Source organism: Rhinatrema bivittatum, chromosome 4 (genome assembly GCF_901001135.1).
Source record: "Rhinatrema bivittatum chromosome 4, aRhiBiv1.1, whole genome shotgun sequence".
Taxonomy (NCBI): domain Eukaryota; kingdom Metazoa; phylum Chordata; class Amphibia; order Gymnophiona; family Rhinatrematidae; genus Rhinatrema; species Rhinatrema bivittatum.
Window position 1 is genome coordinate 240,325,608 of NC_042618.1, and position 141,606 is coordinate 240,467,213.

General features: G+C 46.2%; 1 protein-coding gene across 4 annotated transcripts; it reads right to left on the bottom strand.

The window, feature by feature from the left end:
* Positions 1 to 43,973: 43,973 nt before the first annotated feature.
* Positions 43,974 to 110,670, bottom strand: LOC115089493. 4 transcript variants are annotated; one of them, XM_029597573.1, is made up of 6 exons: positions 110,525 to 110,670; positions 110,233 to 110,276; positions 100,466 to 101,045; positions 66,593 to 66,697; positions 65,361 to 65,411; positions 43,974 to 44,382 (listed from the first exon to the last, which is right to left on the bottom strand). In XM_029597573.1, the coding sequence occupies exons 3-6, from the start codon at positions 101,029 to 101,031 to the stop codon at positions 44,151 to 44,153; spliced, it is 954 nt and encodes a 317-aa protein (XP_029453433.1). In that variant the 5' UTR covers positions 101,032 to 101,045; positions 110,233 to 110,276; positions 110,525 to 110,670; the 3' UTR covers positions 43,974 to 44,150. The 4 variants fall into 4 exon arrangements, with proteins under 4 accessions (XP_029453433.1, XP_029453434.1, XP_029453436.1 ...); XM_029597574.1 differs by lacking the exon at positions 110,525 to 110,670 and having other exon boundaries at positions 110,180 to 110,412; XM_029597576.1 differs by lacking the exons at positions 65,361 to 65,411; positions 66,593 to 66,697; positions 110,525 to 110,670 and having other exon boundaries at positions 43,974 to 44,379; positions 110,233 to 110,412.
* Positions 110,671 to 141,606: the final 30,936 nt, after the last annotated feature.

The window sequence follows — 141,606 nt, forward strand, 5'->3', positions numbered from 1 at the left end:
TACATGATTTCGCATCTTTGGCCAGAGACTATGATTTACCAGCCAAACATTTTTATGCATACTTGCAAACCCGTCATTACCTCCAATCTTTTCACTGGACTGAGGAATCTTTTCGTCAGGAGTCAGCTTTCACACGTTTCTTTGATGGGGCTCTAAAATGTAACACTATTAAAGGCTGGTGTGAGTTTGGCAGAACTTATCGCTCTATGCCGCATGTGACTTCTTTAGCCCGGTACTGGACTGAGGCGTGGGACATGACTATCACTACTCCATACTTGCTTTCATGTTTCAAGCTTATGCCCAAAAGCCTACCGGACCTCTCTCTTCAAGAGCTACAATTCAAGCTTTTGCATCGCATTTTTTGCGACGATGTTCGCCGCTGCCGGATGGGGAAGTTACCCTCCCCTAAATGTATTAAATGTCATCAAGCGACGGGTACTTTGGCACACAGGTTGTTTACTTGCCCTGTTCTAAAAGCATTTTGGACGAAGGTGCTTGCAGTAGTCGCCCAATGTACGGGCTCCTCTATTGGTTGGACGGGCAAGTTACTTCTTTCGGGATTAAGGGGTGCTCTTCCTTCTTATAAGTTGTCCTTGGATAAATTTGGCCATACTGCAATTTTGCTGGCATGCCGAATGATCTTAGCTGATTGGATAACACCAGATACGCCGCCTAATCTGCGGGCTTGGTTTGGACGCTGGCTTTTTCAATGCAAATGGAGCGGCTGGTCGCCCTGAATAATGAGAAGGAACGGGACTTGATCTACCAGTCTTGTTGGTCTACTTGTTATGCCCTTTTGCCGTTGGATCTCCAATCCACTTTTTTTTTTTTTAATTGACAATTTTTATTGCTGTTAGAATCAAACATAAATGTACAGCATAAAGTAAAGTAAAACAGCCACCTATGGCATACGCCTAAGTGGAAAGTACTTAATAATAAGCATAAGAAAAACCAAGCAACATTTATGAGGTAATTATTCCCAATTCCCCTCCCCCCCCCCATGCCAATCATAGTCCATATACTTCTGATCGTCGATGCACCCTCCCATCCACCCGCGCCCCTGAGGCAGTTCTTAAGAAAATAAAACATGGTATAGAGTCTTATACAGGTGTCGTGAAGGTGAGAGGTCTCCAGGTAATGTAGGGCTCCCAAGTATGATTGAATTTAGAGAGACGATGATATTTCAGCGCCGTGAGGCGATAAAGAGTGCAAGTCCCATCTAAGCGGCTTAGCAGCTCACTGGGAGTGGGTGGTTTCGGCCTGTTCCAATGATAAGCAATCTCCATTCTTGTCGCTGTGCAGATTTGGTATACTAGTTGTTGAGCGGGGGCCGCCAAAGAGTCTCCCGGCGAGAATAGAAGCGCCTGCTCCATGGTAAGGTGACAGGGAGTCTGAAGAAGGTCTGACAACAGCTGGGAAACATAGGTCCAGAGAGGCTTGATAAATTCACAGTCCCACCACATATGGATAAATGTCCCGATTTGGTGGCAATTTCTCCAGCAGTGTGGAGCGAGCCTAGGGTAGTAACGATGAAGTCTGAGAGGTGTTAAGTGCCACCGATATAAAATCTTGTAGTTGGCTTCAGTGATTCGAGTAGAAATATTGCCCCTGGAGACCTTGGAGAACAGGGTAGTCCAGTCCTCAGCATTGAGGGATTTCTGAAGGTCAGCCTCCCAGGCTATCATGTGCGCATGTTTGGTAAAAGGGCGAGACATTAGCTGTTGATAGATCTTAGAAATAAGTCCCCCGATAGCCTTGGCTGAGGTGCAGTATCCCTCGAACAAGGAGCGTGAGGGTGATATCAGTCCTTTAGCTTGCGATTGAAGTATAAAATGACGTATCTGCATGTATGGAAGAAATTCCTTGTAGGATAGCTGGTGAATCTCCTGCAGAGTGGAGAAAGGAGTAGGCTGACCTTGATGCATAACATGATGCAAACTGGTAATCCCCGCCGATTTCCAGGGAGCGTAAGCTTTCGTAGGGAGGCCTGCAGGAAAAGTAACATTATGAAATAGATGGGTGAGTGAGGAATATGCATACGTTCCCACCAGTTGGCATCTCCACTGTTTCCACACATTATAAGTGTGCCTAGTACAAGGGGTAAGTAGCAGATTAGGTCTCCACGTCTTATCGGGTTGCCAGAGCAGTGAAGCCAGAGGTGTTGGTGCTATCCAGTCCTGTTCAAGGGAGACCCACGGCTTCGTGGAGACTGAGCAGTGCCAGTCAATAACAGGTCTAAGCTGGGCCGCGGCATAGTACCATAACAGGTTTGGTAACCCCAGACCTCCCGCTGTCTTAGATTGATAAAGGATTTTTTGGGCTACACGTGGTGGCCGACGACGCCACAGAAAGCGAAGCAGCTGTCGTTGCCAGCGGAGTAGGGTGATCCGATTAATTTTGATAGGCAGAGTTTGGAACAGATAAAGGAATCGAGGTAATAAGTTCATCTTGATGGAGGCTAGCCGTCCAAGCCAGGTGAGTGGCAGCGAGCTCCACTTGTCCAAATCCAGCTCAATTTTCTTAAGTAGGGGAGTATAGTTGTGGTGGAAGAGATCCGCTATGTCATTACTCAGAGTAACACCAAGGTATTTAATTCTAGAAGAAGCCCATTTAAAGGCGTGTTTACCTTTCAATGTACATACCATAGCTGGTGGACAAGTTATATTCAGTATCTCAGATTTATCCCAGTTTATTTTAAAACCAGAAATGGCACTGAAATTAGACAACTCAGTTTCAATCAGCGGGAGAGAAATAGTAGGGTTGCTTATAGTAAAAATAATATCGTCTGCAAACAAGGATAATTTGGGCTCACATGTAGGTAAGGGAAAGCCCTGAATCTGCTTATTGTGCCTAATGGAAATGGCCAATGGTTCGAGGAAAATGGCAAAAAGTAAGGGCGACAGGGGGCATCCCTGCCTCGTACCACGTTGCACTGGAAAGGAGGTGGTATATCTGCCATCTATTTTTAAACTTGCTAACGGTTTATGGTAAAGGGCCTGAATCTAATTGTAAAAAAAAGGACCAAATTCCATTGCCCGCAGGGTGTGAAATAAAAAAGGCCAGTGGACCATATCGAAGGCTTTCTCCGCGTCTATGGCCAGGAGGAGATGATCAACCTGGCGCTGGGAAGCCCCCCATATGATGTTAATGATTTTCCGCACATTGTCACTGGCCATACAGCCAGGGATGAACCCAGCCTGATCAGGATGGATAATATGCATAATAAAACAATTGATCCTATCTGCCAGTATTTTAGCTAGAATCTTAAGATCTAAGTTGATTAAGGATATTGGCCGATACGATGCGCAAAGAGCTGGGTCTCTGCCAGGCTTGGCTATGATGGTAATGCCTGCGGTATTAGAGTCATGGTTAAGGTGACCCCCTTCCCTTAAGTAGTTAAAGTGGTTTTGTAGGTGTGTTACCAGGACAGGACCAAATGTCTTATAAAACTTAGCTGTTAGGCCATCAGGCCCTGGAGCTTTGCCCAACTTGAGGGTTTTTATGACTGCAAGAATCTCTGGAGTAGTAATTTCCGCATTTAAGCTGTCCCTCATCTTCTGGTCAAGACGAGGGAGAGTAAGGGCCCGTAAGTAGTGGAGAATATCCCCAGTCTGGATATGAGATTCAGCAGAATATAGGGTTTGATAAAATTTAAGAAACTGCTGGGTAATAGCGGAATTTGTAGTTTCAATCTGTCCGTGCTCATTCTTGATTTTGAGGATATGGTTTTGGAAGGATTGTTTTTTTAATTGATGGGCTAGTATCCTGCCCGCTTTGTTACCCCCCTCAAATGCTGTTGCTTGGTGAGATTGAGGGCATGTGCAATATGGTCCAGGTCCAGTCTATTCAGGTCCGCCCTGGCTTTAGTAAGCTCTGATAAGGTATGAGCAGAGCGCGACATCCATCTCCCAATTAAAAAAAGAAAAGAAAAAAAGAAAAAAAAACAGGGATGGGTTCATGGGCTTATAGGTATTACCAATTATTAGGCTTTTCAATATTTGATGATAGTTAATGTGACTTTCAAGGCATTCTTCACTTTCGGTGCATGTCCGGCATGACTCCTTGCTTCAATGACAGGGGAAAAGAAAAACTGATACTTCACACATTTCCAGCATTGCCCTCTGCTTCATGGCAGAGAGCTATGCTGCCGCTTACCCAACTAATCAAACTTAATATTTCACTTGGAAGCAGCTCCAGCACTGCTCTCTACATTAATGGTGGGGGTGAAAAGGGAATTAGAACATAAGGTTACTAAGAGCCAAGAGAAACAGTTAAGTATGAGAACAAATGTGTGAAGCTTGCTGGGCAGACTGGATGGACCGGTTGGTCTTCTTCTGCCGTCATTTCTATGTTTCTATGTTTCTATGTTTCTATGAAAGAGCCGCAATTCTAGCCCTGAGGTGGGAACACGCAGCCTCTCTCTTTCTTTTAACATGAGAGGAGTGGGAGATGAAATGCCCCCTGATGAACGTTTTGAAACAATCCCACACTGTGACTGGGGAGGTAACAGACCCAACATTATTAGTGAAAAATTCACCAATAACCTGTGTGGTAGATTTTATAAATAATGGATCCTGGAGCAGGGAATCATTAAGACGCCAGAACTTAAGGCCATGCTCCCCGGTTGGTATGCTAATGTGCAGAGAGATAGGGGCATGGTCAGACCAAGTTACTATACCCACCTCAGGGTTGCGTACCCGATGAAAAAGATTTTTGTCCACCATCAGGTAGTCAATACGGGAGTAAGAATCGTGAGGCTTGGAGTAAAAAGAATAGGACCGGGAGTGCGGATAAGTGGTTCTCCACGAGTCCACCAGGTTATGCTCCATCAAAAGGTCTTTCAATGCCCTGGTATGCACCAGTGCGGTATGGGTGAGACCCTTAGAGGTATCTAAGGACGGGGATAGCGTAACATTAAAATCGCCTCCCATAATAAGGTAACCTGAGGTATGTTGAGTGAGAATATGCTGCAGGTGCTTGAAGAACACAGCCTGTTCTGTATTCGGGGCATATACAGTAAGGAATGTGAACACAATATCATACATCCTAACCCCTAGTAATAGATACCGACCCTGTGGATCAGCAATAACTTTCTGACACTCAAACACCATATGTGACGCAAAAAAGATGCCCACTCCTGCATACTTAGCATGCTTATTTGCTGCGGAGAAGTACTGGTATGGAAAGTTACGCGACCGCAACAAGGCTTCGTGCCTGCGGGTGAGATGCGTTTCTTGCACAAAAATTATATCAGGCTTGGAGGTCATAGTCTCCCTAAAAAAGAGAGAACGCTTTTGTGGAGAGTTGAGCCCCTTAACGTTTAAGGATAAAACTTTAATCATAGCCATTCATAGACCAAGATGTGGTCCTTGGGACTCATAAAATAAATGGGTGCCCCAGCGTAAACAGATTATACCAGCAATGGTATTAGAAAATCCTGGCAGCACCTCAAAGAATCTAAATATCATCCTAGGAGATACATCCATAGTCGACTGTGAAAGCAAGAGAAGTAGGTAAAAAAGAGAGACCTCCCACCATTAGCAAAAAATATGCAGCATGGAGGAGTGGTGCACCGGTCATCGAAACAACAAAGAAACAAATTGGCATGTCCCCCCAGAGGATCTGACCAAACCTGCGATCCTCTAACATATTGTCTGCCAAAACCTCCAAGCAGACTATCTCCCATCCCAAAGTGGGGGAGTGAGTGACGTCACTTGGTCGGGGAATGCAGCCCTCTCATCCCCCCCCCCCCCCCCCCCACAATCCACAACTGTAAATATAGGTATTAACTATAAACATTTTATCCGCACTCCACACATATTCAGTTCAGATAAACACTTAGAAAAACATGAATAAGACCATCCGGCCATGTAAATTTTGCCTCCTTGCAGCAAATGTGATCGCAAGGATCAGGTCGGGTCCCGAGCAGGATTCCCTGTTTGCCTCCGAAGCCGGCTGCTCCGCTTCCCCACCCGCTGCCATGTCGGTGGGGGCGGATGAGCCGAGGTAAGACCAGCGCTGCCTCGTAAAGATGGCAGTGCAACGTATCCCAGAATGGTTAGACTGGGCAAGGCCTCCTCCGGCGTTAGACATTTGTGGGTAATACCCTCATGCATAAATGAGAGGCCAAACGGATGCATCCAGCGATAACGCACCGATTTACTGCGTAAAAACACAGTCGCTTCCTTGAAAGTCTGCCTGCTTTGTAATGTGGCCTGGGACAGGTCAGGAAAGATAGCAATTTTGTGATTTTCCCAGTCCCATTCATTCCGTGCTCGGGCCGCTGCCGCAACCCGCTCCTTGACGGTGAAGGAGGTGAAGCAGACAATGATATCTCTCGGGCGATTAGGCTGGGGGGCACGCAACGCCCTATGTGCACGATCAAATTGAATGTCCGGTATAGTAGAAGCCGCCTGTGGATCCGTCTCACTGAGCACATGGAGACAAAAATTTCGGATCAGCGCGTGGCAATCTTCAGGCCCTGTTGCCTCCAGAAAACCTCTAAAACGCAGATTGCTCCGTCTCGCCCGATTTTCCAAGTCGGCAAGTTTGGCATTTAGCTGTGCGTTCTCGGTACGGAGCGAATCGCAGGCACGTTTGTTGGCTTGAATCTGTTCGTGTTGACCCTCGACACGCACATCAATATCTCCCACCCTGTGGCCCAAAACTGTAAGATCCTCCCTCACCTCCTCCACACGGGTCAATAGCTCCTGGCGGTATGCTTTTAAATCAGCGCGGATCCCAGCAAACCACTCCCGGAATTCAGCACGGGTCGGGTGTTCAGAGAGTGTGGTGTCTGGTATGTCTGAGGCGGGCGGAGAGAGCTCGGGAGGCTCAGCACTCGCGTCGCCGCCATTTTGCCCGCCTTCATCCCCATCGGGAGAGAGGCAGATTTCCTTAGCACCCTCTTTCTGGTAAGAAAAGCGCTGCAGGTCCGTATTTTTTTTCTTGCTGGTCATCCTGATGCTGGTCAGCTAGTGCTCAGAGCAGATTGGGAGCCGGATGGTTAAGGGGAGCGCAGATTTTCGTGGATGTAGCGGGGGAATGACAGGAGCCCAGGAATCAAGCTGCCATCTCGTAGCGTAACGTCACGCTCCCCCCTCCAATCCACTTTAACTGCCTTTGGATATCATTCTTCCTGGAAGTGAGTGGAACTCTAGCAACTCCTGGATGGCCGGGTGCCTTGATACTTGGTCTGAGTTCACTGTAAGATATGATGGGGATTGAACTTGGTTCGGGCATTTGAAATCTATTCTTAACAAATGTTTGGCAATGTTTATTATGGAGGGGTTGTCTCCCAGGGTAGGGGTGGGGGGGGGGGGGGGATGGTGGTGAGTGGTGTGAGGAATGTCTGTGGTTGTCTGTGATGTGATTGGGCGGTGGGTTATGGTTGAATTTAATCTGCTTATCTTGGTCCGAAGGACCTTAAAAGGAGAGTACATGGGGATTTGTTACAGTTGACTTTGTTATGTTGGGAGATTGCTCTGGTATTGAACCATGGTGTTACTATTGGACTCCCACTGTGCTTCCTTTCCCCCAAAGTCTGGTTTTGATTATCCCTGTGTTGCTCTTTAATAAAAATGATTTTGACAAAAAAAGCCCATTTTTTGCACCACTTTAGTGTGGGAGAGCAGTAGTGGCAGACAACAAAATAATCTGCATATATTATTTAGGAAGCAGCAGAATTGAATAAATCCACTTCCAAATCTCTCCGGCTGCCAATTCACTAAATGAGAGGGCACTTAACTTTTCTGAGACACTGAGAGCTAAATTCCATGCACACAGTATGAAGGATGACAGTGCCACTGCACCTCAGAGAAATTTAAATGTTGAATTTAATAACTTAGCAAATATATTTAAATTCAATTTACATTTCAATATCCCATTCTATTACAGATTGTTGGGTTTTTTAGTGTCATTTTACTCAATTTAAAAACAAGCAGAATGTCTTTTTCCACCTACTCAGTGCTTTTTCTTTCTAGAAAGAAAGGTAGGTGCCAGTACTGAGATGCAGGACCATCCTTGGGGGGTGGGGAGCAGGAAATCAGGTTAACCATTCAGCGCTTCATCACCCCAAGGTATCTCTGCTCCCTGCAAATGGCTGCAGCCTTCAGTCACGGCTCACCACTATTCTTCCAATAGGTGAACTAGGTGGTCGCCTAAGGTGCCAGAATTTAGGGGGGTGGGGGCAGCAAAATCTCTGGAAACCTCCAGGAGCCAGCTATCCACTTTTGAGGCTCAGCACCACAGTCGAGAAAGGAATGGATTCTGGGTTAGATGTGGAGAGGGGAAACAGAAAGCTGCGTAGGTGGAAGAGTTATGGAAAGAGGGTACTGGGCGGATGAATGGAGAGAGGGCGCTGGTGGGCAGGTGAAGGTGAGGTAGAGAGAGAAAGGTGTGAGGGAGGACGATGGGCATTACTAAAAGGGGGTAAAGAAATTTGGATGATGCTGGTGTGCCGAGTAAGGAGTGAAGGGGAGATAGAGGAAGATGCTTGGGGGAGAAGATAAAAGAGAGAGATAGAAGAGATGCTGGGCATTGTAGACGCGGCAATGGGAGAATGCAGGACCTGGCAGAGGGTGAGAGGATAGTGAGAGGTGAATGCTGAGCAGGGTGTAAGAGAGAGATGCTGTGCCAGAGCTGCAGCAAGGTAGGAATGAATAGGGGAGAGCGCAAGATCGAATGTATGCCTTGAGCACCTAATACCTTTGCACTGGCCCTGGTCACAGCATGATCCTCCTCCCTTCCCATCCTCCCTCTCACCGGTAGAAGGCATAAGCAAGGTACCTTTACCTGCTGTAACCTCTTGAGCCACCACCATGGCATGGGAAATGTTGTCATAACCAAATTTGAACAATCATTGCTAAAGTAATGCATAAAGTGGTTAAAGGGAGAAAAAAGGCGGGGCATTCAGGAAAAGAGATGCTGGTTACCTGTTCCTGTTTGTGTTCCTGCTCAACTGCATGCCATTTCACTGCATCTGACATCATACGGTGCTGAAGCTGCCTGTAAAAACCTAAGGCCTGCAGTGTGCAGTTGCCAGCATGCTGAAAAAGCCATGTGCCAAAGGGGTACGCCTCTAGGTGAAAAGCAAGATATTGATCACCTTCTGTAAGCCATCTCCTTCCTTTGATTTCTTATTGGTTGTATGGGGGAAAAGAAAAAAGGGAGGGTTAGACTTATCCCATCAGGGATAAATATAATTAACAAGCATTGACATGCAACAGAAATAGCTATTAGCAATGATACAATAATTGTTACGCCCGTCGTTCGCAGATGGTTGCGTCCGCTGTTGTTCACCTCTTTCCTTACTGCACTGACTCCATTGGGAAGACTTGCGGCCTCTGCCAGCTATCGCCAGCCTGCCTGCCCCTGTTCCTGGGCCTCCCTGGATGGCGTGGATGCTGCCGACAGCAATCTTGCCCTTGGAGCTCCTTAGGCATGCAAGCACGCTTCCAGGCCAGTCTTATGCATGTCATGGCGGGAACCTCGGGGGCGTGTCCCCCCGGAAGATGTCATTCTCCATGGACTCTTAAGCCAGCTGGCCCTGTCTCCTACGACTTGGCAACTAGTTCCCTTATTGCTGAATCCGCTTCGCTCACTACGGACCTTCCGTTCCAGCTCCTGCTTCCTCAGTGTGAGACGTCCCGGGTACCCGCTTCTCGGGGGCCCTTTCCTTGTCTCTGGCTATCCGCTCCTCGGAGGACCCTGCGCCTAGGACCGCTGCCTGCCCCATTCTCTGGGGCTTCCTCTGGAACCATCACTACTTCCACTGTGAGTTCTTCGCTTGCGGACCATTACCGTATTCTTTCTTCTGAGGAACCCTCATTGGGGTACCCTGCTCTGTGGACCACTACTATATCATCTCTACTGAGGAACCCTCATCGGTGTACCCCGCTCTGTGGACCATTGCCGTATCATCTCTACAGAGGAATCCTCTCTCTTGGGTATATCCCACTCCATAGACCCTGTGCACCTCTGTGTCTGTGTGACTTTCTTGTTACACTCCCCACTCTGCGGGCAGTGTCTCTCTCTCTCTGCTTTCTCTCCAGGACCTGCTGTCCTGCACACCCAGCAACTGAGACCTCGCCTCCCGACGGTGAGGCTCACGGGGCTCCTCCCCGTGGGTGGTACCATCTCTCACCTCGGCCCAGGGCCCACAAACCCACAATTCCTAACAATAATAAACAGAAAAATACAAATGATAATAATTATAGTCAAAAGATTAAAAACCAGCACAATTTTGGAGGGGCTCAAAAACCAGGGAGAGAAAAGAAACAAACAACAAAAAAAACAAAGAAATCTGTTTCAAGAGGGACAAATCTTCCTCACAATATTTAAGGTAGAACAAATACCATTCCACCAAATACACTTCACTCATTATTGGGGACTCATGAATTAATAAACATACGAAGATAAGAAGGCTCTAGAAATACAAATTTTTCAGTTGAGAAGATGATCATACATTTACAAGGAAAACATAAAAAGAAACAGGCCCCGAAAGCTAGAATTTCCTGGCACAAACCCAGAAATGTCTTCCTCTGCTCCTACGTAACCCTACAAAAATCAGGAAGGGTTTGTACTCTACACCCCTTGAAAAGAACATGCATAGCTTGGAAATACTATCAGAAAAATCAAGTCATAAACATAGCATGAAGCAAATGTCACTAGAAGTGTAGCTGTAGGTGCCTCATCCACTGCTGTGGACTCCAAGAATAGTAGAGATATCCAAAATAACTCCTTCCTGATTAGGTGCAACTTGACCGATATCTCTGCTCTCAGGTTCCTTAGAACCTGATAGATAAAAGGTCTTATGAGCTGAAAGCAGGGCCAACTGAGATGGTCCAAGCACTTCATGCGTACAGCTCTTGAATCGTTCAGAAGGTGAAATAATGGATAGTGTGGGAAAATTAAGGACATGAAGATTAAGAGATCTCACAGAGTTTTCTAAATTCTCCAATCTATGATGAATCACAGATCTATCTTGCACCAGAGTTTTTTTAAACAGAAGATAGTTTCCCAAAGTCAGATTCCAAACTTTGAATCTGATCAGAATGAGCAGAGATCACAATTTCTGGAGCTTGCATCCGAAGCACAAAAACATTCATGGCAGATGTACAAGAAATCAAAGACTGCTTGACCGAGGATAAAACATTCCAAATATTGTCCAAAGTTACAGAAGAGGGTTTAGGCATAGGTCGACTTAAGACTGGAACTTTTGTAGGCTCACCTTGATGGACTCCTAAACTCAAAAACACAGAAGCCACACTTGCTCCCAAGGCTGAGAATAACACTCCAGCCTCATCCAAGGTTCCTCATGTACTCCCGGCAGCCTGCAGAAATCCAGTGCTACCTCCCACAGTAACCTCTGATGCTCCGTTTGAAAGCACTGCTGGCACCCCTCCTGTCAATATCTGAGGCTATCTCTGGCCTGGTTTGCAACAACAGACAGCACCGCCGCCAAACACATGGGGGAGGGTGGGGGTTCTATCATTGGAACTGAGTAAGATGTCTGCACTTATTTTATTTATTTATTTTAAAACATTTTTTATACCGACATTCATTTTCATATCACATCGGTTTACAATTAACAGAGGGAACTAGAACATGGTTTGGAAAGGGAGAAATTCAAGTTACATATAACAGGGAGATGAAGGAACAAGATGGGGGGAGTAGAGGAAAGACAGGTCCAGGAGGACTTAGGTAGTGCGCTTAAATATGAGATTGATGTAAGCGGAACTATATACACAGTTCTGTATTGCGAGTGATGGGATACCCTGAAAGGAGGAAAACTTAGATGGCTTAGCTATCCAGTGCTTCCTCAGAATCAGCAGCAATGAAGACAGATCCCAACAACAAGGAGGAAGAGGAGAAAATTTTCCAGAAGTAATGATTGCCACATGGAGGGGCTCTGAGAGTAAGTAGGGGGAACTCCCACAGCCAAGAGAAAACAAAAAGAGAAATGTACAAGGAGCAGTCCCGTAGCCCGTTCTGTCATGATACCATCTTGGGCCCCAGCCCATACAAAGTTTTATGTTTTTCAAATCTGGGCCTGTTCAACTTGGTGCATTTAGCGCCAGTTCATCTGGGACCTCCATCTCCCTCAGCCCAGATGTTTGCTCTCCACCTAAATGTGGATTTGAGTCAAGCCCCCCCTCCCCCCCAACCTGGGGATAGGATTTCAATATCCAAAGTAGTTTTGGAATCCAGTCCCCTTGATGGGAAAGTTGTGCCCCAAGTGGATTCTTGTTTGGGAGCTAGCGAGAGACCTGGCAATTCTGTCTTAGCTCCCTCAGCTGATTTTCTCCTGTCTAAACCAGCACATTAGATACATTATGGCTGGCTATCACAGAACTAGGCAGATCACTATCAGAGAAAATGGATTCAGTGTTGTCTGGCCATGGTGAAATTCAAGACCTTTCATTATCAAATGATCAAACTCTTAAGGCTCATGAGGAGAAGCTGAAGAATTTAAAGCATCAGTGGAAAGTTTTACATAAATGTTATTTATCCTTGGTTAAGTGTGCCTCCCTCGTCCAGACTATGAATTACCCCCTATGCTTGAGGTGGAGAGTATCACATGAGAAATTATATTTACTAATATGATTTATCTTTGGGTTTGTAATCTGAGTGGGGGATGAGACAGGGTCCCAGTAATGCCAATAACACAATTATGTGCCCTTCCCAAACAACCTCTCACTTGTGGCTCCACAGACCAGATAAAATCATCACACCAGAATAAAACAGTAATTAACCTTTTTACTAGTATTATGTAAGTAGACAGTAAATAAAAAATTAACATTAATAGGAAAAGTTCAGCAGTGAATTATAATGTAAACTTGCATTTTTCTTATTTTAAATCAAGCAATGCAAAAATAACACTGGGTATGGTCTGTTAGCCAGGGCAACCAACCTACTTATATGGACAGTAAAAAAAAAAAAATAAGGTCACTAATAGAGAAAGGTTGGGGGGGGAAACAGTGGGGAAGTACACAGCTTTCAAAAATTGTCTTTATTCCTGAGTACTCAAAAAGGGGGGGGGGGGGGGGTCAAACAAATTCACCCTAATGTCACCAGATTGTAAAGGGTGCACCCTGTCCCAAACACAAAATTGTATGGAAAAAAAAACAATAAAACAAATGAAGAAGTCCCTCTTGATGGTGGAGCTGGCTAGATAACAAACCAAATAGATGAGCACTGCAGTATGTGATAAGTCTCTCTCTTCTGGGGATCTTCCCCAAATGGTTTACTTGGTTTTAAACAGAAAGTGGGCCTGGTTTCAGTTTCTTACAGAAAGACCATGGTCTTTTAGACAGTTTGTAATCCACGAAAGGACATCGCCACCTACCCCATGACATTTTACTTTTCCTAGAAGCCTCTCATGAGGAACTTTGTCAAACACCTTCTGAAAATCCAAGTACACTACATCTACCGGTTCACCTTTATCCACATGTTTATTAACTCCATCAAAAAAGTGAAGCAGATTTGTGAGGCAAGACTTGCCTTGGGTAAAGCCATGCTGACTTTGTTCCATTAAACCATGTCTTTCTATATGTTCTGTGATTTTGATGTTTAAAACATTTTCCACTATTTTTCCTGGCACTGAAGTCAGGCTAACTTGACTATAGTTTCCCGGATCGCCCCTGGAGCCCTTTTTAAATATTGAGGTTGCATTAGCTATCCTCCAGTCTTCAGGTACAATGGATGATTTTAATGATAGGTTACAAATTTTTACTAATAGGTCTGAAATTTCATTTTTTAGTTCCTTCAGAATGCTGGGGTGTATACCATCTGGTCCAGGTGATTTACTACTCTTCAGTTTGTCAATCAGGTCTACCACGTCTTCTAGGTTCACCGTGATTTGGTTCAGTCCAACTGAATCATTACCCATGAAAACCTTCTCCAGTACGGGTACCTCCCCAACATCCTCTTCAGTAAACACCGAAGCAAAGAAATCATAAGAACATAATAAATTGTGTAAATATTAATACTCTATGCTTAGGGCCAGGGACACAAGAACACTTAGACTCAGTAAAAGGTATAAAGTATTTTTATTAGGCAATATAAGTGTTCTTGGGAGATGCTGGATACTGGGTGCCCTTAGTCTTACAAACTGACCAGCATCTCGTTGGATACAGGAAGTGACCCTTCTTTTATAAATAAACATACAATATTGTGGAAGCTTCTAGACTTACGTGACTGCCCAGAGAATCATTTACAGAGTCACATCATGCTGTTGACATGACAACCTATCCTTGAACTGCCCTGATTAGTTTTCCCAGGCGTAGCCCATTTGCCCTCACTCTCCAAATAATCCTTTGTTCTGTTAATTATCTTGTCCAGTGAGATTTTAACAGAATAGTGCCTGAAGCTCCCGCCGCTGGTTTCTTCTTTGTGACCCAATGAATAGGCCTCACCTTTCTGATTCCAGCTTGTCTACCTGTTCAGGGACATTCTGCAAGTCATGCTCAGAAAGTCACTCAGAGTTCATTCAGCCCAGGCAGGCTAAAGAATAGCAGAGGCTTCTGGGGATTTTCCTTTTCCATGTTGGTTTTCTGTTCAGGCATACTTCTCAATTGCCATGCTAGGTCAGACCAAGGGTCCATCAAGGCCAGCATCCTGTTTCCAACAGAGGCCAAACCAGGCCACAAGAACCTGGAACTCATCAAAAATCACCATCACCCTAGGTCTGAACAGAGACAATGGCTTCATGCCACACTACAACTATCTATAAACTTAACTGTTCATAGATCATTTTGTCTTTTCACTCTTATCTCAGTTGTCAGAAATCTGGACTATAATGCTGTTATCACCCTGTTTCCACATCCTGTCTGCTTACACAATGCCTTCTCTGTGTTCTGTATCTCCCCCCCATCCCCATATATTTTATCCACCTCTATACTTCACTTCATACATTTGACAAAATGGACTCTGTCCTCAAATGCTCATGCCTCAATAAATTGGTTAGTCTATAAGGTGCCACCCACCTTATGTCATTTTTGCTACACCAGACTAACATGGCTATCCCTTTGAATATAGATCTTTATGGATACAGGTTTTCAATAACTCCCAAAAGAATCTCTCTGGCTTCTAAATTCAACATAATCATACTCACCTTGTGTACTTTCTTGTTTTGTGGTGTTTTGAGGATTTGTATAGTAAGCTGTGTTTTATGTGAATTTGTGTCTGAAAGTCTGCCAAAATGTGTGCATATGTATGTTGTTGGAATGTAAATAAAAATGAAACTGTTTACAATAATATTGTGTCCCTTTTTGGCCATTTGAAATGTTGGGAGGTACAGTCTGCTGTTATGCTTCTAAATGTAGGTCTATGGACTAAACAGTAAATTTAATATTTTTGTGCAGTTAAGTAAACTAGTGCTGCATCACACAGCAATGATCACTGCAAAACATTTCTTTCCTCCAAAATGGACCACTCCAATTTACCTTAACCCACTTAACAGGTTCCTGAGTGTCAATATTAGTAAAGAGGAACTAAACCTTAAAATGCATTTTTTATATTTGCAGAATAGTGTGAGATGGTAGATCTTTCATGCCGAGGCATGGTTGGCTCAATCTAATGGGAAACACGCTAGGTCCACTCCAATAGCAGGTGGGCACGTCCTGTGACAAGACGGACTGGAGCTTCGCCTATACCAATCGCCTTCCCCACGGGTTGAGCCCTTAGGTTCTGGCAGCCAACAGGACTTAGGTGGGTCCCTAGAGTGGTAACAAGAACAAGAGTCCAAGGGCAGGTGGAAATCAGGAGAACCAATAGATGACTGGAGGTCAGGGCAGGCAGCAAACAAAGTGAGATCAGGTCCAAAGCAAGGGCCAGGTCTGGAAGGAACATGAGAATGGTCAGAGTCCAGAGTCAAGGTCAGAGTCCAGAAACTCAAACTGAGGAAGGACAAGACAAGACAAGATGGACAAGTGTAAGGAGAAGACAAGGCAGGAACACAGGAACAAGGAAGGAGATAGAAACAGGAATTAAAAAAGGAACACAAAGACATGGAGCCAGACAAGAACATAAGGACAAGGCAACAGACCCTGAAGAGTAAAGCATGACAAGAGACCTGTTGCTGAGGCAGGGCACTGTGGGTCAGGAGTCCTCAAATAGGCCCCGGCATGTGACATCATCCCAGGGCACCACAAGCCTTTCTTACCACAGACCCTTTAAGTGTTTGAGTGCTCATGCCTATGGGAGGGCCCAGAGGAGATTGAGCAGGGTGGTGATGTCCAGGTGTGGCTCACATGCTCCACAGCATTTCTTCATCAGTGGCATCTGTGCTGGGATGGGAGGCTCACTGGGTCTGGGTGAGTGCAGTGGCTCACGGAACTGTCCCGTGGGCCACCAAAACATAACAGTACCCCCTCTCCAAAATCCCCTCTCCAGTTTTCTGGGTTTGAATCTCTTGTGGAAGAAATTGAGTAGTTGAAAGCTTGTAGATTATAGGCTGACTCCCAAGAATTGTCTTCAGATCCATAGTGCTTCCAGGAAATGAGGTATTGTACTTGGTTTAGATCCTTTGAGAGTCTAGAATTTCTTGTACCTCAAACTGAATATCCTCTTCAACGGCAAAGTCAGGGGTCCGGAGAGGCAGTCTGCCCAGCCAGTAAAATATTGCAGGCTTTAATAGGGAAATGTGGAACATGTTATGAATCTTTAATGATGCTGGCAACTTGAATTTGTATGCTACAGGACCAAGTTGTTGCTCACTGGGAAAGGCCCCATGAATCATGGTGCAAAATGCATTGACGGCATTTAAGCTGTAGGTTCCTGGTTCTAAGCCAGACTAGGGTTCCCAGGTGAAGTGGCAGCAGTGGGCGACATTTTTTAACCGCTTTTTCCTTTGAGCACTTTGCCACTTGATCCAGAAGAAGGTGGGTGTTTTTCCATAATTTCTGGATCTCCTGCCCTATCAGGTTCATTGTTGGGCAAGTGTCAGAGAAGGGAATAGGTCTGAGTATACAAGAATGGTGTCCAAAGACAACGTAAAAGGGGGATGAAACTGTTGAACTGTTTATATGATTATTATGGGCGAATTCAGCCCAAGGAAGGAAAAAGGATTGATTATCTTGTCATTGGTTCATGTAGGCCTGTAGAAAACCCTTGAGACTTTGATTCAGCTGCTCCATTTGTCCATTACTCTTAGGGTGGTAAGCCGAGGTAAAATCCAATGAAATTCCAAACTTTTTATACAAGCTTTTCCAGTAACAGGCTGTGAATTGAACCCCTCGGTCCAAGATGATGTGATGTGGAAGGTCATATAGGGGAAAAACATGTTAAACAAAAAGTTTACAATAGAAGAATGTATGGCATAAAGTAAACTGGACAATAACAGTTTAACATCAAGAGATCACTTTTATTTTATATATGCACACTAGACAATGTGCACGAAATTAAATACACAGTAAACAGTTGTGTGAATGCGAAGGGCCCAAACAAAACGTTTAACCAACGAGACACAAGCAATGCTGGCAGACGCCAATCTAAGGCTCCACAAAATAGCCTCCAATAGTCCTGCAGTAATGAAAGCATTTCCTTCAGATGATCATGCCAAAGATTTAAAGAACTTGGACCTGAGAGTGGACACACCTCCTCTCCAATGAAGCCTTGGATTAAATTGGGATCTAAAGAGAGACGTCTTCAAATTCCAAGTCTCAACCCAAGATAAACCGTATTCTCGCCGAGGTGTCTTGTCCATAGTCAACAGCCTGTATGATCCACTGGGGTTTGTGGCTCCAGTCATGATACAAGGAAGAGCCTTGTTAAGAGAGCTCTCATCGAGTACTACCGAGTGGGACACCCCACTACCTCAAGCAATGAAGCCAGAATGGGAAAAATGGGAGAGCTCCCTAAAGGTGCTTGAACAGTTCCACATACCACGCAGTTATGTCCCAATACTAGGGATGTGAATCGTTTTAGGACGATTAAAATTATCGTCCGATAATTTTAATATCATCTTAAACCGTTATGGAACACAATACAATAGAGATTCTAACGATTTATCGTTATAAATCGTTAGAATCGTGAGCCGGCACACTAAAACCCCCTAAAACCCACCCCCGACCCTTTAAATTAAATCCCCCACCCTCCCCGAACCCCCCCCAAATGAGTTAAATAACCTGCGGGTCCAGCGGCGGTCCGGAACGGCAGCGGTCCGGAACGGCTCCTGCTCCTCAATCTTGTTGTCTTCAGCCGGCGCCATTTTCCAAAATGGCGGCGAAAAATGGCGGCGGCCATAGACGAACACGATTGCACGGCAGGAGGTCCTTCTGGACCCCCGCTGGACTTTTGGCAAGTCTCGTGGGGGTCAGGAGGCCCCCCACAAGCTGGCCAAAAGTTCCTGGAGGTCCAGCGGGGGTCAGGGAGCGATTTCCCGCCGCGAATCGTTTTCGTACGGAAAATGGCGCCGGCAGGAGATCGACTGCAGGAGGTCGTTCAGCGAGGGTTCCGGCGCCTCGCTGAACGACCTCCTGCAGTCGATCTCCTGCCGGCGCCATTTTCCGTACGAAAACGATTCGCGGCGGGAATCGCTCCCTGACCCCCGCTGGACCTCCAGGAACTTTTGGCCAGCTTGTGGGGGGCCTCCTGACCCCCACGAGACTTGCCAAAAGTCCAGCGGGGGTCCGGAAGGACCTCCTGCCGTCCAATCGTGTTCGTCTATGGCCGCCGCCATTTTTCGCCGCCATTTTGGAAAATGGCGCCGGCTGAAGACAACAAGATTGAGGAGCAGGAGCCCGTTCCGGACCGCCGCTGGACCCGCAGGTTATTTAAGTCATTTTGGGGGGGGTTCGGGAGGGTGGGGGATTTAATTTAAAGGGTCGGGGGTGGGTTTTAGGGGGTTTTTAATGTGCCGGTTTTGCGGATTTTTAGATTTTTAGATTTTTCACGATTTTTTCACGATTTTTTCACAATATTTTACCCCCCCAAACGGCAACAATACGATTCCCTCCCCCTCCCAGCCGAAATCGATCGTTAAGACGATCGAGGACACGATTCACATCCCTACCCAATACCACTTAATACAGCCAGCCGGAAAGAGATCTGCATTTTCTCTGACGCATCTGTGAAGGCCATAGCTGTGGTAGCCTTTTTGAGAGTGACAGACGCAGAAGGAATAGTGCATGTAGGTTTCATCTTCGGCAAAGCCAAGTTAGCACCACAGCCTAACCACACCATACCACGTCTGGAATTGTGTGGAGCGGTGCTAGCAGTGGAAATAATGGAGTTAATAACAGCTGAAATGGACATGCAAATTGATGCTATCCATCTTTACATGGACAGCAAAGTAGTACTGGGCTACATCTACAACCAGACAAGAAGGTTCCATGTGTATGTCATTAACAGAGTTGAGCGTATAAGTAAGTCAACATGCCCAAAACAATGGCATTATGTGCCCACCAACCAGAATCCAGCAGATCACACTACAAGAAGTGTACCAGCAACCCACTTAATGAAGACGACGTGGCTGATTGGGCCAGATTTTCTCCTGAAACCAGAACACAAGTCCCCTGAGCGCTCATTCGATCTTGTAGACCCCAACGCTGATTCGGATATTCGCCCAGTCACAACTACTCTTCTCACCAGTATTGTTCCTGAAAGCAGTTTGGGAGCTCACTGTTTCTTTCGCTTCTCAAGTTGGACAATACTGAAAAGAGCAATAGCGCACCTCATCCATATAACACTCTCAAGACACCAATCAGCTGATGACAGGCCGGACACCTGTCATCGATGGCATCTTTGCACAGAACCCCTCTCGGTGAATGAGTTTACCCGAGCAGAGAGTGCTATCTTACACTGTGTACAACAGGAAACATATGCAGAAGAATGGAGATGCATCAGCAGAAGTACGAATTTACCCAAGGACAGTACCGTTTGGAAGTTGAACCCTTTCATTGATGAAGACGGCCTGCTGAGAATTGGTGGCCGCCTTACCCATGCAGAACTAGATTGGCGTGAGAAGAACCCAGTTGTTGTTCCTGGTCCACACCACATAGTCACCCTGCTCGTGCGACACTACCATGAACAGGTCAAGCACCAAGGCCGGTACTTTACAGAGGGAGCCGTCAGAGCCGCAGGATTATGGATTGTGGGAGTAAAACGATGCATCACTTCCGTAATTCACAAATGCATCAAGTGTCACAAATTACGCAGCAACCTTCAACAACAGATGGCCGATCTGCCAGCAGATCAACTCAGCACTGAGTCCCAATTTACCTATGTGGGGCTAGATGTTTTTGGACCCTGGTCAGTTATGCCCAGATGTACCAGAGCGGGATACACGAATAACAAGCGTTGGGCAGTAATATTCACCTGCATGAGCATTCGGGCTGTGCATATTGAGGTCATCGAATCTCTGGACACTTCGAATTTTATAAATGCATTACCTAGATTCTTCGCGATCAGAGGTTCAGCCACTCAGATCTGCTCTGACTGTGGAAGCAACTTCGTGGGAACCTGTAAAGAGTTGAACATTGTATCTGTTAAGATTAACTATCCTACCGTTAGTACCTTTGTGATCAGAAATGTACGTGGATATTCAATCCACCCAATTCTTCACACATGGGAGGATCATGGGAGCAAATGGTGGGCATGGCATGCCGCATTCTTAATGCCATGTTAACAGAAACCAAGCCAACTCGACTCACCCATGAAGTCTTAACCACCTTTCTAGCAGACGTGGTAGCTATCATAAATGCAAGACTGCTAGTTACAGTGTCATCCGATCCGAGTCGCCACTGATCCTAACTCCAGCCATGCTTTTAACGCAAAAGACTATTAGTATTCCTGTGCCACATGGAGTCTTTGACAGAAAAGAGCTCTATAAGCGTCAATGGAAACAAGTCCAACAGCTTGCCAACTCCTTTTGGAGTCGTTGGAAGAAGGAGTACTTGCCAACTCTTCAGTATCGGAGCAAGTGGCAATCCAAAAAGCCCAACATCTGAGAAGGTGACCTTGTCCTTCTCAAAGACAGCCAAGCCCAACGCAACTGCTGGCCTCTGGGAATCATCGTCAAGACTTATCCTGGAAACGACGGACGTGTTCGCAAGATTGAAGTGAAGACTGTGAACCAAGGGACAGCCAAGATCTTCTACAGGACCATCAATGAGATGGTGCTCCTCATGCCGCATGAAGAGACTTGAACTCCATGGACCATTGTCCACTTCAGAGACTCTTTCTCTCTTTGTGTTGTCTGACTCTCGTTTTAGCTTGGTAAAACCCTTTGAAGAAGACATCACCTGGATGACTGAGAGACCGAGATGATCGTGAACCTCCCTGAACGTTGAAGGATCCAGTTATTGTGATATTTGCACTGTTACATAATGATATAAGAAACTGATATAGTGGTTATGTTTGTATCTGTATATATTGTAGTTTAACTGTGTTTACGTAGGGATGTGAATCGTTTTCCATATCGTCCTTAACGATAGAAATCGTTGTGGCAGGGCAAGAAAATCGTCTTAGGCACGATTTTTTAGTTATAAAAAATCGTTTATTTAAAATCGTTTTTTCCGATTAGTGCGCACTAACTGGTGAGTTAGTGCGCACTAACTGAAAATGATACAATTTGACACTTTCAGGTCAGTTAAGGTCAGTTTAGGAATGAATATGTATTCTATTGGCGTGCCCTCTTATTTATTCATGTTACCAAGTTTCCTACTGACAGTATATGGGGGATGGGAAATGGAAACAGTTGGTAGCTTGACAAAACAAGTAATGTGATCAGTCAATGTGACTAGAACTTGTGCCCTAACCCTGATACCAGGGGTATTGTGATCTTCCTGCACACAGTGCCCTATCCCTATTAATACCAGGAGTGTTTGTGATCTTCCTGCACACAGTGCCCTATCCCTAATACCAGGGGTGTTGTTGATCTTCCTGCACACAGTGCCCTATTCCTGATATGGGGGTGTTGTGATCTTCCTGCACACAGTGCCCTATTCCTGATACCGGGGGTGTTGTGATCTTCTTGCACATATCCCGGTATCAGGGATAGGGCACTGCATGCAGGAAGATCACAACACACTCCTGGTATTAATAGGGATAGGGCACTGCATGCAGGAAGATCACAACACCCCTGGTATCAGGGATAGGGCCACTGTGTGCAGGAAGATCACAATACCCCGGAGGAGTGAGGGTCAGGCAGCTCCCCCCTGTCTGTGAAGCCAGCCTCTAACTAGTTAATGCAGGGAGGGAGCTGTCTCAGACTTCACCCATCCTCCCCCCCCCCTCACCCACACACCATTCACTAGCTGGGACATGGGGGAAGTCAGGAGTGAGGGTCAGGCAGCTCCCCCCCTGTCTGTGAAGCCAGCCTCTCACTAGTAATGCAGGGAGGGAGCTGTCTCAGACTTCACCATCCTCCCCCCCCCCCCCCACCCCACACACCATTCACTAGCTGGGACATGGGGGAAGTCAGGAGTGAGGGTCAGGCAGCTCCCCCCTGTCTGTGAAGCCAGCCTCTCAATAGTAATGCAGGGAGGGAGCTGTCTCAGACTTCACCATCCTCCCCCCCCCCTCACCCAAACACCATTCACTAGCTGGGACATGGGGGAAGTCAGGAGTGAGGGTCAGGCAGCTCCCCCCTGTCTGTGAAGCCAGGCCTCTCACTAGTAATGCAGGGAGGGAGCTGTCTCAGACTTCACCATCCATCCCCCCCCCCCTCACCCCACACACCATCACTAGCTGGGACATGGGGAAGTCAGGAGTGAGGGTACAGGCAGCTCCCCCTGTCTGTGAAGCCAGCCTCTCACTAGTAATGCAGGGAGGGAGCTGTCTCAGACTTCACCATCCTCCCCCCCCCCTCACCCACACACCATTCACTAGCTGGGACATGGGGGGAAGTCAGGAGTGAGGGTCAGGCAGCTCCCCCCTGTCTGTGAAGCCAGCCTCTCACTAGTAATGCAGGGAGGGAGCTGTCTCAGACTTCACCATCCTCCCCCCCCCCCCCTCATCCACACACCATTCACTAGCTGGGACATGGGGGAAGTCAGGAGTGAGGGTCAGGCAGCTCCCCCCTGTCTGTGAAGCCAGCCTCTCACTAGTAATGCAGGGAGGGAGCTGTCTCAGACTTCACCATCCTCCCCCCCCCCCCTCACCCACACACCATTCACTAGCTGGGACATGGGGGAAGTCAGGAGTGAGGGTCAGGCAGCTCCCCCCCTGTCTGTGAAGCCAGCCTCTCACTAGTAATGCAGGGAGGGAGCTGTCTCAGACTAGTATCAGGGTTAGGGCACTGTGTGCAGGAAGATCACAACACTCCTGGTATTAATAGGGATAGGGCACTGTAAGAGATGACTGTAGTAGATTGAATAAAGATCTGATGTTTCTGCTCTCCTCACACCAAACAAAAAACAACACACAAGCAGAGAAGCCCTTCTTACAAAGCTGAGCTAGTGAGTTAAGTAGGAGGAAAAGTAAACATACTTGTGCCAGTGTGGCTACTTAAAAAATACACTTACCAACAATCAATACATATATTTGAACTGTGTACAGTTCCAGCCAGGACCACCTTTCTAAAATGCACAGTGATTGGCAAATTCAACATGCACTAGCATTTCAGGTGCCTGCTAACAAAAATAATAAACAAACAAGTTCTAGTCACGTGAGTGCTGATCATTACATTACTTTTTTTGTCAAGCTTCCAACTGTTTCCATTTCACATCCCCCCAACCATTACCTCAGTATTAGCCTTGGTAACATCAATAGATAAGAGCACAGCCAGCCAATAGGAATACATACATACATATTCATTCCTAAGTGACCTTTACTGACCTGGGAAGTGTGAACACTTTGTTTCATTTTCTGTTGGTGTTCGTTAGTTTCCAGTTCCATTTTCCCATCCCCCCAACCATCACCTCAGTGGTAACCTTGGTAACATCAATAGATAAGAGGGCAGCCAGCCAATAGGAACACATATTCATTCCTAAACTGACCTTCAGTGACCTGGAAAGTGTTTATTTGTATCATTTTCAGTTAGTGCGCACTAAATCGAGTTAGTGCGCACTAACTGGGAGTTAGTGCGCACTAACTGAAAATGATACAATTTGACACTTTTCAGGTCAGTTAAGGTCAGTTTAGGAATGAATATGTATTCCTATTGGCTGCCCTCTTATTTATTCATGTTACCAAGTTTCCTACTGACAGTATATGGGGGATGGGAATGGAACAGTTGGTAGCTTGACAAAACAAGTAATGTGATCAGTCAATGTGACTAGAACTTGTGCCCTAACCCTGATACCAGGGGTATTGTGATCTTCCTGCACACAGTGCCCTATCCCTATTAATACCAGGAGTGTTGTGATCTTCCTGCACACAGTGCCCTATCCCTAATACCAGGGGTGTTGTGATCTTCCTGCACACAGTGCCCTATTCCTGATACTGGGGGTGTTGTGATCTTCCTGCACACAGTGCCCTATTCCTGATACCGGGGGGTGTTGTGATCTTCTTGCACACATCCCGGTATCAGGGATAGGGCACTGCATGCAGGAAGATCACAACACTCCTGGTATTAATAGGGATAGGGCACTGCATGCAGGAAGATCACAACACTCCTGGTATTAATAGGGATAGGGCACTGCATGCAGGAAGATCACAACACCCCTGGTATCAGGGATAGGGCACTGTGTGCAGGAAGATCACAATACCCCGGAGGAGTGAGGGTCAGGCAGCTCCCCCCTGTCTGTGAAGCCAGCCTCTCACTAGTAATGCAGGGAGGGAGCTGTCTCAGACTTCACCATCCTCCGCCCCCCCCCCCCTCACCCACACACCATTCACTAGCTGGGACATGGGGGAAGTCAGGAGTGAGGGTCAGGCAGCTCCCCCCTGTCTGTGAAGCCAGCCTCTCACTAGTAATGCAGGGAGGGAGCTGTCTCAGACTTCACCCTCCCCCCCCCCCCCCCCTCACCCACACACCATTCACTAGCTGGGACATGGGGGGAAGTCAGGAGTGAGGGTCAGGCAGCTCCCCCCTGTCTGTGAAGCCAGCCTCTCACTAGTAATGCAGGGAGGGAGCTGTCTCAGACTTCACCATCCTCCCCCCCCCCCCCCTCACCAAAACACCATTCACTAGCTGGGACATGGGGGAAGTCAGGAGTGAGGGTCAGGCAGCTCCCCCCTGTCTGTGAAGCCAGCCTCTCACTAGTAATGCAGGGAGGGAGCTGTCTCAGACTTCACCATCCTCCCCCCCCCCCCCCCACCCACACACCATTCACTAGCTGGGACATGGGGGAAGTCAGGAGTGAGGGTCAGGCAGCTCCCCCCTGTCTGTGAAGCCAGCCCCTCACTAGTAATGCAGGGAGGGAGCTGTCTCAGACTTCACCATCCTCCCCCCCCCCCCCCCTCACCCACACACCATTCACTAGCTGGGACATGGGGGAAGTCAGGAGTGAGGGTCAGGCAGCTCCCCCCTGTCTGTGAAGCCAGCCTCTCACTAGTAATGCAGGGAGGAAGCTGTCTCAGACTTCACCATCCTCCCCCCCGCCTCACCCACACACCATTCACTAGCTGGGACATGGGGGAAGTCAGGAGTGAGGGTCAGGCAGCTCCCCCCTGTCTGTGAAGCCAGCCTCTCACTAGTAATGCAGGGAGGGAGCTGTCTCAGACTGGTATCAGGGTTAGGGCACTGTGTGCAGGAAGATCACAACACTCCTGGTATTAATAGGGATAGGGCACTGTAAGAGATGACTGTAGTAGATTGAATAAAGATCTGATGTTTCTGCTCTCCTCACACCAAACAAAAACAACACACAAGCAGAGAAGCCCTTCTTACAAAGCTGAGCTAGTGAGTTAAGTAGGAGGAAAAGTAAACATACTTGTGCCAGTGTGGCTACTTAAAAAATACACTTACCAACAATCAATTACATATATTTGAACTGTGTACAGTTCCAGCCAGGACCACCTTTCTAAAATGCACAGTGATTGGCAAATTCAACATGCACTAGCATTTCAGGTGCCTGCTAACAAAATAATAAACAAACAAGTTCTAGTCACGTGAGTGCTGATCATTACATTACTTTTTTTGTCAAGCTTCCAACTGTTTCCATTTCACATCCCCCCAACCATTACCTCAGTATTAGCCTTGGTAACATCAATAGATAAGAGCACAGCCAGCCAATAGGAATACATACATACATATTCATTCCTAAGTGACCTTTACTGACCTGGGAAGTGTGAACACTTTGTTTCATTTTCTGTTGGTGTTCGTTAGTTTCCAGTTCCATTTCCCATCCCCCCCAACCATCACCTCAGTGGTAACCTTGGTAACATCAATAGATAAGAGGGCAGCCAGCCAATAGGAACACATATTCATTCCTAACTGACCTTCAGTGACCTGGAAAGTGTTTATTTGTATCATTTTCAGTTAGTGCGCACTAAATCGAGTTAGTGCGCACTAACGGGGAGTTAGTGCGCACTAACTCGAGTTAGTGCGCACTAACACGATTTAACGATTTTTAACGATAAATCGTTAGAATTTCTATTGTATCGTGTTCTATAACGATTTAAGACAATATAAACATTATCGGACGATAATTTTAATCGTTGAAAAACGATTCACATCCCTAGTGTTTAGTGCAGTCCTCCCTTCTGAGGATTCTTAATACTGAAGCACTGTTTGTAACCTATGATAAAAATCTGTGAGCCTTTGCCTTTAAGAGAAGCTCCCTCCCCCCTATACTTTCTCTCACCATCGGGAGAGCTTGAATCCCTCTCAATCTAACTTAAGTTTTCCTGGGTGCCTTATAGGTTCAAAGGACTACCCTTCATGCTCCCCCTGTGCCACATGGTTCTTAGGCTCGCTGCCATTGGACCCTGACCCCTGCCTCCAGCTTGTGGAGGCATTTCCTTTAGCAGCTCTTGATGAGAGTTCAGTTTTGCTCTATGTATGCCTCAGAGTAGCAGCGCTCTGTGATACCCCCTGAAACGGATCAGGTTTTACCTTCCCTTTATCGCCTTCTTCTAAGGACTAAATAAGCCTCATATTCCTCATCCTTCCTACCTCTACCATAAACCAACTCCTGCAACACAAGAGACTCCCTTCTCCCTTCTCCTACCTTGTCTCCAGTTACCAAAGATTCTAGCCTAGGGCTCGCGTTTGAAATACAACAATTGTAAGTAGAATTTACTTGTACAATAAATAATTTCAGTCTTACAGAATCTTTGTCTTGCGGACTGATTGGAGGGAAAGTTTAGCTGCCTGGATAATAAAACATGGATGTTTTACCTGGTCCAGAACAGAAGTAGTCGTGAATAAATTGTCTATAGTAATTAGTGAAGCCCAAGAAGCACTAGAACACTTTAAAACCCACTGGACAGGACCAGTCCAGTTTGGCTTTTACTTTGTCAGGGTCCATTTGTAGTCCTTAGCATGAGATAATATATCCCAAAAGGGAAGTTTGTTCCATTTGAAGATACTCTTCTCTAATGTGGCATAAAGATGGTGCTCCCAGAGTATCTGGAGGACCTGTTTCACATGGCTTTGATGCTCCATCAGAGATTTAGAGAAGATCAAGATATATTCAAGGTAGACTACCACATGGGAATAGAGAAGGTATTGGATGATCTCGTTGACCATGAATTGGAATACTGCGGGGGCGTTGCACAGCTTGAATGGCATCACTAAATATTTATAGTGACTGTCAAGGTTGCGGTCTTCCATTCGTCATCTTCTCAGATTCTGATCAAGTTATATGCCCCCTGAAGGTCCAGTTTAGTGAATAGTTGTGTGCCCCAAAGTTGGTCAAAGAGCTCAGAGATCATGGGGAGAGGGTAGTGGTTCTTTTTTGTGATCGCATTGAGCAGGGACTCATTCTTCTTCCCCCACAAAGAAGAGGAATCCAGCCATGGTAGGTGACAAAGAAGGGCAGATGAAGCCCCTTTCCAAATTCTTAATGTATTTGGTTATGGTTTCAGTTTCGGGAGTGAAGAGTGGATATAATCTGCTTCGAGTTGAAGCTTTGCCAGGAACCAGGTCTATAGCACAAAAACATAGGAGTGGTGAGGTGGCAAGGTCTCCACCTGCTGTTTGCTGAATACATCTGAGTAAGCCTAGTATTGTGTAGGTAAGCCAGGCATTTTAGCGACAATCTCTTGGGCAAGGGGGTTTACTTGTTGAACCTGGGCTAAACAATGAGTCTGGCAGGTGACACCCCATCTGGAGATATCCAGGGTATCCTAGTCAATATGGCGCTGGTACTGCCTCATCCAAGAAAGGCCCAGGATGACATTGTTGACAGCCTCTGGCAGGACATATAGGTGGATATGCTCCTGGTGGAACAGGCCAGTTTGCATCAGTAGTGGACTGGTGTATGAGATCTGACAAAGGCTCTCCTGTAACCAATGAAACAGTGAGCATAATTCCTAATGGCTCCATGGGGAGCCTGTGCTAACATTCTAGATCCTCTGAAATGACGTTTCCTGCTGCACTGGTGTCCAAGAATGCTTGCACATGGATGCAGGAGAGACAAACTGGAACTAGGATTTGGAGAAAGGAATTGGAATGATCTAAGGTGGCCTCTCCTACTAGCCCTAGGTCCTGGTGTTTCCCAACTTGGCTGGACAGCATGCTGTGAAATGCACCAGGCCTGCATAATAGAGGCAGAGATTATGGTGCCGCCTCCTCCTCTGCTTCTCTTCAGGGGAGAGCCAGCAATAAGCAATTTGCATGGGTTCTTCCAGCGGAGGGGCAGCACCCTCCACTTCGGGGAGGCTGGATGAGGAAAGTGGGCTTATCTTGTCGACCCCCGCAGAATCTCAGGTCTAACCTGATGGCTAAGCTATTGAGGCCCTCCAAAGTGTTTGGAAGGTCTTGGCTGGCGAGCTCGTCTTTTATGGGTTCTGATAGGCCTTGACAAAAGATTGTGGTCAGGCTGTCCTCCCTCCATTGAAGCTACAAAGCCAGTGTCCAAAAGCAGACTGCATAGTCTCCCATTGAGCTGGAGCCTTGTTAGATCTGGAGGAGCTCTACAGCAGCAGATGTGGTGCAACTGGGCTCATCAAAGATGAGGCAGAATACCTGGAGAAACTGATCCAGGTTGGACAGGACAGGATCATCCCTCTTCCAGAGGAGGGAGGCCCAAGCCAATGCTGACCCTCCCCCTCAACTGAGATAAAACATATGTCACCTTAGCTTTGTCAGTAGAGTACAGAACTGCCTGGAGGTTAACGTGCATGTGGCACTGGGTAAGGAAACCTCTGCACTCCAAAGGTTTGCCATAAAAATGAGGTGGGAGGTGGCAGCTATGGCACAAGCCTAGGAGTTGGAGTCGTGGCATGCTGAGGAAGGGCTATAGGAGGAAGGGCGGCTGGTGGCATAATTGGTAGTGCATCCAGATGAGCAACCAGTCTCTCCAAAAGCCTGGGGACCTGATCCAAGACATTCTGCTGCTGCTGTATCTTTTGGGCCATGCCAGGGATGGCCTTTAGGACAGCTTGTTCTGCCAGGTCCATGGCCTCAGCAACATGTAACAGATCTGAATGGTGGACTCTTGATGCCAAAGAATGATTGGCACAACCTAACGGGAAACCCGCTAGGTCCACTCTGTCAGCAGGCAGGCAAGCCCTGTGATGGGACGGACTGGAGCTTTGTCTATACTAACCACCTTCCCCACAGGTTGAGCCCTTGGGTTCTGGTGGCTAGCAGGTCTTAGGTGGGTCACTAGGGCAGTGACAAGAACAAGAGTCCAAGGCTGGACAGAGGTCAGGGCAGGCAGCAAACCAGGAGAACCAGTGCAAAGTAGCCAACTGCATCTCACATTGTCCCTACAGTATTAGGAATTCGCAGAGCTCTTGGAAAACGGAGTATGCATATCGTCAAGTATCTATGACCTCTCTGCTAGCTGTTCTAAAGATGACAGCATGAAAGGCTTCTCTTCTCCTTTGCACAATGAGCTGAAGGTGTACGGTGCAAAGAAGAAGGAGCATACAAGGATTCACTGCCTTTAATGGCACAACAATCTCATCATTTGTTTTGTGTGCCAGCAGCATCTGTAGAAAGTGAAAGACTCTTCTGTAATCACTGATCGCAGAACAAGACTGAGTCCTGCAAATGTTGAGAAAATAATTTTGATAAACCATAACCTATCCTTGTGTAATGAACAGAGGGATATTGGAAAAAAGCAGTTTAACAAGGGACAACAAAATGAAAACAAATCTTTGTTAGAAAGTTTGTTTTAGTATGCAATTAATGTCACACAAATGTAGTTTCTGTGCCAGTTAATTGTTTAAAAGAGAAATATATTACTTTTCCAGCCCCATTTTGCCAGAGTTGGTGACTTATTACATATACAAATAAAACAATTCAGGTTTAATAAAGAATACTTTTTCACTCAAATGCATAAAAGCCTTGGAATATTTATTATCCAGTAACATCAGTTAGAAAATATTAAGATTACAGTACCATACTTATGTTTTACATTTTTTCCCCATGACTCCAGAGCCTGGTAAAAGCAGCCAAAGCTGGTGCAGTAGTTTGGAGCTGCTCCAGAGCCTGAACAGGGGTTCCTGGAGCCAAAGCTGAAGCAGAGGGTCTCCCTTGGCTCTGGAGCCAGCCCATAGCTGGAGCTAGACTACAGGAACCAGACCACTGGAGCCACTATGGAGCCAAAGCTGGCAAACCCAGAGCATGCCAAACCCTACTTCATGCCCCAAAAGGCCCTCCAAAAACAATCTAGCTCTTGTCACCAACACAAAGTCCCTCTAGTTCAGCGTTTCCCCAAGTGTGCCATAGCTATAGCTATGGCGTGCCACCACAGTCTTCAGTTTCTCTTTCTCCTACAACAGCTAGCCTGCATAATATCCTCCTACCAGCAAGGGTAGGCAGAGAGCAGCACGTATCTGTTGCTGCTTCTGCTTTCCCCTCTGCCCACTATCTTCTCTTCTGCAATTGAGATGGCATGGGGGAATCTGTAGGCTTTCAAGTCCTGCTGGCCCTATGCAGTTCCGATTACAGAGGGAAACAGGCAAAATAAGTGCTGCTGGAAGGGGCAACCAAATTTGCTAGGAAGCTGAGGGTGTTGGGGGAAATGGAAAGGAAGGTGATGGGTTAGGGGGTGGAGGAAGGGAAGGAAAGAGTGCTGATGCTTAGGAGGGAAGAAGGTAGGAAAGGGAAGGGGATGGAAGGGGATGGTGAAATGAAAGGATAGGAGAGAGAAGGTGATAGAGATGTCAGAGGATGGAGGGGGAGAGAGAGTAGGAAGGTAATGATGCCAGGAGGGTGGAGTGAGAGAGCAGGGTGTGGAAGGTAATGATGATGATGATGATGGGGGGGTAGGGAGAGAAAAGGGAGGGGAAGGTGATGAAAGGGGAAGGGGAGAAGTGTAAATATCAGGGAATGAGGGGAGAATAACGGGAAGAGAAGTGATGATGCCGGGGGTTAAAGGGGGAAATGTAAAGGGAAGAGAAGATATTGATGCCAGGGGGTAGAGAGAAAGGGAAGAAAAGGTGATGATGCTGGGGAATAAGGGAGAGGGACAGGAGGAGAAGGTGATGATACCAGGAGTGGTAGGGGGAGAGGGAAGATAAGGCAATGATGCCAAGGGTGGTGGAGAGAAGATGAGGATTGTAGTGGAGTAAAGGGAGAGGAAAGAGAGGGGGAAAAGATGGTGATGATGTGAGGGGTGGAAGATGGGAGAGGGAAGGGGAAGGGGGAAGGGGAAGAGGAAGAAAAAAGGTGTGATGTAGGGAGAGAAGAGTGAGGGAAGGTGATGATGCCAGGGTTGAAAGAGGAGAAGAAAGAAAAGAGAAACACAATGATGCCAGGGAAATGGGGGACAGAGAAGGTGATGTTGTGTCATGATGAAGTGAGCCAAATGCCAGGTTGTGCCACAACATAAAAGGGTTGGGAACTACTGGTCTAGACATTCCCAAATTCCTATCACCCCATACAAGTTTTCTTCAATCACCTTGCTCTAGTGCTGCTCTGAAATGTAGAGATAATGCAGTTAAGTTTCAACACTAGCAAACCCTCAACTGCTGTGCTAGAATATTGAGACAATTGCTGTTGACTCTGTAGTAGAAAGGTGATGGCATAGTATACTGTTAACATCGAGATGCAGTAGTCTGTGTCTGATCATTGCAAGAGTGTTGGGTGGTATGCTTGTAACACTGACAAATGTTAGTTCCCTGTACATACCCAGATCAGTCCAGACTCCTGAGTTTTGCCTCCCTGCCAGCAGATGGAGACAGAGAAAGTTTCACTGACACTGTACATAACCCAGTGTGTCACCTGCAGTCCCCCAGTATTTCTCTGTCTCCAGCAGATGGTAGATGGTGTAAAACCTGCAGTCTGGAGAGAAAGAAAAAAAAGATTAAAAGACAAGAACATTTCTAGATCATCCCAGGGGGTTGTGAGGTCCTGGTGGGGCCATCCCCCTTGGTTTGAGGTGGACGAGCAGGGGGTATTGCGGGTCGTGGATCCCTGGGCCGAGAGGGAGTTGGTGCCATCTATAGGGAGGAGCGTCACAGGCCCCCTCTGTCGGCTGGCAAGGCCAGAAAGGAGCAGAGACCCCACTGGAGCTTCACTACTACCAGCCCACGTTCCCCTCAGGTTGAGCCTTGAGTACCGGGGCCGGCTGGACTTACGTGGGGTCTCTGGCACGGGCTGAGGTTGGCAGCAAATCTCGAGGTCAGTCGCACTGGCAAGGGTCGTGGCAGGCGGAGAGACTGTGGTCCGTAGTACAGGCAAGGGTCGTGGCAGGGGGCGAATCTCGTGGTCCGAAGTACAGGCTAGGGCCATGGCAAGTGGTGAATCTCGTGGTCTGAAGTACAGGCTAGGGTCGAAATCCAGGTGAAGGTCAAGATCTGGAAGAAACTCGAAATGCAGGAACTAGGAAACCTCCGGGGAAATGGAAGCAGGAGCCAAGAAGCCAATGTAAGGTCTGCAGGCCAGGCCTTGCCTTAAATAGGCTGAGAAATTGCCTCAGGAGGAAGGGGCCGCGGCAATTTCCAACTGCGGTCCCTTTAAATTTCATAGGGTGGCACACGCGCGTGCACCTAGAGCACTCAGGGAGCAAGAGGAGTCCAGGGCAGCGTTCGGCCACACCCCGGCCAGAAGCAGTGCCGGCGGCATCAGTCTGGTGGGAAGCTTGCACAAGAGTGAGTAGAAGGAGCCGGTTGTGGGCCTCTGCGACCGGCGAACATAACAGTACCTCCTCCTTTAAGCCCCCTTCCTGAGGGTCTAGGTTTCCTGGGGTGATCCGTGTAGAACTGTCTAATTAGGCCCTTATCAAGGATGTTGGAGGGGGGTTCCCAGGAATTTTCTTCTGGGCCAAATCCTTCCCAGGACAGTAAGTACTCCCATCTGCGACCTCATCTCCTAATATCAAGAATCTACCGGACTTGTACGTTGTCTCATCTTCGGCAGTAAGTGTGGAGGCTCGGGTGTTCTCTGGGAGGGCCAGGAGAGTACCAGAGGTTTTAGGAGCGAGTTGCGGAAGGAATTGTGTATCTTCAGAGAGGTAGGTAGATGGAGCTGATACGCTACGGGCCCCAGTTGCCAGAGTACAGGAAAGGGCCCGATGTAGTGAGGGGCCAAGCGCATGGATGGAACCCTCAGGCGAATGTGGCAGGTGCTATGCCACACTTTTTCTCCCCTTGGAATCAAGGTGCTGGTCTTCGATGGCTGTCAGCAAATTTCTTAGCCAATAGGGCCACCCCCTGGATCATTCGTTAAGTGTGGGCCCATAGTGTCTTCATCGTCTCGGTCAAGATCTGGGCAACTGGAGATGGGATGGACAAGGGGAGAGGAAAGGGTGGAAGCGGCTATTTCCCGTAGAAAATTTGGAAGGGTGAAGCTCCCATTGCGGTACAGGGGTGCGAGTTATGTGAGAACTCTGCTCAGGGAAGCAGGTTAGCCCAATCGTCCTGACGAGCATTGACGTAAGTTCTCAGGAATTGTTTCATCAAGGTCCTGATTAGTCCTGCTCCGCTTGGCCTGCTCCAGAGCAACATGGAATGTTTTGCAGAGGTTCTGCAGTAATTAGCGGTGTGAACTGGGGGGCCCTCGATCTGAGATGATATGTTGCTCCGATTGGTCTGCTCCAGAGCAACGTGGAATTTTTTGCAGAGGTTCTGCCAGTATTTAGCGGTGAACTGGGGGCCTCGATCTGAGATGATATGTTGCGGCAGCCCTTGAAGATGGAAAATGTGTTGAACGAATAACTGTGCCAGTTGGGACACTGAAGGAAGACTGGGCAATGCCGTAAAGTGTGACATTTTAGAAAAGCGGTCAACTACCACCCCAAATGATGGTGTTGCCCTCTGAGGTGGGTGGGTCTACAATGAAATCCATGGATATGTACATCCACAGATCTCTCGGGGCTGGTAATGGGTGCAACAGGCCCCACGGTTTACCCACTGGGGTCTTCTGCTGGGCGCAAATGGGGCAAGATTCTACGTATTCCCGGACGACTTTGTGCATCTCTGGCCACCAGTGGAACTGTTGGAGTAGGGCCAATGTCCGGGGCCCGTCCAAGGTGGCTGGCGATGTGGGATTCATGGCCCCATCTTAAGACCTTGTTATGGAGTCTTCGGGGAACGACCATCTTACCTGGCGGCACAGTCTGGGTGGCAGTGACGATGACTCGGGCAGGATCTATGATATGTGTGTCGGCTCCACATGCTCTTCCGGAGAGAATGAGCGGACAAGTGCGTCCACTCAATGGTTCTTGCCCGCAGGTCGGTAAAAGCTCGAAATCAAAACGAGTGACGAAAAGGGCCCAACGGGCTTGGCGGGGGTTAAGGTGCTGGGCCTGCTGAAGATGTTCGAGGTTTTTATGGTCCGTGTAGACCATAATCCAATATTGCGCCCCCTCCAGCCACTGGCACCATTCGAATGTGAGTTTTATGGCCAAGAGTTCCTTGTCGCCGATGGTGTAGTTCTGCTCGGCCGGGGAAAATTTCCTAGAGAAGAAGGAGCAGGGATGCAGGGTTCCTGATGAATCATGTTGGCTGAGCACTGCCCCTGCTTCTTCGGAGGAGGCATCCACTTCCACTGTAAATGGGGGTCTGGGATTTGGTGCTGGAGACACGGTTTGGGAAGAAAGGCCTCTGAGGACTTGAAAGGCTTCCATCGCTTCAAAAGGCAGTCTTTGACATTGGCCCTCTTGCGTGTTAGAGCCATGAGTGGTGTGGCCAACTTGGAGTAGTTCCTGATAAAACTGCGATAGTAATTCACAAAACCAAGGAATCTTTGAAGGGACCACATGCCACTAGGTTGCAGCCAATCCTGGATGCACTTAAGTTTAGCTGGATCCAAATGGAAGGGAGTCCTTTTCAAATACGCACTTTTCTAGTTTTGCATACAGGCAATTCTCCCTTAGACACTGAAGGACTTTGGCCACATCCTGGCGATGAGCGTGCAGGTTCTTGGAGTAAATCAAGATGTTGTCAAGGTACATGACCACACAATTGTAGAGGAGGTCACAGAACACCTCATTCATGAGGTTTTGGAAGACGGCGGGGCATTGCTAAGTCAGGAACGGCATGACCAAATATTCATAATGGCCGTCCCGGGTGTTGAAAGCCATCTTCCATTTGTCATCCTCCCGAATCCGAATTAGATTATAGGTCCCTTGGAGATCCAATTTAGAGAAGACCCTCGCCCCTTGAAGGCGGTCAAACAGCTCGGCTATAAGAGGAAGCGGGTACCAATCCTTCATGGTGATGGCATTCAGGCCACGGTAATCATTACATGGGCGAAGGGTCCCATCTTTCTTGCCAACAAAAAAGAAGCCAGCCCCGACTGGGGAGGTGGACCGTCGGATGAAACCCTTTTGCAGATTCTCCCGTATGTAGTCTGACATAGCGCGGGTCTCTGGTAGGGGCAAAGGGTAGCCCTTCCTCGAGGAGGTTTAGAGTCAGGTACCAGATTAATGGCAAAGTCAAATTCCCGGTGTGGGGGCAGAGAATCAGCAGCCCCTTTAGAAAAGACATCTGCAAATTGGGCACATTGAGGAGGCACCCCTTCTGGGAGTGAAGTACTGGAACAACAAGCTGGATCCGTGACCTTGTCCACGCAGGTCTTTTGGCAAGTAGGGGTTAACTGTAATGAGATCCAGTCGAACTGAGGGTTGTGCTGTTGTAACCAGGGTATGCCAAGCACCACTGGGTGGATGGTCTTCTGAATGACATAGAAGGAAAGGCGTTCCAGGTGGTGTGGTTCAATGCAGCATTTCAATGGATGGTAAGGCTTGTAATTCTCCCTGGAAGAGGATCCCCATGGATAGAGGAAAGAGTCAGCGGGACCGGACATGGACACATGGAAATTAGTAGTTGCTCTACAATGTCCTGCATCAAGAAATTTCCTCCTGCTCCGGAGTCCACTAAAGCTAGTGTCGAAAATCATGGCCTCCCACGGAGAGTGTCACAGGCAGGGTTAATGGGGGAGCTGGTGTGGTCAGGCCTAGGGTCATTCCCCTGGTGAGACCTAGGCCTGGGAGTTTACCGGGCGGACAGGACACTGGGCAATGAGGTGTTCGGGGGCTCCACAGTAGAGACAGAAGCCAGCCCGTCGATGCCTCTGGCGTTCTTCGGGAGACAGGGCCTCAGCCCAGTTGCATAGGTTCTTTAGTCGAGCCTTCCGAAGAGGAGTGGGGCCGCAAAGTGGGTGAGGGATGTCTGAGGTGGCTGAGAGCAGCCTTACGCCTCCTAGGTCCATATAGCTCAAGCACCCTCTGCTGGAGATAGCGGTCGATTCTACCCAGCATCTCAATAAGAGCGTCCAGGGATGCAGGGAGCTCACGGGCCGCCAATTCATCCTTAATTTTCGGGGATAGTCCGTCCAGAAAATGGACCTAAGGCAGGACTCCCTCCCAATGGAGTTCAGTGGCCAGCATTCTGAATTCAATGGTGTAATCCGCCAGAGAGCATCCTCCCTGACGGATGTGCAGAAGCTCAGTGCCTGCAGCTGCCAGTCATCCAGGATTTTCAAACACAGTTCGGAACCGGTCCAGGAACCCAGGAAGATCTTGGAGAATAGGGTCTGAGCACGCCCAAACCAGGGCCTTACCCTCGAGCAAGGACAGGATAAACATAGTCTTGGTAATGCTGTCGGGAAACAGTGCGGACTGGAGACAGAAATGCATATTTCATTGATTAAGGAATCTCCGACACTGTGGGAGGTTGCCTGCATAGTAAGGTGAAGTGGGCAGTGAAATGACCGGGCGTGAAGATGATGCTGCCATTGGAGGGCTTGGTGTAGATGGAGTAGCAGTACTTGCTGAGGTCACAGAGTCTAGGCGAGCATTGAGGCATTCCTTAGACGCCGCCAGTGACTCCAGGACCCTCTGCTGTTCCAAGAACTTCTGAGCCAATCCCGGGATGGCTTGCAGGGTGGAGGCCTCCGCCAGATCCATGGCCTTGGCTTGCTGTTGCGGGTCATGGATCCCTGGGCTGAGGGGGAGTTGGTGCCACCTATGGGGAGGAGCCCCACTGGCCCCCTCCGTCGGCTGGTGAGGCCAGAAAGGAGCAGAGACCTCACTGGAGCTTCACCACTACCAGCCCACGTTCTCCTCAGGTTGAACCCTTGGGTACCGGGGCCGGCTGGACTTACAAGTCTCTGGCACAGGCTGAGGTTGGTGGTGAATCTCATGGTCAGTTGCACCGGCAAGGGTCATGGCAGGCGGCGAGTCTCATGGTCTGTAGAACAGGCTAGGGTCATGGCAGGTGGTGAATCCCGTGGTCTGAAGTACAGGCTAAAGCCAAAGTCCAGGTGAAGGTCAAGATATGGAAGAAACTTGAAATGCAGGAACTAGGAAACCTCCGGGGAAATGGAAGCAGGAGCCAAGAAGCCAAGACAAGGTCTGCAGGCCAGGCCTTGCCTTAAATAGGCTGGGACATCGCCTCAAGAGGAAGGGGCTGTGGCAATTTCCCTTCACGGTCCCTTTAAATTTCATAGGGCAGCGCATGCGTGCGCCTAGGGCACCCGGAGAGCGAGAGGAGTCTGGGGCAGTGTTTGGCCACGTCCCAGCCGGAAGTAGTGCCGGTGGCGTCAGTTTGGCGGGGAGCCTGCATGAGGGAGCTGCGTCTACAGCGGCTGCCCACCATCACTAGCATCCCGGGGCTTGCCTGGGCCGCGCTGCAGCACGGGTGAGTAGAAGGAGCCGGTCTCGGGCCTCCACAACTGGCAAACATAACAGCGGGTTGGTGACCCTTCTGATAGTTCAGTCCGAAGGTCCGTGGGGTGGACATATGGTGGTCCATATCTCTCCTCCCCCACAAGGCAGCAATGAAACCTTCTGGCAGATCTGCACTGCAAGTCCAGTGGAGCAAGGAAGGATCCCTTTTATATGGAGTGTCCTGGTTGGGTCACTAAAGTTTGGCAAAAGGAGACGGATATAACCAATGGTCTGGCTCTTTTCTGATCTGCCATGTGGCCTACACTCCTGGAACCTGAACTTCTGCACCAAAGGAAAGTATTGGTTACTATGTATCTTTATTTATTCTTAGAGAGTAAAATAAATAAATAAGTAAATAAATAAGTAAGTATGTAAGTAAATAAATAAATAAATAAAGAGAACAAGGACATAGTTAGAGGAATCTGTATGCCAGTGAGGTTACGAGGGAGGGGGGGGGGGCTACCTTAGCAGGTCAGGGAGCTCAGCGATGGGGTTTTTCAGCAGCTTCCCTGCCTGCAAAGGAGACTGGGTGTTGGCTACAGGTCTGTTCCCCTGTTTACCATTGAGGTGCTGATGGTGACGTGGGTGCAGAGAGGAACAGCATGTGTGTGCTCTGCATCTAACATGGCCACACCATTAGAATGAGCCTCGCGGGTAACAGGGTTTAGCACTGAGACTTTCCCCGTCAGCGCGGAAATGGCAGCTACTTTCTATTCCCTAGCAGTGTCGGCGAGAGAGGCAGGGGAATCCCCTCCTCAACTATCACTAGCGGTTCCCTGTCCTGCAGAGGTGCAGACAGGTACTTGCAATTGAGGAGGAGTATCTGGTTCTGGTAGAGGTCTTCTCCAGTCTTAATTTGCTTATGTGCAAAGTTGGTTTAGCGGAACAGGCAGAGGGGATTCTGGCTTTTGGCCCCAGTTTCCATGGATTCTCGCTCAGTCAAGAGGCCTGAGCTGTTGAGAAGTTCTTTAGTTCTTCAATGATTTTCAGTGCCGGATGTTGAATAGATTCGGGCCTAAACACACTTATGGTCCAGGCAGGCTTTGCTTAATTGTGGGTAGGCCGCGGCACTGGTTCTTTTCCCTTGTGCATAGGCGTGTGCTCTGATTCTTGCTGTGTGGCAGTTGTATGCACAGGGACCTGGGTGCATAAGGCCGCGACCTAGATTTGATCACGTACTTGCGCAGGTACTTGAGCATGCATTTACATGGATACTTGTGCGCGAAAGGCCGTGACCTAGACTGGAGTTCGTATTTGCGCGTATACTTGTACACATAAGACTGTAACCTAAAGTTCAGCACGTATTCGCGAAGGTACTTGTGCGGATATGTGCGGATATGACCATGGCCTATACAAGCTCATATTTGCACATGTACAACCTAGTCTTGAGCGCGTATTTTTGTGCATCCTGGAGGGGGTGCGTGTACGCCCGGGTGGCATTGGTGTGCGCGCAGGAGGCCACCTAGAACCGAAGTTCAGGAGAACTAGGCACCGGGGACAAACAGGTCCAAGCGCCTTTTTATCGGTGAGGCTTGCCATCTGATAGCTATTCAGTCCTCACTCTTTCTCCATTTGTGTCAGCGTCGTTAAAATGGTCAAAGCGTTTTAACTACTACAGCTTTTGCTCATGTTGGGACAGCCCCTCGGCCTATGGTATCTCTGGAGGAAAGTGGAATAGGAAGCAAGACAATGGTCAGTTCTCCTCCTCCCTTGTTCTCAAGGGCAGAAGGTTCCCCGAGAGAGGTTGGAGAGAGCAAGTTTGCGCCTATGGATTCTGGTATAGATCCATCCTCCTTCTCCTGGGTGGAATATTTCCAGGGCTTACAGACCTTTCTTAAGGTTGCCCAGTGAAGGCAAAGCAACCTAATATGCAGAGATCATGTGCTTGGGCCTTCAATTTGTCATTCACAGCAGGAAAATGCCGCAGGAAGGCTGTCCCTGGTAATGTTCAAGGGGATGTGGATCATGAGACATCAAAGAATTGCAATGGAAAATTGACTTTCTCACATGTAGAAGAGGGAGAAATTGCATATGATTGAGAGCCGCTTCGGACTCTGCTCAGATTTTTTCAGAGTTTGTTGACTCAGATCCTGAACACGCTCAGTGTGGCCAGAGTCTGTTGGCTCAAACCCTGAACATGCTTAGTGTGGCTGGCGGTCAATTTTAAGTTAAGTGTCCTGTTTCTTCACCGCCGCCCCCCCCCCCCTATCCATTTCAAGGGATGTTGGATTTAAAGATGGTAAATGCAATTCTCAAGGTTCCCTGTTTCTGCATGGAAACTCTGAGGTCCAACTCAGGTCCGTCATAGCGGTGGTACACAAGGGAGAGTTCTTAGCATTAATCACTTTGACAGAGGTGTATCTTATATAGTCTTAAGCCGGAGTACAACAGATTCCTGAGTTTCAGGGTCCTAAGAGAATATTTTAAGTTTCAAGCCCTTCCCTTCAGCTGGCGACGGACTCGCATACCTTCATCAAGATGATGATGGTGGAGGTGGTCGTATAGCAAAAGGAGGGTGTGTTGGTGCATCTGTATCTGGACGACTGTCTCATTCGTGCGAAATCAGAGTACCTCCGTCGACAATCACTACAAAAGGTACTGATGCACTTAAAGTTTCTAGGATTGGTGGTGAACCTAGCAGCAAGTCATTTACTCCTCTTTCAAACTCTGGAGTATCTGGGTACTGAGTTCCACCCATTGGTGGAGACAGTGTTTCTCACGGAAAGAAATTGCTGAAATTGCAGAGTCAGATTAGGTTTCTGCTAGAGCTTTTGGTGCCCAGAGTCTGGGACTATTTACAGGTCCTGGGTTCTATGGCATCAACATTGGAATTAATGCATTGGGCGATTTCGCAAATGCAGACTCTGCAGGGGGCTCTTCTCTCCTACTGAAAACAATTTCATCTTCCTCTTCCATTAGAGGGGGAAGCCAGGGACAGCCTTTCGTGGTGGCTTAATCGCACCAATCTCAAGCATGGTGCGGAATTGGAAATTCCGAATTGGGTAAGTCACCACCAATGCAAGCCTCTCTGGATGGAGGGCAATGTGGCAAGAATAGTCTGCATAGGGCCAGTGGTCGAAACAGGGGCCTCATAGTCTCAGTTGGTTAGAGATGAAAGCAGTGCATTTCACATTGCTTACCTGTCTGCCAAGATTATGCAGCCATCCAGTACGGATCCTATCAGACAATGCAAGGACAGCCTATATCAACTGTCAAAGCAGAACCAAGAATCAGGCAGTGGCTCAAGAGGCCCATGAGTTGGTTCTCTGAGCACAGCAGCACTTGGAGCAGCTGGCAGCGCCTCACATCAATGGAGTGAACAACGTTCAGGTAGATTTTCTCAATCGGAGAAAATTAGACCCTGGGGAATGGGAGCTTTTGGAGGCAGCAATGTGTCTCATTCACAGAAGATGGTGTTATCCTGCCAAAAGAAAATACCAAGCCGCTGAACAGAACACGGTACGGAAGGAATCAGAGCTCTGATGCTTCCATGGACTCAAGGGATTTTGCTTTATCTTTCCTCTGTGGCCTCTGGTGGACAATGGATTACAGCGGATAGAGAAACATCCAGCCAACGTGATCCTGGTAGCTCCAAAGTGGCCACACTGATCATGCTTCCCAGATCTGATCAACATGGATGGGCCCCTGGGGCTCAGACATTGGTCGATTCTTTTCCACCAGAGGCCCAATATTTTTGGGTCAGGTGGCTCACTTCTGTCTCACAGCTTTGTTTCTGAGAGGAGACGACTGAGATGAGGTATTCAGAAGTGGTTATTTCCATCACTGCAGACAGGGCGACCTTCTACATCCTTGACATATGTGCAAATTTTGAGGATCTTTGAGTCCTGGTCTACTGTTGACGGAGAGCAGCCTCAGCCTATTCAGGCTATGGTGTCACATATTTTGGCTTTTCTACAAAAAGCCTTCTGCCTTTAACTCTCTGAGAGTCCGAGGTAGTGACATTGGGTTGACTCCAAGGCAAGGTGCAAGGGTATCCTCTGTCCACATATCTGGATGTTATACGGTTCCTTTGGGGAGCTAAGATCTTGCATCCTCAGGCATGAAACATTTTTCCCTCTTGGAATCTGAATCTAGTCCTTAGAGGATTATGTAAGGCTTGGCTTGAACCACTAAACAGAGCTACAATTAAGGACTTGACTCTTCAAGTGGTTTTCTTGTTGGCTATTTGTTCAGCCAGGAGAATTTCAGAGCTCCAGGCACTGTTGTGTTGAGATCCCTTCCTACAGATGTCTGATTTGGGGGTATCTTTATGCATGGTGCCCTTCTTTTCTGCCTAAGTTAGTCTTGGCATAACATCTTAGTTAGACAGTGGAGCTTCCATACTTTACGGATTTGGATTCCTCTATGCTTCATGCAGGGGAGCTTAGGCTCTTAGATGGGAGTCATGCATTACTGAGGTATCTAAAGGTCACTTTTGATTTCCATAGATCGAATCACCTCTATGTAGTAGAGCAGTCCAAAGAAGGGAAATAAGGCTATAATTGTGTGGTGGCTGAAGGAAGCAATCGAGTTGACTTACATTTCTAAAGGGCGCTCGATGCTGAGAGGTTTAGGGGTGCACTTGACGTTCTTAAGCAACTTCTTGGGCTGAATCACAACAGGTGTCTCCGCATGAAATTTGCTGGGTGGCTACTGGGAAGTTGTTGTACACTTTTGCTAGGCATTATCGCTTGGATGTCAGGCCACCGGCTTCCGTATGCTTTAGTGAGAGTGTTCTACAAGCGGATCTCTCCAGGTCCCACCTGAGTTAAGGGGAGCTTAGGTACATCCCAAGAGCCTGGACTGATCTGGGTACATACAGGGAAAGGATAATTGGTTCTTACCTGCTAATTTTCATTCCTGTAGTACCACAGATCAGTCTAGAGACCCGCCCATTTACTGGGGGGGGGGGGGGAGCATCTGTGCTTGTACTATTGCTTTGTATATAGTGCAAACTTATTTGAGGTTTTCAATGCTGACCACTTATGTTAAATTTGGGAAATGAATTTTCATTGTCTTTTTGGGTAACTTCATCTTCTTCCACCTTGTTGGAGGGGAGGGAGTTTGCTTAGAAGTTTGCTTTGAAATTTATGGTTGTTTTTGTCATGTTGGTTTGGGTACAGGTCAATACTGAGGGACTGCAGGTGCACACTGGGTTATGTACAGTGTTGGTGAAACTTTCTCTGTCTCTATCTGCTGGCAGTGAGGCAAAACCCAGGAGTCTGGACTGATCTGTGGTACTACAGGAATGAAAATTAGCAAGTAAGAACCTATTTTCCTTTGTGTTTGATCAACGGAAGGTGTTGGATGCTGTGTTGTAACATTGAGATAAAATAGTTGAGTCTTAGATCTTAGATGCTGTGCTGTAAGGTTTAGCTTCTGTCGTTAAATCTTACTTCTAGAATTTAGTAATATACCTTCATTTTTATCCTTTATAAAAGTTTGGGAATGCATTACTATTTACCTAAGATTTAAAATCTAATAGAAAATCAATTTTTAAAAAACGCCATGTATATTTTTTAAGAATAATATGAAAATTAGCATTGTTCATTAACTTGACACTTTTTTTCATTTTCCATCTGCTGAGAAAAATATGAATACAATTGGAGCATACAAACACCCAGAGAAATGATCAGTTAGACTCTGGATTTAAGAAGCCTAAAACAAGCATATACTTTGGGAGAAATTCAGTATGAACTCGTTCCACATGATTCATCCAGAAAAAAAAGAGTGGATGCTTCTGCTCATATTCCTATTCATCCCACCCAGTGGCATTATCTAGCCCCTGCTAGGGGGCTCCATATAACATACCGTATATGAAACAACTAAAAATGGCAGCAGTACAAGCAGGACTGTGGTTTTAATTGGCTCAGTGTTGTTGCTCACAATGAAATAGCAAAGTCTTTCCCCCAGCGTATACTGAAATCCCAAACCTTACGTCTTGCAGCAGTAAGGGTTTTTTGGGGGTTGCTGGCCGTGGAGTATATCCAATAGGCAGGTGAAATTTGCTGCAATGCCCACAGCAGGGCATTAACTTCTGAGAGGTACTGGAGTATTCCACACTGAGCTGTGCATGATTGCCTTCATGGGACAATGCAGCCCCTGGTACTTCGACAGCAGCTGCCAATAAACGGGGCTGTTGTTTTGTAGGGTGAGCTTCCGTGGTGTCCTCATGTATTGGCTTGCACATATTCCACTGTCAGGATTGGATATATGGACGAATGCAGGATGAAAGGGGAGTGGTCCTGGCCTTGGATATCTGCTAAAAGAGATTTTGGTATGTTAAACAGGAGCTATTTTCAAACTGTCTGTTTTGGTGCAAAGTCCAGGGCTACATTTACCTGCGGACTTTACACCAAATTTCAAAGGGAAAATGCGCATATATGTTTCCTTTAAAAATTGTGGTGGGTAGAGAGTATCCACGGACCTTAGCAGCTGGGTTTGGTAAGGGGAGATTTTTTTTTTTTTTTTTTTTAATGGAGAAATAACATGGGTAGGGTTGAAAATGCAGTCTACAAGTGTTATTTTCTAATCCTGCCCACAAGAAGCTTCTGGGAATGCTTCTACCAAATGCAGCTAAAAGCAGAGGCTTTTGTGGAACCCTGCATGTACTTTTAGCTGGATTGAGAGAGGATAATTTTTAACTAGCCAGTTTATCCAGGTAAATTGTTATGTATCTAAGTAAAAGACTCTGGAAATTGCCCTCAGTATGTACACCACAGTCCTGTGCCAGCATCCTTTTGTGCCACTCACTGCCCCTCGCTTACCTAAGCTGATTTGGTGGGAGACAGAAGCGGCACCACTCTAGAAGGAAGTTTGCATTTCAGAATCATATTTATATTTCCCCTTTTCTACTTTCACAATGTAAAGTACAATAGCATTAGACTCAAGAAGAGTGAAACTAAAGTATACGTGCAGATAACATGTCAAAAGGAAAGCTTACTGCTTTAGCTGCATGTTAAAAGAAATTTGCTTCTTCCAGAGGCAGCCCCTGGAAAAGAGACTGGAGCAGACATCCTTGCCTGTTGCTTTGACTTGGATGGTCTTCATCAGAGCACAGGATCAGCATGTTTGCCCTGTTTTCCAGGTTCTGCTTTTGAAATATTACACTCACCTTTAGCAAACAACTTAGATGGCATTTTTATTATATACTGATAATCAATCTGACATATCACATCAGTTTACATTCAGGTACTGTAAGTATTTCCCTATCCCCAGAGGGCTTACAATCTAAGCAATGGAGGGTAAAGTGACTTGCCCAAAGTCATAAGGAGCAACAGCAGGAGTCAAACCCTGGTCTCCTGGTTCATAGCCCACTGCTCTAACCATTAACCCACTTGCTTGTTGGGTGAAGTGATAGTCTTTTGCCTTGTTTGCTTCAACCTCTGCCTTGTGCATTTTTTGAAAAGGCATTTATATAAATGGAAGGAAATAAACAAATATTGAGCAAGGAATCCCATGCAGAATGAAATGGAACTCAGTTTCTGGGATACACATGCATGAACAGAGGGGCTACAGGTATATATGGGTCTGAAAAAAAATACACCCATCCCCTGTTAGGATCCTCTCTGGACCCCATAACAGGTCCTGAAAGTCTGGTGTGGCTAGGACACCAAACACAAAGACTATTTGGGGGGGGGAGAAACACATGGTCTCGCACACACGCACACAGCCCTGGTGATCTCACATATCTTCTTCCCTTCCAAACATAGGATAAAAATATCCTATACTTTTAGCAGCATCTGAACTTTCATTTTCTGTTCCCGCCTTCATCTGCCGCTTCAGTCCGTCTTCCTGCCGCAGACTGACGCCTCCCTATCACTCCTAAGTCGCGCCGTTGACCTCACACAAGCACGACCGCAGAGGATTTAAATCTCCTACCCGCCTACAGGCGCCCTCTTTGCCGCGAACCGCTGGACCCGACGGAGGTCGCACCTAAGTCGCCTGTAGGAGCTGGGAGACAGGCCCGTGCAGCCAGCGCTTGAGCCCATTGGGGTAAGGCCCTTTTGCTCTCGCCCTACTGCCGAGGGCCCCCGCGCCGACCTCGTGGGAGCATTTCCGCCTTCATCTGTCGCTTCAGTCCGTCTTCCTACCGCAGACTGACGCCTCCCTATCACTCCTAAGTCGCGCCGGTGACCTCACACAAGTGCGACCGCAGAGGATTTAAATCTCCTACCCGCCTCCAGGCGCCGCGTGCCGGGTGTCGCGCGCCAAAGGAGTGCAACAAAGGGGCCAGCCCGTTTGTGCACCCCTTCGTGCAGTCCCTAAGGGCATCCTCGAATTGAAATAAAGAGCTCAAGCTGCTTGATATCTTCTCCAAACTCGCTCTCCTCCCCGGCTTCCCACCAGCCAGTGACTGCTCTCACCTGCTCCACAGCAGCTCTACTCCTTCTTAGCATCCTCTACCTCACCTTTTACAAAGATGGGCACCTTCACTATCCCCTTAATCAAATATCACCCCAGAATTCGCAATAAACCTCCCTCTTTTCCCTCTTTTCCTATCATCCGTCAACAGAGGCTAATCCCAATAATGATCTCTCCTATCACACAGCTGCTTGGTCTCTCACTCTTCACTCTCTCACTTTTTAATGCCCAATCACTCACCAAAAAAAACCCATATTCTCAATGACTACCTTTTAGAAGTCAGTCCAGACATCTGTGCCATCACAGAAACATGGTTGAAACCCACTGACACAGTTTGTTTTCTTCTTTATTATAGACCAATTGTTTGATTTGTTCCAAGATTTGTTCCATGTAAACTGCCAGCCGGTGGTAGTTATTACTGTTACCTGTGAACCGGAGTGATATGTATTGTATACAGGAACTCCCGGTATATAAAAACCATAAATAAATAAATAAATAAATAAATAAATAAATCAATCAATCAATCAATCAACTTCCCACACAACTATATAACCTCTTCTCAAACCCCAGACTTAAGAAAAGAGGAGGAGGGCTTCTTTTAGCGGCAAAAAAAGGATTAGGTCTCACCCTACAACAGACCAATTCAACAAACATTATCGAAGTAGCCTTCTTCAAGTCAGATCATCTACAAATCAGCTTAATCTACGCCCCTCCAGGAACCCTCGAATCCAACCCTTCGCCCATCATCGAACTCATAGCTAAACATATCAACGCAGACAAACCAGCTATAATAATGGGAGACTTTAACTTGCACGTGGACGCCTCCCCTCAATCTCCTAACTGCGAAACATTACTCTCCTCACTCAGCTCCCTAGGATTCACTCAAATCGTTAACAGCCCTACTCATATAGTGGGCCACACTTTAGACCTTATTTTCATCAATGAAGGCATCTCTCTCCTTCTCCAAGCCCGCTAGCTCACCGGTCCCTTGGTCGGACCACCGGATCATCTCCAAGGCTCTTGAGATTAAAGATCACCCACCCCAATCCTTCCCTAAAACCACAATCCAATTTAGAAAACCCTGTTCCTTAGACCACCTCATCAGTATTCTCTCAAAGAATTAACACACCTCGACCTCTCAGACGCAAGTGCAGCCACCACTTCCTGGATCAATATCACCACAAAAGTTGCAGATCAAACCTGCCCAACCACCACCAAAGTCCTACATCCCTCGTCAGATAACAGAAAACCATGATTCACCCCAGAACTAAAGGCCCTCAAACAAGACCTTAGAAGTAAAGAACACAGATGGCGAAAAAACCCTTCCACCTCGACATTAGCTGCTTACAAATCCCTACTTAACGCCTACAGGATTGCCATCCTCCGAGTGAAGAAAGATTTCTTCGCAAAGAAAATCCACCACTTCATCTTTGATTCGAAAGCCCTGTTTGCATATGTCTCAGCGCTCACCAAACCATCTCCTCCCATCATTCCGGATGACCTAGCACTCAACAAAGCCACAGAACTTGCAAAATACTTTAAGAAAAAAATCACCAACCTAATCGTCCCACTCTCCACTTCCAATGTAGCGCCTCCTCTTACTCGCCCTTCCTCGCCTCAACAAAACTCAATTCTTGAAGCTTTCTCTGGAGATAGAAAATATCCTCAAAAAACTGAAACCTGCTTTGCATCCTTCGGACCCAATACCGCCTAACCTTCTTATCAACATCCCAAACACCATTTCAAAGCCAATTGCGGAAATCATAAATCGCTCCTTAACTCAAGGCCTAGTGCCAGACCAGCTAAAGCTCGCCATTCTAAAACCTCTTTTAAAAAAAACCTAACTTGTCACCAGCGGACCCAGCCAACTTCCACCCGAAAGCTAACCTACCTCTGATTGCAAAAATTATGGAAAAAATAGTTAACAAACAGCTTTCGGAATACCTGGATAAACATAACATACTTTCCCCTTCTCAATATGGATTTCGCAAATCATTAAACACAGAAACACTCCTTATATCCCTCACGGACACCGTCTTAATAAACATGGAAAAAGGACAACCCTATCTGCTTGCTCTTCTCGATCTATCTGCCGCTTTTGATATGGTGACCCATGCTATCATCTTAGAACAACTAGCAGACATAGGCATCAAGGGATCTGCTCTCAGCTGGTTCAAATCCTTCCTGTTTAACAGATTCTTTAAGGTTAGGATAAACAACAAGAATCTCGCCCTGTCCGCTCCAACCTGGGAGTCCCCCAAGGATCTTCTCTATCACCTACCCTTTTCAACATCTACCTTCTCCCACTCTGCCACCTACTTACAAAGCTAAAACGAACTCATTATCTTTACGCGGACAATGTTCAAATACTCATCCCGATCACAGAATCTCTACAAAAAAACCTTAACCACTGGAACAACTGCCTTCAATCAATCAACCACCTTCTTTCCAGCCTCAACCTGGTCCTCAACACCAACAAGACGGAGATTCTTATCATCTCTCAAGAAGACCTCAGCACTCATCCAATCTCACCTTTCTCTTCCCAATTATCCAACTCAAATATAAATCACTCTCCATCTGTTAGAGACCTAGGCGTTATCCTGGACAACCAGCTTAACCTAAAGAAATTTTTTAACACCACCACAAAGGAATGCTTTTACAAACTGCAAGTCCTTAGAAAACTAAAACCACTCCTTCACTTCCATGACTTCAGAATGGTGCTGCAATCCATCATCCTGTCGAAACTTGACTTTTGCAACTCCCTTCTTCTCGGTCTCCCTGCTAACACCATCAAACCTCTTCAGATGGTTCAGAATTCAGCAGCCAGGATTCTCACCAACACCAAAAAAAGGGATCACATCACCCCCACCCTTCAGAACCTCCACTGGCTGCCCATTAAATCCAGGATTCTCTTTAAAGTCCTCATGATTATACACAAAGCTAAGCACAACCTTACCTCTCTCAATTCAGCTATCCAACTAAAACCACATACTTCATCTAGACCAATCAGAAGAGCCTAAAAAGACACATTGTATGCCCCCCAAGCGAAAACATCCTTAAGGAAGCGCGCCTTATCGACAGCAGGACCCCATCAATGGAATGCGCTTCCACCCGACCTCCAGCAAGAACCTTGCCCGTCTGCATTTAAAAAAAAAAACTCAAAACGTGGCTATTCAGCCAAGCCTTTCCTGACACTTGACATACCCTCTCTTTCAATCTTACATTTCCTCTTACTGTTGCTTATTCTCCACTACCTTTTCTACTCATATATTCGCTCACTGTAAACCGCATTTTAGTAGGTTCAACATCTCCCAGTCCAGGACCCTCTCCTTTAAAAATCTATGTATTCAAGCTCCTTTATGTCAAGCTGTACATCTGTTTGCTCCCTATCCTACTTAAGCAATGTCATTCAATTCTGTAATTGTATTGTAATTTGGGTAATTAAGGTTGGCCCTTTGTTCACTTTTGGCTTTTAAGGCTGGGCCCTGTCATTTGGTCATATTGCATTCAAATGTTTGTCGCTCAATGCTTTAACCTAGGATTTTTCTCAGTTCTCAATTCTGATATTACTTATAAAGATTTGATAATCCCCTCGCTACAGTTAATTGTATCCCCTGCTCCTTGTATTGCCCCCGAGCAAATTTTGCAGTTTCATTGTTCTCTTTGTTTCACAGTTATCAATTCAGATGTTACTTGTAAAGATTTATTACCCCCTCGCCACTGTTAATTTATCCCCTGTTCATTGTATCGCCCCCAAGCGAATTTTGCAGTTGCATTGTAAACCGATGTGATATGTATTTTATACCGGAACGTCGGTATAGAAAAGTTTAAAATAAATAAATAAATAAATAAGTTTTTCTTCCAAAACATTTATCTAGGGCACTGTTATTCACTGGGGTTAGAGTAAAACTTAAGACAAAAAGAAGACATTTATAGCATTCCAGAACTAGAGGGTTTCGACAGTGTAAATACCCCTGCAACCTTCACACAAAGGGGGTGACAGTATGAGTGTAGTTGGACAGCTTACAGTTTTCTTTCTATGCTGTGCAGACTGGTACAGATGCCTGGGAGTGCTATATTGGGCTTCATTCCCAGGCTGGAGCTGAACTTCCTCTTCTTGAATGATAGAAAAAAGGCACTTTATTAAGTGGGAAGGAAGAATAATAACCAAAGGTTTCAGTATCACAGAAACTCTCTTTTTTATGGTAGAGTTCAATATGCAGTTCTCAAGACTAGGGGCTTAGAGCAACTGGTTAAGGTGGTGCATCAGAAAATTTGCTGCTTACCACTTGCCTCAGTTTTTTAATGATTGTATGCTAATTATTTAAATAAAAGGAATAATGAGTTCCTAACTTCATATGCATGTATGTACTAACATTGATTAACTTAAAGCCATTTAGTTGATGCAGGGGCACAGCAGTGCTGGGGGAAATGGTTAACCTTCCAACCCTGCATCACAGGATAACAGTGTTAACTGCTCTGGAAACCTCTCAACACACAAAAAGCCAGCTCAATATTGATTCCTACCCTGCCTTCACAACACATGATGCTCACTCAGACCCCAACACTCCTGCTGCCACTCCAACACAACAAGCTGCCCAGCGCTCCTGGAAGCCAACTGGATGACTTTAGTTTCTCCATGATCTGCCGTGCCCCTCCACAGCCAGATGGAGAGGTACTTGCCTTCTGCTGTCTTGCCCAATACTGTCAAAAATCACACCAGCTCCATGTCACCTCATGTTTTATCCACATGCAGGTCAAAGTGTGAATTAGGGGGAAGCTGACATCATTCACACACTGATGGGCAAGACAGCAGGAGATAAGTACTCCTTCCATTGCCAGGGAGGAGAAGGAAGCAACTCAGGGAGTTCTGGCGAGGCTTGAAGGGCAGGTGGAGCTGGCAGCTGGCTCCAGGATTCACCCTATAGTGTTGATCCAGTCCTGGGTTTACCATATTGCCTGCAGGGGCTTGTAGTTCTGATATCCCTATTGCTCTATTTAAAGGCATTAATCCTGTGGTCCACATGGAATTATTTATGAAATAATATATATTTGAAAAAATATATATAACATATATTTGAAAAAATAATATATATATGAAAAAAAAATATATGAAATAAGGTGTTATTTCAAACTCCAAGTTCTAAAACACCTAAGACCCCTTCTCCATTTCTACGATTTTAGGTCAGTTTTGCAAGCCATTATATTTTCCAAAATTGACTATTGCAATTCACTTCTTCTCGGCCTGCCTGATATCTCACTCAAACCTCTCCAGCTACTACAGAACGCTACGGCCAGGATCCTCACAAAATCCAACAAGAGGGACCATATAACTCCTATTTTAAAGAATCTTCATTGGCTCCCAATTAAGTTTAGAATCCTTCATAAACTATTAACAGTCATTCACAAAGCCATACACAACATTACTCCTCTGGATCTTACAATTCCTCTGCAACTCCACACCTCGGTCCATCCAATCAGACTTGCCCAGAGAGGAATCCTTCAAACACCCACCACCAAGACCTCCTTCAGTAAGAGAGCTATATCCGCCTCGGGCCCCAAGCAATGGAACCTGTTCCCTCCTGAACTGAGGCTGGAACAATGTCCAATCTCCTTTAAGAAGAGACTTAAGACTTTGTTGTTCGAACAAGCCTTTCCATAATTATTCACCTCAGCCATCTTCTTATCCGCATCATGAGTACACTAACTAACTTTAGGACTTCATAGTCCTCCCCTACTCATAGTCCTCCCCTACTCAATTTTCCCTGTTCTTCACCCATGTTATACAGACCCAATTCTCTGTTTTGCTTCACCCAACATTATGTATCCCAGAATTTGTTATTCCAGATTATTTCCCTGTTCATTGTTTTGTTACCCAGGTTATCCAAGTTATTTCTACCCTGTTCATTGTAAAACAAGACCCAGTCTCTGTTAATGTCGCTAGTTGTAATGTAAACCGAAGTGATAATTAATCTTGTTAATTGAACCTCGGTATATAAAAGTTATAAATAAATAAATGGACAGCTACCAAAGGTGGCTTCCCACGCTTGTACAGAAAAAAACCATTGAGGTCCATATTCAGAGGCATTTAGCCTAATAATTCACTAGTTATCTGGCTAAATGAGTATTTGTATAAATCAACACCTCAAACCAGTGATCCAATAATATATAATCATATATAGAACAGTTGTTCTATCACTGTGAATAAAAAACTTTTTTTGTTATATTTGTTGCCTTTATATTTTATACATTTCACAATTATTATCAATGCCTACACAACCTGTGGAAATTATTTAATAGACATTTTTCTATTCCATTTAAAATTGATTTTGGAGTAGGTAGAAGGTTTCATACATGTGTGTAGGTGTCCCTGCACTGTTATGCAACCATAATCATTAACCTCCTACCACCTCCGTGCTGTATTTTTTGTTATGTTTTTTAAAAAAATTTTAAATGTAAAGTCCCAAAGGTTTCATCATCCACGATATTATTAGCTGGATATTAACTTATAGCTAGAGCTAAGAGGTAATCATTTTTAGGGCGAGTACCTTCCAACTTCCTGGATGCTGGACAGAATGGTAGAGGAGGATATAACATCTGATTTTGGCAGCTTGAATAACAAAGACATAGCGAGGTAACATCCTATTTGTTGGAGCTCTTTTTACAGAGACACTCCCCTGAAGAAAGACGTAAAGTCTGAAACACGTAGCATGTCAGGATTGGGATTGAGACTTACAAGCAAAAAGCACACAGCATCCAGGAAGTTGGAAGGTACTCGCCCCAAAAATGATTACCTCTTAGCTCAAGCTATAAGTTAATATCCAGCTAATAATATCGTGGATGATGAAACCTTTGGGACTTTACATTTAAAATAAAAAAAAACCCCATAACAACAAAAAATACAGCACAGAGGTGGTAGGAGGTTAATGATTATGGTTGCATAACAGTGCAGGGACGCCTACACACATGTATGAAACCTTCTACCTACTCCAAAATCATTTTTAAATGGAATAGAAAAATTTCTATTAAATAATTTCCACAGGTTGTGTAGGCATTGATAATAATTGTGAAATGAACAAAATATAAAGGCAACAAATATAACAAAAAATAGGTTTTTATTCACAGTGATAGAACAACTGTTCTCTATATGATTATAAATGAGTATTTGGGCATTTATCCAGCTAAACTTTTGCTGGATATCATACTATCTAGCTAAAATTTAGCTAAATAACTTAGGGGTGTTCCAGGGGAGTTTTGGAGAAGAGTTACATTAGCCAGACAACTTATCTGGTTAAGTCTGGTCATGCCAAAAAGCTCTCCTAAAGTTAGCCAGCTGCACTACTGAATATACCACCAAAGATAGGCCTATAAATTGATGGCTAACTTTGCGATCTAGACAGTGACTGAATATGAACGCCACTGTGGCCTCTCCAGTTCAGAGGGCCACATCAAACACCCAATAATTAAAACCAATAAGGATTAAAAAATGCCTCCATGCTCCATACCTGAGAACATTTGATAGTCCAGTTACCCTGAGATTGTCATGAATTAGTGTATGTGCACAAACTTTTTCCTCTCTCTCATATACATTCACATTTATTCTCTCACACATATGCTTACACACATGCTCCTTCTCCCTCTCACTTCCTCTCTCTCTCTTGCATTTACACATGCTCTTTCTATTTCCCTCACTCTCATACACATTCTCTCCCCTTCACATATGCTTTCTCCCTCATACTTGCTCTCTCACTCATGCACACAAACAAGCTCTCTCATTCATGCCAGACTTCTCCCTCTCTTCTTCAACCCCTGGTGAGGTTTCTTCCACTATTCAACTGCCAGCAGGATAGGCTCCACCAGTCTTTCTTAGAGAGGTGTGGTGCCCAGGGCAAAACAGCCAGAGCAGAGCCCCATATCCATGAAGGAAGGGCAGGAGGGGTTCCCCTTTTCAAGATTAAGATTGCATTCTCCTCCCCAAAAGACCTAATCAAACCCTTTCCCCTCCCACCAAGACCTCTCAAACAGCCTCCAACCCCCATGAAGCCATTTCTGTTTCCTTTCTGCCCAACATCCCATCAAAGCACTCTCCTTCCAAGCTCCAAGACCTCAGCAAGCATGTCTTCCTCTCTCCCAGGCACCTTGTTTGTGGTGACAGTCATTTCTTCCTCTCTATGGCTGATCACACCTCCCCTTCCTCTGTACCAAATGGGAAAACATTTGCTAATGGCACCACCCCTTCCTCTGTGTTGGCAGACACATGCCGATGACACCTCCTGCCAATGTGCAGCTGATGCTGCTTGAGGCTATTTGAATCCTTCCTGAAGGGAAAGGAAGATATCTTGTGTAGGATCCACAAAAGGGGCAATTGCCCCAGTTTGCCCTCCCACCCGCTATCCATCATAGGGATGATCTGGTCTCCAATAGCAGCCACTTTCTTCTCTTTGGCTTCCGAAAGCCTTGGGGGTCTCTTCAGTCTTCACTTGCTGGAGGGTTGGACTCCACCAGGGGCCCTGGCAGGGCGGAGAGGGAGCTCTTCACTCTGTGGCAGCCGGCTATTTGGGCTCTGGGGGTGGTCTCATGTCTGGCCTCTCTCTCTTTCCTGCTGCCACTCCGTGCTGTGTGTACTGTATCATGCAAGTGCAGTGTTTGCACAGCCAGTAGCACAGGACTAGGTTTTGGTCAATCTGAGGTCTATATTCAAAAGTCATTTAGATGGCTAATTCAAAAGTTAGCCATCTAAATGGCAAATGTACTATAAAAAAAAAAATCCATGAAGTAAAAAATATCAATAGTATGTACAAAGATTTCACTTGAATGAACCATGCACGACCCTTATTAAATAATATTGAATGCTTTGCTTAAGGTGACCTCATACAAACAGGCACTTTGCACCATTTAGTTGGATGTCTTGTTTTAAACTGAAAATGTGCCAAGTTATTTATTATCATTGGTCCAGGATAACATAAGAACATAAGAAATTGCCATGCTGGGTCAGACCAAGGGTCCATCAAGCCCAGCATCCTGTTTCCAACAGAGGCCAAACCAGGCCACAAGAACTGAGGGTCCCAAGTATATTTTTTTTATATGCAAATATTTTTTTTATATGCAAATAAAAATGTAGCATAGCAGAGATAAAGACTGCTTACTTAGCTTATAAACTCCAGAAGGATAAGTGTAGCTGTTGATTGCTTGTAAAGATCAATGGGACAATGGATAACCAATGGGACAGTGCTATACCGGGGTACAAATTATATCGCAATGACAGAGAGGAGCACTCGGGAGGAGGTATGGCGCTTTATGTCCGGGATGGCATAGAGTCCAACAGGATAAACATCCTGCATGAGACTAAATACAAAATTGAATCTTTATGGGTAGAAATCCCTTGTGTGTCGGGGAAGACTATAATGATAGGGGTATACTACCGTCCACCTGGTCAAGATGGTGAGACGGACAGTGAAATGCTAAGAGAAATTAGGGAAGCTAAACAAATTGGTAGTGCGGTAATAATGGGAGACTTCAATTACCCCAATATTGACTGGGTAAATGTATCATCGGGACATGCTAGAGAGATAACATTCCTGGATGGAATAAATGATAGCTTTATGGAGCAATTGGTTCAGGAACCGACGAGAGAGGGAGCAATTTTAGATCTAATTCTCAGTGGAGCACAGGACTTGGTGAGAGAGGTAACGGTGGTGGGGTCGCTTGGCAATAGTGATCATAATATGATCAAATTTGATTTAATGACTGGAAAAGAAACAGTGTGCAAATCCAAGGCTCTCGTGCTAAACTTTCAAAAGGGAAACTTTGATAAAATGAGAAAAATTGTTAGAAAAAAACTGAAAGGAGCAGCTACAAAAGTAAAAAATGTCCAAGAGGCATGGTCATTGTTAAAAAATACCATTCTAGAAGCACAGTCCAGATGTATTCCACACATTAAGAAAGGTGGAAAGAAGGCAAAACGATTACCGGCATGGTTAAAAGGGGAGGTGAAAGAAGCTATTTTAGCCAAAAGATCTTCATTCAAAAATTGGAAGAAGGATCCAACAGAAGAAAATAGGATAAAGCATAAATGTTGGCAAGTTAAATATAAGACATTGATAAGACAGGCTAAGAGAGAATTTGAAAAGAAGTTGGCTGTAGAGGCAAAAACTCACAGTAAAAACTTTTTAAAATATATCCGAAGCAGAAAGCCTGTGAGGGAGTCAGTTGGACCGTTAGATGATCGAGGGGTTAAAGGGGCACTTAGAGAAGATAAGGCCATCGTGGAAAGATTAAATGATTTCTTTGCTTCGGTGTTTACTGAAGAGGATGTTGCGGAGGTACCCGTAATGGAGAAGGTTTTCATGGGTAATGATTCAGATGGACTGAATCAAATCACAGTGAACCTAGAAGATGAGGTAGGCCTGATTGACAAAGTGAAGAGTAGTAAATCACCTGGACAGGATGGTATACACCCCAGAGTTCTGAAGGAACTAAAAAATGAAATTTCAGACCTATTAGTAAAAATTTGTAACCTATCATTAAAATCATCCATTGTACCTGAAGACTGGAGGATAGCAAATGCAACCCCAATATTTAAAAAGGGCTCCAGGGATGATCTGGGAAACTAAAGACCGGTTAGCCTGACTTCAGTGCCAGGAAAAATAGTGGAAAGTGTTCTAAACATCAAAATCACAGAACATATGGAAAGACATGGTTTAATGGAACAAAGTCAGCATGGCTTTACCCAGGGCAAGTCTTGCCTCACAAATCTGCTTCACTTTTTTGAAGGAGTTAATAAACATGTGGATAAAGGTGAACCGGTAGATATAGTATACTTGGATTTTCAGAAGGCGTTTGACAAAGTTACTCATGAGAGGCTTATAGGAAAAGTAAAAAGTCATGGGATAGGTGGCGATGTCCTTTCGTGGATTGCAAACTGGCTAAAAGACAGGAAACAGAGAGTAGGATTAAATGGTCAATTTTCTCAGTGGAAGGGAGTGGATAGTGGAGTGCCTCAGGGATCTGTATTGGGACCCTTACTTTTCAATATATTTATAAATGATCTGGAAAGAAATATGATGAGTGAGATAATCAAATTTGCAGATGACACAAACTTGTTCAGAGTAGTTAAATCACAAGCAGATTGTGATAAATTGCAGGAAGACCTTGTGAGACTGGAAAATTGGGCATCCAAATGGCAGATGAAATTTAATGTGGATAAGTGCAAGGTGATGCATATAGGGAAAAATAACCCATGCTATAATTACACAATGTTGGGTTCCATATTAGGTGCTACAACCCAAGAAAGAAATCTAGGTGTCATAGTGGATAACACATTGAAATAGTCAGTTCAGTGTGCTGCGGCAGTCAAAAAAGCAAACAGAATGTTGGGAATTATTAGAAAGGGAATGGTGAATAAAACGGAAAATGTCATAATGCCTCTGTATCGCTCCATGGTGAGACCGCACCTTGAATACTGTGTACAATTCTGGTCGCCGCATCTCAAAAAAGATATAATTGCGATGGAGAAGGTACAGAGAAGGGCTACCAAAATGATAAGGGGAATGGAACAGCTCCCCTATGAGGAAAGACTAAAGAGGTTAGGACTTTTCAGCTTGGAGAAGAGATGACTTAGGGGGGATATGATAGAGATGTTTAAAATCATGAGAGGTCTAGAATGGGTAGATGTGAATCGGTTATTTACTCTTTCGGATAGTAGAAAGACTAGGGGGCACTCCATGAAGTTAGCATGGGGCACATTTAAAACTAATCTGAGAAAGTTCTTTTTTACTCAACGCACAATTAAACTCTGGAATTTGTTGCCAGAGAATGTGGTTCATGCAGTTAGTATAGCTGTGTTTAAAAAAGGATTGGATAAGTTCTTGGAGGAGAAGTCCATTACTTGCTATTAAGTTCACTTAGAGAATAGCCGCTGCCATTAGCAACGGTAACATGGAATAGACTTAGTGTTTGGGTAATTGCCAGGTTCTTGTGGCCTGGTTTGGCCTCTGTTGGAAACAGGATGCTGGGCTTGATGGACCCTTGGTCTGACCCAGTACGGCATTTTCTTATGTTCTTAACTTCAAATCCACAGGAATCAGTTGGTATAAATATCATGATCACCCAATGCTGCAGCATTTTGATGCAGTATATCTGCATCAGGGGTCAATTAATATGTAATATTGGAGACAGCAGAAAGCTTACTTGGGTTAGCAAGACTTCGATCTTAGGAATTAGATATAAAGCTATAGATAGCATTGTATAATCGCAAGGGACAGGATAATTGAATAACCATAAACAGCGTACATTCATGATAGAATGAAAGACCTAAAGTTGTAGTGTGCAATAAAAAGCATATTACATAGAGCTAATGCTTAAATTTATGAAGTGTGGAGCTAGGGCGAATAGGATGATATAGGAGACAATTTTATACCAACTGATTCCTCTGGACTTGAAGTTCTTTACAAGCAATCAACAGCTACACTTATCCTTCTGGAGTTTATAAGCTAAGTACTCAATCTTTATCTCTGCTTTGCTATATTTTTATTTGCATATAAAAATATTCTCTCAAAAAATATACTTGGGACCCTCAGTTACAGGGGTTATCCTGGACCGATGATTATAAATAACTTGGCATGTTTTCAGTTTAAGACATAAGACATCCAATTAAATGGTGCAGTCAAAGTGCATATTGATATGAGGTCACTTTAAGCAGAGCATTCAATATTATTTAACAAGCGATTTGCATTGTTCATTCAAGTGAAATTTTTGTATATAAATAGCAAATATGGCATATTTAGCCACTTATCTGACTAAATTATAGCTGGATAAGTAATTATCAGGCTATAAATGAGCCAGATAAAAAAAAGGGGCATTTTGGGGGCATTCCGGGGAGGGGTTCAGTTATCTAGCTAACTTTGCCGAATATCAGGTATAGCCAGCTGGCTAGGTTAGCCAGATAACTTTAGGCTTCCTTCAGAGCAGGCCTAAAGTTATCTGTCCTTGTTTGGCTGGATAACCAGCTCCTTATCTGGATATCTCTGAAGATATCCAGGTAAGTAGCACATCCTAAAAAAAACAAACCACAACTTGCAGGCCTCCCAGCCCGATGTCCACCCTTCCACCACCACATGTCTCTACCTCCCGCCCCATCCCTAAAATGTGGCCAAAACCTAAAAATTACGAAACTATGTTACCGGTCTTCAAATGGCACCTCCTATAGATAGTATTAACTTATACATCTTTCATAAATGTATATATGTGCCTCAATGTAAACCGTTGAGATGGTATACTACTTAACGACGGTATAGAAAAGATTTTAAATAAAATAATAAATAATAAAATGAGCTTTTACACTTCCAAAACCAGATCACCATTGGGTTGGGTCTCCTCCACTGCCTCTAGGGTTGCCAACTGTCTGGATTTGCTCCGGACTGTATAGAAATTAGGGGAGTAACTGGAAGCCAGGAAGGAGGCTAAAATGTCTGCAAATTGTCCGGATTTTAGTCCTTCAAGTGCAGCTGGAGGGGGGGCTCTACGTGGCATCTCTATCTCTTTCAGGCTGCTGTACCTCCTCCTGCCCAGCATCAGTTTCTCTTCTATCCTTCCTGCAGAGCTGTTTGCACTGAAGGATGCTTTATAAATAAGGAGCCCTGCGCGGTTCAAATAGCTGAAATTTATTCTTTGTGCCACAGGAGCAGCATGCTCTTAGCTAAAGGCAACTACCTTTGGAGGTGGGGCAACCTGAAGAAGCTGAGGCAGACCCCTCTCACCCAAACTCCATCCTGAAAAGCCCTCTATACCGTCAGACAGAGCAGGAGATGCCAAACCAAATTCCTTGCTCAAAACCTCCTACCTCATGTGCTCAGAGAAGGGCATCTACTTCCCATGGGTGCTGGCAGGCAAAGCCTAAGGGGCAACTTGCTCATCCTGTTGGCGTTGGCCTAGAAAAAGAAGTGGTGTGGGCCCATGCCAGCACGATGAAGAAGATGCCACTGCCATAGTAGGAGCTGGCTGCAGCAGTTGAGGAGAAGCATTGAGCCACAGATCTGAAGAAAAATGAGGAACAGGAGGTCTTACTGTCGGGTCTGAAGAATGGAAAAGATGCAGGATGTCAGGTGGTGAGATGCCCATGGGGCCGAAACAAAAAAAAGCAGAGGAGCAGGAGATCATCTGTGTTGCGTGTGAGACCCAAGAAACAAAATGAAGCAAGAGCCCGAACAGTATTTGGCCCAAAAACAGAAAAGCAGTAGTAGCCTCAGCCTGCACAGCCCATAAAAACAGGAGTCCAATGGGCCATGCTGGCTGAAAGAGGAGTCTGCTACTACTTCTGCTTCCAGAGAGGGAGAGTGAGCATGTGTGATTGTGTGTGTGTGAAGAGGGGAATAGTAAGTATATGTGTGGGAAGGGGGGAGAGTAAGTGTGTGGAGGGGGAGTGAGTGTGTGTGAGGGGGCAAGGGGGAGAGTATGTGTGTGTGGAGGGGGAGAGGAGAGAGTGGGTGTGTAATGGGGAGGGAAGTGAGTGGGTGTGTGACATGGAAAGTGAGTGTATGCCCGCATTTGTGGAGGAAGAGTGAGTGAGTGTGTGTGTGTGTGTGTGTGAGGAAACTGAGTGAGTGTGTGTGGGGGGAGGGGGGAGTTTGTGCACATAACAATCAACACTACCATACTTCCCAGTCCTCACTAATCCACAATATCTTCAGGGCATCAGGAAATCAAATGTTCCCAGTATGGAGAGGAGGTATATATTTATTTTAATTATTGGGTGTTATTTGACATGTCTGCTGTTTTAAAATATTTTATTGATTTTTTGAAAATTTTTAAAAATTGTATCTGAGATTTTAACTATTGGATGTTATTCTATTTGTCAGCTGTTTTGAAATATTTATTCTTCTTATTAGTATGATTTTACTGTTATTGATGTTTTATATTTCTTGATTTTATTTGATGTGATGGTGATGTTTCTGTTTTTCCATTGTTGCACTGCATACTGTCTGGCTTGTTTCAGTTTCCAGTGCAGTTTTTGTTTGCATATTTATACTTTATTGTCTTTTTTTCTGTTATTGATGAGTGTATGTCTGTGTTCTGCATATGTGATTGAGGTGAGATATTCTGCTTGCATATAATTTTTGTGTAGGGATCGATAGCAGTTTGGATTTTTTTAGTTTTCTAATAGGAGGTATATTGATGTTTTTTCAGCCTGGTATAATATTTGCAGAGTTGCCTTTCCATACAGTGAGTGCTGACAGTTAGTGCTGTTTTGGTAAGGCAGGTTTACCATAGGGTGGCCCATGGAAAATTAGCCCGCCTCCAATATCAGTTATTGGAGGCAGGTTACTTTTCCATGGGCCACCCTGTATATTGTAATTTAGTTTATTCATGGCTTTTGAGGGATCAGTTCACATGGAATGAATGTTACAATAGGCCTAATACCCTATTTTGGCTATGTCAATTAGGATATAACAGCAAGGAACATTTTTTAGGTTATTTGGTTTGCAAACACAAGCTTAAATGTATCAGTCATCAGTACAGACATTATAAAGTTCCACATGTGAAGTCCAACTTTTTAGAATTTTCTTATGCAAATAAAAACACTTACCTTATCTCAAGCATTACTAAGATCTGCCAACACTGGCTGGGTTTTGGAATTCATACTTTAGGGGAAGAATAATCTGCAGCGTTAATCAAAGGCAGCCATCTTGTCTTGTCATTTCATATGAAGTTTACTTGTGGGACTTGTTAATGACCAGCTATGTCAATTAGGATATACCAGCAAGGAGAGTGTTAGGTTACTGGCTTCCAGTTTTTGGGCTTTTTTTTGGTTGACAATAGGCCTAATACCAGATGCTTTCCAAGTGGCTTTTTTGCAGGGTTTTCTGGTTGGCACCACAGCAGGGCATGTAAGTATAAGATACACGTTCTTGTCGGTGATACTTTTACTTTGGACTATACTTTGAATGTCTTTTTTCATGTAAAATCTATTATTAAAAATGCATAATTTTTAATTATGTGTGGGAAAGGCTGAGAAAGATGGGAAAACAAGATTAAAAGGTTCGCCTAGGGTGCCTAATACTCATACCAGCCATGGGAGAGTCGTGAACTCCCCGGGCTTCCTTTGCTTGGCTTGGAGTGGCTGTGAAGTGATCACTGGGGATTTTACTGATCACTCGACTCCAGTCCCTGCCTCCCCTGAATTCTGAGTGTAGTACCTCTAGCTCTGATGTTTTGAGAGAGGGGAGGGTGCTGGTATTTCTAGAGATTTTCATCTGTGCTTGTGCTCAAATGAAGGTTTGTGCAGCTCTAGCAAATGCTACGAAGTTTTTTTCTGAGACCAGTGCGTGTTAATTGGTTTGGCCAGTTGTGTACTGAGGGCCTAACCCCAGCTCTTCTCATTTTCCTACAGGCAGATGTCACAGGCAGCTTCAAAATCCCAGGGGGGGGGGGGGCAGGCCACAATTGGCCCTAGAACCCCACTATTTATTTATTTTATTTATTTAAAATCTTTTCTGTACCGTCGTTAAGCCAGTTGCCGTCACAACGGTTCGCAATAAGGCACATAATTTCAAACTTAAATGTGTTGAGTTATATTAACTAAACAGGTGCCATCAAATACTGTAACATAGTTTCATATTAAATATTATTTAGTGGTTCTAACTTCCTTACCCCCTCCCCCCTGTAAACTGCAGAGGGAGGAGGGACAGTGCCTTGGTCTTTCTCGCAGATCTTCTAGGCCAAGGAGTGCTGCAAGCTAGCTGAAGGGAAAAAAAAGGAGTGCAGCCATCAGCCATCCTTGTCTTCCTCTTCCTCCATGTAGGGCACGGAGCCTTTCTTTGGGTGGAGCCAGACTGCCAGCAGAATGTGCAGGCTGGGGTGGGGGAGAAGGAGCTACGCTGATCAGCCCACGCCGGCTTCCTGTTCAGCCACAGAGTTTTTCTTTTAACATGTTTGGGGGTAGGCTCCAGGCAGCAGTGACCAGGCTGTTTTGGTCTGCCTCCCGCTGTTGCAGGAGTACTTTCAGGCCGATACAGTACAGTGCGCTCCTGCTGTTAACCCGCGATTGGACGCGCGTTTTGGACGTGCTAGCTTTACCCCGTATTCAGTAAGGAGTAATAGTGCGTCCTTATTCAGTAAGGGGTAATACCGCATCCAAAACGCGCGTCCAACCCCCCCTGAACCTAATAGCGCCCGCAACATGCAAATGCATGTTGATGGCCCTATTAGGTATTCTCGCGTGATACAGAAAGTAAAATGTGCAGCCAAGCCGCACATTTTACTTTCAGAAATTAGCTCCTACCCAAAGGTAGGCGCTAATTTCTCCGGGTACCGGGAAAGTGCACAGAAAAGCTGTAAAAACTGCTTTTCTGTGCACCCTCCGAATTAATATCATGGCAATATTAAGTCAGAGGTCCCGAAAGTTAAAAAAAGTAAAAAAAAATAGAAAAAAAAATTTGAAATAGGCCTGCAACTCGCGGGTTGAAAACCGGACGCTCAATTTTGCCAGCGTCCGGTTTCCGAACCCGTGGCTGTCAGCGTGCTCGAGAACCAACGCCGGAAAAATTGAGCGTTGGCTGTCAAACCTGTTGACAGCCGCCGCTTCTGTCAAAAAAGAGGCGCTAGGGACGCGCTAGTGTCCCTAGCGCCTCTTTTTTACTGCCGGCCCTAATTTTAATAAATTAAAACACTGTATCGCGTGCACGGGAGAGTGGCCTGTGTGCGTGCCAGGAGATCGGGTGAGCGCTCTCCCGTGATCTTACTGTATCGGCCCGTTGAGAGGCTGAAAGAGCAAGCGGGAGTGGTGGGGGAGCTCCCGCCGCTATTTAGAAGTTAAAGAGAGACTGCAGCTGACAAATGGAAGCAGCCAGAGCTTTTGGGGGGGGCTGGTGCTCAGGACAGGCGGCTGCCTGTTTCCTGTGCTTTTGTGCAGCACAGGCGTTGGTGCAAGCCACTGCACAAAATCATCACTGCAGAAGGGGCAAGCAGCTAAAGGTGCCAGTACTTAGTTCTAGCATGTAGTGCCTGGAAAAAAAAAAAAAAAGAGCCCTGTAAAATAGCAATAACAATAAGTCAAAATTACAGGGAGGATAAGAACAATTCCCAGATTCTGGTGCTGGTCTGCATGTCACTGGTCAGATCAGGTTTCTGGCCTGTTATGCTGCTATTTCTTGTTTTCCCCAGCCCACAGCAGAGTCACTCTGCTCAGGGCTGGTGCTTCCATTAGGCAAACTAGTGGTTGCCTAGAGCGACAAAGGTTTGTAGGCAGCAAAATCCTGCCAGCATGAGACCCAAAGGAGTTCTGAGTGAGAGATAATTCTGCCATGTTCTGGAGCCATTGCTGCTGGAAGGAAGGAGCACTGTGCTAGAGTTAATTTGTGACCAAAATGTTGCCTAGAGCATCAAATACTCTTGCACTGGCCCTGCCTCTGCTCTCTAATGCAGGCCACCTCCTCCTGTTTTTTTGCCTCCCACACCTAGAAAGTCTATAGAAAATAGGAGGGGAGGGGCAGATGCCAGATTTCCCAAGTGTTCCCAGAGACCCCCCCCCCCCCTCAATCTCCTATACCCAGGAACCATGGTTACAGGTCAGGAGGGGATGTTTGCAAGCTCTCAGCCTCTATTAGTGCTGCTTTCCCACAGCCATGCTGAAAAGTAGGGATGTGAATCATTTTTTGACGATTTAAAAAATCGTCCGATATATTTTAAATCGTCAAAAATCGTTAGAGGCGCGATACAATAGGAATTCCCCCGATTTATTGTCAAAAATCGTAAATCAGGGGAGGGGGAGGGAAGGGGGAGGGCGGGAAAACCGGCACACTAAAACAACCCTAAAACCCACCCCGACCCTTTAAAATAAATCCCCCACCCTCCCGAACCCCCCAAAATGTTTTAAATTACCTGGGGTCCAGTGAGGGGGTCCCGGTGTGATCTTCTACTCTCTGGCCACGGCTGCGTTAATAGAAATGACAGGGCAAAGATAGCGCCGGCGCCATTTTGGTTCCTGTCCCCCGACGTCACGAGCGCAGGAGATCGCTCCCGGACCCCCGCTGGACCCCCAGGGACTTTTGGCCAGCTTGGGGGGCCTCCTGACCCCCACAAGACTTGCCAAAAGTCCAGCGAGGGTCCAGGAGTGACCACCTGCACTCAGGCTGTATTGCAAAATGGCGCCGGCCATATGGCCGGCGCCATTTTGCAATACGGCCCGACTGTGCACCAATGACCCCACACCCACATCTCATCTCTTCATACTCTCCCACCCCATGTCCTCCTGCCACTGTCCCCTCATAACCCATGTCTCTTGTTACTCTCTCCTCCTAGTCCTCCACCACTATCCTTTTCCAACATTTTGGTCTTTATCTGTCATCATTTACTATTTACTCTCTCACTTGTCAAACCCACCCTGTGTCTCCACTGTCATTGTCTTCCCCCTCCTTGTTACTCTCTCCTCACACTCTTTTCCTTTGCTATTCTCTCATCCCACCCTCTGCCCTCTTACTTTCTCCACCTGTGTCCCCTCTGTCAGTGTGCCTTCTGTCATTCTCCCTTCCCACCTCATTTAGCTTCCATTTCCTCCTCCTACCCTGTGTCTCATCCCAGCCACCCTTGTCCTCTCTGTCATTGTCCCCTCCTTCCCTGTTTCTCCAATAATTTCCTTTATTGTACCTTCTCTGTCATTCATTCTCCCTAACCGTGCTGGGGCCTTCCAAAATCCTTTAACCCATATGTAACTCCCCTCGGTCCTCCACATTTTCATATTTTTCTCTCTCCTTTTCTTTGTCCTCCTAAACTGAAAACATCTTGGTATGGAGAGGCAACTTCCAGCCAAGGCACATTAGTGGAATCAGAAACTCTCTCCCAACTACTGCAATGAACATACCTTAATAGTAGCTTCATTACATCTGTACCCAGAACCAAAAAATGCATCTGCATTTCTTTCAGATGTCTTGGAGGTCTTTCTCACTTTCCTAGAGACACCTAGGCTTGGGCTCAAAACTCTTAAAACCTCCAGATTAATCCCACACAATTCCCAGCTCTACCCAGAGTTTGATTTAGCAAAGGGTCCAAACATCTTTTTTTTTTTTTTTTTTTTTTTAACAAAGTAGACATTTTTTTTCCCCACTTCATCTCACTTGATGTCGATTTTGCAATGCCTCCTCCCGCTTTTGTTCAGGGCAGCAGCATCCCTAGACCTCCATCCTCCCGTTTCTTGTCTATGCAGCATGAACCTACGATCCCTAATGCAGAAGAAGGAGTGTGACTACAGATTGCCAAAACTAAATCAGAGAACACAAGTAATGTGATCGGTAAAAAAATAAATTTTAAAAAACTACTCATAGTTTAACTTTATCTGTTAATTGCCAAAACATGATACAAAAAGAATTGGTTGAATAATTTAGCCGGAGGTATAGAGTACACTAACAATAACTTGAATTTCCCGCAGATAAGCAGGCTGAATTAGCCATGCTGTCTGGGGGACGTCTTACGGGATGGCCGAGGCGAATTTCCCTTAGCTGACAGAGCTTTGGCATGTGAGTTGAATGTGGAGCTCTTCTCCTCTCGGATCTTCATTCCCTTGGAGACCTTTCCACACTTCTTCGCCCAGTATGCCTCCCTGGCCGCTGGGATTCAAGTTTTGCCAGTGCGGCAAGATCATGTTGGTGACGGACGGGCACAATTATTATTAAGAACATAAGAACATAAGAAAATGCCATACTGGGTCAGACCAAGGGTCCATCAAGCCCAGCATCCTGTTTCCAACAGTGGCCAATCCAGGCCATAAGAACTTGGCAAGTACCCAAAAACTATTTGTGCCTGGGCCCGGAGCATGACCTGGCCAACTGTAGGGACTGTGGCTGCATGTCCCCCCAGGCCCAGAGGCAGTGCACTGCCAAGATAGCACACCTCAAAGAGGACAACTCCAGGTCCTATGCCCTGGCATCGGAGTGCCTGTCTGCCCATTTCTCCTCGGGACCCAGATTAGACCGCCCCAAGCCATCGAAGAGGGCCTCCTCCTTGGGACCCCCGGTGCAGCCTCGGATGGATAGTAAGAGGCCAAACCCTCCGCGCCTTCCCAAGAAACAAAAAGCGTTGGGCGAAGTGTCGGCTCATCTGGCGCTAACTGATGCAGGACCATCAATGCACTCGGTTGAGGCGTCATGCCGGAGAGATGTGTCGCCCGAACATGGAAGCAAGCGGCACTCCACACATGCATCGGAAGCGAAGCACAGGAAGCGCTCGTTGCACAAAGCCCCCGCACACCAACACAAAAAGCCGAAGCACAGCAATGCCGCGACACAAGCGCAGCACAGCTCGACACAGGACTCTCTGTCCCACTATAGGGAGGACACCTCTAAGGTGTTGGCCCAGACATCAGAGTCTAGAGGGGGCATCCTTCCAAAGCTGGATCTAGTCTTCTCAGAGGAAGAACATGTCTCCGTCACAGATTCAGGATCTTCTCATTCTTCAGGTCCAGTATACTGGGACTTGTCATCAGTGTCTAGACGTAGAAAAGACTCGCCACATCTCCAGGAACCTCTCCAAAAGCATCACAAGCCTGCACCAGTGGAAGAGCATGTCCACATTCGTCCCCAGGAACCTACTCAGATATCCTCTGGGCGGCTGTGACACCCAGGTGCCCCCGTAGAGATTGCCAAGGGACTCTAGCATCTCAAGCGATGTCCCAAATCTCGGACATACTTTCCAAGTTCCTCTCCTCGGTGGAGGACCAGCATAGGACCATGCCTCATCCTCCCCAGCAGGACACGTCCCCTTGGAATGACTCCCCTCCCTCGCCATGGGATAAAGACATCCCATTCCACAGGGACAGCAGTTCAGAAAAGGGCCCATCCCATTCCCCGCCTTCGTCTCCTGGTTCTTCAATGGGATACCCTTCGGACCTGCTGGAGGAGCATCCAGATCCAACCTCCCTGCCAGAGGACTTCTCCTACTCCAAATTTGTGGAGAAGATAGGGGCCAAGGTGAGCATTGAGACTCGTAAAGTGCCAGGACCCCCGAGCGGAAGTCTTAGGGATTCTTAAAATATTTGAGACACCCGCTGAAACCACTACTTTGCCATCAAACGCGGTGCTAGACGCAGTTATGACCAAGACCTGGGAGTCCCCTTTCTTGGGCCTTACCACCTCCAGGAAGATGGACGTCAAGTTCCAAATGTGGCAATCGCCTTTCTATAGCGTGCTACAGCTGCCCCATGCATCTGTAGTAGTGGAGTCGGTGATGAAGAGGTCCAAGAAGTCCCCATCTGCATTTCAACACCCCTCTGGGGCGGGACTCAAAATACCTGGATGATTTTGAACACTGGGCATTTCAATCGGGGATGCAGAATGCCCAAATTCAGCAACACCAATTCTATATCACACAATACCTCTATGAGTAAATGCAATCCCTCAAGCCATTCGTCACCGCCACTTCACAACTGGATGCGATGCCACAGCAGTTCCACGATCTGGAGGAAGGTCTCAGACATCTTTTGCGGATGATTTACGAGGCCTTTGAGACATCAGCCCACACCATGGTGGAAAGCATTGCAGCCCCGAGGATAGCGTGGCTCAGGGCCAGTGCCATCCATGAAGATGTTCACAAGAAGCTGGCAGACCTCCCTTGTCACCCTGATAATCTATTTGGGGAGAAATTGAGGAAGATAGTGGCACACCTGAAGGAGCAGAACATTGCCGAAATGTCCCTAGTGTCGCCGTCCGACCAGTCAGGCGTCGAAGAAGTTCTACCCAGCATATAGGATGCCTTTCTTCCGACAACGCCCTTTTTGGCCCTATTCTTCTTATCGACCACCGTCCTACCCACCGGCGAGACCTCCGCAATCCGCACAGCCTCAACCCCGGAGTCGTCAGCAAAGTCAGAGACAGCAATGCCTGCCGCTGACCACTAACAACAACCCAAAACCCCAGCAGGGTTTTTAGAGGCACAAGAGCCACTTCCACTGCTATACATTTATTTATTTATTTTATTTAGAAGAGTTTATATACCGGGGTATAGCAGTCTGCCTTCACTCCGGTTTACATTTTAAACAACATATTACAGGAGTAAATAAAAAATAGGTAACATTAAAACATAACATATTTCTATGTAATTCAATGAGAAAAAGGGAGAGAAACATAATATAAAATAATCATAGTAAAAACATCAACAGGTAACATATTACGGGAGTAAACAAATATGGGTAACATTAATACATAACATATTTCTATGTAATTCAATGAGAAAAAGGGAGAGAGAAGCATAATATAAAATAATCATAGTAAAAACATCAACAGGTAACAAGCGTTGTACCAACAGGGATTGATTGGGAAATACGGTATACAGACGGGGAATTAGCGAGTGTGGGAGCACTACTTGCATTCGTCTTCAGAGTGTGGGCTGGCAGCTTAGTCGTCACCAGATGTGAAAGATTGCCTGAAGAGCCAGGTCTTGAGCTCCTTTTTGAAAGATTTGGAATCGTTGATCATGATTAGGTAGTCTGGTAGGGAATTCCATGCTGTCGGTCCAGCAATGGAGAAGGCTCTGTTCCTCGTGTTAGAGAGCTTAGCTGAAGGGAGAGGGGGTATTGTTAGATGTGGTTTGCTGGTTGTTCTTGTTGTTCGTTGTGGATTGTGTAGCTGGATCATGTTATTAAGGGCGTTGTTCTCTGTTCTGTAGATGGCGTTGTGTAGGATAGTTAATGTCTTGAACATGATTTGTTGTTCAACCGGGAGCCAGTGGAGCATTCTCAGAACTGGGGATATGTGGTCGGTTTTTTTCTTGCCAGTTAAGACCCTGGCTGCAGCATTCTGCAAGAGTTGAAGAGGCTTTAGGGCCGATTTGGGAAGACCAATCAGGAGCGAGTTACAATAATCGATAGAGATGAAAATCAGCGATTGTAGGACTGTTCTGAATTCTTGTTGGTGTAGGAGCGGTTTTAGGTGTTTCAGTATGTGTAATTTAGGTGTTTCAGTATGTGTTTCAGTATGTGTAATACATGGGTGGGAGGATTTCCCATTTGTACACCACCTGGGAAGCCATCACCTCTGACCGTTGGGTTAATTCCATAATCAAGGACGGATACGTGCTCCGTTTCAAGTCGATGCCTGCTCTAACCCATTGCGTAAGTCCACATCATTCCACCATGAGGGACTGCAGCTGCTTGAGGGAGAAAGTGTCTTCACTTCTCCACCAGTGTTCCATCCAATGGATTCCCAATTCACAGCAAGGTCAGGGGTTCTACTCTCAATATTTCCTTATACCCAAGAAGTCAGGAGGCTTGCACCCCATCTTGGACCTCAGAGCCTTCAACAGGTTCCTGGTCAAGGAGAAGTTCAAGATGACCTCTCTCAAATCCATCCAACTGTTTCTCCAACCCAACGATTGGATGTGCTCGCTAGACTTCAAGGATGCATACTCGCATCCACCAGGAGGGAGAGGTGCATTCCCATGCACCTCTCCTCCTGGTGCTACCTGTGCTTTCAGGTCGAAAGTCATCACTACCAGTACAAAGTTCTGCCCTTTGGACTCTCGTCTGCCCCAAGAGTGTTCACCAAGTGCCTTCTGGTAGCAGTGGCCCACCTCAGGAGACAAGGAATTCAACTATTTCCATACCTCGACAACTGGCTGCTGGTGGCTTCCCAGCGCAGCGCCCCAAGGATCAACCTGCTCACCATGATCCAATGCCTGGAAGCCCTGGGGTTAGTGACCAACTATGAGAAATCCAGCCTTCAACCCACACAGAACTTACAGTTCACTGGCGCCCATATCAGCACTGTTCAACATCGGGCATTCCTCCCATGTGCTCCGCACCCTAGCCCTGCAGATGAGGGATTCAGTTCATACATTGGCCCGTCAACTCCTGACCTTGCTCATGCACATGGCTGTGGCTATCTGTGTGGTGCCTCACACACACTTGCACATCCAGAGGCTGCAGTGGGACCTAAAATCTCAATGGACTCAGTTCACCCAACCACTGTCTTACTGGATTCGGCTTACTCCCAGCATGAAATCCAACCTGCACTGGCGGCTCCGGTCTATGACCCTGTCATCAAGGATGTTATTACGCCCCCCCAACTCAACTGATTCTCACCATGGATGCCTCAAACACAGGGTGGGGGGCCCATTTGGGTCATGTTCACACGCAAAGCCTCTGGTTTCGCTGGGAGAAGACCCAACAGATAAACCTCTTGTTGCTCAGAGCAATTGGCAACATCCTGCACACATTCGAGAGCCTCTTTCAGAAGAAGGTCATCGTGGTCCATACAGACAATCAGTTCACAATGTTCTACGTCAACAAGGAAGGAGGGTCTGGTCTCTGGATACTGTGCAGAGAGTCAGTGTGCATCCTGGAGTGGGCGGAACAGTGTTCCATCACCCTGCAGACCACCTACTTGCCCGGAGTGGAAAATGCCATAGCGGACAGGCTAAGCAGGATCTTCCATCCGCATGAGTGGGAGTTGCAACAGGATGTAGCGGACTTCCTATTCCAGATCTGGGGCCTGCCAAGCATAGAACTCTTCACAATGGAGAGCTACAGGAAGGTGCAAGCATTCTACTCTGTGTACCCCAGCCAACAACGCCTGGCGCTGGACGCCTTCCTCATACCGTGGACTGGAGGGCTCCTGTTTGCATAGCCCCCAATACTCCATCTCCAGAACTGTGCAGAAATGTATACTGGACTCAGCAGATCTCATCCTTGTGGCACTGGCATGGCCCAGACAACTGTGGTTTGCCTATCTTGTACGTCTATCCATGGAACCTCCCATCCCACTGGTCCACACTGCAACCCTGATATCGCAGGACGAGGGCTCACTGCTCCACCCCTCCCTCCATCTCTCGGCATGGAGGAAAGGGCAGTGTTAACTCATCTGCACCTGCCTGTTGAAGTCCAGGATGTTCTCATCTCATCTTGAAAGTCATCTACTAGGCCCAACTATCAAGGGAAATGGTTCCACCATGCTACTAGGTGCGACGCCAAACACATCGACCCGTTCTCATGCTCCCCAGAGCATCTGCTAGAATATCTTCACTTCTCTTTCAGTCGGGTTTGGCGACAGCATCAATAAGAGGTCATGTCAGCATGATCACAGCTTACCATCACCCGCATTGTGGTCTTCCCATCTCCAACCACCCCCTGGTCTCCTTCGCTTCATGAGGGTCATCTCCTTTGCTTTGACCATCCTGCTACAAGCTGTCGGTCCCTTGGGACCTCAACATTGTTCTGGGGCAGCTGATGTTGCTGCCCTTTGAACCCTTGGATGCAGCCCATCCAAGGTACCTCTCCTGGAAGGTGCTGTTCCTGGTCGCCCTCACCTCTGCACGGTGAGTCAGCAAGCTGCAGGTGCTAGTCCACTATTCTCCATTGAGTTTCACTACAACAAGGTAACCCTGCAGACCCATCCCTCTTTTCTACCAAAAGTAGTTTTGGCCTTCCACATCAACCAAACAATCACTCTGCCAACCTTCTGCCCGAAGCCTCATCGGAATGAGGAAGAGAGGCAATTGCACACGTTGGACTGCAAGCGAGCCTTGGCATATTGCAAACAGAGAACGCAGTCTGAGACTAGACCCTCGCAGCTGTTCGTCTCCTTCAACTCGAATTCCCCGGGTCAGTCAGTTACCAAATGAACCCTCTCCACGTGGATTACACAGTGTATCCAATTCTGTTATACCAAGTGGTCAGAGAGTCTTGTGAGATCGCCAAAAGTGCATCAAGTTCGCACGATGGCAGCTTCGGTCGCCCATCTCCAGGAGGTCCTGATCCAGGACATTTGCAAAGCAGCCACGTGGTCCTCCCTGCACAAGTTCATGACGCACTCCTTGATAGACCGTCAAGCGGCAACAGAAGCAGTGAAGAGTGAAGAGTGAAGAGACTGTCTGCTGTCATAGATGAAGGTAAGCACAGCCCTCCAGACTCAAACTTTTGCAGCCGTCCGGTTATATCTAAAAAAAAAAAAAAAGGGGAGGGGGGGAAAGAGAGACTCTTCTGGCTGTATTTTTTCCTTCTCAGCTGGGGACTCCCAGGCAGCATGGCTAATTCAGCTGCTTATCTGCGGGGAAACAAGCAAGTTTGCTTACTGTAAACTGTGTTTTCCCGTAGATAGCAGGATAAATTTGCCATGCTGGCCTGCCCCCCTCCCCGGACAGTCTCCACCTTGTCTTTTGCAGATTTGCTTTGGAAAGACTGAGAGGAAGATGGCGCAGCGAGGAAAAATACGTGCAGCCTCACACAGAACAAAGCTCTGTCAGCTAAGGGAAGCTCTGCTTCAACTGTCCAAGAAGACATCCCCAGACAGCATGGCCAATTCATCCTGCTATCTATGGGAAAACACTGTTTACAGTAAGCAAACTTGCTTATCTGATTGCTTACCAGTGAGCAATGTGGCTTTGACCACTCCCTTTGTTCTGTGCAATGATTGTACAATCTTAAATCTTCACCTTTCCTGAAAAATTCAGGAGCATGGTCTCTGCTGGCTCAAAGCTTGAAAGCCCAAGAATTTGGGTACCTTAATTGACTAGATTAACCACTACATGACTAGATTAAACACTACATGAAAGGCAGATGTTTCTGCCTTTCATGGATTGTGGTTCTGACTTCCCTACGAAAAGCAAGACTACAATTCCATACATGCAATGGGGATAAAAAATCAGAACTGGATCAGCATGTTCTTATGGAAAAAAAAAAAGAGCCAATTGGTAAATATGTTTGGTTGGAAACATTAATAAATAGATGAGAAATCGTGTATCATAATCCCAGAATTTCTCAGCAGTTTCAGCCATCCCATTCAATGATTTCAACTTTTTCTATATAGACCAGTATATCGAAATAATGAAGAACCTACGTGCTAAAGGTCAGCATGCATGCACACGAAGGCTCTCAGATGTACACACAGAATAGTGTACTATGTAGGAAAGGCCTAGTCCACACACTAAGCAGGTCCTGGTTAACATTACTGAGTACATGCTAAAATGATCATGTACTCACATCCAAATGAAGCAATGGCATATGCAAATGAGGCTTTATTGAGCTTCAAGAACCGAGTGGTATACTCCCCTCCATTTGCTATTTCGCATGTGCTTGCTAAGGCCTGTAACTCTTGCATCAGACCAGGTATTACATTTTAGCAGACAGCATGCTGCATCTTTAAATCCTCTCTTGCTAACCAACCCAAAGTTAAAGAGCCGATTAGCACCAGGCATTTCATAACCTCTCCCCTCCCCATGAACATTGGAGCACCTCTCAGTGAAGATTGGAGCACTGTTTCCCTCCCCCCATGTCTCAAGTGCCATATCAAGACCAACTCCCTCAGCATAAAGATCTGTCCACCACCCCCTCACCACCCTCGACTGGATCAAGAGTGAGTCAAATCCTGACCCCCATCTCACTTCTCTGTACTGTTTGAGACCTACCATAATAGTCAAATATCTTCACCAGCAGGTAGGACATGAAAGCCCTCCTATTGGTACTGCATCACACTGCCAAATATTGCCACTTAGCAGTGCTTCTCCACTATCCTATGGTAAGGAAATATTCTTTGATCACTCTTGATCAGGTGGGGTGGTGAGTTGGGTTGGCCTGGCACTGATGATGGTCAAATAGTGTGCCAGAACTTTATGTTGGAGGGAATGGAATCTATTATGCTAACCAGCTCTTTTACTCTAGGCTGGTTATTACAGGACACTTCAAGACACATCGTACACAGGTTATAGTTTTTGCTTTAGCATGCATACTTTTTTGCACACTTGCTACAGTGACTGATTTGTTGATGGCACACAAATAATTTAGTGTTAAGTGTATGCTGAAAAGTTTTAGCATGAGTTATAGTGCATAGGGTTCTTAGTTTCTCAAATATGCTCTTTCCCTGACATGAATACCTGTCATACACCATAGAACCCTGGAAATGTTAGAAACTGTGATGTGTTATTTCATATCTTTTTTTATATTCCAATTTTTTAAGGAAACAAGGTGTAGAAATTTTAAATGATTACAAGACCTTAATCATAGAAAAAATGTTTTTATTAATCTCATTTCCTATCAGGAAACTGGTTTTATCAGATGATTATGAGCAAGATTGATTGCCCAGTGTTATGTCCATTGGTCGCAGACGGCTGCGACTGCGTCCACGTACATCCTGCACCGTTCTCCTGCCCTCCTCGGGTCTGCTCGTGGCGCAGGCCAGTCTCTACCGCCGTGTTCCCCATGGCTCCTCGTGGCGGCCAAGACGTCGCCGCCACCCATGTCAACTCTGGGCCTTCCTAGGCGCGCGCGCCACCAGGCCCTCCTTTGAAGCCTCTTCGGCAGGAACCTCAGGGGCATCCCTGTTTGATGATGTCATCAGATCTAGGTACTTGAGCTCCACTTTTGCCCCCAGCTAGACGACTTGACAACGAGTTCCGTACGTCTCTACAAACTCATGCCTCCGTGTTCCTGTGGCTATGCTATCTGACTCCTTGGATTTTGGACTCTGTCTGGTACCCGCTCCTCGAGGGCCAGTGTGCATACTCTATGGGGACTTGGTCTCCGGGCCTACCCCACTCCTCGGGCTGACCCTGCGCCTCCGGAAGTCCGACCCCGCAAGGCTCCCCACTCCTCGGGGCTGTCCCCTGGAACACCTTTACCACTCGGGAGTTCTACCTCAGGGCTTCCCTGCTCCTCAGGGTTGTGCCTACGTGCTATACAAAAGACTGTTAGCACTTCCCCACTTCTCAGGGCAGTGCTCTCATGCTTCACTGTTACTGTCCGTGCTTCCCCGCTCCTTGGGGTTGCGCCTATGTGCTATACAGAGACTGCCAGCACTTCTCCGCTTCTTGGGGCAGTGCTTCCATACTATACAGAGACCATCAGTGCTTCCCGCTCCTCGGGGTTGAGCATACATCATCACTGGAGACTTGACTCGGGCTTCCCTGCTCGTGGCCTGCCTAGCACCTTCCTCCTCGGGGGTCTCTGCTCAAGTATTGTCTCCAACCTGTCTACCTACTGGAGGATTCTACCTGGCTCCTTGGATCTCTTCACAGCCTTACCCAGAGCTCCCTGCTGTGCCTGACCTCGCCTCCCAACGGTGTGGAGCTGTTGGGCTCCTCCACAGAGGTAGTAACAACTCTCACCTCGGGCCAAGGGTGCACATACCCACAAACCATAGCAGATTGCCAAGTCCATGGCCCCAGCAGAGGTCTCGGCCCTCCAGGCCATTCCTGGCCTGGCACAAAGGATCAGCGAACAGCAAAAATTCTTGGAGTCTCTGGCTGCTGCCATAGACAACCTGAGCTCTCATCTAGACACTACAGTGACTGCCACTGCAACATCTATCAAGCTCAATACCTCCATCTCTATGCCGGCTCCTCGGCTGACTGTGCCCTTGCTGGTACCCCCACGCTTTTCAGGGAACCCTCTCATGTGCAGGGGATTTCTTGAATCAATGCAATATGCACTTCTGCCTGCAACCGGCTTACTTCCCAGATGTGATCACCCAGACTACATACATCCTGGACCTTTTGGATGGTAAGGCCTTGGCGTCACCTCTCTGGGAGCGAGCAGACGCGGTTCCTCGAGACCTTCCAGGATTCCTGGCCCTGTTCGGTCCGTCTTTGAGAACCCTGGTCGACAAGCGGTTTCTGGGTCATCTCTTCTTCATCTCCAACAAGGCTCTCGCCCTTTAACGGACTGTGCTATTGAATTCCGAACCCTTGCCTCGGAATTACATTGGAACTCCTACTGTCTACGTTCTATCTTTCTCGAAGGTTTGAGTCCTCGAATTAAAGATGAGATGGTGGCTCGCAAATTGCCCTCCTCCTTGGATTCCTTGATTGACCTCACTGGGCGTATCGACTGCCGACTACAAGAACGCTCTCAAGAGTCCAGAGCATCCCGGAAGTCTGCACCAGGCCTATCCCGAGCTCGGCGTTCTTCTTCTCCTAGAGTGAATACACTGCAGAATCCAGCAGAGGAGGAACCCATGCAGATGGGTAGGAGTAGACTTTCTCCTAAGGAACAACGCCGTCGGCAGCCTCTGTCTGTACTACAGCCAACCCAAACATGCCATTGCCTCATGTCCAGTCTGTCCGGGAAACTCCCAGGCCTAGATTCTGCTGGAGGACTACTCCTAGGCCTCACTTCACTGTCTCCTCCACTGACTGTTCCCGTATCCATCAAGATGGACAACCAGGAGTTCCACACCTTGGCACTAATGGACTCAGGGGCTGGTGGGAACTTCATTTTGAAGCAACTCACAGAACATCTGCAAATTCCCACCATCTGTTCCCCGGTGCCATTACTACTCTCATCGATCCATGGGGAACCTCTCCCTGGTGAGGTTACCCACTCTACGGCTCCCATTCAGCTACGTACTGGGACCTTGCACGTGGAAACCATCTAATTTCATATATTGGACAACGCCATCCACCCTGTTGTATTGGGACTGCCCTGGCTTCAGAAGCACACTTCACAGTTGGATTGTGCCACCCTACAGCTCTCTCCTTGGGGCTCAGCTTGCTATAAGAACTGCTTGGAACCCTTCTCTCCACTGCCTTGTATGACAACCGCACCCTTTCTCCCAGGCCTTCCACCCCAATATGCATCTTTTTCCGATGTGTCTTAAAGAAGGCTACGGACACTTTACCTCCTCCCTGCTCCTTACTGCCTAACATGGAGCCTCATCGGGTAGGATCTACCCTCTCTCGCAGTCGGAGACCCAAGCCATGTCAGAATACATTTGTGAGAACCTGGCCAAAGGGTTCATCTGGCCCTCCAAGTCTCCTGCAGGAGCAGGTTTTTTCTTCATAGGGAAAAAAGATGTCTCCCTCCATCCCTGCATCGATTATCAAGGCCTAAATGAAATTACTTTCAAGGATCACTACCCACTGCCACTCATCTCTGAACTTTTCGACAAGCTTCAAGGAGCAAAGATCTTTTTGAAATTAGACCTCTGCGGAGCTTACAATCTGGTCTGGATCCGAGAGGGCGATGAGTGGAAGACCTCCTTTAATACATGCGACGGCCACTTTGAATACCTTGTGATGCTGTTCGGGCTTTGCAATGCGCCCGTGGTATTTCAAAACTTGATGAATGAGGTTTTCAGAGATATGCTTTACCAGTGCATAGTTGTATACCTCGATGATATTTAGACTTCTCGCAAGACTTCCAAAGCCATCGCCAGGACGTCTCTCGTGTCCTCCAGCGGCTGCAAGATAATCAACTTTTCAACAAGCTTGAGAAGTGCTCCTTTGAACAAGAAATCGTTCCTTTCCTGGGCTACAAGGTATCCAGCCAGGGGTTTCGAATGGATCCTCAAAAATTGAAGAGCATCCGTGATTGGCCTCAACCTAGGGGCCTCAAGGCTCTCCAGAGATTCCTTGGCTTCACCAATTACTATCTCTCTTTTATTCACCATTATTCTACTCTGACCGCACCACTCACAGCCATGACTCACAAGGGGGCCAACGCCTCTCAGTGGTCGCCTGAAGCTTTTCAGGACCTCAAGTCTGTCTTCCTTAAGGAACCTTGTCTCCGCCATCCAGACCCTACACGCCTGTTTGTGGTTGAGGTCGACGCCTCCGACGTTGGAGTAGGAGCCGTACTGAGTCAATACTCCACTACTCACACTCTACACCCCTGTTCTTTTTTTTCCCAATGCTTCTCGCTGGTGGAACGTAATTACGCCATCAAGGATAAAGAATTGTTGGCCATCAAGCTGTCCTTTGAGGAATGGCGACCCTGGCTAGAAGGGGCACAACACCAGATTACCGTATACATGGATCATAAAATTCTTGAGTATCTACATCATGCTCAGCATTTAAACCATCGCTAGGCCCACTGGTCCCTCTTCTTTACTTGATTCAATTTTATACTGCGTTACCACCCAGCCAAAAAGAATGGTGGAGCCGATGCCCTCTCCAGGTCTTTCGGCGCAGAGGATGTACTAGATACCCCTTGGCACATAATAGACTCTGCTAAGGTCATTCTGTCTGCCACCTTTCCAGTACCACCGGGGAAGACGGTGGTCCCTCGCCCGCTACGACGGAAAGTTTTGCAATGGGCTCACGACTCTTTGACTTCCGGACATCCAAGTCAGTCCAGGACTCTCTCCACCCTTCAGCAGAACTACTGGTGGCCTACAGTTCGAAAGGATACCCAAGCTTACATAGAGTCCTGCCCTACGTGCGCCTGTCATTAGCCTCCAGCAGGAAGACCATGGGGTCTCGTGCAGCCACTTCCCATTCCAAGCGAGCCATGGACCCATATCGCCACAGACTTTATAGTGGATTTGCCTGTATCCAATGAGAAAAATACCATATGGGTCACTGTCGACCCATAGCACACTTTGTGGCTGTACCCGGTCTTCCAAATGCACCCCAGCTGGCCAAACTGTTCTTTCGAAATGTGTTCCAGCTCCACGGACTTCCCAAACATATCCTCTCGGACCTTGGGATTCAATTCACTGCACGCTTCTGGAAATCTCTTTGCAAGAAGTTTAATATTTCACTAGATTTCACCTCGGCTTACCACCCTCAAGCCAATGGACAAACAGAGGACCAATAGAACTCTAAAGCAATTCTTGCAGGCCTACGTGAGTCTGAGGCAGGATGACTGGGCCCACCTCCTTCCATGGGCGGAGTTCGCATTAAATTCCCATCTGTCCACCTCCACTGGTTTGTCTCCCTTTTAAGTGGTCTATGGACACCAACCTTTGCTACCACTCCACTTCCGCTGTCCGTAGAATCTCCCACAGCACAAGCAACTGCCCAAGAATTATATCAATTGTGACAAAATACTCAACAGCTGCTCAAGCAGGCTGTCCAGAGATCAAAGAAGGCCTTTGATGTCCATCATTGCGCAGCACCCCAGTTCCAACCTGGGGATAAGATATGGCTCAGTACCAAATGTATTCGGCTCAAGCTGCCTTCAGCCCGCTTTGCCCCGAGATATATTGGCCCCTTTCCGGTGCTCTGCCGTCTGGGCCCCATCACCTACTGACTCCAGCTGCCTTCCTCACTCAAGATTCACAATGCCTTTCACGTTTCTCTACTAAAGCCTCTGATTCTCTCAGGATTTTCTAAGAAACCACCGGACCCCCTACTGCTGTCCTCAGAAGCAGATGTCACCTATCAAGTCCAAGATGGCCTGGACATAAGGAAACATGGAAGAAAATGAGAATACCTCCTCTCATGGGAGGGCTTTGGGCCTGAAGAGAACAGCTGGGAACTCATGGCCAATATCCTGGACGAGGATTTCATTCAGCAGTTCCATGCCAAGCATCCTCGCAAACCCAAACCCCCGGGGAGGGGCCTTAAGAGGGGGGTACTGTTATGCTCGTCGGTCGCAGACGGCTGCAACCGTGTCTACTTACATCCTACATCATCCTCCTGCCCTCCTTGGGTCTGCTCACAGTGCAGGACAGTCTCCTCCGCCGCGTTCCCCATGGCTTCTCGTGGCAGCCGAGGCACCGATGCCACCCACGCCGACTCCGGGCCTTCCTAGGTGCTTACGCCACCGGGCCCCCCTTTGAAGCCTCTTCGACAGGAACCTCGGTGGCGTCCCTATTTGATGATGTCATCATATCTAGGTACTTAAGCTCCACCTTCACCCCCAGCTAGCTGACTTGGCAATGAGTTCAATATGTCTCTACAAGCTCCTGCCTCTGTATTCCTGTGGCTACACTATCTGACTCCTTGGACTTTGGGCTCTGTCTGGTACCCGCTCCTCGGGGGCCAGTGTGCGCACTCTACGGGGACTTGGTCTCCAGGCCTACCCCACTCCTCAGGCTGACCCTGCGCCTCCAGAAGTCCTACCCTGCAAGGCCCCCCGCTCCTCGGGGCTGTCCCCTGTAACACCTTTACCATTCGGGAGTTCTACCTCAGGGCTTCCCCATTCCTCGGGGTTGTGCCGATGTGCTGTACAGGACTGTCAGCGCTTTCCCGCTCCTCGGGATGTGCCTACATACTATACAAGAGATTGTTAGCACTTCCCTGCTCCTCGATGTTGCATAGGAGGTGGATCCTTGGGCTGAGGTGGGGTTGACGAAACCCATAGGCGAGGGCTTATGGGTCCCCACCATCAGCAGGCGGAATGGGCTGAAGCTGGAGGCCACTGGAGCTTCACCTATACCAGCCCATGTTCCCATCGGGTTGAGCCTTCGGGTGCTGAGGCCGGCAGGACTTAGGCAGGCCTCAAGGTTAAGTACAGGTAGTAGATGTTTCAGCCCAGAGAAAGCAGCCAGCAGATGGCGTGGTCCTATCCTGGACGGGATATGGAATAGGAACTCATGCACCAAGGAACAAAAAGGAACTGAAGGTGCTTGAGTAAAGGGAGGCTGAAACCTTAATAGTCCTTGTCCAGAGGATAGGGACAGAGGCATCACTGTCAAGCTTGAATGGAAGCTGGCGGCACTTGGAAGGTGTAGCAAGCAATGTGGAACTCTGGATTCAAGAAAGTCTGCGGCGAAGTCATTCGTAGCAGTGGTCAAGGCACGGAGAAGGCAGGCATGGTCAGACATAGTAATGGTCAAGACACAGAGAAGGCAGGCATGGTCAGATGTAGCAATGGTCAAGACATGGAGAAGGCAGGCATGGTCAGATGTAGCAATGTTCAAGGCACGGAGAAGGCAGGCAAGGTCAGAAGTAGCAGTGGTCAGGCTAGGAGAAGGCAGACAAGGTCAGGCATAGCAGTGGTCAGGCTTGGAGAAGGCAGGCAAGGTCAGGCGTAGCGATGGTCAGAACCAGTAAGTCAATCAGCACACAGACGAGACAAACACGGAACAGGAACCAGGAACTTGAAGAAACAGGAACATGAAGCAAGGCTCACAGAGAAGCAATGAGTATGAGGAAACCTGGAACAGGAGACCAAGAAGACCTATTGCAAAGGCCACGCTTCAGTGCGAGGCCTGAGCATTTAAGTGCTGAAGGAACTGACGTCAGCATCTGGGTCCACGGCCAGGTTCCCACCGTGGGCGCTTTAAAGGTTTCACTGGGGCTTGGCACCGCTGGCGGCGTCTCTCCACGAACCCCGTGGAGGGGCCCGACGGATGGAGGCATCCTGGCTGGAGGTCCCGGGAAGTGGAGCAGAGCCGGAGGTGCTGGCAGAAGTCCGAGGTTGGGACTGGCAGCCCACCGCCGCCAGCAATGAGGAGCTGGAGCCTGCTTGTGTAGGGAGGTGAGGGCGCCACACCGCGGGGCTGCTGCGAACAGCGAGCATAACAGTACCCCCCCTTTATGCCCTCCTCCTGGAGGTTGGGGTTTGCCCGGATGGGCACGATGGAAACTCGAGAAAAGGGTCTTGTCCAAGATGTTGCGAGCAGGCTCCCATGAATTTTCCTCGGGTCCATAACCCTCCCAAGAAAGGAGGTACTCCCATCAGCAGCCTCTACGGCAGACATCTAGAACTTTATGGACCTTGTACGTTGTATCAGTCTCTGCCACCAATGCAGGTGGTTCAGGGACCTTCCGGGTAGGCCAGGACAACACTACCGGCTTAAGCAAAGACACATGAAAGGTATTATGTATACCCAAGGAAGGAGGCAACCGGAGCTGGTAAGTCACAGGTCTAATGCGTCTGGTAATCAGGAACGGTCCAATAAATCTTGGAGCAAATCTCTGCGAATGAATTCGGAGTCTAATATACTTGGTACTCAACCAGACTTTCTGGCCAGGAAGGAATTCAGGAGCTACGCGGCGATGACTCTCAGCAGTCTTCTTGGCCCAGGAAGCGGTCTGGCGCAGGCAAAGATTTGTCTGTTCCCACAATGTTTTAAGGGTATCCGCTGTAGCCTGTGCTGCAGGAGACGGCACAGAGAGAAGTATGGGTAATAGCGGTCGAGGTTGTTTCCCATATTTCTATAGAGAATGGTGATGTTCCAGTAGCTGTGGCAATGTGAGTTGTGGAAAAACTCTGCCCAGGATAAGAAGTCCACCCAGTTGTCTTGTTGTTCATTGATATAGGCCCGCAGGAACGCCTTTAGGGAGCAGTTCATCCATTAAGCTTGCCCGTTGGCTTGGGGGTGATAGACGGTCGTGAGACTGATGTTAATACCAAATTTTCGGCAAAGGGAGCGTCAATATCTGGCGACGAATTGAGGACCTCGATCGGAAACAATATCCACTGGTAGGCCATGCAGTCTGAAAATGTGATGAAAAAAGAGATGTGCTAGCTTTGCTGCAGATGGTAGGCCCGGAAGAGGTACAAAATGGGCCATTTTCAAAAAACGCTCTATGGTGACCCATATCATGGTATTACCCTTAGAAGGGGGCAGATCCACGATGAAATCCATAGATAAGTGAGTCCATGGTTCCTCGGGTGCTGGAAGTGGTTGCAAAAGTCCCCAAGGTCGCCCAACCGGGGGTTCTTGTTGTGTGCACACATTACAGGATTCGACGTATGCCTTAGCGTCAGAGACCAAAATAGGCCACCAGAAAAACCTCTGGAGCAGTGCCACGGTTCACGCACGTCCTGGGTGGCCAGAAAATTTGGAGTCGTGCCCAGCGAAGAACTCTTTCCCGGAGTCATCAGGTCACCACGGTTTTCCCAGTAGGAACTGAATGGGCAGCAGACAAGGAAATACGAGCTGGGTTGATGATGTGAGTTGGCTCTTCAGGGATGTCCTCAGGTTCAAAAGACCGGGATAAGGCGTCTGCTCAGAGATTTTTATACGCAGGGCGGTAGCGGAGCTCGAAATTGAACCTTGAAAAAAATAAGGCCCATCAAGCTTGACAGGCATTGAGGTACTGGGCGTGACTTAGATGTTCTAAGTTTTTGTGGTCAGTGAACACCGTGAATTTATGTTGTGCACCCTCGAGCCACGGGCGCCACTCTTCAAGAGCCAATTTAATGGCGAGCAGTTCATGGTCCCCAATACTGTAGTTCTGCTCTGCCGATGAAAATTTTCAAGAATAGAATGAGCATGGGACTGTGGTACCAGAAAGAGTGCACTGACTTAGAACAGCTCCAGCCCCAATGGCAGAAGCGTCCACCTCGACTAAAAATGAACGAGTCGGATAAGGGTGACGTAAGCAGGATCCCTTTTAGAAGGCTTCTTTCAAACGATAAAAAGAGGTAACGGCCTCGGGTGTCCAATTCCATGTATTTTGGCCCTTCCGGATCAGGGCCGTCAGAGGAGCAGCCAGTGTGGAGTAATGCAGGATAAAGTGGCAATAATAATTAAGGAATCCCAAGAAGCGCTGGAGCGCTTTAAGTCCCACTGGTTGTGGCCAATCCCGGATTGCCCTCAATTTATCTGGGTCCATGGAGAAGCCTTGAGGAGAGATTATATAGACAAGGAACTGTAAACTGGACCTCTCAAACAAACCCTTGTCCAGTTTTGCAAACAAGTGGTTTTCTCATAGGCGTTATAGTACCATTCATATATCGGCCCAGTGGGTGTCGAGGTCCTCCGAAAAATGAGGATATCGTCCAGATAGATCACAACCAAGATATATAGCAGATCTCTGAAAATTTCATTCATCATCCACTGGAATACAGCTGGTGCATTAGAAAGGCCAAAAGGCATCACCAGGTATTCATAGTGGCCGTCTCTAATATTAAAGGCGGTTTTCCTGATGTCATCGGGGCTTATTCTCACCAAGTTATATGCCCCACGTAAATCCAGCTTTGTGAAGATGGTAGCACCTTGGAGACGATCAAATAGTTCAGAAATCAACGGTAAGAGAAATTTATCCTTACGGGTGATAGCATTTAGACCGCGGTAATCGATGCACAGTCTGAGTGATCCATCTTTCTTGGTCACAAAGAAGAATCCCGCTCTGGTGGGGTGACATGGATGGACGGATAAACCCTTTTGCTAGATTCTCCTGAATATATTCGATCATGGCCTTTGTCTCGGGTAACAACAGAGGATAGGTGCATCCATGAGGAGGCGTGGTTCCAGGAAGAAGGTCGATTGGACAATCAAACCAACAAAGAGGCGGGAGGAGATCAGCCTTTTGTTTAGAAAATACATCCTCATAGGCGGCGTATGGAGGAGGTATGCCAGAAGAGGTGGTAACCAAAGAAATCGTCGCAGATGGAGTCACCTTCTGAAGACAGGATTGGTGACAGGCTGGATTCCACTCTACCAGTTGTAGCGAAGTCCAATTAAATTGGGGAAATGTTTCTGTAACCAAGGAAGTCCAAGCACAATGGGATGAAGGCCTTGAGCATGGGAAAGCTCAGAGGGCTTCGCATCTGTTGGGAAGCGCTAGGAGAGCGGTTCCACTTACCAGGGGAATGTGTGCTCTTGGACCACGGCTCGTCCCCAGAGAAACTCCGAAGAGGTGCCGCAGCAGGTGAGGCATGCCCAAGCATGGGCTGGACAGGAGAGAGGCTGGACTGAAGACAGATGACTGAAGAGACTGACCCTCTTCCGGACCTGCACGCTTCAGGAAGACCATCAACGCAATGGTGGTCTTATGAACAGTCCTCCGACCGTTCCAAGCCCTTTCGGACCTGCCACTGGGTAATGGCAAGAAGCAGCAGGCCGGATGGAGGCCAGAGCAGCGAAGACCGGAACATGGAGATTCAGACGAAGACTCAGGAACGAGGTACTTGGATGCACAGAGAAAGCTCAGGAACAAGGTACTTGGTCGCACAAGGTATTCAGAAGAGTCAAGCAAGGGCTGAGACTGCAACGCAGTGCGCCCTACACAGTCCACCCACGGGACTGGTCACGGACCACGCTGGACTCAAAGAGCCTCTAGACGAGATGATGGAAGCTGATGCTGGAACATGATAAAGATACTGAAGAGGCCTGCACCGAGGTGCCCCCTACAGAGCCGCCTGTGGCTGGTAGCGGACCACGCTGCAACGGAGCAGGTTCAAACAGAGTCTTAGGCATGGACGGTGCAGGCACAAGGTATCCTCGGGCGAGCAATGTTCAAGACACAGGACCAAGATACGACTTGGCTTTAAGCAAGGGATTCAGGACCAAGACACGGCTTGGCTTCAAGCAAGGGATTCAGAACCAAGACACAGCTTGGCTTCAAGCAAAGGATTCCCTCTGGAGGCTTGAGCTGCAGTAGTGAAGAAGGCATTGTACCATGAAGCGCCCTACTCAGCCCACCCGTGGGACTGGTTGCGGACCACGACATGGCATGCCAGGAAAGGTGGTGACGAGGAACCTGGGGTTCAGGACATCGGGACTGGATCACAGACCTTAAAGAAGAGCTGGAACAGCGAGACTCCTGGAGCGAAGGACAGGAACATCCAGGAGCAACTAACTCCTTGCGAAGGCAATGCTGGAATGAACGCTGGGCCCTTTTGTAGGGCTGAAAAGGACAACGCCCAGGGAGGAGCCAGCAGAGGGCCACACCTGGCTGGCCCTTGAAGAGCAGGAGAGAGGTGCGCGCCCGCGCCCCAGGAAGCTGGAGGAGAAGAGCAGGAAGCTGGTGGCGTCCTCAGCCACATGGAAGGCCCGAGGAAGCAAGGCAGGCAGCGGGGCAGCCCTGCCATGAAGGTGGAGAGATGGCAGGCTGCAGGAAGAACAGGAAGCTGCAGGCACTGGCAGGGACGGCTGCAGGCACTGGCAGGGACGGCTTCCCTGCCGGGCAAGGACCCCAGAAACAGCAGCATCAGAGCGGCAGCATCAGAGCGGCAGCCCTGCCGCAAAGCTGGAAGAAGAGAGGCAGGCTATAGAAGCGGCACCCAGCCGCAAAGATGGATGAAGTGGCACAGGCAGCGACAGAGACGGCCTCTCTGCCGCTCGAGGACCCCGACCATGGCAGCTGCGGCTCCTGGCCGAGCACAGCCCTGCCGCGCAGGGCATAAGAAGAATGCGGTGTCCATACCGCATCGGGGAAGAAGGCGTCAGCAGCCCGATTGGCCGCAGGAGGTAGGGGACCTGCCCGCGCTCCACAACAGTGGTAGCATTTGTGGAGGCTTTAAATACCCGGAGGTATTAACGTCATACGGTGGGGACGCCCCCGAGGTTCCTGCCATGATGTGTATTTGAGTGTTGGCAACGTGCGCACACACGCCCTAGGAGGCCATGGGAAGGAGCATGGAGGACTGAAACGCCCATGCTGAGTTGGAGACACCAAGGGTTTCAGCACTCGGCACTGGAGGCAGCCATCTTGCTCAAGGAGGAGGAAAATGGTAGAAAAGAGGTAAGGCAGAGCGGTCGTGGCCATCTGCGACCGATGGACACAACAGTACCCCCCTTGAAAGGGCCCCCTCCAGGTGGTCTGGGTTTTTGCAGGTGTGCCAGGTGGAATTGACGTACCATGTCTTTATCAGTGATGTTGGCCAGCGGTACCCATGAGTTCTCTTCTGGTCCATAGTTCTCCCAGGAGAAGAGATACTCCCATGTCTTGCCGCTCTTACAGACATCCAAAATGTCATCCATGGCATATTCAATGTTGTCCTCAGTGTCCAGACTGGTAGGTTCTGGTGTCTTTTTGGAGAACTTGGAGCGCATCAATAGTTTTAACAAAGAGACATGAAATGCATTGTGAATCTTCATTGGTGGAGGTCATTTCAAATTGTATGTCAGATTCCCTAATCGCCGAAGGATAGAAAAGGGTCCAATATAATGAGGAGCAAAGCATGCTGAAGGAAGTTTTAGGCGAAGATACTTGGTACTTAACCAGACTTTGTCTCCAGGCTGAAATTGTGGTGCCTTTTGATGATGGGCATCATAGGTTCTTTTTGCCTTCTGTCCTGCTTTGAGTAGTAAATCCTTTGTTTGCTTCTACAGTTGAGATAGCTCTGCTGCAGTGGTCTGTGCGGCAGGAGAAGCCACTGATAATGGAATTGGCAGAAGAGGCAGTGGTTGTCGTCTGTAGACGAGCTGGAAGGGAGAAGACCCCATAGAAGTAGCAGGATGCGAGTTGATGGCAAATTCTGCCCAAGGCAATAATTCAGCCCAATCGTTCTGTCGGGAATTGACATAGGAATGTAGAAATTGTTTTAGTGTTCTATTCATTCTCTCAGTCTGACCATAAGACTGAGGATGGTAAGTGGAGGTTAAATCCAAGGCGATGTCAAATTTTTGACATAGAGCTCTCCAAAACTTCGCTGTAAATTGTACTCCTCTGTCAGATAGGATACGCTTAGGCATCCCATGAAGGCAAAATATGTGTCTAATGAAGAGTTTTGCTAATTCTGTAGCAGAGGATAATCCTGGTAATGCTACAAAATGTGCCATTTTGGAGAAGCAGTCAACTGTGACCCAAATGGTGTTGTTTCCATTGGATGGTGGCAGGTCTACCACGAAGTCGGTTGCTATATGTGTCCAGGGTTCATCCGGTGATGGTAGAGGTTGTAACATACCCCAAGGACGCCCGGCTGAAGGTTTCTGCTTGGCACAGACAGCACAGGAACCCACATAAGCTTGTACATCCTTTTTCGTGGTTGGCCACCAATAGTACCATTGTAAGATAGCTAGGGTACAACTCTGTCCCGGATGGCCTGCCAGATGGGAGTCGTGCGCCCACTTCAACAGCTTTTTCCTTAAATTTCTGGCCACCACCATCTTCCTGGTGGGTACCGTATGAGTGGCTGCAAGAATCACTCTACCAGGGTCAATGATGTGACGGGGTTCATCTGGCACATCCTGAGGGGAGAATGATCGAGACAAGGCATCAGCCCGAGTGTTCTTCTCTCCTGGATGATATTTCAGCAGGAAATCGAATCTGTTAAAGAACAGAGACCATCTTGCTTGACGGTGATTGAGTCATTGAGCATGTCTGAGGTACTCCAAATTTTTGTGATCGGTGTACACTACTATTTGGTGTTGTGTGCCTTCCAGCCAAGGACGCCATTCTTCGAAGGCCAGCTTGATTGCGAGTAGCTCTTTGTCCCCAATTCCATAATTTCTTTCAGCAGGCGAGAACCGCCTTGAAAAGAAGGAGCAAGGATGGAGCACATTAGATTTGCTATACTGGCTTAAAACCACTCCCACACCAACGTCTGAAGCGTCGACCTCGACGATGAATGGACAATGCGGGTCAGGATGGCGGAGGCACGGCTTCTTTTGAAAAGCCTCTTTGAGCGTCAGAAAGGCTGATATGGCTTCTGGAGACCAATTGGCGTGATTGGCTCCCTTCTTGGTCATAGCAGTTAGAGGGACTGTCAATGAAGAATAGTTTTTAATGAAGGATCGATAGTAATTGGTGAAGCCCAAAAAGCAGTGCAGAGCCTTCAGACCCGTAGGTTGGGGCCAGACCTGGATACTTTCTAATTTCTTGGGGTCCATCTGAAACCCATTCTTAGAAACAATGTACCCCAGGAAGGGTACAGACTCCTTGTGGAATTCACACTTTTCAAGCTTTGCGTATAGGTGGTACTCACTCAGACGTCTTAAAATTTTCTTGACATCCTCCTGATGAGTTTGCAGATCTTGAGAGAAGATCAATATATCATCGAGATATACCACTACACATTGATAAAGTAAGTCCCATAAGATGTCGTTCATCATATTTTGAAAGACTGCAGGTGCATTACTCAAACCGAAAGGCATGATGAGATATTCGAAGAATCCATCACAGGTGTTAAAAGCAGTCTTCCATTCGGCTCCTTCACGAATACGCACCAAGTTGTAAGCTCCTTTAAGGTCCAATTTGAAGAATATCTTGGCTCCATGGAGTCTGTCAAACAGTTCGGATATTAAGGGCAGGGGATACCTGTCCTTGATGGTAATCTCATTCAAACCCCTGTAATCGATGCAGGGGCGTAAGGTGCCATCTTTCTTTCCTACGAAAAAAGAAGCCTGCACCAGCAGATTTGGAGGGTCTGATGAATCCCTTCTGTAAGTTCTCTTGTATGTAGCTGGACATGGCTTTAGTCTCAGCTACTGAAAGAGGGTAGACTCTTCCTTTGGGAAGTTCTGAATTAGATTTCAGATTTATGGCACAGTCAAATACTCTGTGTGGTGGAAGTACATCTGCTGCTTGTTTTGAAAAAACATCCTGGAAGGAAGCATATTGAGGAGGTAAGCCAGGTAACAATGGGGTAGTGGGCATGCAAATGAGTGGTGAAACCTTCGCGAGGCACCGGCCATGACAGTCAGGCCCCCACCAGGACAGTTCTAACGTGACCCAATTAAATTGAGGCATATGATCTTGAAGCCAAGGCAACCCCAGTACCACCAGATGCATGGTCTTTTCCAATACTAAAAATGAGATGGATTTAGAGTGTAAAGCTCCAGTGCGCAGGCCAATGGCCTGGGTGGTCAATGAAACTTCTCCAGGAAGTGGTTCTCCATGGGTAGATGATAGTAGTAAAGATTTAGCTATGTGCGTGGTAGGAATCCGTAGATGTTCAACCAAGCGCTTCAAAATAAAATTACCTTCAGCACCGGTCTCAAATTCAAGGCCTCCGCAGAGCAGAGATACTGGTAATGATAATGGAGGAGTAGGAGATGTGAGGCCCAGGAGAAGTCATCCTGCAGATCCTAGGCCCATCAGTTTCCCGGACAGATGGGACAAGTTTGGATGGCATGGCCCGATTGGCCACAATACATGCATAACCCCATGCGTTTGCAAAAAGTCTCTCCTTGGAAGTTAAATGGCTTCAGCCTAATTGCATAGGCTTTTCCTCTTCTAAGGAAGTAGACTGGAAGCAGTAGGCACAGGTTTAGGGCGGGTAGCCCCCACCATGGACTTTTGTGTACTCTTAGCCTCCTGAGTTCGGTCTCGGATATGGCGGTCAATTCTCCCAGCCAGTTCCATCAGGGACTCAAGGGTATCAGGCAATTCACGAGCCACTAATTCATCCTTTAAGTGAGAGTTGAGGCCCTCCATGAATATGGCACAAGACATCCAGTGTCCCAATGTAGGTCGGATGCTAAAGTTTTAAACTCGATAGCGAAGTCTGTGAGCGGCTTATTACCTTGCTGGAGATTGAGCAAAGCAGATCCAGTGACAGTCTGGCCAGCCAGGTCATCAAAGACAGACTTAAAAAGCTTAAGAAATCCTGATAGGTCATTCAGGTTAGGATCTTCACGTTCCCATAACGGTGAAGCCCAAGCCAAGGCTTGTCCCTCTAGAAATGATAGGATGTAGGTAACCTTGGAAGCTTCAGTGGGAAAAAGAGTAGGCTGTAATGAAAAATGCATGCTGCATTGATTAATAAACCCTCGACACATCTTGGCTTCACCCGTAAAGCGGGTAGGTGTAGATAAAGGTACAGTGGTCTTGAGGGTCACCACTGGAGACAGCAATTCTTTCACAGGAGTTGCTGAAGAATTCAGTTGAGCATGTAACTGACTGAAGGCAGTAGCTAAGCTCTCCAAAGACTTTTGTTGTTCCGCGATCCACTGGGCTAGGCCAGGAATGGCCTGCAAGGCCACGAGCTGAGCCGAGTCCATGGAGTTAGCAAACTGTTGTGTTTGGGGTATTGTGGACCCTTGGTCGCTGTGGAGATGACTCCTCCCATGGGGAGGGGCCCCGTGGGGAACCACAGCGATAGTCTGATCTCAGAGAACAGACATAGGAGATGGAAAACTTTTATTGTACTGCTGTAGATAGGTAAGAGGATGCAGGAAGATAAGGCCCTGATGTCCGCATGGTGCTTATACGTTCAATAGTCTCAGATGTAGAAGTCTCACCCAGATGTCCTAGATAGCTAGTAACCCGTGGTTCGGGAAATGCCAAGCCTGGTGGGTTGAGTTGGAGCACCGGATCGTAGAGGTACTCACAGGAGCGTAGTGCAGGCGTCTTTCTGGTGATGATGATGGTGGGACCGAAGGTCCGAGGTGCAGGATACAGACCGGTAGGCCCTCAAGGAGCGAGTACCTGATAGTCAAATCATGGAAGGAGAAGAGAAAAAGATCCCCGAGGAGTGGTTGTCTTAGTTAGAAGAAAACTCCGAAGGGAAGTAGGAAGCGAGAGACCCCTGAGGAGCAGGTGTCTAGAGCTTCGTGAGGAGCGAGATCCCTGGAGGGTAGCGAGGCATCTAAGTGAGCAACTTAGAGCGGTCAGAGAAGCTTGAACTGAAGTCCTTGCTAACTCAAGGTGGTAGCGTTTGTGGAGGCTTTAAATACCCAGAGGTATTGACATCATGCGGTGGGGATGCCCCCAAGGTTCCTGCCATGACGTGTATTTGAGCATAGGCAACGTGTGCACACGCACCCTAGGAGGCCACGGGAAGGAGCATGGTGGACTGGAATGCCCATGCTGAGTTGGAGACGCCGAGGGTTTCGGCACTCAGCACTGGAGGCAGCCATCTTGCCCAAGGAGGAGGAAATGGGTAGAAAAGAGGTAAGGCAGAGCGGTCGCGGCCGTCTGTGACCGATGGACGCAACAGTGCCTGAGCAAAGGGAGGCTGAAGCCTTAATAGTCTGTGTCCAGAGGATAAGGACAGAGGCATCACTGTCAAGCTTGAATGGAAGCTGGCGGCACTTGGATGGTGTAGCAAGCAATGTGGAACTCTGGACTCAAGAAAGTCTGAGGCAAAGTCATTCATAGCAATGGTCAAGGCATGGAGAAGGCTGGCGTGATCAGATGTAGCAATGGTCAAGGCACGGAGAAGGCAGGCATGGTCAGATGTAGTAATGGTCAAGGCACGGAGAAGGCAGGCATGGTCAGACATAGCAATGGTCAAGGCACGGAGAAGGCAGGTGTGGTCAGATGTAGCAATGGTCAAGGCATGGAGAAAGTGTCAGAAAGCTCTGTTGTTAAAGCTGGTAAGTAGCAATCTGTAGTATTTAGAATAGTTGTGGGTAGATCCTTGGACCAGTGGCAGGTGACCACGCCCTTGGGGGAAATCTCGAGAGGGACCATTGGTCAGGCTTATTGTAGGAGACAGACACACTAGTTCTTTTATTAGACAATATAGTAAACCACCAGAGATGGCAGTAGTGAGCTGGAAGCGCCCGGCTGGGCTGTATTCCCTCAGATATTGGAACAGCGATCCCAGGGTGGCTGAGCTGTAGAGAAACTAAGAAAGTGAGTAGGCAGTATATGCAGAGTTCTGGAACAAGTCCTTGATGGCAACACTCATACAATAGTCTCTTGAGACAGCCCAGGAGATGATATGGCTTAGGCCCTCAAGAAGCGAGTACCTGGACCCAGGGAAAGCTCTGAGAGATAGATGGAAACTCACTAATGTAAGCAGTGATGACTTCTTAGCAGAAGTGGTATTCAGGAGCAAGTCCGGGACATGGGCCCTCGAGGAGCAAGTACCGGTTCCGGACTGCGACCTGCAAAGAAAAAGAGAGAGCGAGGCCCCCGAGGAGCGGGTACCTCTAGTGAAGTCCGAGGAGGCAGAGTAGCTGGGTTTGCGGAGAGCGAATCCCATCCGCAGCGACCAGGAGGAAGCGAATCCTTGCTAACTCGTCTTGTTAGCAAAAACTGAGACCTTAAATATCTGGAGCTGGCGACGTCATCTCAGGGGGACGCCCCTGAGGATCGCGCCAACGCTGGTACATCAGTTGGGCCGTGCGCGCGCCCTTAGGTATCTGGTCAACATGGCGGCTTGCAGCGTCGAGCCGGTCTGGGGATGCCGGAGGAGGACGGCATGGAGACACTGCAGCAGCTAGCCTTCCATCAACCCCGAAGGGAGTCGCCAACAAGGTAAGGTGGGCGGAGCAGAGACATCAGTCAGCGACAGACACAACCGTACCCCCCTTCAAAGGGCGATCTCCTCTTCGGGTACCAGGTTTGGATTTAGAAGGATGTGCGAGATGGAATCGACGAAGCATCACTTTATCCACGATAATGGTCTGAGGTTCCAAGTGTGTCCTTCGGGGCCAAATCCTTCACATGTAGAAGGTATTCAAAATTATTGCCTTGAGAGCGAACATCCAGTATCTCTTGATTTTGATTTCTAGTCTTCTTCTGCATAGATGACAGGTGGATCTTGAGCTTTGAAGACAATTCGCTGAGTATGAGCAGTTTCAGATGAAAAGTGGAACGCGTTATGAATGTTGAGACCAAGTGGTACCTTCAGACGATAGGTAACATTGCCAATACGTTGAAGAACTGGGAATGGACCCACATAGTGAGGAGCAATCCAAAAGGAGAGTAGATGAATCAGAGGTGCTTGGTTGACAACCAGACCTTGTCTCGTAGCTTGAAGCCTGGAGCCTGCGCAAGGAGCACATAGTAGTACTTCTTAGCATAGTCACTTGCTTAAATGAGCATGTCCTTGGTCTGAAGCCACAGTCTATGGAAATCATCAGCAGTGGTTAAGCTGCTGGGGACATCATTGAAACTTCAGTGGAAGTGGCAATGTTAGGAACGTCCAAAAACCACTTCAAAGATGACAGTCCAGTACATATAGCTGGATGAAATTTGATGATGTTGCCAGCGGATACGGACTGGGTAGTTACCAAGAGTATCTTCTTCGGGTCTTAATATGTACTGTGGCTCATCAAGCACATCCTCCGAATGGAAAAGAGCGTAACAGAGATACTCTAAGGTATAGGATCTGTGAAAATGGTATTGATGTTGAGCGCCTTCGAGCCACGGTGAACGTTGAAGGCATATGAATATCAGCAGCAATGGAAGGGGCTGCTGGGGACGTCATAGCATTCTTCAATAGAAGTGGTGGTGTTGAGAAACGTCCAAAGCCCACTTCAAGTTGTAGTGCAATAGTGGATCTTCTGAATTGGCGAGAGGACTCTTCAGATATTCCACTAGAGTTTGAGGAGTAAGTTTGCCTCCTTTCCCTGAGTCCAGCAGGGCAGAAGTCCGAACTGAACCCAGTCCGCAGGTCAAAGAGACTAGGAGAGAATGTGGAGGAGAAGATGCGGTAAGGCCCAAGAACAGTCCTCCTGCATGACTTAGGCCCGTCAGTTTCCCGGACGAATGGAGCACGTAGAGACATCATGGCCAGGCTGACTGCAGTACATGCAGAGGCTGCGCTTCTTCCGAAATCTTCTTTCTTTAGAAGTCAAATGTCCACGACCAAGTTGCATCGGTTCATCTTTATCAGCAGCAGAAATTACTGGAACCTTTCGAGATGCAGGTATAAAGCTAGCCTGATTCAACTCAGATAACATCCTAGGCCGGAGTTCCTTCACATTGTCCCAGAGCCGGTGATCAATCCGAGTAGCCAAGGCTACTAATTCATCCAGCGAATCAGGTGTTTCACGTGGAGCCAGCTCGTGTTTTAAACGGGTATCCAGGCCTCTGCAAAAGAGAGTCTTGAGACATTTGGGGTCCCAGCAAAGTTCTGCCGCAAGATTTTTAAACTCTATGGCAAATTCGGCCAGTGATCTGTTGCCTTGCTTCAAATCCACCAAAGCAAAACCTGCTACAGAATTTTGAGCAGGGTCATCAAAAATGGATTTAAATAAGTCCATAAATCCTTCTATGTCCTGCAAAATAGGTTCCTTGTGCTCCCACAAGGTAAATGCCCAAGACAAGGCCCTACCATCCAAGTAAGAAAGGATGTAGGTAGTCTTGGAGAGAGCAGTAGAAAATAAAGATGGTTGAAAGGTAAAGTGCATGCAGCACTGGTTTAAAAAGCCCCGAGTCTTCTGTATTTCTCCAGAGAAGCAGATCGGAGCTGCCAGTGGTACAGCAGTCTTTAAAGTTACCTCCTGTAACTGAATTTCATGGTTAGAAGCAGTACTTTAAACCTTCTGTGTGTGTAGCTGATGAAAAGCTGAAGTAAGTTTTTCCAAGGCGTCCTGTTGTTCTGCAATACGCTGAGCCAGGCCCGGTATAGCCTGCAAAGCATTGAGTTGTGCTGGATCTTTGTAGTTACCCGAACTCTGGAGTCAAGCCGAAACCCTGGAGTCAAGTCGGATCCATGAAGTTAACCGGAACCTTGGAGACAAGTCGGATCCATGGAGTTAGCAATCTGTCAGAAAGCTCTGTTGTTAAAGCTGGTATTTAGCAATCCATAGTTATTTAGAATAGTTGTGGGTGGATCCTTGGACCAGTGCAGGTGACCACGCCCTCGGGGAAAATCCCGAGAGGGACCACTGATCAGACTTAGTATAGGAGACAGATACACACTAGTTCTTTTATTAGACAATATAGTAAACCACCAGAGGTGGCAGTAGTGAGCTGGAAGCAACCAGCTGGGCTGTAGTCCCTTAGGTACTGGAACAGCGAACCCAAGGTAGCTGAGCTGTAGAGAAACTAAGAAAGTGAGTAGGCAAAGCATGCGGCGATCAGGAGCAAGTCCTTGATGGTAATACTCCCACAATAGTCTCTTAAGGCAGCCCAGGAGTTGGTATGCATTAGGCCCTCAAGGAGCGAGTACCTGGTTCCAGGGAACGCTCTGAGAGATGGATACAGACTCACTGATGTTAAGCAAAGACTTCTTAGAAGCAATATATTAAACCACCAAAGGTGGCAGTAGTGAGCTGGAAGCACCCGGCTGGGCTGTAGTCCCTCAGGTATTGGAACAGCAATCCCAGGGTGGCTGAGCTATAGAGAAACTAAGAGAGTGAGTAGGCAATATATGCAGAGTTCTGGAACAAGTCCTTGATGGTAACACTCACACAATAGTCTCTTGAGACAGCCCAGGAGATGATATGCCTTAGGCCCTCGAGGAGCGAGTACCTGGACCCAGGGAAAGCTCTGAGAGATAGATGGAAACTCACTAATGTTGTAAGCAGCAATGACTTCTTAGCAGAAATGGTATTCAGGAGCAAGTCCGGGACGTGGGCCCTCGAGGAGCGAGTATCAGTTCCGGACTGCAACCTGCAAAGAAAAAGAGAGAGCGAGGCCCCCGAGGAGCGGGTACCTCTAGTGAAGTCCGAGGAGGCAGAGTAGCTGGGTTTGCGGAGAGCGAATCCCATCTGCAGTGACCAGGAGGAAGCGAACCCTTGCTAACTCGTCTTGTTAGCGAAAACTGAGACCTTAAATATCTGGAGCTGGTGACGTCATCTCAGGGGGATGCCCCTGAGGTTTGTGCCAACGCTGGTACATCAGTCGGGCTGTGCGCGCGCGCTTAGGTATCTGGTCAACATGGTGGCTTGCAGCGTCGAGCCGGTCCGGGGACGCCGGAGGAGGATGGCATGGAGACGCCGCAGCAGCTAGCCTTCCATCAACCCCGAAGGGAGTCGCCAAGGAGGTAAGGTGGGCGGAGCAGAGACATCAGACAGCGACGGACACAACAGAAGGCAGGCAAGGTCGGACGTAGCAGTGGTCAGGCTTGGAGAAGGCAGGCAAGGTCAGGCATAGCGATGGTCAGAACCAGGAAGTCAATCAGCACACAGATGAGACGAACACAGAACAGGAACCAGGAACTTGGAGAAACAGGAACATGAAGTAAGGCTCACAGAGAAGCAAGGAATACGAGGAAACCTGGAACAGGAGACCAAGGAGACCTATTGCAAAGGCAACGCTTCAGTGCGAGGTCTGAGCATTTAAGCGCTGAGAGAACTGCAGTCAGCATCCGGGTCTGCGGCCAGGTTCCCGCCGCAGGCCCTTTAAAGGATTCAATGGGGCGCAGCTGGCAGCATCTCTCCGCGAACCCCGCGGAGAGGCCCGCTGGATGGCGGGATCCTCCCTGGAGGTCCCGGGAAGCGGAGCAGGGCCGGAGGTACTGGCGGAAGTCTGAGGTCGGGACTGGCGGCCCACCGCCACCAGCGACGAGGAGCTGGAGCCTGAAGCTTGTGTAGGGAGGTGAGAGGGCTGCACCGCGGAGCTGCCACGGGCGGCAAGCGTAACACTCAGGGCAGTGCTCTCGTGCTTCACTACAATTGTCTGCACTTCCCCCGCTCCTCGAGGTCATGCCTTCATACTATACAGAGACTGCCAGCATTTCCCTGCTCCTTGGGGCAGTGCTTCCGTACTATACAGAGACCACCGGTGCTTCCCACTCCTCAGGGTTGAGCATACATAATCACTGGAGACCTGACTCGGGTTTCCCCTCTCCGCGGCCTGCCTAGCGCCTTCCCCCTCGGGGATCTCTGCTCAGGTATTGTCTCCAGCCTGTCTACCTACTGGGGGATTCTGCCTGGCTCCTTGGGATCTCTCCACAGCCTTACCCAGAGCTCCCTGCTGTGCCTAACCTTGCCTTCCGACGGTGTGGGAAGGAGCCCCACAGGTCCACACCGTCGGGAGGCAAGGTCAGGCACAGCAGGGAGCTCACCTCAGGCCAAAGGTCCAGATACCCACAAACCATAACACCCTGGAAAGGCACAGCAGGGAGCTCACCTCAGGTGAAGGGTCCAGATACCCACAAACCATAACACCCTGGAAAGGGAGATTATAGAAAAGTTATAGCTGCTAATTCATGGACTCTTGTGTCTTCCAGTGACAGCTGTTGGAGATGGAAGTGTCCTGTAGTGCTTCTCCTATAAAAACTGTAATACTCCAGAATCATTTATTTTGCTCTACTCCCTAACTGCAGCAACCTCAGAGGCTTCCTTAGTGATTTGGTGCATTTAATTATCCCCTTCCTGATACCTTAGATTATAATAGCCTTGTAAAAGAACTAATTACACTGCTTGTTTTTTACAGAGCCAAGAGGCCAGACAAAAGGGACACAAGGGAGGGAGGGGAGACTTAAATAGATGAGCCACAGTAGAGGGCAGGGACCCACAAGAAAGGAAGGGGTAGAGGGCAGAGAAGGTACAGGAAAGTAGAGGTCATTAGGGAGGGAGGAGGACCGATGCAGCATGAGGAAGATGGGAATGGAAATGAAGTCATAAAGGAGACAGGACAGGGGATGATCAGGGGAGAGGGCATACAGGAAGGGAAAAAGAGAGAGAATGATCAGAGAAGCAAGAAAGCAAATAGGACACAAAGGATGGAGGATCAAGGGAGTACAAGTAAGGAGGGGAAAGAGGGAACATGAAGAAGGCTGGGAGAGAGGGGCAAGATAAAAAAAAAATAGATGAGATGTGTGAAATTGTGATGGCTAGAAGAAGCAGAGAAGAGAGATGGGGCGAAGTAACATGGAAGAGAGACAGACAGCCATAAATAGAAAAGTAACATGGAAAGAAAAACAGGGAAAGGAGTCAGGAGAAGCCATAAGATAAAAGCAGAGTAGAGAGATCAGTATGATGTGGGGAAAAGGCAAAAGATAAAAAAGGTTTTGTGTTATATCTAAATATATGAATATGTGTCTTTGGAAAGAATATAAATATCTTATATGCATTTTTTAAATTCTAGCTGATTCACCTGTTACCTGTCAATAATAGTGTTCTATTCTTGTTAGCCTTCTATCCTGTAATTTTGTAACTGTAACATGCTTCTCTTCCCTGCATCCAATACCTCTTTCACCCTGAAGTCCATAATCTATAATATGCATTATAGAGTTTCTTCTCATGACTGATGTAATCCAGGTCGCAAACTGCAAGAGACAGCAAAATTGCTTTCTGCTATTGCCCCCTCCTTCCCCCTCCCTCTTGTGGCAATCCCTAGCTCGTCACTGAAGCTCTTCTCTATTCCTTACTGCTGACCTGGGTATCCATGGATCAGACAGCGGGCTGCAGCATGCTCACAATCTCTGTGATGCCGCAGCCCTGCCTCCTTCCCCTCATCAGCACAGTTTCACAGTAAGGGAGGAGGAGAGAGGACCACATCATGGCAGGGACTGTGAGCCTGCAGTGTTTCAGAGTCCCTGCATTCAGATACCTGTGTGATTGCTGAGTGTGTATCTGAAGAGCTGAGGAGGTGTGTTAGCAGTGGTAAAGACCTGGCAAGGGAGGCCTCAGAGGTGGGGCGGGGGGGGGGGGGGGAAGATGGTTTAGGAGTAGATAGGGATTGTATCAGACACCATCAGCAGGGTCTGAGAGGACAAGAATCATCATCAGCACTAATATTGGCCCAGGGGTTGAAGAGTACCAAATTTTGAAGACAGAAACCTTGCACTGGCCCTGTACATGTACCAGTGACAATCCCAACGAATGAATTTCTGCTTACTTCCTATAGGGAAACAATCAAGGCCAGTTCAGTTCAGCTGAAAGTACAGTGAGGTAAGAGCACACAGTGGTTTCAATGCACTTTTTTTTTTTTTTTTTAAAGGTGCCCTACCATTGGTTAGTGCCCAATTTAATAAAAAAAACTATGCATCCTGAAATAGTCACACGACTCCTTGTTTTATACTTTGTTAGTAATAGTACTTTCCCTTTAAAGGTAGACAGAATTTGAAACAAAGTAGCAAGGATACCTCTTACCTGTTAAAATCTTTAGGAAGTAAGACATTTCCCAGATGGTCTAACAGTGGAATGTGAGACTCTCTTTTCAATTTCAGTTTATTGGACTCTTCCAATTCTTTCAGTGCCCGGGAGATCACTTGTACTTTCAGTTTCTCATCTAGGACCAGAGATTTGGAAGACATTTTTGTGAAGGAGAAATCTGTTACTCTTGAGGGGGCTGGTATCAGGTAGTGGGTCTCAAAGTGGGTTGCCTTCCTTGTGATTTTGGGTAAAAGCTTGTCTTTGCCTTGTTGATTTGTAGAAAATCTGTGTGACATTCTGCTTCCATGACGCTTGTTGGGCCTTGGGGAGAATAATGATGGCAGACTGGTAATTACGGGCCAGTTTTGGTACTTCAAAGTTGGTTGGTAGCTATCCCAAGGGGACCTCAACCTCCGTTGAACTTCAAGTTTGGTGTCAATCCAAGGGGCAACTTCAAGCATAAATTTTTGAGTTGATTTAGGGGAAAATCCTGTTGCTTCTAATTCTTTGTCTTTATATAGGAACTCTCTCTCAGCCAGAGAAATTTTGCTGGCTTCAGCCATAACACATGTGTCACCTATCAACAGGTAAAGGAACAGAAAACATTTTCTTTGAAATGTATATTATATACACAGGTTACTCCTTATTCCCCACCTGAACTGATGACCTTAATTATATGCTGATGATACTGCCAGCATGTCTTAATTAACAGCAACTCTGTTGATAGCATCTTGCCCAGTGACATGGTGTTCTTATCTCTACCATCTCCAACTTCCTTTGAATTTAGAGAAAATGTGGATTACACAAATAATGATGATACATCAGTATGTTATGACAAACTCTAGCAATTCATGTTTGTACTATAGGGAAAAATAAGGAACTGGGAGAGTTGGAGACAGTTATTGAACCTACACCCATTGACTGCATTAGGGATCCCATGCTTCCTGAATGCCATGGTACTTTGCAATTAATTTTAATGAAGCTGCTATGGTTAGGGAGAATCAGTTTCTTCAGACTCCTGCATTCTCCAGCACTTGTACAAGGGTTGCTCACTAACATAAGGGTGCTTATTTATTTATGCAAGTTACAACTTGTTTTTCCAATGTACGTCCAATGGGTGGCAAAAATAAAAAATTATAATAATTTGACTTGATCTTCTGATATTTGTTTTATTTTAACAATTTTATATGCTTTTACATGTTCAGTAAAAGTCAGATGTGATAGAAAAAAAATAACCCAATTCATCATTCAATCATATTGTAACTTCTGATGGATTCCAAAACAGCAGGACAGTTCAGACAGTCCTAGAAGTGCACAAAGGCTGACAGGACATATACAACTGTTCACTTGGCTCTTTTCCTCATTTCAAAACCTGGAGTATGACCAAAACTTGGACCCAATAATATAATTTAGCTTTCTAGTAGACACTAAATAAAAAAACACAATACATTGTGATTTTAACCTACAGACAGATTATAGAGTACATTGGTATTCCCAGCAAAAACAAAACAAGGAGCTTCTTCTTAGGCTATGGGAAAAACAAATGTTCAGAAGAGATTCTTCACGTTGACTACTGAAACTAGGGAATACTTTGTCAGTGGAGAGGATGATAGTAATGAAAGTTGAAACTAAGACAAAAGCAAAATTAGGCAATTTTTAAAAAATATAATTGGTATGAGAAGTTAGACTACAGGGGATTAAGCTAATTCCTGTATTTGAGTTGATAAGGAATTTTATTTTCCCTATGGGGCTAAATTATCTATAGAAGTAGTATAAGGGGTACAACACTTGTCCAAACTTTGGTTTCACAGGCACCCCACCCACTTCTGGTTGAATCCTTGTTCACTGACCCCCATCTCAGCCAGTGTTTCTTCAGGTCTAAGCCCTATTACTTTCCTGCCACTAGTCCCACCCCTTTGTTGACAGCCATCTAAGCCACACCCACACCTTGCCCCATTTTGTCACTTTTTGATGATATTACATTCAGACATTCCCCTTGTAGATGATGCAGACTGGTACCGGAAGCACATTTTTCAAGATGGCAGCGGATGCCTGGAGACAGGAATTGACTCACATCCAAGATGACGGCTACTGTGGAGGGGACCATAAAATAAAGCACGCCACACATGTGCAGTAAAACCAAAACAAAGCATGTTTGACCCATGCTGCAGGCAGCAGAAATAACATCACCCGAGCAAGCTCAGACTTTTTTTTTTTTTTATACTGGGAGAGAGCAAAGAGAGGAGCCATGTTTGAAGGAGTGACATCATTCATTGATATTGATCAGCGGTTGTTTTTTTGTGTAAAAACCAGATCAGAACGCAGAGAAATAGGGACAAAGGCTGATGACAGCCCATGTCAGAACATATCTGAAAGAAAGGCAGTGCAAAAATTAATCTAGTAATGTAAGCACTGTTTTATTTTTATGCTGTATTGCAAAAAAACAAAACAAAAAAAAAAAACAAAACAGGTGAGAGCTAGCCATAGAAGAAGAAGAAGAAGAAATACTGGGAGGAAGGGGGGATGTTGACGTGAACATAGCAAACAGACATATAGACCTTTTCAATACTTAACACTGGATTTGGTGTGGATGGCCATGTACAGGTCTGTGTTTTTGAAACCTGAAAATGTAGCGCTACCCACATCAGATAATTATCATCGGCAGGCCAAGAGATATTTGACTACCAGCAACCAGTGGCTAATATATACTGTGGCCACAAAGAACATACAAATCAGACACACTGTACAATGTAGGGAAGTACAGGTGGGCCCCTACTTTCATATGAAAACTCTAACCACCACTTGGTTTTTTTTTATAATGCAGCGTAAAAATAAAACTAAGAGCGCTTACATTGCTAGATTAATTTTTGCACTGCCTTTCTTTCAGATATGTACGGACAGATAACAGCCCATGTCAGTGTTTCTCTGCATTCTGATCCTGTTTTATACAAAAAGCAAACAACCACTGATCAATATCAGAGCCTGCAAGTACTTTACCATATCAGAAGAAGATAACGATGAGTCCATCTTTTAGCTGTGACTTGCGTACACTGTATAGTCCAGCAATGACCACTGACATCATGGAGTCTAATACATCACATGACAGATTTTACTTGAAACACAGTGTAGTTTTATTATACATGTATTTATATCATTCTTTTGATATAAAGCAAAAATGCTAATGGTTTTCATAGCAGACAAACCAAAAACATCTTAGTTTGCCTTGAGCATAGTTTTTCCTTTAAAATATCCTGTTAAGAACTTTTATTCTTATAATTACCACCCAAAAAACTGCATTTTTTTTCTCCTGCTTTTCCCACTTCTCCCAAAAGACATGCCCTGGTTGCTTAATGTCAAAAACTGTTCATGTTTAAAAGGAAAAAAAAAAAGGAGGGTGGGTAGGGTGTGTGTGTTGGGGGGGGGGGGGGGTGCAGTTCTGCTGCTGCCATCTGAATGGAGAAAAGCAGGGAAGGTTGTGGGGGTTGCCTTGGCAAGCTACCCAGGATACATCTGTTTTCCTAAAATTCCTTGCATAGTCCACAATGGCTGCCAGTGTAGGACCGAGTGTGTGGTCTCTCTTTTTCATAGCTAATAAAACGGTGTTTCACTTATTTTGAAAGCAATGCTGCTTTCAAATTTTTTTCTGTGTTTTTGAAACTACATGAGGTCCCACAAGGAGCCATTTTGTAAGAAGGGTGAAATTGAACACTTCCTGCTCAGAAAAATAAACATTCCAGGCATATTTTTCTTTATCAAAAAAATGCTTCCTAAGGGGTCAGATGACTTGGACTCAACAGGTGGCCAGATGATCCCTGTGGCACTCCAGGGCAGGAACAGAAGATCAGGTAGGCTGCTGTCCGACGAACCTTCATTGCTGCATTAAGAAGGCCTCAAAGGGTCAGATGATGCAGACTCACAGGTGGCCAGATGATGCCTGTTGTACTCTCAGGCAGGAACAGAAGATCGGTTGGCCTTCTTATTACGGTGAGCAGTGAAGGTTCGTCAGACAGCAGCCTACCCAATCTTCTGTTCCTGCCCAGTCTTCTGTTCCTGCCCAGAAGTGCTGCAAGCATCATCTGGCCATTTGTGAGACCAAGTCATTTGACTCTCTGGGGTCTTCTTAACGCCACGAGCTGCAGTGCGCCACAACCAGTACTCCTAAACCGCATGCCCCTTATGGTCGATTTTGAAGCATGTGTAATATGGGAAGGAAAAGGAAATGTAAATTTTTTTCTTCCCAGAGTTCAACTCCCATCAAAGGGAGGATCAGCATGTAATAAGGTCCAATTCGCCACTGCACAGAATTGGACAAGTTAACTGTAAGTCCAGAGGAAAGATCTCCTCCTGCTAATCCCTTGGTCAGTATTGGAAGATCTGCAAGCATGGAGATACCTTCTCCTTTGTCAGCTGGGCAGAGTGGAAATGTGGAACCTTTGGCATCTGAGACTGGGGTAGTTTGTGCTCTGCAAGTTACTGATTGTCATGTTGTCTCCACTGAGACTCTCTCTCTGCGATTCCATCTCCTAGTCTTGAGTCTGGGGGTTTGATGTCACTAGAACCATCTGAAATAACCTTGAAAGATGTCTGGAGGATAGTTGCCCGAAGAGAGACATCAGTTTCCAATTCTATCTCACAACTTTGCTTATTTTCATCTGACGTATCTTCAAAATTAAAGGGAGGTAGATGCTAGATTGGCACAGATTGATAGTAACTTAGGTGCTCAAGCCAATATTACAGCATCATTACAATCCTCTAGATGATTTGACTCTTCATTACAAGTGTGAACAAATGGAAAATAGATTATGTTCTAAGAATTTACATCTATTGAATTTTCCTAAAACTCTTCTCTTGTCTAATTTAGAATTGTTTAAGAAATATTGGTTGATATTTTACAATTTTCTTTTGATAAAGTTCTTTCCCTCTCTAATTTTTATTATATTCCTGACAAGAAAAAAGTCTTAGCTGTAGCAAATCTGAGACCTCTGGTTCTATCCATAAGTGTCACATTTTTTTCTGAATTTCCCCTGTAAATGGCTTGTTGAGCACCATGGGAATAAATTTATTTTCTTTGATTCTGCACATTTGGAAACTTTTATTTTAGATAGGTCCAGTAAATTGTAATGATATTGCTTGTTTTATTTTCTTTGGGAAGCTACTGTTTGCTGATGTGGACTTTGTTCATTGCTAAGATGTGTATTCTAATCAACTTCCTTTCTTTTCTTGATTGTGGTTTTTAATTTTCTTTGTTTTGTATCATATAAATGATTACAACAAATAATGGAAAAAAATGCTTCCTATTTATAACTTCCTGAGAAGTCAGACTCTTTGCTTGCTTTTTACAAAACTAATATGTGACCTGGCTTCTACTCATTTTTAGAATTATACTGTTATGAGTTTACCTTTCACCAAGATTGGACTGTACTGGGTTTGGGGTTCTTATTCTTCGATTGCCTCGCGGGGAGGAGCTCACTGCCGAGTTGGTTGGTTGGCATGTCGGTCGGGAGGTACGGTGGGGATTTTGAGGCTCGCCGCGGCTCGTTCACTTCGCCACGCCTGACATCGGGGTGCGCACGCATGCGTGCGTGATATTTTGACACACGCATGTGTGGTTTTGATCACGTGGTCGGTCTGAATGCGCACGTGCACTCAAGACATTTGAAAGAGTCTCCGGAGGGAAAACAGGCGGGCTCGAGCTGCTTTTTATTGTCATTGATCTGCTGTATTTATGTATTGAAGGGAAGCGTTCAGGTTGCCTTGGCAACTGATAGCATCGGTGAACGATTCTCTTCTGCTTGTCTCTGTCTTTTGCCATGTATTTACATTGTTAGAAAGTTTGAACCTATGTTGTTTTTTAAGAAAGAGAATAATAATAAGTTTAAAGTGAATCATAAGCTTGATCAGTTCAACTTCTCATCCTTGGATTCATTATTTTTGAAAAGACATTGGGTAATTGTTTCATATTTGTTTTACTTCTGATTCAGCATACTCTCATAACCCTCTGGATTATACTATAATCTACTACAGTATTAGTATCTGATAAGGTCAGTTTAGTTTAAAGACTAAGCTATTTGATCCGCCTGTTGACTTATTTTTAATCAAATTAATCAGACTAAGAGTCCACGAACTTAACAGTTTGCCAAGGCCATGGACTCTGCGGATATGTCAGGACTTCAGGCCATTCCTGGTTTGGCTCAACGGATCCAGCAACAACAGCATGGTCTAGATCTTTTAGCAGCAACCATAGAATGTTTAATAAATCGTCAGAATTCTTCTTCTTCTGAATCCAGTTCGTCACTTACTTCAAATTTTGCTTCTATTTCAACAACTTCTATACAAATGTCAGCACCACCTTGTTATGCAGGAGATGTTAAACAGTGTCATGGATTTTTGAATCAATGTTTTAAGAGATTTGCTCTTCAGCCTAATCAATTTTCTATGGCTCAATAAAGACAACGTATATTAAGTCTTTACTGGATGGCAGAGCCTTAGCATGGGTCTCTTCCTTGTGGGAGAGGGGAGATTTATTACTTGGAAATTTACAACAATTTGTCCACACTTTCAGACAAATTTTTGATGAACCGGCTCGTCAATCTACTGCAGCTACAGAAATTCTCAATTTAAAACAAGGTCCATGTCATTTGGCAGATTATGTAGTCGAATTCCATACATTGGCATCTGAATTGGGATGGTGAGAAGACAGTCTGCGGAGCATTTATTTAGAAGGGTTACCTTCTCATGGAAAATTTTAAGGCCAGCCTCTACAGTGATGGTTGGCTCATAGATAAGACATGCTTTTCTCTATTTCCTCTCCAGCTATGTGTTTTCAGTAAATGGTACAGACATGAGGGGACTGTGACAGCATTGGTTACATGACAAGTGGCTTGTACAGGTAGGTCTCCAAGCCATCGCTCCAGGGCCAGTTCAAACTAGAAAAACAAATACTTTACCAAGGAATCAAACTCAGGTGTTCTGTATGGCCATATATAACATTGCCACTAAACTGGCCACTCTGTCTAGTGTTGGCTAGGAATATAGAAATCACACTCAGTACCACAGGGCTCAAGTCAGAACCAAAACCCTGGCATGGATTCTCCAAAATGGGGCTGGGGAAAGGCATATCTCTAGGGCCAAGGTGCTGTGCAAAAGTCTCCACCTGGGTAAGCTCAGTACTTAAGATCTTCCAATTTCCAAACAAACCAGATTCGCAGGTTGGGGGTTACAAAATAAAAGTCTACTGTGATACGTTTGTTTGTTTACATCCATGATCAGTCACACACTCCCATTTCCAAACATAATCTGTTTCTGCATCCCTTGATATTTGTCCCAGAATCCCCTCTCTTCCAAGGCATTGGAAGAGAGGAGATTCCATTCCAACTTGCTCATCTTACCTCTGGCAGTTCTCCCTTTCCAAAATACCTGTGGCCCACTGCTAGAACTCCACTCTTCTGTCCTGTTCTCCCAGTCTTGCCTACAGATAAAATCCTTAAAATGCCCAATTCTCTTCTCAGATCTTATACTGGATCTTTCAGGCTGAAAGATTTCCCCCCCCCCCCCAAAAAAAAAAAAATCACACAGCAGGAAAAACAAAATCTTCTCCCCCCCCCCTGCTCTTGGTGAAGAAGGCTGGGTAGAAAACTTCCTCCTGCAATAAAACTTCACCAACTGCTGCTAAAAAATACTCAAAACTCAGAGAGATATCACAATCCAACCAGTGATTGCAAAGTCATAAATATAGTTTTCTTTTTTCCTAGCCTCAGTCACCACAGCAGGGGTTTCATCCCACTTTGAACAGGGATAGAGAAGTGAATCGGAACTGAAATCCGAACCAATTCTGGTTCCGATTCACATCTCTAGAAACTAGTAAAACAGAAAGAGAAACACACTCCACCACTCACAGGGTGTGGACCAGCATGTGTTGTCTTGCTTTCTAGCTTACTCAGCAAAAAAGAATAGAACTGAGGGAAGCACAAAAATATTCAGCTCTTTCCAAACTCCAACAGAAAAATCCTTTACTGATCCTTGAGACGGCTTATTCTTAAGCAGATAGGAGCCTGCCACTGCAGCAGCCTCCAGTGGGGATTCTGTAACAAAATAGTATGCTTCACTCCTACCTTTACTACTATATCAAAAACACCACCATATATATAGTATTAAGCGGTTACATCATATTAGCAGTTCATTATAAAATAAGAGTCACTCCTACCTTTAGCACATGTCCAAACAGTGGGACCAGTTACTAGTCGATCGCTACAATATTTTATGATATATATTTTTTTCTAGTTTTCTCTTTCCCACTTTTCTTGTGCCAGTGCACTGGCAATGTGATTTGTTTACAGGCCAAATGGCGTAGCCATTGGCCTTTTCCTCAGATCGGAGCACATCATATCTATATTACATTACCGGTAGAACTCTGCAGGCTCCAATGGACAGACCTCAGTTTTGTTGAGGGCATAGAGCTGGCCTCACAATTTATATTTTCTTCCTCCATTATTCTGATATTATATTTACCCTAGCAGAGCTACCTAGCAGAGCTACATTGGCTACCAATTGAACACAGAATTAAATATAAAACCCTATGTATCATTCACAAACTAATTTATGATGAGAAATCAGATTGGCTAAACACAGCATTACGGGTACACACTCCACACAGGAACCTCCGATCAGCAAATAAAGCACTCCTAACCATTCCATCAGTTAAAACAGCAAGACTGACACAAGTGAGAGAAAGAGCCCTATCACTAGCAGGACCCATAATCTGGAACACAATGCCTCCAGAGATCAGGCTACAAAGTGATCTCAAGGCATTCAAGAAAAGTTTAAAAACATGGCTTTTTAAACAAGCATTTTACAAAGAGACAAGAGAATAGAGAAAAATTATTCAGGAAAAGACAGAAAGGCACCGACACACAGTACTTAGAACTTTACAGTAGATTAGTATATGAACTCTAAACAATAAGCATAACTATAATACTATGTGTGATAAAACTACCCGTGTACGTACCTTGGTACAATTGGTCATGAACTACTTTGCTAAATGACTATGTCTAATGATTTATTGTAACCGAACCTTTGACGGCACCTGTTAGAATGTACTATTGTACGCTTTTACCTACATTAAATATGTGCCTACATGTAAACCGTTGCGATGGTATTTAACTTAGCAACGGTATAGAAAAGTTTTTAGATAAAATAAAATAAATAATAATGAAGGCATTGCTAATTAAGTTTTTGTTTTATCATGCTATATTGAAAATTTGTGTTCTTCCAAAACATGGATCTCACATACATAAGCGACTGTTGCAACAAATAAATACCAAGGGAAACAGAAAATGTTTTCCTATTGCTTTCCCAGAAATATTGTTCTCAAAGTACGTAATATATTAAAGGGGCACCATTAAGGACAATGCAAGACATCTAGGTGTAGCAGAACACACTGAAGACTCAGCTTTGAAAAAATACATTGGAGAACTCCAGAATTAAAAATGACATATCAATTCTCTGTCCCCTGTCCCACAAGAAAGTGTTCTACATGGCCATTTTTTAAATTTTTTTTTTTAATTCTACTTATTGGGAAGAGAAGGTCAAAAGCTGAATTATACTAATTCCCTTGTTGTTTCATGGTTCACAATTCAGGACATACATAAAACCTTATGGCTATGAAAGGTTTACCTGACTACATTAATGTATAAATGCAAAAGTCAAATTTACCAGTCTTCAGCGATATGGCAGCCAAAATATTTAGTAATCAAGCTCTTCCTCACCTATTTAAACTGTGATGTGCCAGATTCTCAGGGCTCCCGACATCCTATCAGACACAGGAAAAGATGTTTTCATAAGACTTCACTGCAGGGTCCCAAACATTTTCCTAGCTAAGCCTGTCTGTTGCCATTAGAAGTTAAACAAATTCAGCTGGGGAGCAGTCTCCATAGGGACAGTCTATGTGCTTAGCACCCCCTCTGTCTGGAAACAAAGCTATGATGACAGGCAGGTACACTGTCAGTCAGTCACTCACTCACACACTCACCCTCTCCAGAGCTGGAACTTTCATCTTACCCATGCAAGAAGGAGCCTCCATATTCTGTCATGACAAAGGATAACTCCATTCCTTGTTTGTGAAAACCATCAAAATAAGTATACACTTTAACCTTAATTTTCTACCCTCAGCAGAAATAAAAGCATACTTAATCAGACTAAGCTTGGCTAAATGTAGCAAATCCCCTACTGTCTGACTATTGTGATTAAAACAAGCCTCAATTATTATTCAATTCTAGAACATCTAGGGTTCTAATTGTTACTATGGGAATGAATTCTGGAGATCCTCTTTCTCACTATAAAGTTGGTTTTATATAAGCCAGAGTGAGATTTTCGGGTCTCACATGTTCTAACAAGATTTCACCAAGGTCTCCTATGGTGCCATTAGCACTTTCTAGTCCTTGGTGAAGGTGAAAAAATGAAGATTTTATCCTATTTGAGATGCCATGGATCTGTTCATGAAATTTTTCTTGAAGTAAGAATCTCAGACCAAGAGTCTGATTTACTAAACTTAGTGAATCAGGCCTTAAATGATGAAAACATCTGAAGAACCACTGCATTTACTCCAATTTATATTGGTCATTTTAAACCTCATCTTCTCCAAATCAATCCCTAAATGGTGCTACTTGTTGGCTGCTCTGCCTATGGAAGATAGAGTTGCTCCTGGTATGAATATTCTTCCTTCCTATTATCTAGAAAGTAGTAAGATAAGATCTATGAGATTTAGAAAGTACAGAAGTGCCTCATATGATAAACTCTAACTAGGTATATCCTCAGGTGGTGAACAACAGAAGACTCGAATTTTGCTAAAACAGATGTCATAAAAATAGATATTACTTTAACTATTTAAAAATAAAGTTAGAATAATGAAGGGGAAAGTGTAGCTGGTGGGAGATTGTAATTTGCTGGATGTTCATCAGGCCATCCCATCTGCAGAATTAGAAGTAGAAAGATGCTGAACTTCCTTCAAGGAACTTTCCTCAGACAAAATGGTACATAACACGTGCAGGAGGTGACGTTGGACTGATATGTACAAATGGAGAAGTGTTTAATATTCAGGGAGGTGATCATCTGAACTCCAGTGGTAATCAAAGGGTATGGTTTAATATAGGAGCCAAAGAGCTTCTCCATGGTTCGATGATCTCCGAGTCTCATCTTATGGCAAGAGCTACAACCAGAGATAAGAACATAAGAACATGCCATACTGGGTCATGTCTATAGCCCAAGCACACCATGCACATATTGTATGGATCCATGGTAGACATCATATGGCTCCACTGAGTGCACTTGCTGAAGCCACTGGCTTTGGGTTCCTTTTGGATCATCTGACAAAAAATAGCTGTAACGAATTTAAAGGTGGTATAAATTAAAATGGCCATTTAAACTCTTTAAACCCCTAGGCCTCAAACTGAGCAGATGCCAAAAACAAAAGGAAACTGACAAAAAAAAAAACAACCCCCAGCCTATTTACTAACAGAAGAGGGACTGCAAAAGAAAGGCACCTATGACTGAAAAAATGATTTTACTGCCCCCCCCCCAAAAAAAAGGAGTAGAAGAAAACCTAATTCTCCTCCATAGCACCAATAAGATGACTATTAGCTCTGTATAAAAAAGCAGAACGGAGGTGGGGGCCTGTGCACACTCCACTGATGCAGGAAATCCCACACATGCCCAGAGCATTTCAAGAGTACAAAGTTTGAATAGGTTCCAATCTGGGCTCAGCCAGTTGACAGCATCCTGTTTCCTGCTTGTCCTCTGAGAAAGTGACTTGCCTATGGTCACAAACAGTGGCAGAAATAGAATTTGAACCCCTGGCTTCCCTGGCTCTCAGCCCATTTATTCTGACCACTAGCCCACTTCTCCTCTGCGACTGAAGAAAAACTGACAATTGTTAACAGGGTTACATAGAGTATTGAGGAAGATACCACACCATTTCCAGAAGAGAGGGTTTGTGCAGAATTGAAAGTGGACAAAGCAATGGGACCAGATAGCTATGGGAGCTCAGAGATTCTGGCTGACCCTGTTCCATAGATCTTCGAAGGCTAGAGAGTGGCTCAACAGGACTATAGGGTATAAGAGAGCAATGTGAAAATATTGGTATAAGAGAGCACTTTCAATTCTGCACAAACCCTCTCTTCTGTAAATGGTGTGGTATCTACCCTAATACCCTATGTAACCCTGTTAACAATTGTCAGTTTTTCTCCAATCGTGGAGGAAGTATGGTTTTATATGCACATAAAATAAAAAATAAATAAAATATTTGGATAAAGACTTAGGTGGTTTTTGACCTATGATTATTAAGAATTAATAGTCACAGAGCTCCATTTTGAGATTTTCCCTCCTTTTAAGAAAAAAAAAAAAAGACTCTGTGCTTTTGTTGAGCGACCTACTGTTTATACTTATTTCAGTAGAGTTTGTGATTTTTCATGGAATAGTCAAAGTTGCTTATATAATACCATTTTTTTTAAAAACCTTAGTAGGTGGTGTCAATTGCAGGTTAGATTCACTTCAATTACTACCGTATCAATTAGCAGATGTTTAGTTATTGGGGATGCTAGAAAAGATGAGAACAGAATATTAAGATCAAAATGACAACATTTACATCAAAATTATAAACATTTTATGGAATAAGAGATGGGTAACTTATTAGAACTGTATTCTAATTAAAAATAAAGAAACAAAAACATTTCACAAATCACTTAAGTTGTTCATGCTAGAATCATGCTACCTAAACTATCCTTGGATATAGATTAATTTAGCAGTACACTCTTACCCCCACCTTGTATTAATAGTGATTGGAATGAATAAAGTAGGAGTTTTCAGAAACTTTGAAGTGCTCCCTCAGTTAATAAAATTAGGCAATTGTCAAACTGCCTACCTAGGTAAACATTCAGGGGCACTTTGTACCTACAGGCCTTGTACCTAATTTTCAAAAATGTATATATGCATACCCTCCCTTTGAACCATCTATGGGTACAAAAGTACGACAGACTTTACACCCAGTTTTCCACTGAAATTTCACTTGCACAAATACACGATATATAGATTTGAAAACACAATATATCCATGTCAGTTTTCCCTCTCCAACTCCAAGAACATCTCCTTGCTGTCTGGCTACAAGGCATGAATGCTATGGAATAACTGTGTGTGCTTTTAGCTACTTTGAGGGAGGGTAAGTTTCAGACAGCTGATTTACTGGAGTAAGAGGCTTTGAAAATGATCCTGAAATATCACTAGGTGAAAAAACAAGATTTTGGATGACTCTAGCTCATAGTTGCTAAGTATAGCAGTTGAAACCATTTTAATGTATTGAGGAAGGGTGTGTGTGTGTGAGATTTTCAACATCCCTTTACCTGGTTAATTAGAAATTTCTTCTTACCTGATAATTTCCTTTTTTTGAATCCAGCCAGACCAGTCCAGATACATGGATTATGCCCACCAACTAGCCAATGGAGACAGAGACTAAGAGGCTTGCTGTTGTCACCCATTATAAGTTCTCATGCTGACCTCAGCCTGCCAGTATACTGTAACAAGCTAAGAAATAAACTCTCCCTCCTCCTGAGTCAGGGGGCTTCCAGGCAATCCCAGAACAAACAATAAAAACTATGAAAGATAAATCCTGTTAGAAATTGAAGATACCAAACCTACCCAAATACTACTCCTGAAATATTTGCAAGCAGCTACTCATATTTGGTAGAATAGGGAATGTACTAGACTGGTTTGGCTGGACTAAAGGAAAGGAAATTTTCAGGAAAGAATAAATTTATCCTTCCTCTTCATCTAGCCAGACTTGTCCAAATGCATGGCACATACCAAAGCTACTTCTCACACAGACAGGACACTATCAAACCTGCTTTCAAGATTTCAAAACCAAAGGAAGCCTCTTTGCTAGCCTGAACATCCAGCAGATAATGCTTTGAAAAGGAATGTATGAAAGACCAAAGTTGATACCTTACAAATCTCCAAGGGTGAAAACCAACCATAGATCCGGCCAAAGCCACTCTTGTAGAATGTACTCTCAATGCCTTTAGAACATAAGAAGTTGCCATATTGGGTCAGACCGAGGGTCCATCAAGCCCAGCATCTAGTTTCTAACCGTGGCCAATCCAGGTTGCAAGTACCTGGCAAGTACCCAAACATTAAGTAGATCCCATGCTACAAATGTCAGTATTAGTCGTGGTTATTCCCTGTCAATTTGGTTAATAGCAGTTAATGGACTTCTCCTCCAAGAACTCATCCAAACCTTTTTTAAACTCAGGTATACTAACTGTTCTAACCACATCCTCTGGCAACAAATTGCAGAGCTTAACTGTGCATTGCGTGAAAAAGAATTTTGTCCGATTTGTTTTAAATGTGCTACTTGCTAAATTCATGGAGTGCCCCGTAGTCCTTCTATTGTACGAAAGAGTAAATAACTGATTCACATTTACCCATTCTAGACCTCTCTTGATTTTATAGACCTCTATCACATCCCCCGTCAGTTATCTCTTCTCCAAGCTGAACAGCCCTAACCTCTTTACCCTTTCCTCATAAGGGACATAAGAGCATAAGAAATTACCATGCTGGGTCAGATTTAGGATGGTCTATCAAGCCCAGCATCCTGTTTCCAACAGAGACCAAACCAGGCCACACAAACCTGGCAAGTACCCAAACACTAAGAAGATCCCATGCTACTGATGCCAGTAATAGTAGAGGCCATTCCCTATGTCAAATTGATTAAAGCAGTTAATGGACTTCTCCAAGAACTTATCCAATCATTTTTTAAACCCAGCTACACTAACCACTTCCTCTGGCAGCAAATGCCAGAGCTTAATTGTGCATTGAGTGAAAAAGAATTTTCTCCGATTAGTCTTGTATTTGCTACTTGCTAACTTCATGGAGAACCCCCTAATCCTTCTACTATCCGAAAGTGTAAAAAACCGATTCACATCTACTTGTTCAAGACCTCTTATGATCTTAAAGACCTCTATCTTATCCCCCCCAGCCATCTCTTCTCCAAGCTGTACAGCCCTAACCTCTTCAGCTTTTCCTCATAGTGGAGCTGTTCCATTCTCTTTATCATTTTGGTTGCCCTTCTCTGTACCTTCTCCATCGCAACTATATATTTTTTGAGATGCCGCAACCAGAATTGTACACTGTTTTCAAGGTGCAGTCTCATCATGGAGCGCTACAGAGGCATTATGACATTTTCATTTTATTAACCATTCCCTTCCTAATAATTCCTAACATTGTTTGCTTTTTTGACTGCTGCAACACACTGACCTGACAATTTCAAAGTATTATCCACTATGATGCTTAGATCTTTTTCCTGGGTGGTAGCTCCTAATATGGAACCTAACATTGTGTAATTACAGCAAGGGTTATTTTTCCCTATATGCAACACCTTGCAATTGTCCAAATTAAATTTCATCTGCCATTTGGATGCCCAGTCTTCCAGTCTTGCAAGGTCCTCCTGCAATGTATTATAATCCGCTTGTGATTTAACTACTCTGAATAATTTTGTATCTGCAAATATGATCACCTCATTTGTTGTATCCCTTTCCAGATCATTTATAAATATACAGCTGAATTTTCAAAAGGACTTACGCACGTAAACGTAATTACTATTGTAGCAATTTTCAAAAGACATTTAGTCACATAAGGTGCACTTAAACAGGTAAATCCTATGGACAATTCAATGGCATAGATTATAGCAATTTCAAAAGCCCACTTACATGAGTAAAGTGCATTTTAACATGTAAAACCCATTTTTAAGCATGTAAATGCTTTTGAAAATCAGGCCCATATTGAAAAGCACCTGTAAAAGGACAGATCCCTGAGAATTCCACTGTTTATGCTTTCCCACTGAGAAAATTGACCATTTAATCCTACTCTCTGTTTGCTGTCTTTTAACCAGTTTGTAATCCATGAAAGGTCATCGCCTCCTATCCCATGACTTTTTAGTTTTCTTAGAAGCCTCTCATGAGGGACTTTATCGAATGCCTTCTGAAAATCCAAATACACTACATCTACCGGCTGACCTTTATACACGTTTATTAACCCATTTTAAAAAATGCAGATTTGTGAGGCAAGACTTCCCTTGGATAAATCCATGCTGTCTGTGTTCCATTAAACCATATCTTTCTCTATGCTCGGTGATTTTGATCTTTAGAATAGTTTCCAGTATTTTTCATGGCTCTGAAGTCAGGCTCACTGGTCTATAGTTTCCCGGATCGCTGCTGGAGCCTTTTTTAAATATTGTTACATTGGCCATCCTCTAGTCTTCAGGTACAATGATAGAGGTGTTTAAAATCATGAGAGGTCTAGAACGGGTAGATGTGAATCAGTTATTTACTCTTTCGGATAATAGAAAGACTAGGGGGCACTCCATGAAGTTAGCATGTGGCACATTTAAAACTAATTGGAGAAAGTTCTTTTTTACTCAATGCACAATTAAACTCTGGAATTTGTTGCCAGAGGATGTGGTTAGTGCAGTTAGTATAGCTGTGTTTAAAAAAGGATTGGATAAGTTCTTGGAGGAGAAGTCCATTACCTGCTATTAATTAAGTTGACTTAGAAAATAGCCACTGCTATTACTAGCAACGGTAACATGGAATAGACTTAGTTTCTGGGCACTTGCCAGGTTCTTATGGCCTGGATTGGCCACTGTTGGAAACAGGATGCTGGGCTTGATGGACCCTTGGTCTGACCCAGTATGGCATGTTCTTATGTTCTTAATGATAGGTTACAAATTTGAACTAATAGATCTGAAATTTCTTTTTTTAGTTCCTTCAGAACCCTGGCTGAATACTTTCTGGTCCAGGTGATTTGCTACTCTTTAGTTTGTCAATCTGGCCTACTACATCTTCCAAGTTCACAGTGATTTGGTTCAGGTCATCTGACTCATCACCCCTGAAGACCATCTCTGAAACCAGTATCTCCCCAACATCCTCATTAGTAAATACAGAAGCAAAGAATTCATTTAATCTTTTTGCAATGGCCTTATTTTACCTAAGAGCCCCTTTAACCCCTTGGTCATCTAAGAGTCCAATCATCTCCCTCACAGATTTTTTGTTTCAAATTCTCTCTGCGCCTGCCTTATCAATGTTTTACACTTAACTTGACAATGCTTCTGCTTTTTCCTATTTTCTTCAGATGGATCCTGCTTCTAAATTTTGAAGGATTTTTTTTTTTTTTTTTACCTAAAATAGCCTTTTTCACCTCACCTTTTAACCATGCTGGTAATTGTTTTGCCTTCTTTCCACCTCTCTTAATGCATGGAATACATTGGGACTGCGCTTCTAAGATTGTTTAAAAATACAATGTCCATGCCTGTTGTTCACTTTTAACCTTTGTAGCTGCCCCTTTAAGTTCTTTTCTTACTATTTTCCTCATTTTATCAAAATTTTCCTTCTGAAAATTTAATATTAGAGCTGGAGATTTACATATTGTTCCACTTCCAGTCATTAGTTCAAATTTGATCGTGTTATGATCACTATTGCCAAGTGGCCCCACCACAGTTACCTCTCCCCAAATCCTGCATTCCATTAAGAATTAAATCTAAAATAGCTCTTTTTCTTGTTAGTTCCTGAACCAATTGCTCCATGAAGCAGTCATTTATTACATCCAGGAACTTTATGTCTCTAGCAAGTCCTGATGTTACATTTACCCAGTCAATATTGAGGTAATTGAGACCGCACCTTGAATTCTGTGTACAATTCTGGTTGCCGCATCTCAAAAAAGATATAGTTGTGATGGAGAAGGTACAGAGAAGGGCAACCAAAATGATAAAGGGGATGGAACAGCTCCCCTATGAGGAAAGGCTGAAGAGGTTAGGGCTGTTCAGTTTGGAGAAGAGACGGCTGAGGGGGGATAAGATAGAGGTCTTTAAGATCATAAGAGGTCTTGAACAAGTAGATGTGAATCGGTTATTTACACTTTCGAATAATAGAAGGACTAGGGGGCATTCCATGAAGTTAGCAAGTAGCACATTTAAGACTAATCGGAGAAAATTCTTTTTCACTCAATGCACAATAAAGCTCTGGAATTTGTTGCCAGAGGATGTGGTTAGTGCAGATGGGTTCAAAAAAGGTTTGGATAAGTCTTGGAGGAGAAGTCCATTAACTGCTATTAATCAAGTTTAGTTAGGGAATAGCCACTGCTATTAATTGCATCAGTAGCATGGGATCTTCTTAGTGTTTGGGTAATTGCCTGGCTCTTGTGGCCTGGATTGTCCACTGTTGGAAACAGGATGCTGGGCTTGATGGACCCTCAGTCTGACCCAGCATGGCAATTTCTTATGTTCTTAAATCTCCCATTATTATTGCACTGCCAAATTGGTTAGCTTCTCTGATTTCTCTTAGCATTTCATCATCTGTCTGATCATTTTGGCCAGATGGCCAATAGTATACTTATCACTATACTCTTACCCTACACACATGGGATTTTTACCCCTATAGATTCTACTGAGCATTTCATCTCTTGTATGATCTTTATCCTGTTAGAGTCTATACCCTCCTGGACATAAAGTGTCACCCCCCCCCCCCCCCACCAAGTTGATCCTCCCTATCATTGCGATATAATTTGTACCCTGTTATAGCACTGTCCCATTGGTTATCCTTCTTTTACCAGGTCTCTGAGATGCCAATTATTTATATCTCATCATTCACTGCTATACACTCTAACTCTCCCATCTTACATCTTAGACTTCTGGCATTGGCATACAGACATTTCAAAGTGTGTTTGTTTGTATTAACAACTTGCTTTTCAGTTTATAGGGATAATTTGGAATTCTTTAGCTCAAGTGATTCTTTACTTATAGGCACATGGACTACTTTTGCTTTTGTTGGAACCTCTCTGTTGGAACTCCCTAACTCTCCCTTTTCGTTAGTATCCTTCAAGATACATTCTTCTGAACCATGTACTGCTGAGTGACTGTTGATTTTCCTCCTTGTTCTAGTTTAAAAGCTGCTCTATATCCTTTTTAAAAGTTAGCACCAGCAGTCTGGTTCCACTCTGGTTCCAGCCTGTCCTTTCGGAAAAGTCTTCCCCTGTCCCCAAAGGTTTATCCAGTTCCTTACAAAACTGAATCCCTCTCACACCTAATATGAGCAAAAGCCAAATGACAAATCAAAAGCATATGTTATAGCAATTTTCATAAGCCCACTTTCACAGGTAAAGCCCAGCATTAAACATGTAATTGCTTTTGAAAATCAGGCCCTTAGCATTAAACAGTTTTCTTTGTAACTCCAATGAAAGACAAAACATACAAAAAGAATTCTGAATTTAGGAGCACAAAATAAGATTGTTGACCCCATATTTTTAGTGGAAATTCAGCATTTTAGTGGAAATTCTGCATTCAGTATTATAGTCTATTTTATTTCTCTGATAGGTCTAGCAAAATCAGATACAGACCAATTCTCGATTTCATAGAAAAAGGGCCAATCCCCATTTTTTAAAAATTAATCTTTATGCTTTGAAATTCTAAAAGATTACATCCTTGCTCTTGCTTTTGAAACAGAGGACATAACACTCTTAGCTTTATTAATTTGTTTAGTGTTGCCAGTACAATTGTCAGCAGTGGCGATATTTCATGGGAAAAACAAACCAACTCTAGGGCAAAAACATTTTGAATGATATCCCAAATCTACTAGTCTCTGGTAATGTGGATCCACTTTTTGTAAGACATTCATTCTAGCTTTTCTGGCTCCCTCCATACAATCTAAACTTTGACCTATCCTTAGGAAGTCTATTGTTTTGATGATGAGATCCACTTGAAATGCCTCCATCTTCTGTGTGGAATGACGAGATACTGAGGAAATTAAAATGTTTTATTGTACCTCACTTTTTAAAAAATATGTTGAACACAATTGCCCTAAAAGTACACTGTAGGAGTGTCCCTTCCAACTCTCTCCCTACTCCCCTGGCCAGACCCTTTCACTCTGTTCTATCAGGCCCCAAGTCCTCCGTTCTTCAATTTCTCTCCCGTCCCCTTCCAGGCTCAACTTCTTTCACTCTATCTCCACCCCCAGTGTTTGACCCCTTTCTCATACAACCTACCTCTACCCCTCATATACATACCCACACAGGCTCCCTCTCTTTGACAGAGCTTCCCTCACACAGGCTCACCCCCTCCCTCTCTTGCACACACACACATACACTGGCTACATCTCTCTCACACACAGCCCTGCACATAGGCTCCCTCTCACATAGAAACATGCACATATCCCCCAATCCCTCTCTTATACACCCTCAGCTCACACAAACAGGCTCCCTCCCTCCCTATCAGACACAACACCCTCACACATGCAGTACTGCCTATCATCTCTTACTGGAATCAACTGGAATCACTTTATTCTGCAGTTAATTACTTTTATTCACTGGATAGCCATTTTGATTTTATATAATACGGCAGAACTCTAGCAGCTGTATTGGTCCAGGATCTAGGTGTCATTATCTTTTTTGGACTTCAGTAAGAGATCAAAATATGTTACAGAGCATGAGTGTTATATTTTTGTGTGGATGTGAACCCTGGGCCGAGATGAGAGGTGTCTTTGCCCATAGGGAGGAACCCTGTGAGCTTCACTGTCGGTGGGCGTGGTCTCAGCGGTGTAGGACACAGCTATATGATAGAGACTTTATTATATAGGAGGAAAAGGCACATCCCACAGAGCGGGAGATGCAAATAAGAATAGTTCTGAGCAGTGGTGTATGCCCATGGTGATACCACTTGATGTGAAGATCCGGTAGTGGCCCGCAGTGCGGGGTACTCCAGGAAGCCCCTTCAGAGAAATAGAGATTACCTCAGTAGTGCAGATCGGGTAGTGGCCTGCAGAGCGGGGTACGCTGAGGGTGTCTGTACTGATGAAGAGATGAGACAGTCTGAGGTTCAGGAACCCAGAAGTGGAACTTGAAGCTGGTGTGACAATACCCTGCAGCACAGGGTATACTGGAACAACCTCTACTGAAAAGGAGTGGTAGTGGCCCGAGGCACGGGGTACACCGCAGAGAAGCTTCAGTGAAGCTAGTATCGTTGAAGTCTGTAGAGAAGTACTCACAAATGGAAGTTCCAGGAGAATGTCCGAGAAGTGGGTTGGATAGTAGTCCAAGGCTGGAAGGCCCGCCGAGGAACGGATAGCCAGGAACGCGGAAGGGCCCCCAAAGAGCGGGTACCCAGAGTGTCCAATGCCAAGAAAGGAAACTGGAAGTGGAAGTGCAAGAATGGAGTGGATTCAGCAATGAGGGAACTCCTTGCTAACTCGTTGAAGCAATGGGCCGGTCAGCTTAAGTATAGCAGCGAGTTGATGTCATCCGGAGGGGACGTCCCCAAGGTTCCTGCTATGATGTGTACAAAGGAGGCCCTTGCGTGCGCACCTTAGGTGATTCCGGAAACAAGATGGCGTCCCAGGGATGCCGGGGAGGTCGGCGGTGGTTGGCGGAGGCTGCCATTCTTCCTAGGATTGACTGTGCACGGAAAAAAGAGGTGAGGATGAGTGGTCGCAGCCGTCTGCGACCGATGGGCGTAACAGTACCCCTCCTTCTTAGGGCCCCTCCCTGGGGGTTTTGGTTTCCTAGGCTGTGATATCTGAAATTGTTTGATCAACTCCTTGTCGAGGATGTTGCTTGCAGGCTCCCAACTATTCACCTCGGGACCAAATCCTTCCCAGGATATGAGATACTCCCAACGTCTTCCATGTTTCCTTACATCAAGAATATCTTCCACCTGATAAGTATTGTCCTCTTCTGCCGTGAGAGGTTGCGGATCAAGTGCCTTCCTCGAGAATTCTGACAAGATGAACGGTTTTAGAAGGGAGATGTGGAAGTTGTTGTGGATTTTAAGAGAGGATGGTAGCTGCAGGCTGTACGTGACTGGACCCAGGCAGCGTAGAATAGCAAAAGGCCCTATGTACCTGGGCGCAAATCGAGCAGAAGGCAGTTTTAGGCGGATGAAGCGGGTACTGAGCCATACCTTGTCTCCGGGTTGTAACTGCGGAGCTGCTCTATGATGGGCATCATAGAACTTCTTGGTCTGTTGCCCAGCTTTCTGGAGTTCTTTAGTGTGAGATGAATGTCGGTATATAAAAATAATAAATAAATAAATAAATAAAGCTGATGCAATTCTTGCGCTGAGGCCTGGGCTGCAGGAGATGATACTGACAAAGGCATCAGTAGAGGAGGTAGCGGTTGTCATCCATAGATAAGTTGAAAAGGCAACGATCCTGTGGAAGCTGACTGATAGGAATTCAGCACGAATTCGGCCCAAGGAAGCAGCTCGGACCAGTCGCTTTGTCTGGAATTGACATAGGCCTGGAGAAACTGTTTTAGCACACGGTTCATCCTCTCTGTCTGTCCATTGGCTTGCGGATGGTATGCTGATGTAAGATCCATAGATATGTCAAACTTTTTGCAGAGAGATCTCCAGAATTTCACTGTAAATTGAACCCATCGGTCGGAGAGGTTGTGCTTTGGCATGCCATGCAGACGGAAAAAGTGACAGATGAATAGCTTCGCTAATTCTGGAGCTGATGGTAACCCGGGTAATGCCACAAAATGAGCCATTTTAGAAAAACGATCTACAGTGACCCAGATGGTGTTGTTGCCGTTGGACACTGGTAGATCGACAATAAAGTCCGTGGCTATATGTGTCCATGGTTCGTTAGGAGCGGGCAGAGGCTGGAGAAGTCCCCAGGGATGACCAGTCAGTGGTTTCTGTCTAGCGCAGGTAGGACATGAGTCCATGTAAGCCCGTACGTCTTCTTTCATGGAGGGCCACCAGTAATATCTCTGCAGTGTGGTCAGCATTCTGGATTGACCAGGATGACCTGCAAGCAGCGAGTCATGGGCCCATCTGAGGATCTTCTTCCTGAGTGTCCAGGGAACCACTGTTTTCCCGGCTGGAACCGTGTGGGTAGCTTAGAGAAGTACCCTAGTAGGGTCAATGATATGATGCGGAGTATCAGGGACATCCTCCAGTGAAAAGGAACGGGAGAGAGCGTCCGCGTGGGTGTTCTTGTCCGCTGGGCGATACTTCAGGAGGAAATCAAATCGGTTAAAAAATAAGGACCAGCGGGCTTGCCTGTGGTTCAAGCGTTGTGCATGACGTAAGTATTCGAGGTTTTTGTGGTCGGTGTAAACCGTTATCTGATGTTGTACACCCTCGAGCCATGGGCGCCATTCCTCAAACGCCAATTTGATTGCTAGTAGCTCCTTGTCTCCTATCCCATAGTTTTGCTCTGCAGGGGAGAAACGCCGAGAGAAAAAGGAACAGGGATGTAATGTGTGGGTGGCACTATGTTGACTAAGGACAGCACCTACTCTGACATCTGAAGATACCACCTCGACGATGAAAAGTCATCGCAGATCTGGGTGGCGTAGACATGGCTCTTGAAGAAATGCCTTTTTGAGTTCCTGGAAGGTGATCACGGTTTCTGGAGACCACTGAGAGGGATTGGCTCCCTTTCGCATCATAGCTGTAATAGGCGCGGTTAAGGTAGAATAGTGACGAATGAATGATCTGTAGTAGTTAGTGAATCTGAGGAATCTTCACAGAACTTTAAGACCAGTAGGTTGGGGCCAGTCCCGAATACTCTTGTTTTTTTGCAGATCTATCTAGAACCCCTGGATGGATACCACATAGCCTAAAAAGGGAACGGACTCTTGGTGAAAGGAGCATTCTCTAATTTGGTGTACAGGTGGCTATCTCTTAGTCCCTGTAGAACATTAGCGACGTCCAGTTGATGGCTCTGGAGGTTTTGCGAAAAAAACAGTATGTCGTCTAGATATACTACTACACAGCTGTACAGCATGTCCCTGAAGATTTCATTCATCATGTTTTGGAATGCAGCCGGGGTGTTGCAAAGGCCAAAGGGCATGACTAAATATTCAAAATGGCAGACGCGAGTATTAAATGCTGTCTTCCATTCATCACCCTGGCGTATTCGGACCAAATTATATGCCCCTCTGAGGTCCAGCTTCGTGAATATTTTGGCTCCTTGGAGCCTATCAAAGAGTTCAGAGATCAATGGCAATGGATAGCGGTCCTTCATGGTGATCTCATTTAAACCGCGGTAGTCTATACATGGGCAAAGGGATCAGTCCTTCTTACCCACAAAAAAGAATCCGGCTCCAACTTAGAAGGCCGAATGAAACCCTTCGCTAAGTTCTCTTGAATATAGGCAGACATAGCCTTGGTCTCTGTCAGAGAAAGTGGGTACACCCTTCCTCTGGGAGGCTCAGAATTGGGTAACAAGTGTTGTGTTTGTGGCATTGTGTGGACCCTTGGGCGCTGTGGAGATGACTTCTCCCACTGGGAGGGGCCCCGTTGGGAACCACAGCGATAGGCTAACCTCAGAGAGCAGACACTTGTAGGTGGAAAGCTTTATTGTACTGCTGCAGATAGATGGTATGATGCAGGAAGGAAAGGCACGGAAGTCCGCAAGGTGCCTATACATTCAGACAGTCTCAGATGTAGAAGTTTCACCCAGATGTTCAAGATAGCTAGGAGCCCATGGTGTGAGTAAGGTCGAGCCTGGTGGGTGGAGTTGGAGCACCGGATCGTAGAGGTACTCACAGGAGCGTAGTGCGGCGTCTTCCTGGTGATGAAGATGGTGGGACCAAAGGTCTGTGGTGCAGGATACACAGACTGGTAGGCCCTTGAGGAGCGAGTACCTGATAGTCCAGAATCCTGAAATAAATAGAAAGAGAGAGAGACCCCAAGGAGCGGTTGTCTAGTTAGCAGAAACCCCGAAGGGTGGTTGGAAGTGAGAGACGCCTGAGGAGTGGGTGTCTAGAGCTTCGTAAGGCGCGAGATCCCCGGAGGGTAGTGAGGCATCTAAGCGAGCAGCTTAGAGCGGTCAGAGAAGCTTGAACCGAAGTCCTTGCTAACTCAAAGGTGGTAACGTAGTGGAGGCTCTAAATACCCAGAGGTATTGACGTCATGCGGTGGGGACGCCCCCGAGGTTCCCGCCATGACTTATTTGAGCATAGGCAACGTGCGTGAGCGTGCCCTAGAAGGCCACAGGAAGGAGCATGGCGGTCTGGGACACCTATGCTGAGTTGGAGACGCCGAGGGTTTCGGCACTCGGCACCGGAGGCAGCCATCTTGCCCAAGGAGGAAGAAAAAGGTAGAAAAGAGGTAAGGCAGACCGGTCGCTGCCATCTGCGACTGACGGATGCAACAATAAGTTTATGGCACAGTCAAAGGATCGGTGAGGTGATAAAGTGTCAGCCGCTTTCTTAGAAAAAACATTTAAGACGAATACTGCTGAGGAAGGCCCGGAAGGGAGGTGGTAGTGGTCAGGCGTGGCATAGGAGTTACCTCCTCTAAGCATCTTCCATGGCAAGCTTTTCCCCAATGGGACAAGGGTACTCCAATTGAATTGGGGTGAGTGCATTTATAACCATGGCAGCCCGAGTACCACCGGATGTATTGCCTTATCCAGGACTAGGAAAGAAATGGTCTCTGAGTGTAGTGACCCTGTACGGAGACGAATGGGTTGAGTAGAATATGAGACCTCACCAGGAAATGGCTCGCCAGGTATTGATGACAATAGTAGTGGAGTAGGTGTTTGAACAGTGGGAAGTCATAGGTGCTCTATGAGTTCTCTGAGTATGAAATTCCATCCGGCCCCGGAGTCCACTAGGCCTAGTGTGTGGAATTCGAGAGCATCCGAGTTAATGGAGACTGGAAGTGTCAGTGGAGGAGAAGGGGAAGTTAGGATGAGTCCTATGGTGGATCCTAGGTCTGCGAGTTTCCTGGACAGATAGGACAGGAGGGCACAGTGTGGCCAGGTTGTCCGCAGGACATGCAGAGGCCTAATCTCTTTCGGTGACGCTTCTCCTTAGCTGATAGGTGGCTGCGGCCTAGTTGCATGGGTTCTTCCTCCTTGATACTGGGTGCAGGAGTAGTCTGAGTAACAGGCACTGGACGAGAGCGTGGAACCCCTGATGTCATCTTCCTAGGAACTTTTACCTCTTGTGACCGCTCATGCAGATGATGATCAATACGTCCTGCAAGGTCAATGAGAGAGTCCAGAGTATTGGGGAGTTCATGTGCTGCTAATTAGTCTTTGATGCGAGAGTTAAGACCTTCCAGGAAAATAGCTCGCAGGCAAGCCAGGTCCCAATGTAGCTGCGAGGATAATGTCTTAAACTCAATAACATAATCAGTCAAAGGTTTGGTACCTTGTTGTAGATGCAGGAGTGCAGATCCAGCGACAGTCTTGCAAGCAGGGTCATCAAATACAGAACGAAAGAGAGCCAGGAAGCCTGTCAAAGAGAATTGGATCATTACGCTCTCGGAGTGGTGAAGCCCAGGCCAGGGCTTTCCCATCTAAAAGAGACAGTATGTACGTAGTTTTGGACACTACATCTGGGAAATAAGTAGGTTGCAGTGAATTCTAGATCGCCGCCTTGTCAGGCGGCGATCTAGAATTCAGCCGAGAGTTGAGCAGATTAAAGGCATTAGCCAAAGTCTCTAATGTCCTTTGCTGCTCAGCAAGACATTGGGCCAGGCCAGGGATGGCCTGAATGGCTGAGACCTGAGCTGGGTCCATGGAGTTAGCAATCTATGTTTTTGTATGGATGTGAACCCTGGGCCAAGATGAGAGTTGTCTCCGCCCACAGGGAGGAGCCCTGTGGGCGGAGACAGTTCTGAGCAGTGGGGTTATGCCCAGGGTGATACCACTTGATGTGAAGATCCGGTAGTGGCCCGCAGAGCAGGGTATGCCAGGAAGTTCCTTCAGGTGAGTAGAGATTACCTCAGTAATGGAAATCCGGTAGTGGCCTGCAGCGCTGGGGACACCAGGAAGAACCCTTCAAAGAAATAGAGATTACCTCAGTAGTGCAGATCCGGTAGTGGCCCACAGAGCGGGGTACGCCGAGGGTGTCTGTACTGATGATGAGACAGTCTGAGGTTCAGGAACCCAGAAGTGGAACTTGAAGCTGGTGTGGCAATACCCAGCAGCACATGGTATACTGGAACAACTTCTACTGAAGAGGAACGGTAGTGGCCCGAGGCACGGGATACACCACAGAGAAGCTTCAGTGAAGCTATTATCGTTTTTAGAGAAGTACTCACAAATGGAAGTTCCAGGAGAGTGTCCGAGAAGTGGGTTGGATAGTAGTCCAAGGCTGGAAGGCCCTCCAAGGAACAGATAGCCAGGAACGCAGAAGGGCCCCTGAGGGCCCAGAGTGTCCAACACCAAGAAAGGAAACTGGAACTGGAAGTGCAAGAATGGAGCGGATTCAGCAATGAGGGAACTCCTTGCTAACTTGTTGAAGCAAATGGCCGGTCAGCTTAAGAGCAGCAGTGAGTTGATGTCATCCGGAGGGGATGCCCCCGAGGTTCCCGCCATGTCGTGTTCAAAGGAGGCCCTTGCGCACCTTAGGTGATTCCGGAAACAAGATGGCGGTCGGCAGCACCCTCACTGTCCCGGGGAAGCCAGGGAAGTCGGCGGTGTTTAGTGGAGGCTGTCATTCTTCCTAGGATTGGTGGTGTAGGGAAAAAAGAGGTGAGCATGAGTGGTCTGCGACTGACGGGCGTAACATATGGGCCGATATTGAATCACGCTCCCAGGACACTGGCCTGGGTGCTCACCGGCTCTCCCGCGACTTTTACTGTATTGGCCCGTTTGTGATGAAAGGGGATTTACTTTACAAAGGGAAGCGTGGAAGGGGAAGTGATAGAACAACTCCTGGTTTCCAAACCCTATCGTTAGCAGGTTATTCAGTTAGCACACAGTCACCTTCTAGGAGGTTACCTAGGTAAGAAAAAGAACCAGAAAAAGATACTGGCACAATTCTATTGGCTGGGGCTTCATAAACAGGTCCAGTTCCCTGTATGTACCCAGATCAGTGCCTCCCTTCTAGCAGGTGGAGATGGAGAAAAACTTGAAAAGCACCCATAATTAAGCTGGTGTGCCTCCTGCATCCCTTCAGTATTTCTCTGTCTCCAGCAGATGGAGGTCGTGCAAACCCTGCAGTCTTGCCCTGTTTCTGGGGTTTAGGCTATCCCTTAAAAGTAACTAAGAGTGAACTAGCTATAAGTTGTGAATCAAGCAAGTTTAAAAAAAAAAAAAAAAAAAAAGAAGACGACAAAAAAAAGGTTCTTCTGCAGAGTTCCCTATCCTCCCAGGGGGTTGTTAGATCCTGCAGGGTCATCCTCTCTGGTAGCAGGTTATTGGAGCTGGGATTGGTAACCCCGCGAGGCTCCAGCCAGGTAAGGAGCAGGGGAAGAGATTACTGGTGGTCCAGTCCCTCTCTTACCTCGTGCTGTTCCTGAGCTTTGTGTAGAAAAAAAAAAAAAAAAGCAAACATTTGAAAATTTTTCTTTTTTGGTCTGCTGCAATCCAGGACCCCCTCCCCATCAGAATCGCCGTGTTTTTTCATGTTTTTTGGGCCGTTTTTTTTCCCTCCACGATGTCACGGCTATCTGTATGTGTGGCATGTGCAGAACCAGTTGCACGGCTTTCTAGGGCTGGTGTTTGCTCCCGCTGCCTCCCTGGAGGGGAAGGCAGTTCTTTTTCAGGGCCTGCAGCAGTAACCAAGCCTCGAGGGACTTAAAAAAGATCTGCTCCGAGGGAACTTCAGGCTGATTCTTTCTCCCTCAGTGCAGGGATGGCAGCCATCTTAAGCACATTTTCTGCAGCTCAGGCAAAGGCTATGAACATACAAAATTGCCATGCTGGGTCAGACCAAGGGTCCATCAAGCCCAGCATCCTGTTTCCAATAGAGGCCAAACCAGGCCATAAGAACCTGGCAATTACCCAAACACTAAGAAGATCCCATGCTACTGATGCAATTAATAGCAGTGGCTATTCCCCAAGTAAACTTGATTAATAGCAGTTAATGGACTTCTCCTCCAAGAACTTATCCAAACCTTTTTTGAACCCAGCTACACTAACTGCACTAACCACATCCTCTGGCAACAAATTCCAGAGCTTTATTGGAATTTATATGGGGGAGGGGGAGCTTCCTCCAGCACTGTCTCCGGTCCCTGCTAGTCCTGATGTTACTTTAGATCAGGACCAGGATTTTTTGCAGGAGGATCCTGTTTTCCCAGGGGAACAGGATGTTGATTCGGATTATTTTTCTTTAGATTTTGTCCTCCTTATGCATAAAGCATTTTTTGCTTCCAGGTCTCCGCAAGCTGGTGCTTTGCCCACAAGACATGCGCAGGGACCGCCCCCCAAGGTAGCCAAGCGCACAGATGTGCCCGCGTCTCTACGGGTCGCGAAGTTAAAAGGCGCTGTGGCTTCAGGAGGCTCAGCCGCTCTGGTGGTGCCAGGCAGTGTGGCTGCTGGTGCAGGGGCCTCTCCTCCTCTCCCTGCAGGGGGGGGAGGGGTGTTTGGATGATGAGCCAGGGAAACAACCCCCCTTGGATGGCGATGACCCTCAGGTGGTCAGTCTATTCCAGAGAGAGGAATTAGAACCTCTCATTCCAGCAATTCTTTCTGAGCTGCAGATGAATTAGAGCAGGAGCTCCCCCCACATGCTCCGCCGCAGGACTCTGTGGATCCAGTCCTGGCAGGATTACGAATGCCGACCCTGGTTTTTCCCGTCCATCACATGTTTCAGCAGCTGATGGCCAGGGAGTGGGATGCTCCAGATGCTGGTTTGCGAGTTGGTCGAGCTATGGATAAGCTTTACCCGCTAGTGGATGAGTTCCTGGAACTCCTACGGTCCCCTAAGGTAGATGCTTCCGTTTCGGCTGTCATCAAGCGGATTACTATTCCAGTCGTAGGCTCGGCGGCTCTCAAGGACCTTCAGGACCGCAAGCTGGAAGTTCTGCTTAAACGCATTTTTGAGGTGTCGGCCCTGGGTATCCGGGCAGCATTGTGTGGCAGCTATATGCTTCGTGCGAGCCTATACTGGGTACAGCAATTGCTGATGTGCAGAGACGATCTTCCTGCAGATGAATTAGAGCAGGCGCAGCATTTGGAAGCTGCGGTAGCATATGGGGCGGATGCGCTGTATGACCTGCTCCATACTTCCTCTCGCACCATGTTGTCAGCAGTGTCCGCAAGACGGCTTCTGTGGCTTCACAACTGGTCAGCGGATGTTTCATCCAAGGCTCAACTTGGTGCTATTCCATTTAAAGGTAGTTTTTTTTTATTCGGAGAGGATTTGGAGCAGTTGATAAAGTCCCTGGGAGAGAACAAAGTTCACAAGTTATCAGAGGTCAGACCGAGACCCTCCAGAGGGTTTCCCTCATCCCGCTCTCGTTTTCGGGGCAGTGGCAGTTTCGGCAGAACAGGCAACAAATGGCCGTATAGCGCCAACCTTTTGGGGATGCAGAAACCCCGAGAGGGTGGTTCTTCATCCTCTCTCACCTCCAAGACTACACAATGAGACGGGGTGGTCCCATCCCTCGATCCCTCAGGTAGGGGGTTGCCTGTCCCGATTTTATGCGGCATGGGCCAGAATTACTTCTGATCAGTGGGTGCTAAGCATAATAGAATGAGGCTATGCTTTGGAATTTGCTCGGCCTCTCAAACTTTTACTTAATATCTCCATGCGGTCCACAGGTCAAACTGCAGATTGTTCGTCAGACTCTCAAATGTCTTTTGGCTCTGGGAGCAGTAAAGCCGGTCCCTCCAGCCCACTGGAGGACAGGAAGGTACTCCATTTACTTTGTAGTTCCAAAGAAAGAAGGGTCCTTCCGGCCAATTTTGGACCTCAAAAAGGTAAACAAGGTTCTCAAGGTACCACATTTTTGCATGGAGTCTCTGTGTTCAGTCATCACGGCGGTACGCAGGGGAGAAGTCCTGGCCTCCCTGGATCTGATGGAGGCATACTTGCACATTCCCATTCATGAGGATCATCAGAAGTTCCTTCACTTTATGGTGCTGGGAATGCATTCCAGTTCTGTGCTCTGCCATTCGGTCTCGTTACCACACCTCATATGTTCACCAAGGTCATGGTGGTTGTGGCGGCATTTCTTCGGAGACAAGGCCTCCGCATTCATCCCTACCTGGACGATTGGCTCATCAAGGCAAAGTCAAGGGATTGTTGTGTGGAAGCCCTTGGATGAGTAAACAATCAGGCCAAGAGCAACCTGGTTCCCTCTCAGACATTGGAATTTCTGGGAGCCAAGTTCGACACTTCGGTTGGGAAAGTTTTCCTTCCGACGGATCGAAGGAATAAGCTGATGGGACAAGTTTGTTGGTTCTTCCACTGCCCAAGGCTTAAGACTACCTTCAAGTTATCAGTTCAATGGCATCCACACTGGCCGTGGCTCCTTGGGCATTTGCTTATATGAGACTGTTACAACGAGCATTACTTTGCCAGTGGGATCCCAAGTCAGAGAATTTCCAATTCCCTCTGCCACTCACCGAACACGCCAGGTCCAGTCTTGGGAGGTGGCTTTGCCCGCTCAACCTGTCTCAAGGGGTAGATCTGGAAGTCCCACACTGGACAGTGGTGACCACGGATGCCAGCCTCTCTGGCTGGGGAGTGGTCTGCCAGCATTTTTCAGTACAGGGCAGTTGGTCCCTGGAGGAGTCCGGATGGTCGATCAATTGCCTGGAAACCAGAACGGTTCGCTTGGCCTTGCAGCACTTTCTTCCCCACTTATGCCATCAGGCGGTTCACGTCCTCTCTGACAATGTAATGACGGTAGCTTATATGTACAGTCAAGGAGGAACCAGAAGTCAAGCAGTAGCCGACGAAGCGGAGCTGCTTATGGCTTGGGCAGAGAGGAATCTAGTGATGCTAGCGGTGTCTCACATTGCTGGGAAGGACAACATACAAGCGGACTTCCTCTGTGGAAGGCGCATAGATCCTGGAGAGTGGGAACTCTCGGACAGAGAATTGGATCTCATTTCTCGCAGATGGGGGGACTCCCCATATGGACTTGATGGCAACACGGAACAATGTCAAAGCCCCTCGCTTCTTCAGTCACAGGAGGGATCATGGCGCAGAAGGGGGTCAACGCGCTAGTACTTCCCTGCCCAACCTCAGTTCTTCTGTATATGTGTTTCCTCCTTGGTCTCTGGTGGGCAAAGTGCTTCGCAGGATAGAGGTCCACCCAGGAAGGGTAATCTTAGTGGCTCCCAAGTGGCCCCGACGTCAGAGGTTTGCAGATCTCGTCAATCTGACCACGGATGGCCCGCTACGACTCAGGCATCTTACACAACTTCTCCATCAAGGGCCTATATATTTCCACCAGGCAGCTCGCTTCTGTCTAGTGGCTTGGTTTTTGAAAGGAGGAGATTGAGGAAGAAGGGCTATTTGGAGGAGGTCATCACTACAAGCCAGGAAAACCTCTGCTTCCCTCTCATACATTAGGGTATGGAGAGTTTTTGAGACGTGGTGTTGTGAGAGAGATTCTTCCCAGATATGCTATGATTGCTCAGATGTTAAGCTTTTTGCAAAATGGATTAGCCAAGGGCTTGTCCTTTAATTCCCTCCCGGTACAGGTGGCGGCTCTAGGCACTCTGGTTGGTAGCTCAGTGGTGTCAAATCCAGATGTGGTGCATTTCCTCAGAGGAGTGAGGCATTTGAAGTCCCCTGTCCATCTGGTATGTCCATCATGGAGTCTTAATTTGGTTCTTCGAGTGTTGTGTGATCCGCCGTTTGAACTGCTTAAAACGGTAACATTGAAGGATCTCACCTTGAAAGCAGTGTTTTTGGTGGCTATATGCTTGGCTCGCCTGATATCTGAGTTACAGGCGCCCTCCTGTAGGGAACCTTTTTTGAGGATCTCTGACTCGGGGGTTTCTCTTCGAACGGTTCCATCCTTTTTGCCCAAAGTGGTCTCATCTTTTCATTTAAGCCAGTCTGTTCAGCTTCTGGCCTTTCCTAATTTGTCAAATGATGTACAACACGCACAAGAGCTGCGTTGGCTTCATGTTCGGCGTTCCTTGTTGCATTATCTGGAAGTCACAAATTCTTTCAGACTCCCAGATCATGTTTGTCCTATGGAGCAGTCCCAGGAAGGGTCACAAGGCGTCTAAGACGATGATTGCACGATGGTTGAGAGAAGCCATTTCGTCTACATATATTTGTAAAGGAAGACCTGTTCCTGAGGGACTGAAGGTCAATTCTATTTGCTCTCAAGCAGCTTCGTGGGCTGAATGCCAGTTGGTATCGCCTCAGGAGATTTGCAGAGCTGCTTAGAAGATACTCCACACTTTTGCTCGCCACTACTGCTTGGACATTCAGGCGCCCAGAGATTTTGGCAGCAGCGTACTGCACGCAGGACTCGCGAGGTTTCACCCGGTTTAGGGAAGCTTTGGTACATCCCATGGTCTGGACTGATCCAGGTATGTACAGGGAAAAGAAAATTGGTTCTTACCTGATAATTTTCTTTCCTGTAGTACCACGGATCAGTCCAGATGCCTGCCCAAAGATTAGGAGTGGGTAACAGGGGGATCTGTAAAGTCCACGCACGCATGTTCAGGTTATGATATTGCAGCATACTAAGAAAGAAAACTAAGGTTACATGTTTATATGTTCTTAAAGTTCTTGCTTGATTCATTGCTAGTTTTATTCTGCTTTGATATGCTATATACTGAAGGGAGGTACACCAGCTTAACTATGGTGCCTTTCAAGTTTTTCTCCGTCGCCACCTGCTGGAAGGGAGGCATAACCCATGGTCTGGACTGATCCGTGGTACTACAGGAACGAAAATTCAGGTAAGAACCAATTTTCTTTTGTATTGCTGGGCCTGCCCTACCTGCCATTTCACAAAGCCTTCTAGAGTATGGGTGGCACCTCTCATACCAATGGCTATAATCGAGACCCCTGTTGAAAGACTGGGCATGGATTGTCTGGGACCACTAGATGGATTGACTTGAGGAAATAAATACATTCTCATTCTACCAGTCTATGCTACTAGATATCCAGAAGCCGTGCTGCTATGAAATATGAAGAACCTCATGGTGGCAATTGTCCTAATGGAGGTTTTTTCACGAATTGGGCTGCTCAAGGAGATCCTGATGGATTAGGGTACCCCTTTGTCTCGTAGGTCATGAAAACAACTTTACACCTTATTCAGTGTAAAAACTCTGCAGACTGAAGGTCTGGTCTAGCACTTCAGACACTCAACCAAATGTTGAGCAAATTTTTGAATGAAGACGGGTAGAACTGAGACACATTACTATACGAAGTGCTATTTGCAATCCGTGAAGTACCACAGAGCTCAATGGGGTTTTCCCCATTTGAGTTACTATATGGAAGGAGAGCGAGAGAAATCTTGGACATAGCTCATGAGACCTGGGAAGATGAAGCAAATCCCAGCCAGAATCTAGTGGACTACATGCGCCAAATAAAAGGTAGTCTATAAAAGGCTGGGGAGGCAGCCCGTCTATGTCTGGAAAAGGTTCAGAGCTCCCAAGCTCCCATGGAACAATGAGTATTCTAGCCAGGGAACCATGTCCTTGTCCTCCTTCTTTAGAAAGCAAGCCGTTACCCTGCTGGCTCAATGAAGTTGTGGAGAAACACAGGGCCCATGGATTACAAAGTTGATCAGGCAGATAAACAGGAAAAGTCTCAAATCTACCACCTAAACCTCCTGAAGAAATGGGTAGCACAGAAGTGTTGCGTGGTATAGGATGGAGACTGTTTTCAAAGGTGACAGTTCAGATGCACTGAACCAAATCATGGTGAACCTGGAAAATGTGTTAGAACAGATTATAAAACTGAAGAGTAGTAAATCACCTGGACCAGATGGTATACACCCTAGGGTTCTGTAAGAATTAAAAAATGAAATTTCACACCTATTTCAATTAAATTGTAACCTATCATTAAAATCATCCTTTGTTGAGTCACTATTTTCTCTATATTTTATTTTCTTACTGATTTTTAGTAATGAACATAATTTTATTTTAGTCCTATTTATTTTATTATGATGTTTTATGTAATTCTATTCTGTTACTTTTATGTTTTTATTTGGTTTTTTAGTTATTATGTACATCGTAGTGATAGAAACATGTTTCTGTACAACGTATAGAAGAATTGTACAAATAAAATAAATTAAAAAATACCTGAAGACTGGAAGGTGGCCAATGTAATCCCGATATTTAAAAAGGGCTCCAATGGTAATCTGGGAAACTATAGACTGGCAAGCCTGATTTTAGTGCTGGGAAAAATTGTGGAGACTGTTATAAAGAATAAAATCACAAAACATTTAGATATATATGGTTTAATGGGACACAGCCAGCATGGATTTACCCAAGGGAAGTCTTGCCTCACAAATCTCCTACATATTTTTGAAGGGGTGAATAAACATGTAGACAAAGGCGAACTGGTAGATGTGGTGTGTTTGGATTTTCAGAAGGCATTCGACAAAGTCGCTCATGAGAGGCTTCTAAGAAACCTAAAAAGTCATGGGATTACAAACTGGTTAAAAGACAGGAGAGTAGGATTAAATGGTCTATTTTCACAGTGGAAAAAAGTAAACAGTGAAGTGCCTCAGGGATCTGTACTTGAACCAATGCTTTGTAATATATTTGTAAATGATCTGGAAAGGGGTATGACAAGTGAGGTGATCAAATTTTTGGATGACACAAAATTATGCAGAGTAGTTAAATCTCAAACAGATTGTGATAAATTGCAAGAGGACCTTGTGACACTGGAAAATTGGGCTTCCAAATAGCAGATGAAATTTAATGTGGACAAGTGCAAGGTGATGCATATAGGGAAAACAAAACCCTTGCTGTAGTTACACAATGTTTGGTAACTCCTAAGATAGAACCTCACAGGAAAGAGATCTAGGCATCATAGTGGATAGTACATTCAAATCATCTGCTCAGTGTGCTGTGGTGGTATAAAAAGCAAACAATGTTAGGAATTATTAGGGAGTGGTAAATAAAAAGGTGGATGTCAATGCCTTTGTATCGCTCCTTGGCGAGACCGCACCTTGAATACTGTATGCAATTCTGGTCGCCAGAGAAGGGTGACCAAAATTGCTACTATTCCCGGATGCAGGCCAGCAGCCCCTAACTCCTGGCACTGGGCCTCGACCTCCTCACCTTGGCGGGCAACCACCATCATGGTCCTTCCATCTCCCAGCATCTCTGCTCTGCCCGGGACAGTCTTCCACCCTCTTCTGCTGCTTCCCATCCACAGTGGGGGAACACTGTCGCACCGACCACAACTCCGTCCTCTCCGGCTGCCTCCCATCTGCAGCGAGAGAACGCCGCTGCACCAACCACGCCATCGCAGCCTTCATCTTCGGGCCCCACTCCTAGGCATGCGTGCCTCGCTCGAGGATTTAAAGAGGCTGCAGCGGGAAAAGCTCCTGCAGTCCCTAGTGATGACGTTGGTGGCCCTGGGTATATAAGGCAAGCTCTGACAGTCAGAGCTTGCCTTGGTAACAGACCTCCTCGCTGTCATCTGCCAGAGTTTCTGAGTTGCTGTTCCTGTGTTCCTGTCTCCAGTTCCTGCTCTGGATTCCCAGCTCCAGTTCCTGCATTCCAGTTCCTGTTCCTTTGCCCTTCTACCCTCGGACGAACCTTGGCTCTTGACCCAGATTACTTCCTGACCACGTCTTCTACCGCCTGCCTCTGACCTCTGTACTGGACCTGATCACACCTTTGGTTGCTTGCCTTGGACCACTGGCTCCCTGTAGCCGCCTGCTTCATCTGGCCATGTTGACGGGATCATCCATGCAGAGGCCCACCTAAGAGCAGCTGGCCCCAGCACCCAAGGGCTCAACCTACAGGGAACATGGGCTGGTAGTGGTGAAGCCCCTGCTGGCCTTTGCTTCCCGTCAGGCCTTGCCCCCCAATGGAGGGGATTTGTGGGGGTCTCCCCCACAGGTAGTGTAAACACCACCTTGGGCCAAGCTTCCACGCTCACAACAAAAATTATAAGAGGCATGGAACAGCTCCCCTATGAAAAAAGGCTAAAGTTAAGGTTGTTCATTTTGGGGAAGAGACAACTAGGGGGGATATGAGATGTCTACAGTATTATAAAAGGACTTGAACAGGTTAATGTAAATCGATTATTTACTCACTCAGATAATAGGACTAGGGGGGCACTCCATGAAGTTAGCAAGTAGCTCATTTAAAACAAATCGAAAAACTGTGTTTTTCAGTCAGCACACAGTTAAGCTCTGGAATTCAAGGCCAGAGTATGTGGTTATGGAAGTTAGTGTAACTGAGTTTAAGAAAGGTTTGGATAAGTTCCTAGAGGAAAAATCCATAAACTGCTATTAATGAATAAACAATAATAGCTTGAGATCTATTTAAAATTTGGATTCTTGCCAGGTACTTGTGACTTGGATTGACCACTGTTGAAACAGGATGCTGGGCTTGATAGACCCTTGGTTTGACCTAGTATGGCATATCTTATATTCTTATGTAAGGAGAGTTTGGCCCAGAGATTGGACCTGACATGGACTAAACCTACGTTCCTCTCGGAGAGCAGCTGTCCAGTGCAAAGACAGCTGAATTGAAGCAGCTAGTAGAAAAAAACAAGGACGTCTTCTGGAACCTGTGCTACATGACATCATTACATCTTCTGGAGCTGTGGAATGCCAACATCCCTATCAGATTCCTGAGGCCAGGCACTGTATCATCGAGACCCAAGTGAAGGATATGCTCTAGCTTTATTTTTTATTTATAAAATTTATGAATCACTTCATAAACCTTACAATAAGATCTGACTAAGTGATGTACAACAGGGTAATACATACTGTCACGATCAGGTCCCTCCGCTCAGCATGCTGTGGGGCTTTGCTGGGCTTCAGGGCTCTGGCTTCGCTCCTATGACACGTCTTGTCCCCTTGCACAGCTCAGGCATAGCGCTGCTATGGACTCCTCACAGCCTCTAGTCAGAGTGCCAGGCCCAGTCCTGGCACTCCCAAGCAGTACACAGAAAAAGGATCTTAATCAATAAGGAGTTTAATGTGGTGCTGTAGCTCAGCGGCTGCAGCCTTATATTAATGCGGGGTTGTCCTTACAAGCCCCAGGGTACACAGCATTTAAAACACAATTCCCTTCCCGCCTGTCTCATACATCCATACAGCAATACAGGATTTACCATCCCCCAACCTCCTGGTTATTCCACCTCCATAGAGGAACAGCTGGAGCTTTCCTCTCCCCAGCTTACCTCCATCTCCTCCTCCAGAGACTCTGAGGAGCCGGGCTTTTGTGGCCAGGTCCACCACGGAGGCACGCCCTCTTCCTCAGCCTCCATAGATTCTGCTGAGTCATAGGGATCAGTCCCAATTTCCTCCACCTGTTCCTGCTCAGGCTCCAGCCAGGGGTCAGGTGTTGGTTCGGGGAACCTGGGAAGTGTAGTCTTTGCTACCTTCCTCAGCGCCCTCCGGTGGCTAAGTTTGGTACCACTAGCTTCTGCTCGGCTGTGTCTCAGCTGTTTCTGCCCCGGGCCAGGTCGTACTGCATCACAATACATACAATAAAATCTGATTAAAACAAAAATAATATAACAGTATAAGGAGTCAAAAACCACAAAGTTGCTGGTCAAGAATAAATCCATTCATAAATCTGTAGTCATTAGCCAAGACTGAGTTCCTAAAAAACCGTAATAAATTGGTTTCACCCCATAAAAATAATGGGAGTTCGTTCCACAGCATGGGCATGGTTATAGAAAAAGATCTTTTTTGTATTTTTACATGCCAAAAAGATTTTGGTGATGGTATCTGAAGCTGGTGACTTTGCTGTGAATGTGACGTCCTGGCTGAAGACTTCCAGAGTTGAGCAGACATGTGAGGTGGGCTGTGTCCATGTAAAATTTTAAAAGTAAGTACCAATAGCTTAAATTTACATCTAAGTCTAATTGGGAGCCAATGTAATTTCAATAAGAAAGGGGCAACTGGCTCTCACCTAGCTCTACCCATTAATATCCGTGCAACCATATTTTGAAGCTTTCTAAATCAAGCAACCTGGGGTAATAGAAGAGCAAACAGTGATTGTTCCTCATCGATAGTATTAGTGCAGAAGCCAGATGGGAGCATAAGGTTCTGTATTGATTTTAAAAAGGTTAACAAGGTCTTGCACTCGACACCTATCGGATGTCATGAGTGGATGAACTGATTGAGCATCTGGAATTGGCCCAGTTCATCTCTACCCTTGATCTTACCAAAGGGTATTGGCAGGTGCATCTCATGCCCTCAACAAAGGAGAAGATGGTATTCTCAACACCCTGTGGACATTTCTAGTTCATCGTACTCCCTTTTGGCCTTCACAGCATCGCTGCAACATTTCAATGCTAGATCAACCTCCTGCTCTGTTCACATCAAGTGTATGCAGCCACCCTCTTGGATGACATTGTGGTCTACAGCTCCAATTATAAGACACATCTTAGCCAACTCCAGGCTGCGTTAACCAGTTTAAAGAAAGCAGGGTTAACCCTCAGAAGTGCTTGCTGGGAGGGTAAGAGGTCCAGTATTTTGGCTACACCCTAGGGAAGAGCAAGGTCTATCCACAGGCCAGGAAGATCTACCTGGGTGCCATTTCCACAAACAAAAGTGAAAGTGAGAGCATTCCAAGGCTTTATAAGATATTACAGGTTTATTCCCAACTACTCAAAGAAGGTGGAGCCTATACCAAGGCTGTTGGTAAAGAAAGCACAGGAGAAGGTCCAGTGGTCAGAGGAAGCAGAGAATGCCTTTAGAGTCCTGAAGGAGGAGATATGCTCTGAACTGGTCCCGATAAGCCCGGACTTCACCAGTGCCTCTGAAGTTGGCTTGGGAGTAGTCTTAGTCCAGGAAAAGGATGGCCAAGAACATCCTGTGGCATACATTGGCCGGAAGCCAATGTCAGGTGAGAAGCGTTATTCAACAATTGAGGAGGCCTTAGCAGTGGGGGGGGGGGGGGGGGGGGCGCTTAGAGGCCTTGCGCTTTACCTGCTGAGACAGCAGTTCACGCATATAACAGACCACCAACCGCTCCTATAGATAAATAGGAAGGAGTCCAATGTGAGAGTGATGAGATGGTTCCTGGCCCTACAACCCTTCAACTATAACAGGGGTCAGGAACCTTTTTGGCTGAGAGAGCCATAAACGCCACATATTTTAAAATGTAATTCCATGAGAGCCATACAATATGTTTAAAACTAAATACAAGTAAATGTGTGCATTTTATGTAAGATCACACTTTTAAAGTACAATAAGTCTCTGAAAATATTACACCAGGCCTTAAGACACCAATACATCTCCTATTAGGAAAACGGACCAAGTCAGGCTGCTATAGAGTCCTACACAGAAACTACACGCCAGCAGAAAACCTCACCTGAATCACGTGCTGTCCCTCACCTAACATAGAATAAAGAGACCAAAACGCATAACAAGAAGCATGCAGACAAAAACTGAATTGGAAACTGCAACAAGCCAGAGTCTCTGTATGCAGTGTAACAAAGGAAAAAAGAAACATCACACATCCTTATAAAACAAATCAAGAAATATAAAATCATCAGCAGTAAAACTGTACTAACAAAAAGAACATATTTCGAAACAGCTGATGAGTGGAATATCCAATAATTAAAAACTCATATAAAACATTTCCAGATACCAACAAAATATTTCAAAATAGCAGACACAAAGATCCAGTAATGAAAAATAATAAGGATACAAAAATTTTTTTGCTCTGCATACCTGGGAACGTTTGATATCCAGGTGTCCTGAGATTGTTCTGAATTAGCAGGAGGTGGGGTGGTTTGCTTGGAACTTTCTCCTCTCTCAGTCACATACCAGCGCTCTCTCTCACACTGGCTCTCAATGACACACCTATACACACATGCTCTCAGTCACTCACATATACAAATGTTTTTTCTCTCTCACTTATATAGGCTCTTAATTACACATTTACACACATGCTGTCTATCTTTTCACGCTTACACACACACAGGCTTTCAATCACATAAATACATGCTGTCTTTTTCTCTCACACACAGACTCTCATTCACATGCTTACAAACATGTCCTCTCTTTCTCTCATTTACACACAGGCTCTCAATCACATACTCACATGCTCCCTCACCTAAATCAGCTCTCAATCACACAGACACACATGGTCTCTCTCTCTCATTTAAACACAGGCTCTCAATCACATACTCACATGCTCCATCACCTAAACCAGCTGTCAATCAGACACAGACACACATGATCTCTCTCTTACTTATACACACAGGCTCTTAATCATACATACACATGATCT

Coding starts and splice junctions, on each gene's coding strand:
- LOC115089493 (XM_029597573.1), bottom strand. CDS start 101,031: ATGGCTGAAGCCAGCAAAATTTCTCTGGCTGAGAGAGAGTTCCTATAT. Junction 66,698..100,465: donor CTTCCTAAAGATTTTAACAG/GTAAGAGGTATC, acceptor CTTCTGCATTAG/GGATCGTAGGTTCATGCTGC. Junction 44,383..65,360: donor ACCCCCTCACTGGACCCCAG/GTAATTTAAAAC, acceptor AATCTCTTTTAG/CAGATATCCAAGGCCAGGAC.